Raw genomic sequence first — 142,462 nt, forward strand, 5'->3', positions numbered from 1 at the left:
ACGTGAGCAGGAACACAGTGTACAAAATTGGTCTCACCAGTGATATACCCAGAGATAAAACTCTCTATCTACTTCCTACTCCCCTGATGCAGATTAATCCTTCCTGTTACCAGTGTCAGAGCGACCGTTTATGATGAGTTGGTGACTACAACCCCTTAATCTTTTTCAGTAAGTGCAGTCTGCCTCTCAGTACACAGCACCTACAATCCTTCATGCTTGTTACAGGGATTTAGTTATAGTAAATGTATTTTGTTTGACAAGGCCCAGTTTGCCACTCAACTCAGGCTACTTCACGTGGTTGCTTTGTCCTTACTACCTTCACCATTTCTCTCCTCTTCATAAAAGAAAACAAACCTAACAACGAACAAACAAACAAAAAACAACAAGAAAAAAGACTGGAATTATTTCCATTCCTTTATTTGAAATATTTTTAAATTAAATATTTATTCCCATTATTGTTTGGGGTTCTGATGTTGGTCCATATTTTCCTGTCATTGCAATTGCCCTTTTTTGACTGCTGGTGTAACCTTATCATTCCTTTGGAATTTCACAAGTATTCCAAAGTTTACTAAAACGAGTGGAAACACCCAAGTATCTATTCTGGAACTGGGTGTAAAATTATCTACGTTTGCTTGTAGGAGAATGGCTGTGGTACCTGTCTTTCTTAATTACGAGCAGGCTGGAGTAGTTCTTCATAGTCCCCTTGAGATTCATCTACTTGTTTCTTTTGTAACACAGAAGTCCTTCTTGAACATATTTACATTTTCCACATCAGCACAAACCTGCTTATGAACTACTTTTACTGATGGGCCAGAATCACCACTGGGTTTTCTTTTATTCCTAACACACTTACAATGTGTCATTTGTCTGGCTCTTACAACTACAGCTTTTTTTCCTACCTGTTAACTTCCTTTATCGATTTTGGTATTGAAACTTGTAATTTATATTAACTGTTATTTTTATAACTTCTCTTTGTCTTATACTTTATTTCTAATGGCCATCTTTGAGCTTTTATGGGGAAGTTCTGCCTTCTGTGACTGCAAAATTACAGTGGTTTGGCCATTTAATACGTTTAAGAGAGCCCCTCTTCTTGGTGTTATCGCTTTTTTTTGCATTGACAGTTTCCCTTAGTGTTTTTGTCAGCTTGTGGAAATCAGCTCTTTTGAAGCAGCAGAAATACGTCATTTTGATTTGGGCTGTTCTTTATTTACCCATGATAAATGCAATCAGGCCATGACTGCTTATTCCCAGGCACCTACAAACTTTTAATTTAGTGATACCTACCATTTTTATCTACCACACTGACGTTCAAATGTCTATAATATCTTGCAGCATAGTATATCTCTTGGACTACAAAATTACCTTCAGCAAGTTGTAGAAGTTATTAAAGACATTGTAGAGGCTGCAGCTGACGCTAGAAAAGGGCTACATTTGTTTTCTCACAAACAAGGAAATTTAGGGTACTATGTGTAACTAAATGCTTGTTCCACACCTAAATATTTCCCCAGCTTCCATCAGGCCTGAATTTTAATGGAAAACATGTGCTTTTGAGGACTTTGGTAGGTAATTTTTGGAGCCTTCCAGGCCTTCCTGTGATAACAGCACTAACATCTTCTGTCAAAAGGAAAGCCTGTTTCCAGTTTTGTTTTTTTTCTTTTTCCCCGAAGGTAGCAATTACAAGGAAATAAGGAGATGAGAAATAAGAAGGCTTGTGTGGTGTTGAATGGGGCTGGTGTCCTGGAATAAACTGGAATAAGGAGGTCAGCCACAACTCACTCCGAGGCTTTAAAATATCCCTTCAGGGCGGGTGGTGGCAGCCGGAGCAGTGATGAGCCTGCAGATACAGGGCTGCCTGCCTGAGCCTGCCGCTGCTGCTCGCCCCTCGGGAAGGGTTTTAAGGCACCGGATTAAGCTTTTGAGGCACAGAACAAGCCCTGTCACAGTCAACGAACTTCGGGAATAAGGGCAGCTCCCGGGCATTAAAGTGCCCGATTTATTTCTCGCAGCGTCCTCACCGCCGGTCCCCTCACACCTGCGGGCTGTCGGGCAGGGAAACCCTGCGGACGGCTCCCCCCGCTCCGGTGCGCCCGGCCGTGCCCCGTCACCCGCCCTCCCTCCCCCGCCGCAGGAGGTGTCGGACCAGAGGCGCCGAGGGTATTAATAGGCGCCCCGGAGGTACCGACCGGGTGGCTGCGGGCGTGCGGGGCGAAGGCTGCGGGCTTGGCTTGGGCACAGGACGGCTCGGCGCGGGAGCAGTCAGGGCCACGCCGGGGAGGTGCCTCTCCTCTCCTCCTCTCCGGTCCGCACCCGGCTGCCACTGCGAAGGCGAGATGGAGGGTAAACGCTGCTGGGGCCAGAACCGCCTTCTCTCCCTCCTCTCCCGCCGCTTCAACGGGGCTGCGGCCGTCGGGGCGGCGCCTTCTCGGCTGGGCGGAGGGGCTCGGGTGAGGGAGAAGGGAAGCGCCTTGCTCTCTGCCCAGCTCGGGGCTTTTAACCCCTTCCTCTGCTGGCTGGCGGGGGCTCCCGGAGCTTCCCAGCCCTGGCTACCGGCGGGCCCGGGGAGGAGGGAGATCCCGGGGCAGAGGAGGAAGCCAGGGTCGGTTCGCAGACGAGGTGCGGGAGGGGTAGGACTGCTTTCGCTACGGGTCCCCGCCGGTTCAGAAACTTCCCCAGTAGCATGTGAAGAGGAATAGAAAGGCTGCCTGTTGAATATCTATCTATAACCTGCTTTTGTTAAAGTACAGCAGAGCATAGCCAGAACAGTTTAATAAGGTATAGAGTTTGCAATTATTATAAAAGCATTGCAGCATAGTATTTTGTTGAAATAAATGATCTTTAAAGAGTGGTGCCTTCTTTTTTTCTTTTTCTTTTTCTTTTTTTTCTTTTTTTTTCCTCTTATTTTCCTCCTCAGGCACCAGAATAAAATAGGCATGGCAATATGGTGATTTACCTTGGAGGAAAAGGTCTCAGGAAGGAAGGAATTAATGCTGTTAACTTGTTTACCTGCATTAACAGGAAGGCATTGCATCATTATGTGAAGAAAAATAAAGGTTGACCATATGTTTATGACAGTTGGGAACATGAAAGACCTATGGCTAATGCAATGAGACTTCTGGAGAAGCTTAGAAAATGCAGAGACTAAATTGTGGTATGCTTAGGCTTTAGCTATGCTATTATTTGTAAGGTTAAGAAATGAGGAATTCCTTGATCTTTTGAGTGGAAACTGGTTGCTAAGTCAGAAAATGGTAAAAGCATTTTCAGATGGCTGTCCTCTCTCCCAGAGATCCATATTCTTGATAAGAATTTCTCCACTTACACCAAATTGGGAATTTCTTATGAAAACAGTCAAAAAGTCTTGGGACCTACTATGTTTCTTTTAGTTTTACCCTAAGCATGGATAAGACACTAAAAAAGGTTTTACTGCCAGGTTAAGAAAGTCTCCTAGCTTGTCTCCCAGAGGTTCAGTGCCTTGCGTTCATGTGTGACCCAAGTCATTAGCACTTAATTGGTGGAAATCTCCAAACAAAATAATGTATTTGAAATAAAGCTCCAGAAACTTAATATTTTAAGAATGATGTCTCCATTTTGCTTAATTTGATGTAAATTGAATGGGCGTTATAAAGTTATGTGACAATTCTAGCGTGTGTTAAATGTGTTCTAGTGTGCATAGTGGTTTAAGGCTGTACTGTGCAAGTAACAACAGCTGTACTGTGTGAGTAGCAGGAGCAGTACGGTATGAGTGGCAGCAGCTCCAAAAGTGATTTGCCTCAGATGCAGCTTACCTTAATATCCTCTGCCATGACAACACCAAAGATAAGCTTTTAGTGGTCACTAAGATCGAGATCCTGGTGTTTTTTGACTGGGTAGTAGTGTTCTTGTTCAAATATTGCCTGAAGTATGCTACCAAAAGTCTAATTTCCTTCCAAAACCATTGGCTTGTGCTGGTGAGAAAGAATGTGTTTAGTGATAATGTGATCTCCATCCTTGTTGCTGCAGGTTTTCTAGTCTCTCTGCCTTATTAATGAGTAGCATCTGTAACTTCTGCATACTTTATCTCTACTGAGAAATTCTTTATTCTCCCTGTCGTCTCTTCCCTTTACCTTTGGTGATTTGCTGTGTTTTCTGCCAGGTTCTATCTGGTGAATGAACTTGACACGAGTGGGATGATGAAGGCTGCATTGTAGCCTTTTCCACAAGTGTTCATTGTTGCCTTATTCATGAATTTGGGTGATTTGGGATCTGGGGAAAGATTTTGCTCCTGTTCTCTTGAACTATTGGAGAAATGGAACTCTTCTTGAAGCAGTAAGGTCTTTGCTGCCTGCTGAAAGCTTTTTTTTTTTTTTCTCCTAGCAAGTGTGAATCCACAGTTAAAACCAGACCTTCTGGGTTGATCTATGCAGTTCTCCTTTCAGTACTGATTTTGTGTACTCTTAGCTTTTAAGGTTATATGGGAAAACATCTATGGGAAAACATGAATGCACCTGCTTGTTGCAGCAGTAGCATTGTGTTTGCTTTGCACAGCTGGAACAGGTGCCAGAGTGGACACAGCTGGAGTGGAGACTTGGATGTGCATAGGGTTACCCTTGCAGTGGCTGCTATGGTGAACACAGTGGGATTATTCTTGGGGCACAACACTGGGGTGTGGGCTTTTGTTTTGTTTTTCAAATATATATGTATTTTTAATCACCCTGAATGTATCAGAAAGTGACCACTTGAGAGGTTCATCTTACTTCATGCTAATTGAGCCTAATTTTTCTCAGACATTACCACCACTGTCTGCAAGGGCAGCCTCATTGACTATGTAGGGCTATGAGCAAGCAGATTTTCTTAGGCCATGCTTCCATTAACAAAAAAAAGATAGCAAAATCCCATTAATGAGAAGGAGTCGAGTAGTAGATCCCTACTCCTAGCTGCAAAAATGAACCTTGACTGAGTATATCCTTTGGTCATTTGCCATTACAGTAGCTCTCTGAGGTTGTGGCACTTAGAAGGCCTGGAGAATTCTGTATCTCCAGAAAAACAAAACAAAAGAACAAACAAATAGATGAGACATTCCCCTGTGGGGCATAAAGGCTGAGTTTGTTAAGGAGAATCTCAAGTTAACTAGCTCATCAAGTACAACAAACAGAGCTGGAGCTGGAAACCACAAGAGGAAGAAAGAAGCCAGCATTTATGCCATATGTTGCTTTTTAACTTCTGAATTGCTGGCTGCTCGGTGTGTATATGGTCTGTTTGGGATGTTATGTGGTTTGCGTCTGCCAGCAGACTGAAGAGATGAGTCAGCAAACAGTTATTTCATATAAGATGTTGCTGTGTTGCCATCTCAAACAGGTGTAATGTGAAGCATGGTGAAACATACTGGAAGTTAGGGTGACTTTAAGGCTCCGGTAATGTGACACTCGGGTTAGTATTTTGGTCAGAGTGGAGGGATAGGATCTCTCCCCTGGCTTAAAATCTGATCTGATAAAGATACTAGAATCTTTGCTAGTATCACTTCATCAGAGGAAGGGAGACATCGGTTTGCAAGAAATGAACTTTGCATCAAATAAAGCCATTCTGTGTGAGTGCATTCGTTGTGCTTTAACATAAATAAGATTTTTCTTGGCAGTTACTGAACATTTAGTGAAGAAGCTTAATTTGACATTTGAGAAGTTCAATAAATAATTTTTCTTTCTTGATTAAGCCATTTTTTGAGCTGCCACTTATGCAACCAAGAATTGCCACTTTTTAATGCACTGAGAGATCTTATTGCATACTGATTCAGCTATTATTGCCTATTAAACAGTTTAGATTTCATGTGCCTTAATTTTCATGCCTTTGATTATTTTAAGCAGCCTGCTTCTTAAAAGACCATTTGTATTTCTATAAGCATTTGTTACATGCTCAAGACAGAAAAAATGGACACATTCAAGTAGATGTCTTTGTATTACTCTGACTTCCCCTTCACAGTCAGATTTGGGATAGTCAGTCCTAAGGCTCATCCCAAGTCTCTACAGAAACTACCTCTTCAGGCTTTGCAAAACAACCAAGAGTTAAATCTTTTTTGATCTTTTTCCTCTGTCTTGTGCCACCAACTGTAGAGGTTGCTGGAGGTGGTTTTTGCAAAACATTTTTAGCTCAAGGATACTTGGCAGGACATGGCAAAATTGGGGCCATTTCCCCCCTTTTTTATTCTCCCATCTGTGTAGACAAGTTATCTTCTTTTAACATTAATGGGCTTTATACATGTGTAATGAGGGAATAATAAATCTAAAAGACAAATGGTTGTTGCTTTGTGACATGTCAGCGGAGGTCGTATCATGATTATTGTCGGGGCTAGTCTAGGGATAATAAAAGGTGACTTTGACCTGGTTCAAATGTGTGTATGCTCATCTTTATCACTGTTTCTTGAGTATATGTGATCTTGATTTTTTTTTTGTTTGTTTGTTTTAATGAAAAACTTAACAAGCGACATCAAATAGAGGTGTCTTTAAAGAAAAAGTCACTGGACCAGAAGTTTTTCAGTGCCATAAATATGATGACAAAATTGGTTCTTAGTGACCAAGGTCTTTTGTCAGTGAAGTAGCAATAACTCTACAAAGCAGCTGGTCAAATCTAGACAATTTGGAAGAGCTTTTGGCTCTAAAGCTTGGGTGTCTCTGCCCTTTGTCATGTCTTACCTTATGTAAGCTGAAAAGCCTCATGAATATGATCTTATCCATTGGCAAATGTCAGGGTTTCAACAAGAAAGGTTGTCTCATAAGCAGCTTGGCATCCCTCCACTAGTTACACAGGACAGCTGGCATCTAATTGAGCTTCTTAAACTCATTTTTCTCCAGTAGACCTGCTCCATTGTCCAGGGATTATTGAGTTCCCTTTGGGGCCAATATATCATGTTAAAGAGCTGTTACACCTGCCTGCAGGGGAAAGAGCAAGCAACAAATGCTGTATGTACCTGGTATTTGGTTTCAATGCTGATCTCAAATGATGGGTTAAAGTTTTGGTGTGGTCAAAGAAAAACCCCAAACCCAATTAAATTATCCACCTTCTGCCTTCCTTAGAGGAATAATGGAAGACTGGAATCATGGGTGCAGTCAGACTGTTCATGGTGTGGGGTGTCTCTTTGGGCCTTTTTTGGCTGCCATGCTGGGGCAGGAATCACACGGTGTCATTGGTGAGGCCAAGCATGCATAGCATGGTCAGATTTGTGCTTCTACCAGGCATCATCCAGGCTACTGCCCTCAAAAAAAACGATCAATGTTGTCTGCTGGGACTTGCCAACATGTATTGTCATCCAGGAGCTTGGCCTCTTGCAGTTCAGGAGTGATTTCCCAAAAACACATAGGAAAAACAAGACAGGTATGATCTGAAGTGATGGGTCCAGAGCCCTGCTGGGTCTTCACCTGTGTGACTGGTCTCTGCTGATCTGACCAGTAATGTTTTACTAGACTGTGCAAGGTGGATTGCTCCATTTTGAAAGAACTACTTCGCTATACAAAATATGCTAACAAATTATGAGTGTCTACGTAGGAACTAGTTCAGAGGATCTAGTGGGCTGGAAAGTTACATGCTGATTTACTACGCACTAACTTCCCTGTCTTAGTAAATAAGGGCATATCTCAGAGTAGCATTTAGACAAATTAGTGAGCAGTAACTGGAAATCCTTTGTAGGAGACAGAAAATATGTAGGTGTTTGTGATGTTAAGAAAAAGTGAGAGGAAAAAAAGTTGTTTTGACTGTAACTTGAATGTAGAGGTAAAACTTTCTAAAATGAAATTTAGACTTTTCATCTATTTTTACACTTTAACTTGCATCAAATCCCAGAAAACTCAGTGTTAGTAAATTACTGCTTTCTTAGTTGATATTTTGAAAGATGAGTTAAAAATTGTTTTTATATTATGACTAAAAATATAGCTCTTGCATGAAATTACAGGCTGTCGCGAACCTTTTAAATCAAGTTGTAGGACTTCCATTTGGAAAAATGCAATTGTATTTTCACTTCAATTTTTTCCAGTGGGAAGCCGAGAAATCTCAGGGATTCTTTATATTCTATGTTGGTCACATGTGTATTTGTAGTGACAAATACACTGTCTGAACTCAGCCTCTTGAAGTTGTAAACTTTGCTATACTATACACACTGCCCGTGATTGACTTGGAAGCTGCAAATATATTCACTTTTCCACAGAAAAAGGAAAGTTCATTAAATGTTCATTATCAATGCACAACTTCTAATTAAAATTAAAGTCATTTTGTTTCTCAGATGCTTCCTATGGTATTGGCAGATGTTAAAAATTAGGACATGTGAGCTGAGAGAATCTTATTGGGGTCAGGGAGCTGGGATTTCCATGTCATAGTTGGCATCTGCCGTTTCTCAGTTTCGCATCAAGGTGGATTCCAATTTTCCGGAGTATTTCTTCTTAAATGAGAATGTTACAGCAGGATTCATTCCTGCAGTTATTTGGTTAGGGCATTGAGAAGTCATTATTAAATATTAACATAAATTCCTGAGATTTAGCATGAAAATTCCTGATCCTTGTTTCTTAAGTTTTGTGTGCTTTTTTTCTTTCTTTTTTTTTTTTTTTTCCTAAGTATATCCTGCTTAGTGCTGTCATGTATAGGAAGCACTTGGCATGCAGTGCCAACACAACGTGTCGTGAGTGTTCTGTTGATAAGGCTACCCCCTCAGGACTCTGGAAACACCTCTGAAAGCAGAACCTCTCTCCTAGTGTGAACTTTGCATACCCTGACAGATATTCATTGCTGGAGTTCCCCTCCAGATTTCAATCTCTCCTTCCAGCCTTTCCTTTCAGAATGGGAAATTCAGGTGTAGGAGAAGAATAGGACTCATTTGTTGTACTGTTGCCCTTCAGCATTAGCAGTGAGCTCAAAGGGTCTGTTGAGTGGCCTTTGAGCCCAGACACAAGCACTTTTGTTTTCCTTGGGTCTTGCTCTATGAAGCTCATGTTTACATTGTTGGTGGATTCCTGTCCACCAGGGGCTGTTGCAAACCCTCTGAAGGGAAGCACCCAACTTATTTGCTCTCCACAGGCCTGGTCCACAAACTTGCAAAACAGGAACACGTAGTATAGGGGTAATTACACAAGCCCTACCATACCTCTTTTTTTCATATGGATGGCTTTGCCAGAACACCAAGTCAACATGTATACTGGATTCTAAGAAACCTGCACCTCCTTTACTTGTCAACAGGCCTGAGAATTCAGTTTACTAAACACCAAGGTATTTTGCCTTAAAACTGAAGTGGCTTTACTTCAGTCACAAACATACAGAAAGCAGTGATAAAGGAAAGAAAAATGTCTTTAAAGATGGTATGTATACCAAGGGACTCAAATAGCTGCATAGTACAGGACAGGTTTGTGTTTTAATGCTTTGATACATGATGTGGTGCCACAGTAATCCATTAAACATGGTGGTGTGGAGTCTTGACACTGAAGTTCACTTGTTTTCTTTTGCTAGACACAGTGAAAGAAAATACTGAGGTCTTCTGAAAGAAGAACCATTATTAGATCATACAGAGTGAGAAATTTGAAACTTGTTTCAGATGGCTATTATTATTGTATTTGTTACAGAGCAGAAAACAGCCTTTGGTCAAAGCCAGCCTTTTTCATTCACTTGAATATTCAGTGGTGCTCATACAGTGTAAGATGAACGGGATTTGGCTCTGACATTCCATCACAAGCTACTCGTTCACAACTACCCCCTTCTGCTTCTGCCTTTTGCTTGTGAGAAGTAAATCTTTCTAGGCTTTTTATTCTACCCTCCCAAATGTTGTCAGAACATGCCAAATACAAGACTCCAGTTTCTTCTTGTAGTGCAAGAATTTAGCAGTGAAAGTTTCTACATGTTTATGGAAACACAGTTGCAGCTTTTAAAATACTTGGTAGTGCTTACATAAAGATACAGAAAAATCTGAAAAAAAAGTTTATTTTTTTCTGTGTGTTATTTCAGCTCTGATTCATTTGCGTTTTCTGCTGGGAAAATAATATTGATCATAAAAATGAAATGCTGGTTGGAAATCCTTAGGCTTCTATAATAGAATATTTCATTCAGGATGAAATGTGAGAATTATGGGCTTGCTTCTGCCGCTGCTGAAGCCAGTGGCTAAAATGCCCGATTGCCTTCAATTGCGGCAGAATCGAGTCTTCTCTTTTGCAGAAGGATATCTGGAACAGTCAATAGTCCTTCATTCCTGATTTAAAGCACTTCCATTTGGTAAAGATTTAGTTCTGTTTCAAGCTTGGAGCCATTTGGCTGAAATTGCATTTGATATATTTTCTGGAAGTCTGTTTTCTGAGCCTGCTTAGGAATCTGTTTCTGTATTCTTAAACAGAAAAGAATGTATTTATTGCAGCCATGTCTCTAGATTGTTTGCCTATTATGTTTGGAAACAAAAAAGGTACATGTGACAACAAGCTGTTTCTATGAAGTGGGCTTCATCAGGTGTGTTTGAGGCAGATATGCAGAAGGTGCAAAATTCTTTGAAAATAATGTTTTGAGCATTTGGGGTATGTATGTGGGTTTTTTTTAAATAGACAGCATGAGCTAACAGCTCATAAAGGCTGTGTGTGTTTTTTAATTTGGATGCTGACCTCTGAGAAGGTGTTAAAGGCATACTATTTATCTTGGGTACTGTGACATAAAAATTGGACCTTGAATCTTTCTGGAGGTTCACCCACTTAAAACATAACAAATTGGTCATAGGATCCTTTGAAAAATGTGATAAAAAGAAAAAAATGTTATGGAAATTCAAACTTTTATCACCGACTTACTTGTCCTGTTCAAGGCTTTTAATGCAACCAAGAGGAAACAAGTGGTGGATTTTGGTGGTGGTTTGTTTGTTTGTTGGTGTTTTGTTTTTTTGTGTGTGTGGTTGGTTGGTTGTTTTGTTTGTTTTCTTTCAGTAAAGAGGAGTTTGGAATTCTCACAAGAACTCCAGAAGTCAGACAATTCAACTAGAAGATTATGTATCACAGAATCACATAATGTTAGGGCTTGGAAGGGACCTCAGAAGATCACCTAGTCCAATCCCCCTGCCGGAGCAGGAACACCTAGATGAGGTTACACAGGAAGGCGTCCAGGCAGGTCTTGAATGCCTCCAGAGTAGGAGACTCCACAACCCCCCTGGGCAGCCTGTTCCAGTGTTCTGTTACCCTCACTGAGAAGTAGTTTCTTCTCAAATTTAAGTGGAACCTTTTGTGTTCCAGTTTGTACCCTTTACCCCTTGTCCTGTCATTGGTTGTCACCAAGAAGAGCCTGGCTCCATCCTAGTGACACTCACCCTTTATATACCTGTAAACATTAATGAGGTCACCTGTCAGTCTCCTCTTCTCCAAGCTAAAGAGCCCCAGCTCCCTCAGCCTTTCTTCATAAGGGAGATGCTCCACTCCCTTAATCATCTTTGTTGCCCTGCGCTGGACTCTCTCCAGCAGTTCCCTGTCCTTCTGGAACTGAGGGGCCCAGAACTGGACACAATATTCCAGGTGTGGTCTCACCAGGACACAGGAGTTGCAGTAAAATCTTGAGGGATAAGAATAGTGTATATATCCAACAGTGGTTGGCAAAACCTGAAGACCTTTACCTCAGAACATGTGTATATTTTGGGGCTTGATTTAGCTGCTGATTGTGAAATAGTTGTTCCTATTAATTTCCAATAATATTCTTGTGGTATGTTCCAGGGCAGAACTTAGCTCAGCAAGTTCAGATTGAAATGGTAAGTGGTAACAAAAAAAATATTGAGAAAGTGGTAAATAATTGTAGGTTGTATTACTTCATGAAATATAATGTAGGCTAAATTCTGAACTCTTTGCTGGAGCATTACACAGGTAAAATACTGTTGAAATGAAGGTCTTTCCCCTCCCTTCCTTCTGACCTCTCTGCTTTGCCTTTTATAGACTGTGCCTGAGGCCCAACACAGATGTGTTGGGACTAGGGGTAGAATATTGTCCATTTTACAGACGATGCTCCACAAGGTGTCCTGTGGTGACTGTAAAATTGGGTGTAGAGGTGCTTCAAATAGGGAACTGTTGTTAGACCCCTAAGGACCTGGTAAAAAAAAGTAATGTAAAGTTCTGCTTTTGATTTTCACAGAATTTCTGGAAGAGATCGTTGTAAAGCCATGGAAGTCCTCATATCACATCTTTGTGCAAAAGTGTCAGAAGTAGCACTGTTGGAGTTACCAACAGAAAGCTTTTGCACAGCTCTGGTTCTAGCAGAGACCTGAGAGGTGGAGCAGAGCAAAAAAGAACAAAGAGTTAGAGTTCCCTTGCTTCACTGTTTTTGCTTCTTGTAACCAAAGGAAATATTGATGTCTGTGCTCTGTAATAGATATTTGTCTCCTGTATAGTATTTTAGATCCTGTCCTCTTTCCCATACAAACAAAACACCTTTGACATGCATCAAGATGGTAGCATCTCCAGGTGATGCTGAGGCTGAGATTCTTTTTTTGTGTCCATGTTAAACTCTGGTTAGTACTTAAGATAATTAATATAGCTATTTATGCATCAAATAACTAACTCAATCCAAATATGGTCTCTATTCTGTCTGCCCGAAGATCTGATGCTGTCCAATTCCTTAATACCTGGTGGTTTAAGTCTTGTAAAGTTGGCCTACTAGCATGTGTTTTCAGAGAGAAATCTCTGACTTTTTCAAAGCTGCAGCTTCTGTACAGTGTCTCTGCTGTGGTATGCTGGCAAGAATGATGAGAACTGACATTTTTTATGTCTATGATTTTCCCCCTTTGCCTGTTGAATATATAATACTGTCTACCTGCTTGTTCTGTATCTGTCCCACAAGAGCATTTATGCCTCTCCTATAACAATGTGCTGAAGGCTACTCTGTTCAGAAAAATTCAGTATATTGCCCCTTTTGGATTAGAAATAGGAGTAATTTCAGAAATGCAGAGGGTCGGGGGTCTTGTTTTTGTCATCAGCATTATGGGAAGCCTAAGGTTCCATCTAATGTTAGAATTGGATCTTGCTTGTCATATCTCTCCTGATAAGTTAAAGTAAACTGAAAAGTTTCTCTGAATCATCAGTAAATAAAAGCTCATGGGATTGACAGGGTTTTTTTCAATCAATGGACTTAGAAGTCATACACCTTTCTAGGCAACATTGTTTTTCTTCTATATCCTCCTGTGTATGAGGAACTGTAATTACGATAAGTGTGATGAATGTGTCAGACTGCAGTGTCTGGCAGTCTTCTGGAAATTCAGTTGTTTAGTTAGACTGGTGAAAAAGCTATCTTTCTTCTGTGCTTTGTAACTGAAGCAAAAAGTAAAGCTGTTTCAGAAATAGAATTTTCTCCTTCATACATCTTTACCATTCCACCATCCTCTCGGTGGTTGAAGAAAACCTATCAAGGCAATGGTGCCTGGCTTCATAGGCCTCAGCTATTCCAAAGCAAGATCAGTGGACAGATGCTGTCTGTAACCCAGATAATTTGGATACGGTAGTTACTGCTTCTCCTTTCAGCGCTGTACTGTTTCAAATGTCTCTTCCCTTGATATCTCCAAATGTCTCACTTTCATCTTTATCTTCACGTTGATTAAAACTGGAGTCCTGATCTCACCATATGAAATCAATACATGAAACAGATACGTGGTTGCTGCTGTTGGCCAGTGTCTTTTAAGTGTCTTGGATGTGCTTTCGGAAGCAGCCATGTGCTTATGGAACACTTCAGGAGAGAATATCTGGTAGATAAAGGTGAGGGAAAGGAAAGAGATCATTGTAGGAGAAGTGAACAAACAAGATAATCTGCACAACAAATTATTGTAATTAGTAACTGAGGTTACTTATTAGGCTAAGGGCAGAAAGAAATACAGGTATGTGATATTGACAGCAATCTCAAAAGGTTTTATCTTCATAGAGTGTGGGTCACACTTTGCAAAGGACACAGGACAGAGCAATAGGACTGGCTCATGGGAAACAGCAGCATGAGGATATAGGAAATGAAGCTGGAAATTATTTCATGAAAAAAGGGGAGCAGGAAGGATGGGAAGGGAGGGAAACATGTGGAGGGAAACATTTTTAGCTAAGAAAAGTGCCTGTTATCTTGCACTTTATTTCTTTTTACCAGCTGTATCATGTTCTGGGCCAGAAATATATTTTCCTCTGTGTTTGGAAGGTGCCTTGCATGCTTTTGTATGCTATGGAAAGCAGTATATAGCATACAGTAGGCTATTATTTCATAAATAATAACAATCTAGGTTTGAAGTAACATGTTGTCAGTTTTTGTCTCTAAAGATTTTCCCACCAAAATCTAGGATTTTTGGGCATATGAAAAGTTCATGTGAATTTTTCCTTTGGTTGACTAAGTCTTCAGCAATTGAATAATATTTTTTTAGTTTATTATTTAGTTGTCCAGGCTTTGCTCTAATGGTGAGTTATTTATCTTACAGTTGGTATTTGCAAACAGGAGATGGCCCAGAAGAAGAAGAACGCTGTTTTGGTGGATGGGGTCATCCTAAATGGTCCGATAACGGACTCAAAAGCAGGAGAGAAGTTTGTGGAAGAGGCCTTTAAGGTTATAATGGAAGAAGTCATCCAGAAAGCTGATGATATAACACAAAAGGTAAAACCATAGAGTGTTGTTGAGAATTTGTAGCAGAGGTAACAAACAGTCAGTCAATAGTTTTTTGTTTTTGTTTTTTGAGCTGTAATTTATTGTACTTTAAGTAGTCTCAAAATTGCTTCTAGTCTGTGTCTGGCTCTAAAATAAAAAGACAGCCTTACAAATTAAGAGAGATCATACTATAAAACCTTTCAATAACATAATTGGCATACATATTTGCCAGAAAACAATGATTTCTTTTTTTTTTTTTTTTAATTTCAGAGTACAGTGTTCACTTTCTTTGAGATGACAAAAGAGTGTAGGGATTTTCTTGTTTGGGGTGGGGGGATTTATTTGGTTGCTACTTGGGGGCACTGGTAATGGTGGAAGAACAGTGGATGTGGAACTACTGTGAAAGGACAACATGATGAAATTGCTACAGCTTTCACAGAACCCCTTCTCAAGAGGCTGTATGGGAAGAGGAACTGGAAATAAATCATGCTTGCCTCTGGGCATGAACTGGTTGCTCCCACCCCTTGGCAGAACATAATCTGAAAAAGCTGTCATTACAAGTCTTTAGCTAAGGACAGAAATTGTCCTGCAGGCCTCTTGCTTTTCTGCCTTCCAGCATTCCCCACTCAAATTTTTATGGTCAAGCAATGCCTGAGACACAATAAATCCAAGATCCTATGAAACCAGTTTACCAGAGATATTTTCTGGTGACGTGCTGCCCTGCAATGCGCAGTTCAGCAAAACCAGTGCTGAATGTGTTGCTTAGCTTGTACTTTTATAACCTCTTCCTCTTGGCTAAACAGTTCACTGCTGGTGTCTCCCCGCCTCCCCTTCACTAGGTTTGTGAATGGCGAGCCCCTGAAACGCTGAAGCAGATTCTTGACCTGGAAGTGAGGGACACCGGAGAATCTCATCAGAAACTCTTGCAGCTCTGCCAGGATGTCATACAATACAGCGTCAAAACCAGTAGGAATATGGTTTCTAGTAAAGTTATTTTGCATGTTAACTCAACAAGACAGGATAATGTTTACAAAGTTCTGTCACCTTTCAGGAAACCAGGGGTGTGAATGTTTGCATTCTGCCCGCCTATACAAGTGTGCAAACATTTGGCCACGTTTCCATTGTTCGGCTGAATGCTGGTCACCACAGGTTTGACTAAAATGTGTAATCATGGCAAACTAATTGAAAACTAATTCCTGTAATGGCATTGACATCAATGGTAGGTTCCATCATTTTGAAGTCTTGTGAAAGTCACTTAGACAGGTATGATTAAACAGTCAAGCAAAGCAGGCAGGAGAAGGAGCTTTGTGTGTGACTGTCTGCTGTCTGAGTGGCGAGGAGCAGAATCGCCATCGCTGCCCTTCTGTGAACAAGAATACAGGCTTAGTGATGATTATCCTCCATTTACTATTGCTCTTTTTGAGCGATGGTCTTATAGGGTGTTAATTTGCTGATAGGCAGTAATTCTTGTTCCAGATGTAGTGAGAAGAGAGCCTGCAGTGTTTCAGAGACAGTGCACCACACCTCTGCAGGATTAGTTCTCTACAGCTAACCTTTTCTGCAGCACATATACTACAATTCAGTCTTAGTGAAAAGGGATGAACAACATCTGTTCAGAAAATAGTGCTGTGGATCAGTAGGTCAGGATTTCAGATGTGACATAGCTTAGGCTGTGTTTTGGAAAGTGAGAAGGACATTTGATATAGTTAGTTGTGCATTTCCAGGACATGTTCCCTGCTGCAGTCACTATTGCTACAAAGTATAACTAAAACAATTTTGAGAGTTAACTGTGCCTTTGAAAACTGTAGAAAAGTAGCAATACTTATCTATGAGGGAGTGCACTAATAATATGCAGATATAATTAATGAGTTACTGGAAATGTTCTGTTTATCTTCCTTTGGCACATGGCCTTTAGATTTTAATTTGTTACACTGTCTCACCTTAGAAAGGATGTTATGTATAAAAAGTATGCTGTGCAAATAGACTTTGATGGAAGTATAAACATTTATAGAAGCCCCAGATATAATTTAAATGGAGCCATACAGTTTATCTGGTTTTGCATGTGGAAGTACTATGCTGCAGATTAAAATTTAGGTGGTGATCTCACTGCTGAACTGACTGTTTTTATAGTCAGCAATAGCATAGAATTTTCTCATAATTAGTTGTATCTCAGTGTTTCAGGGCAGGTAAACGTGTTCTTTTAACTTGTTCTTTTAAGTCTGCAGCAAGGTTTTCTGAGCTGTTATACTGCCTCTCTCAATATTGAGACTTTGGTGGCAGCACAGGCATAGCTGCCTGGGATTAGCAGGTTTTCTGTATTCTACTGTTTAGCAAAATTTAGCTGACCGTCCATTGTGGCCTCTCAAGACCACTGTTAAAAGCCACTCGCTATAGCCAATTGTCAATCCCTTTTCCTTTTTTGATCTGTAAAATCTGTGGACAAGCCAAATTCATTCTGTGCACTACTTACATCTTTCAAACCTTCTCTTGGAACATGGAAATGTTGATTAAATTTATTTTCAAAGGGTTGTCTAACCTAAGAAAAGGACAGTAAGTCCAGAAAATACTGAGAGAATTATGGAGTGAATTGTGGTTTTCTGTGATCAGTGTTCAACTGACAGGGTCTGTGATATATTCTTTTTTCATATATATCCTGTCATTGCTTGCTTTTTATCTGTATTTTCAGGTCATCCAAGATTTTTCAATCAACTGTATGCTGGAATAGATTATTACTCATTAGTGGCTCGTTTCATTACGGAAGCGCTGAATCCAAGTGTGTAAGTGTAATTCTTTGTCCTCTTGGTGATGAATTAACATTATTTTTGGAATAACAGCTTTTTTTGCTTCCCCACCCCTTCTGATTTCTGTTTTCAGTGCTACAGAGGTGGTAGGAATTGTGCAGGAATTTGGGAGAGAAAACAGTCTGAATTGTCTGAGTAGCTCACCAGAAGGTTGGCTGATCTGATGAGGCCTTTTGTTCTGCTTCGTCAGATGGAGCTTAAAAGGAGAGATGTCTTTCAACATGTTTAAACCTAGACTTCTATCTTCCTTAGTGCTTAAAAATGAATTCATCAGACTTACTCAGTTGTTTGTTTCCCTTGAAGCATTCTCCACAGAGTTACCTGTCTACTGTTTACTTGCAAATGCAAAGCCTAACCAGAAAGTAATTGTTGCTTGCAATAGATCATTATGGCTGAAATTTAAGCATGTGACCTACATTAAAAGTAAGCTCTGATGTATTGCTTTGAGAGTGGAAGTGTCAATGGGATGCTGTCAGGAACTAAGCAATTACTGCACTGGGTCAGATCCATAGTGATTTTAGTTTAGTAGTTCTGCTGATGGCAGTCAGCTTCTGATAGATTAGAGAAAGGTGCAAGAAACTTTTATCTAGTCTTAGCAATGTTCTGTGGCATGAGTTCGGTAGTCTTAATACCAATCATGGTGCTTTTATTTTTGCTCAGATATACATACGAAGTATCCCCTGTGTTTCTGTTGGTGGAAGAAGCGGTCATCAAGAAAATGATTGAATTCATAGGCTGGGAAGAAGGTGATGGTATATTTAATCCAGGTAGGAACAGTTCAGATTTCAAGCTGAGTCATTATAGAGCAACCAATCCCAGTAATTCCATGAACATTGGGTTCAGGTAGAATATTTGAAAATGCATGCAAATATCCAGTGATTCACACACAGGACTATTTAATCCAGACTTATCTTTTGCATTCTAGCAATAATTCTATAAATCTGATCAGTGAATGAATGAAGACAGTTCTACATTAAATTTAGTTATGTAGAAATTAATTGTTTGTAACTGCCCTTCCTGGTCTTATTAACGATACCAACAATCTTATTGGACTGAGTCTAATTGGTTGACAGACAGGGAGCTGATTTATGTGCCAGACACCAACCAGTGGTGCCTGAGGGTGCTGATCTGTGTAACCTACCTCTCAACAGTGGGAGCCAGAGTTCATCTTAGTGGGAATGTCATGAACTTAATTCCTTTGAGTTTTGATAGTTGTTTTTTTTTTTTTTTTTTTGTTATGATAAGAAATAGTTGTTTGTTTGACCTTAAGCTTCTTGATAAGCTACGGTTTTCAAATATTCTGTAAGGAAGTGTTCCAGCCCACTGTGTTGAAGTAATGAAGCATAATGACATTATTCCACAGATTATTTGGATAATAAATTATTAGGCTAGATGTGAAGCTTTTCTATCTAATTTGTGGGTGAGAAGAGAAATTAAATGAGTATATGGACTCAACTCCACCTCTAAAACCAAAACAAAGTCAGTAATTCTAGCCTATACGTGAGTAGTAGAAAAAGAAACAAAAATATCCTATTTTTTTCTTTCGAAAAAGTGTATTACTGGTGCGGATTTTTTTTTTGCATCAGATTTAATATGTATTTTCAGTAGAATCCTTGCTTTTATGGCAGAATTGCTTAATTAAAACCTACTGAGATACTGTCAGAAGATAAATAAATTGTACTTTTTGGTGCTAGTTTTAGGTAAAGGTTTGTCTTATAATTTTGCTTTTATTTTTGCAAGTGAATAAAACGCATCCAGATCTTACCTTGTAGAGTTGTAGATCTTCCAGTTCCCACTCATAGTTGTTTGTTTGGTTTTTCTTCTTTCTCTCTCTTTTTTTTTTTTCCCCCGAATCCCTTTTTTGTCCCCATCATACTTGGAGGTCTGGTTGCTCAAGGGATCTCCTGGGCTCTCTCTGTACAGTGCAACCACAGCAAAGCTCAGCACGGGCAGCTGAGCTGGCAACGCTTTCAGCATAAATGGAAAGGAGCAGTTGCAGGGTGTCCTCGGTCAGTGAGGACTGTTTGGGCACAGTTCTTATTTGTCAGGAAATATCCCCAAAGAGTATTCAAGCACACTCTGTTTCTGTACTTGCTGCAGAGCCCAAAGTTTATTTTATGTCTGTAGGCTTTTGCAGAGGAAATAAGTTCTGATGGATGCATCTATAGGCTAACTGTATGATTTCTTTTTTTCCTCTAAAAGGTTGAGCACTCAGACAAAGAACAGGGGCTAGGACTGTGGCTAATATATTTGTATGTCTCTTTCTGCAGGTGGCTCCGTTTCTAATATGTATGCTATGAACTTAGCAAGATATAAATTTTGTCCTGAGATAAAGGAAAAAGGGCTTTCAGGTTTGCCAAGACTAGTCCTGTTCACTTCGGAAGAGGTAAAAACAAAACAAAACAAGCTTTTCATTATAGAACTTCTAAAATTGAACTGTATTTTTCAAAGGCTGCAAAATTATATCATTTGCATATATGATGGGGCACTGGTGCAATAAATTTGTCATCAGTGTATGATGTGAAATATTGGAGCAAAGTGAAGAAGTCCGATGGTAAACTACCCTGAAAAAGCTTCCTTGCTTTCAGAACACACACACACACAGAGAGGTGTTCCTCCTCTTGGAAACTGCTGGTACAAGAATAGGGGGCAAACCTGAAGCAGGATGCACGTGGGATGTTGTGGAGGTCTGCAGCATTTGATTCCCCAGAGCATAAAGTCTAGCAGGAAGCATAGGAAAGTTTTCGATACCATAGTTTTTTTTTCTTGCAGGTTTAATTTGTAGTAAACTGAGCACTTGTGGACCTGTGAGATGGCTCTCTGCAGGTCCCACTCTGCCCTATATCTAAATACAGAGTGGCTGTAGTACAGAACCAAAACCACCCAAAAACATTTTGGAAAAACCTGCTGGACCTTTAAATAATTCTTCTTTAAATAGTTGAAAATATGTGGTTAGTGTTAAAGTTTTTGTATAATATCTGTCCAGACTGCCTGAGGGAAACTGAGTTTTATTTGTACATTTATTCTGAAGCAATATTTTTGAGGCATTTTTTTCTCTCATCTGTCCCTCTAATTTTAAGGGTTTATCATTTGGTTAGAACAGAGTTGTTATTAATTCTGATTCCACCATATAAAGGCTGCAGTGGAAGTAAGAATCTTGTTGTACTATGGTTTATATAGTTACTGGAATAATTTTAGCTCTTAAGTTTACACTCCAAACAGTTTGCAGTGTAAATAGACAAGAGGGCTATTTTGAAGAGGCCTGAGGGATACAGGCATTGCATAAGTTGTCCAAGACAGCACCTGTATTTTGGAACTGGATTGAAATGTCCTAAATAAAGGGATTTATTTTTCCCAGGCAAAACATTTTTAGTTTTTTTCTTTCTGAAAAGTGTGTATATGAAATGACATGCCAGCTCATACTTAATCTATCACATCACATCTTAAAAATAGCTAAGAATGAAAAAATTAGGTTGAAATATGTTCCGTGAATGCTTTTGAAGTGACGCACATAGAATTTTTATCATCAAGTAACATTTTATTTTGGTGCAAGATTTAACTAAAATATATCCTCTTGTACTCTAAACAAACAAACATTTAATTTCATGACAAAAGAAATGTATTTGACCCCCAGAGTAAATTTATTTTGATGTGTTTGCTTCACCAGAAAGACCCAACCCATAAAACATAGAACTGATCAGGAAAGTTGGTAAATTATTTGTAAGAGAATACTCTTGATCTCTGACACTTTGCTTGATTCACAAAACCACGTTGTCTTTAGTATTCAGTAATCACTTGCTGTAGAACTGCCACTTTTAGTAGTTATTGTGGCTATTGTCTAAGATCTCTAGTGTTTATTCATGGTTATGGGGGAGGCGATGTGCATATTTATATATCCTTATTTTAGATCCACCTGTGCTAAGTCCAATTTATGTTACCTTTTGCAAATTTGGTTCAGATATGTTGTATTGATGTTGTATTGAGAATTTATTTATTAAATGGCCCACACTGAAGACAAATATGTAAGTGCTTGTGTCACACACTCTTAATTTTTTATTATTTGTTTTATTTTGAGTTGCCTTTTATTTAGCATTTTGTGCCCTTCCCTCCCTTCCCTCCCTTCCTTCCCTTCCCTCCCTGGAAAAGCAAATGATTAAAAAAAAAGATCCTGGAGAAAGTTAACAGCCTGTGTTTATCTTCAAAGTGAATCAGACAAACAGTGTTGGCATGGAGAAGCCATGAGGCTGTAATGAACCGAGAGTATTGATAGAGAGTCAATGCACGTGGCTGCTTGAGGCACTTGTGTCATTCTAGGGTTTGGCTTCAACGCTGCTTTCAAATGAAATTATTTTTGCCTTGAGTTGCCAAGTCCCAAAGTTTTAGTTTGGCACTTGGCAGAATGAAAGTGTTGCCTTGCTGTAGAGAAGGGGCATGCACAGTCTTGTCAGTGGTTTAATTTTATGAGAACTGGGGCTATGTACTTTTTGTATGTTCTTGGGTAACATGAGGATCCATGTTTAATGCAAGGCTCATCCAAGGTGCTCACGTGCCCTGTTTGGCCTTCAGAAATAAAAAAACCCTCCTTGTTCCTGCAAGTAAAATGCTTGCCTGCATAAAATTATGGTAATACACAATAAACACTGTTTATACTACTACTCCATAGTTATCTTGCTGAACCATTGCAGAGAGATTCCTCTCGAGACAGCAGCAATAGCAGACAAATTGTTATATCCCACTTTCTTCATACATGATTTGTGGCTCTGTAGGAGCTGAATACAGTTGTAGTTATAGATGTCAGCCCACCTTTTCATCACTTTTTGCTGTTTGAGTCCCATCTGAACTTTATTCTGACCCAAGAATATATTGCATTGATCTGAAGGGTAGAAATCTGCTAAATCTGAGGTAACTGGGGGTAGAAGAGGATGTCTGAAGTTGAAATGTGCATGCTGATATGAGCAGTTTTTTAGATGCAATGAAACTAAATTCCTCCCCAGTGCAACTTGATCATGAAAGTAATAAAGTGAGAGAACACAACATTAACTCACCGTCTTGTCCCTTGTTGAAATTACAACAGACAAAAATGAGCGATAAAACAATCTCATAATAATGTAATAGCTTTATGCAATCATGTTTCTAGGAACCTTTTCAAAATGAAGAAGATACAAATTTATCTTTTGTTTTAATGAGCACAGGTGGAAAGTACCTTGTCTTTGCAAATGTTATTAGGAAATGAAAACTATGTCTAGCTATAGTTAAAATAATACAGTAGCACATCTTAAATGCACTGTTCCAATTTGATCTTGTGCTCAAAGGCATTAATTTCTTACTACAAATGTCTACAGATTTAATAATGTGTCCAAAAAAACAAAACTGCAAAAGACATGGCAAGAATAATCTGAACTCAAAGTATTTAAAATTATTGTATAAAATTACACATATAACCTAGATACAACTAATACATTTTATCTGGATATTTGTTTCTCTTTTTTGAAAAGGCACTTTGAACAAGTGAATTAGTTGACACTGTGACTGGAGCTGCTAAATGTTCTCTGGTGTATTTTTTTCTTCAAATGATGCAGTGTAATTTAGCATAATGACTTCCAGTAATGATAGCAGGAAAAGAAATTCTTGTACGTTTTCAATCAGTATAACTGAAATACTTTTTTCTCTTTTTTAAAAAAAATCAAATCATATTCCCCTGTACCCCTGAGACCCTGGATGAAGCCAGGTCGATGGAGGAGTTTGCTTTAGTTGATGAGGACTGGGTTATGGAGTAATTAAATAGTCTGGACATCCATAAATCCATGGGTCCAGATGGGATGCGTCTGCGGGTGCTGAGGGAGCTGGCTGAAGTCATTGCTGGACCGCTCTCCATCATCTTTGCCAAGTCTTGGGAAACAGGAGAGGTGCCTGAGGATTGGAGGAAAGCAAATGTCACTCCAGTCTTCAAAAAGGGCAAGAAGGAGGACCCGGGTAATTATAGACCAGTCAGCCTCACCTCTGTCCCTGGGAAAGTAATGGAACAGCTTATCCTTGGTGCCATCTCAAGGCATATCAAGGATAAGAGGGTCATTAGGGGCAGTCAGCATGGCTTTACCAAGGGTAGGTCATGTTTGACCAACCTCATAGCCTTTTATGAGAATGTAACAAGGTGGACAGATGATGGCAGAGCGGTGGATGTGGTCTACCTTGACTTCAGTAAAGCCTTTGACACAGTCTCCCACAGCATCCTCACAGCTAAGTTGAGGAGGTCTGGTCTAGACAATAGAGTAGTGAGGTGGGTTGCAAACTGGCTTAAGGAGAGAAGCCAGAGAGTGGTAGTCAATGGTGCCGAGTCTATTTGGAGGCCAGTATCTAGTGGAGTGCCTCGGGGGCCAGTACTGGGGCCAATATTATTCAATATATTCATTAACGGTTTGGACGAGGGAATAGAGTGTACTGTCAGCAATTTTGCTGATGTCACTAAGCTGGGAGGAGTGGCTGACACGCCAGAAGGCTGTGCTGCCATCCAACGAGACCTGGACAGGCTGGAGAGTTGGGCGGGGAATAACCTGATGAAATTTAACAAGGGCAAGTGTAGAGTCCTGCATCTGGGCAGGAACAACCCCAGGTTCCAGTATAGGTTGGGAAATTGCATATTAGAGAGCAGTGTAGGGGAAAGGGACCTGGGGGTCCTGGTGGACAACAGGATGACCATGAGCCAGCAATGTGCCCTTGTGGCCAGGAAGGCCAATGGCATCCTGAGGTATATTAGAAGGGGGGTGGTTAGTAGATCGAGAGAGGTCCTCCTTCCCCTCTACTCCGCCCTGGTGAACCCCATCTGGAATATTGTGTCCAGTTCTGGGCCCCTCAGTTCAAGAAGGACAGGGAACTGCTGGAGAGAGTCCAGCGTAGGGCAACAAAGATGATTAAGGGAGTGGAGCACCTCCCTTATAAAGAAAGGCTGAGGGAGCTGGGTCTCTTTAGTTTGGAGAAGAGGAGACTGAGGGGTGACCTTATTAATGTTTATAAATATATAAAGGGTGAGTGCCACGAGGATGGAGCCAGGCTCTTCTCGTTGGCAAACAATGATAGGACAAGGGGTAATGGGGTCAAGCTGGAACACAAGAGGTTCCACTTAAATTTGAGAAGAAACTTGAGGGTGACAGAGCACTGGAACAGGCTGCCCAGGGAGGTTGTGGAGTCTCCTACTCTGGAGACATTCAAAACCCGCCTGGACATGTTCCTGTGCAACCTCACCTAGGCGTTCCTGCTCTGGCAGGGGAATTGGACTAGATGATCTTTTGAGGTCCCTTCCAATCCCAAACATACTGTAATACTGTGATACTGTGATAAGTCTTGTCCCTTTTCTATCCTGCTGAAGACATGATAAAATTTTCCAAGAAGCTTAGAAGTATCTGTGGAGGCGAGGAATAATGTATTTTGCAGCTTGTTTTGTTTTGGTATTCCCTTTGTTCTTCTCTTTCTCTCTGCTCTTTGGTATAATCTCCCAGGTACTCAAGCCTCTTTTTGTCTTTGTCCCAATCTCCTATAGCATTTTTTTAGTAATAAAATACATGTTTTAGTGATTGCCTGTCTACTAGTATACTGAATTTACAGGTCTACTGCTTTCTCAATTTGGAGCAATCTGATTATTCCTGGTGATTCATACCTTTCATTTGGACCTAATGGATAGAGGTCAGTGATGGAGGCAACTTGTATTTTAAGTGATTCACTAATCAGTTGAAAACATCTCCAAACTTCTACGGAACAACGCACAGACACTTTACAATCATTATTACCATTATTGATGTAATTTGATGTAATATAAGACTAATTATCCACCTATGTATGTTATTATTCTTGTAACAGTCTAAGTGAATGAGCCCTAAAGGCTTTGTGGATGTGTCATGTTACAAAATTAAGTTTTCTTAAAACTACCTGATAGTATCAGGTACCGTCCTTTTATACCTTTATTTAAAAAATGGGTGATGGTGGGGGAAACCTTTTTGTTAAAAAGAAAAAGAGCCCGTTGAGATGATCCATCTCATCAAAATAAGCGTGACAGACTTTAATACCCTTAATACATTCATACCCACACATTAAAATGTTGTACATTTTTCATAATTATGTTCCGCAGTAACTGCGTTTGTGTGAACTCTCTGGAAGAAAATGGAATTAATTAACCACCTGGCTTCACCTCCTGTATGAAAAGTAGCAATTGTAGACATCTTCACGGTTGCTGGAGTATGCGTTATTTTAACTCTTCAGTAATAATGTGAAAAATAGGCAATTTTGTTTTTTTTTTCTTGAGAAGAGCAGTGATAATCCAAGGCTTGGATGATCTTGATTCTGAGAAGAACTATGTAGTTGTATGAGATGCTGCATACTCTCAAAACTGACTCCATTTCTGTGAGTGGGTAGGCATTTGGCATGCTGCAGGTTATTCAGACTGGTTTTGACATTTTAAAATATCTTCAGATTAAGAAGGCTACTGTATCTTGAATTTGCAGGCTAATCTTGGAGGCACATTAAGCAGAGATTACTATACTTTTATTCTGGAATAAGACAAAATGTTGTTATGCTGGAATAACAGTGTCCACAGTAGAGGTGAATGTTGGAAATATGGTAAAATATACCTTGAATATTTGTTTAACAGGAAAAAGCTTGTAAAAAGTACGGAGTGGACTGTAGGCTTGAGTATCGTTCTCACTGGAGCCATTTTACCACATTCTGATTGAAGAGACATCAATTTCTAACATCCTTAGAGGAGGTGAAGGGGCCTCTTTTACACTCGCTTCATGCATTTCATACGCTAATGCTTCTCATTTGCTGTGAAGTAAGAAGTGGGCTGCATTCAAAGATGCATCTCTGAGACCTAGCTAATTTTTTTTTTTAATTGAAATAGTAACTTCATTTTCTGAAAGATGCAGACTAGTCCAAACTGGAACCTTTTGCAAAATCCATACTAACTTTTGAAGATGAGCTGAGTCCTGTCTAAAGTCTGCTTGTTTTCCTAATGACTTCTAAGAGCCACATTCGTGTGAACAACCTTCGTATCTAAACACCAAGATTTTCAGGTCCTTTTGTAGAAACAGGGCTTTGAAAACCTTGGAAGTCCCAATTGTGCCACATTTAAAGGCTTGGGTAAGTCTTGGGACTTGAGTTCCTTGATCGTATGAACAGAATTGCGGAATCAAGCCAAGGGTCAGTTTGGCACAGGATCTTGTCTCTGGCAGTGGACAACAGCTGATGTGTAGAGAAAGCATATAGAAAAATCACAAAGTGGAAGAGGCTTTAGATATCTCACAAGATACATCTTAATTAGGGGTCCAGTTTCCAAGGAGTGGTGCTTTTGGACTTTCAGACCTTATAGGTTGCTTCTAGACTGAGTTCAATGGCCTTTGGACATTTTTTCGCATGTGTTTCCTAACTCTTACACTCATCAATACTTCTGACTCAGTTCTATTAAAACATTTTGAAACCATAGTTCCTCCTTGATGACATTTCAAAATTTCTGTTTTTCATGTTTTTCATTGTAATGCAGAACCAGTTGTTACTGTTTAATGCAGGGCAACAATAAACTGTGTTACTCCCCTCCCTTTTCTCTTCCTCCTTAGCACCCTCCCCTCCCCACTAAGGAAAGGCAACAGAAATCACAGAATCACAGAATGTCAGGGATTGGAAGGCATCTCAAAAGATCATCTAGTCCAATCCCCCTGCTGGAGCAGGAACACCTAGATGAGGTTACACAGGAATGTGTCCAGGCGGGTTTTGAATGTCTCCAGAGTAGGAGACTCCACAACCTCCCTGGGCAGCCTGTTCCAGTGTTCTGTCACCCTCACTGAGAAGAAGTTCCTTCTCAAATTGAAGTGGAGCCTCTTGTGTTCCAATTTGTACCCATTACCCCTTGTCCTATCATTGGTTGTCACCGAGAAGAGCCTGGCTCCATCCTAGTGACACTCACCCTTCATATATTTGTAAATAGGGTAGGTGCCCGGAAGTCCTGGGTTGGATTCTGCAGCAAACTGGAACTGGATTCGGGGATGCAGGGTCTGTCACTGGGCTTCAGATTGCAGGGATGGCAGGCAGGGTCCTCTCCAGATGCCAGCCATAGTCAAAGAGAGTGAGACTCTCATGATCTCTCACTTTTATATGGTGTTATGATGTGGATGGTATACTTGGTCAGTTTTAGTTACCTGTTCAGTTCACCCTTCCTTGCAAATATGCCTCTCTTCACTTACAAGACGTACATTTTATCAGTATTTTGCATTCCATTGCTATGTTGTCAGCTACTGTCTGCAAAAGCAAGCAGCCAAATTCAGGAAAGTGCAGGTACTTAAAAGAACTTAGCTGAATGGAAAATTCACTAAAAGAGAATCTGGTCTTGTTTTTAACAAAACCAGGAAACCAGCTTTAAAAAAAAATCATAGAGAATAGAGGTTTTTATTTTTTCAGCACATATTTTAAAAACAGTGCACATCTTTTTTTGTCTTATTTTCCCTAGCTTTCAGTGTGTGTCATTAATTATCAAATACAAGATGGCCTTGGTGTTGTGTATCTTTTCATTTTGCTTTTTATGTTAGGATATAGAGTTGTGATGACTGTTAGCTGCTATTAAATTAATTTCAGTGTCACTGTTGGTTATGCTAACGATTATTATTTTTTTTTTTTTAAATTAATCTCACTTTTTTCATGCCCCTTTCATTTACAGTGCCATTACTCCATGAAGAAGGCTGCTGCCTTCCTGGGTATTGGTACAGAGAATGTTTACTTCATCAAAACAGATGAAAGGTAAGCAAGTAAAAGCCATGGTGTTGTCTCTGAGTCTTTTTAAAATGCAGTAGTGCTGTACATAACCAACCTACTTGAATGTAACTGAAAAAGTTTTAAATCTGTGTCCCTTAGAGGTAAGATGATACCTGAGGAACTGGAGAAACAAGTCCAACGGGCCAGGAAAGAGGTGAGAGGGGGAGAGAGAGCATGAAGGAGAAAGGAGGAGTGTGTACAGACTGTGTGCTTGTGTCTGAGTGAAAGGTAGGAAAGCTAAGAGTGAGTGAAATCTTAAAAATAGGGCAGTTAATGTACAAGTGTCTTTCTTACAGGTGCAATCTGCCAGAAAGTTGTGTAACAAGCCAAGACTTCTAAGTGCTACAGTCTTACGAGGGAGAGAAATTCCGCAGGGTGTTTACTGCTAATGAAAGTCCTGAGTACAGCACTGCTCTGAAGTATTTAGCACATTTCTGCTAGGATTTCTTTTGCCATTGATCCTTTTTTCAAATGGATGCAGTATTTGTTTTTCTCAAATGGTAAATGAAAACTGTAGGTTTTTCATTAAATTGCAGCAGCTATTGCTGTGTCCTTTCCAGCGAGCAAGAAGTGTAACACGTGACTGAGCCTCTAAAACTATCACACAAACTACAAATGTTAAAATTTGTTCCTTTCTAGTATTATAGTGCAGAGATTCCATCCCTTTTCCCCCAAGGACTTTACCAAGTAGAAAGTCAAAGGCCAGCACTTGGAAATGTACTGAAGTGTGTATTTGGACAGCTTCAACATACTTTCCCACAATCTGTAAGACAGCATTTATTATAGGCAACATAATTAATTATACAGCGTTTGGAGGACTGAATGTGAATTCTAAGGCACTGAGCATCTTCTTTTGGCTTGGTTAACTCACCTTATATCTCACTTCCAGTTTATTCATCAGAGCAGTAGCATTCAGAGCTTTGCCTTTACTCCACAATCTGTGAATCCCAAGCAGCTAGTGCAATGTCCATAGTGTGGGTGATGCCTACCATGGAATCCTGCCTTGGGAAACCTACTTTTGTGGCTGACAGAAAAACCAAGGCAGTGCTGTCCTGTCATGCACTGTCATGGCCACAAACAGCTTTCACTAAGATCTGATTTAGATACATCTTCTGCCAAATGACTGTCTCTTCTATGAGTTTAATGCTAGGCAGAATAACTAGTGATACATGGCGGCCCTAATGACCTAGCAAACTCTCTTGTTTGCCTCTCTCTCTCTGTACTTTGCATTGTCTGTTGAAGACAAAACCTGTACTTTGCTCATTGGAGCAAGCTGGGGTGAGGGAAGGACTGAAATAAAATGGAGCAAGAGGAAGCAGGTTGACAGGAGAATGAGCTTTTTGCTCTTGCAAAAATAGAGTTCTTGTTTGTTGATGTAATAATAAATTTAATTCTTATTTGAAATAAATCCTCTGGCATTTATGATTTTAAAAGAGGTCAGCCTCAGCATGGTGCTCTGCAATTTAAAATGCTCTGCTTACAGGAAAACACTATTTCATTTTAATTTAAGTTACATGTGCATTGGAAGGTTTTCATTTCATCAGAGCTTCAGTAAGTGTGTCTGTCCTTGAAAAAGTGCTACTTTACAACTTTTACAGAAGGACACTTCAGTGAATTACAGTAAATATTCTGACGACTCTAAACAACAGAGGATGTATTTACTAGTGATAGGAGCACAAAATGATCACCAACTGTGAATAGGAAGAATCTTAAGCCTCTTTATAAATAATTTCATCAGGAGGATTTTTTTAACTACATTGTCAAGGAGAATAAAAATTTAATTCCTTTCTTTGTGGCAAAAATGTAATGGTAACGATATTTGGAATTTGTAGAGATTCTAGACTTGTCCTCATATTCAGTCTTGTTGCCTCCTGGCTGCTGGGGGACCTTTGACTTTGTAGTTGTGGGAGAAAATTGGTGAGAATGTTAATAGAAACTAGGTGCAACAGATATATCTTTGCCTCACTTGCAAGTGTTTTGTACTTGAGCTTCAGGCTGGTTTGTAAGTTTAATCAACTTTTGTGGAAGTTTGTAGTAGGAATGAATGACCGAAGAGTGAATTATAGCCTGGTAGTTCTTTGTCAATATATGGGATTAATTTAAATTCATTCAAAGGTTACTTTTCACTGCGTTAGCAATTTGTAAAGAAATTTAAAAATACAAATAAATCATAATTCTGTACCATTTTAATAGTCCTCTATACTGTTAAAGAAGTATAAAACTGTCAGAGCGTAAATGTGAATCAAGCCTGTCTGCCTCTGTAGCAGATGTTTAAAAGTGACAACACCTTTTATTTAAAAAAAAAGAGAGATCAGATTTCAGCTGAAGATACATAAAAGACTTGTGTAGTTTGATTTTTCAGCTCATGTCTGATTTCAGTGAAGCTACATTGAGTTACATCAGCAGAGAGACTTACATCATGTGAGAGATTTAATTCATTGCAAATAGACTCCAGGGATTCCAGATTATTCAGTAACTGCATTGTCATGCAGTGAGCTAGATACTGAAACATGTGGAGAAGGTTCTTCAGCATGTATTTACCAGCAAGTGAGGCTTCATAGTCATTGCTAGGGCTGATACCCTCAATGTCATGAAGTTGTTTCAAGCTCCACCAATTCTTTTCACTGTTTCATTTTCTGCTCCTAAGTAGGCACAGGCACGTACATCTGCAAGGGTAGGTGCCAGCAGGTATACATGACCTAGTCTGCTGTTTTAATTGCAACCCTGGCATCAGTTGCATGGGAAAGCAATGAGCAAAGCTACTGAAACTGAAGTGGGTGGCTTGGAATGGTTGACTGAGACTGCAACCTGAAAATATTTTTCCTTACCCCACCTTAAAACCACCTGAGATTTCCAGTGGTGTCCCTCCTGACATTCAGTTACCATCTATAGCCCTCCCTTTTTTCTAGACTGGAGTAGGAGCAAGAGAACAGTGCTTTGCTGTAGACCAGGCTTTGGGGTCACCTAGTGATGGCTGTCCCAGTGCTGTACCTGCAGTGCCAGCGCTGCCTGAGGCAAAACATGTTCCCTAACTGAAGGTTCCTCTTCAGCAGGCAGAGAATAGGGGCATTGTAGAGACAGGGCAGGTGGAACCCCTAGAGGCATGAGCCCTTCCTTGCATGGGTAGCCTGATGGCTGAGCCAGCAGCTTTATTTTATTCAGCAGAATGGCAGCGGATATGGTAATAAAATGTGGAAGACTGAGAAATTAAAATCAGTGTATAAAGAGAGATGTCAAATATCTGGTATGTTTTGATCTTGACAAGACTAGCATCTGTCAAAACAGTCTGAAGTCTGCCCTGGGATGGTGTTAACTGTAAATGGAAAGGAATGAAAAAAAGAGAGTCAGCACTTTCAAATGCAGTAACTTCTGCTGGGAAACTGAAATGTAGACTGTCACATCTCTGTCCTGCATTCCTAGACCTTTTTATACTTTAGTTCTGCAGAGATACTGAAGGAAATGAGCAGTGCAAGTGACAATTTCTTGTTTTCAATCCTATTGCAGGGGTCAGCACCATTTCTTGTCTGTGCTACAGCAGGCACTACAGTGCTGGGAGCATTTGATCCTCTGGATAAAATTGCTGATATCTGCGAAAAGCATGGCCTCTGGTTTCATGTTGATGTGAGTTTGGATACTGTATAGTTTTGTTTAGCTTTTTTTTTTATAATTGCTATTTTTCTTTGACTGTTGATGTTCCTTTGTAGAAGTAAGTTGGGGTCTAATAGTTTTTTTTTTTTTTTTCCGCATAGAGAACAGAAATACATTCTGATTTGCTGTTTTTCAGCATATGTAACAGAGAAAAATAATTTGGTTGTGACAAGCAGTCAAAGCTATTGTCAGGTTATATTTCAAAATTATTTAAAAATCAATTTCTTCTACTTGCTACCTTTTAAAAATGCTTCAAGGGTGATTATATGCAAATACAACCCCAGATTCTTTCTACATTCTATTGGAGAATGGGCATGTTAGAATTGTGGTGTGTGGTTCATACAGGTTAAAATAAAGGTATATTTCTGACTCAGCTAGTCATAAATTATTCTGTTTCATATTTACACATTTGAATTCCCTCTAGATCTTACATTTTCCTCAGTTCTTCAGAAATTTTTCTTTTCTAATTTCTTAATAATTTTAGATTTGGCTATTAAAATCCATTCAGGAACCTTTTTGGAGTGATCATTGAACCTTTTTATCACCTGAAAGAGTTAGCTGTAAATGTATTTCTCTAAAAATAAGTCTCTTCATATTTTCTAAAAATGCATTCTCTTTATAATTGTAATGCCACAATCCAGAAAGGCTAGATTAAAAGCCATGGAGCAATGAGAGAACCTGGAGCAATGGAGATTTTTTAGACCTGCTCTAAATTTTTGAAGTTTTTTTTTAATGTTGAGTGGCTAAAGAAAAATCACATAGAGAGCAATGTGTGTTTCAAATAAATGTCTCATAGACATTAATAAAGTTTCTGTATATGTGAGTCAAAAGTGTTTTCTTATTGATTTGGAGGCAAAGATGCAGAATTTAGCCCTAGTATTCAAAGTGTCTGCAAAGCATCCTCATGGCTGTGTGCTGGTGAGAACGATCCAGATGATTTTCAGCAGAATCTGTGTTGGATCTTAGGTGTGTTGAATAGACATGGCTGGAGCCATCTCCAATGGCTGTAAGAGGACAATGTGGAGTTTCCTAACACAATGCCTGTAGCTGAATAACTAAAATAAGTTGGGATGAGCCTGGGCCATATTCTAAGTATATACTTCATAGGCAGTTGATAGCGCTTCGTAATGACTTAACATTCTTCTAATTGTGCCTCATGTTAAGCTAAGGGAAAAATGTCAGTGAATATCTTAAAGTTAATTTTCTGTTTGAACAGTGACTGTAGTTGTCAGATATTAATTGATTCCCAGTGGAAGGACAAATGTCTAGTAATAAATTGGGTTTATGGTCTGGAAGACCAATTGTTCTGTTAAGATGTGACTCATGTGATAAAACTCTCAGTGGTTCTCAGGGGTTCTATTGGTGTTTTTTCCGTCTTCCACCCTCTATGAAGAGTTTTGTGGAAGGTTGTTTCTTTATTTTTTGTTTTTATTTTCTAGTTGTATTTATATCAGAATAGAGTATGGGAAAAAGACTGAAAGCTTTCCACATAGGTGACATCAAGCATACATCATATACAAATGTGCTATGATAAAATGAGCAGACTGTAATTCACAATGTGACCTTTTTTCACTCATAGCACTGTTAGAAATAGGTTTATTAGGATAATACATGAAAATGTACAGTAAGACCAGGCATCTGCCATTCAGAAATAGTCTACAAGAAACATGGTGAAGAGTTGGATTTTTTAATTTGTTTTTAAGCAAGCCTACCTCCTCCTAGCCTTAGAGGCAAGAGTATAATATTTTTGAAAGATTTGAGGATCTACATTCCTCTGAAATGCCTTGTTTCTTGTTGAGTGATTTACATGTTATGCATTCTGAGTTACAGCAAGTGAGTACTGCTGTTTGGGCCTGCTGTAACTTTGGAGGAATAAAAGATAGAGAACAATTAAAACAAAGATTAAAAACCAGGCAAAGTCCTGTCTAATTTAGGACTTTTTGCGTATCATTGATGGGAATCAGGATAATCTACTACAAATGGACTCAAGAGCTGTTTATAGGAATATCAGTGGAAAGTCAGTGGTGTTATTTTCAGATTTACACTGATGTATCTCATTTCAGAATATTTTCTGATCCCCAGAACTGATGTTTGCCTTAGGGAGACTCTTTTCATTAAATATAAAATGATACAGCTCATGATTCTTAGGAAGGGCAAAAGGGAGAACTTCAACATAAAATCAGTGGGCTTCAGGAAGATAAATGTAAATAAAGTCAGAAATAGTAGATGAGCTCTCACATGGAGACAAATCTAAAGAGGAAGAGGGAGTTAAGGAAAAAAAATGTTTAAGAAGATAATACTACTAAACCCGACCTGCCTCAGCAGTCAGGGCATTCAACAGCAGAAGTGTGGAGACTATAACCAGGTTTATTTTGTGCACATTACAGTATTCATACACACATTTAAGTTTCTTATTACATTTTATCATACATCTGTGATGCTTTTCTTAATGACTTGTTTTGCATCATCACTATGCACACAAGCTCCAGCACTTATATATGTCATGTGTTCATGTAGCTTCAAATACTACATATGGGTGTTTCTTTCTTGCTGGTCCTTACTTTGACTTTTTGTTTTCCTATGTATTTTTCCTATCAGTACAGAAAATCAGGTTTGGCCTATTAGCCTGTGCATAGGTAGATAGTTTAATCACACTGTGAACACTATGATTCTCATTTTTCAGCTGTAAGTGGTTTGTTGCATATAAAACCCAGGCATTTTCTCATAGGTAGTTACCAACTACATTGCTTAGGACAGAGTTTTGATAACAATCTTTGTGTTTTGAGCTACCCTGCATTGCTCTAAGCTGGATTTGTCATAAACAAAATGTGTCAATCTAGTATAATGCAACCAATCTGCCTTCCTTCTCTATTCTCATGAACAGAGGACAAGCAGTTAACTTTATTGCATCTTGACAATATCTCATCTGAAAGCCAGAGGAATGTTGCCAAGCTGCAGCTGTGGCACTAAGTAAAAACCTGGCTGGAAAATCATACCCAGAGAGCAGTTACCAGTAGCTCACTGCTGAAAGGGGAGAAAATTTTGAGTAGGTTTCCACAAAGGTCCATTCTAGGTTAGAAATTATCTGGGTATTTCAATTAATAACTTGGATGAAAGAGAATACGCTGACTAAATGTGAAGATGACATAAAACTGCAGGAGGCAGTGGGAGGACAGGATTAGAAATCAAAGAGCTCTTGACAGTGCAGAGAAAAAAGTGGAAAAAGTAGGCCACAGTTTAATAAAGATGGTGCTCTAAGTTTAAGCTCTAATAATCAACAGCATAAACACAGGCTGGGGATTGTTGGCTAGAGAGTAGATCTTCAGAAGAAGATCTGGGGTTTGCAGTACTCCACAAATCAGTGATTGTAAGCATTTTCAAATAGGGTTAAATGTCTTTCAGACTTGAGTAAAGAAGATGCATAAAATAATTGTTGCTTTCTGCTTGGTGCTCCATCTGGTTTATCTGGATTGTGTCCAAATAAAAAGTTTCATTTCAAGAAGGTTAAGGATCTACAGGAGAAAGATTAGAAAAAAGTAGAGCAGTGAGGATGAACAGAGCCATACCCAAAAATTATGACCCATAAGGAAAGACTGAAAGCACTGATGTTGTTTAAACTAGAAAAGGCAAACAGACCATACATCATACTCTATAGCTGCTTTAAAAGCTGCTGCAAAAAAGAAAAGGAATAATCTGTTGCCCTGACCACAGCAGATATGACAACAGGTAACACCATCTAGGACTGACATTTTAAATCCTTATTATTGTTTAACACAACTGAAGTGGTTAAGTTGTGCAGCCTCAACCATTAGAAGTCTTTAAAAACAGAGAAAACCAGAGATAAACCAGTGATTCTGTATCTTCTTAGGTGCCTTCTCTTTTTCCTTTTTTTTTTTTTTTTTTTCTTTTGTGCCAGCCCTGCATCCAGAAGTGGTTGGTCTTTGAACTGGGTGAAGAAACATGTAGCGCAAGTTTGTCTTCTAGTATTGTGACTCAAGGAGAGACTGAAAGGTGGTGGAGATGCCTGGACCTCCAGTACTCTCATTCCTTTCTTTCAGATCTCCAGCACTGGTTTTTAAAACAAAGGCAGAAAGTAGTGCCAATTGTGCTGCACAGGCAGCAATTGCTGATGACTTCTGTACCTTATTTTTCACTTTGATGCTAAGCGCAAGCTGGGTGTGTTCATCGACTAATAATCTCTAGAAAAGACAAGTGTTTGACAGAAATGAGTATGGCTGATCTTGCCTTTCAGGGTGGCACACTGTTGAGATTACCTCTTGAGGGCCTTTCTAGTCTTGTTTATCAGAGAGAGTGCGAAAGTGTCGACTTTTTTTTTCAAATACAGACACCTTCGGATGCAAATTTTTTTAGAGATTTATTATATTAATATTTCAATGGGTTACTTATGAATTATGAAAATCAGAGAATAACTGAGTGACTGTTTTGACTTTATTGAGTCAGAATGAGAAGAGGAAAATATGTCTATGAATAGGAGGATCAGTTTGATTGTCTTCCCATAACATGGCTAATTTGGGCTAGCTGGAGAAATCCAGTTTCAAGTCATGGCTCTACCACAGAATTACTGTGAAGTTTGAGACAAATCACTTCTTACCTTAGATCCCACCTGTAAACTGAGCAGCAGCCCTTTCCTCAGCAAGGCTGTTGTGAACATGACAACATAAAATATGATGTGGTGTATTAATGTACTGCATTAATGAGAATGATGTGTTAAGACAAACTACTAACCTTTCATTTCCCTTGTGAGTCTTTACCATTCCTGTCTCTTGGAGACAGCAGATCTTATTCCTAATGTATGCCCTATGAAGCAAATACTGATGTTAAATTCACAGATCAGCTATTGTATCTGTTTGTTTCAGGGGAAAACAAAAAAAGAGCAAAAGCCAAACAAGCATGTGTTTTCCATGTTTAGATCAGGAATCTTCACATCAGTGTCTTCTTTATTAGCCCCAAATTTATCTCTTCTCTTTTTAAGTTGAGTCCAGGTGTGTTTGGTGGACTGATGCCTTCTGTGTGTCTCTGAGGAGCTTTGCTTATTTCACAGAGTATTTCAGTGGATTCTGCTTGCATGAACATTGAAAAAATTTTTTTTTCATATTTAATAAAAATATCTCAGATGCACCATATGACATGTCTACTGTTTCACTTGTGTATGCCTCAGAAAGGAAACAACTAGCAGGAGGAAGATATGCTAAGTGGGGCTTCCTTCTCTCACTGCTTAGGTTTAGGCTGGATGAAAGGAAACACTTCTAATTCAGTATCAGGAATGGGTCTGGTTATGCAAGCACACGTCAGTTCATGCCCTTGCTGACACAGAAGGGACAATGGAAGTTGTGGTTCACATAGTGGCACGAACCATCAGCTTTTCTATTTTATACATAGTCCAGGCCACCTTCTTTATTTCAGTAGTTGATACTAAAGGCAAAACTTAGACCACTGACTGTGTAGTAAACTAAATTTCAGATGAGATAAAACATTTTCAGAAATCATTAGTTGAAGAATTACCAAAAGAGCTTTAAACAAATAATATTGTCTTGGGTCTATAAATGTTCCAACAGGCTTCTTGGGGTGGCTCGGCTTTGATATCAAGGAAGCATTGCAGACTTCTTCACGGCATCCACAGGTAAGTCAGTTTAGTTCATGGGAACATTTACCAGGGACTGAGATGGAAATTGTGTGGCCTGTTGGCCTCCATGAGAGCTGCATTTTCCAAAACACACATTATTATTAATTATTTCTGAACCTACAGAAATGTGGCGGGGGAGGGGAGGAAGGGGAAACTTGATTTGTCTGCTTGGATTGTGTTTGGCCACTTTTGAATCTCTAGTACCCATGATTGTAGGTGCAATTTTCACCTCACTTTCTTTTATAAATTTCGCAGGGCTGATTCTGTTGCCTGGAATCCTCATAAAATGCTGTTGGCAGGAATCCAGTGCTGTGCTCTTCTGGTGAAAGACAACTCTGTAAGTCCTCCTGCCCTTTTTTTTTTTTTTTTTTTTTTTTTTTTTTTTTTTTTTTTAATGCAGTAGACTGTCATTGCTGTAATGTGGAAGTGGAAATAATTAGAAAAAAACAGTGAGTCAGTCTTACTACACTGCAGTACAAAGGTTGAATGATATTTTGAATTTCACCACAAAATTAATAAAGGGTGAATAAGAGAGCAGGGCCAATCTGATCCAAGTCACCATACTCACCAGTGGTCAAACTTTGCAGCTGTTGCCCTTGCTAGTATACTTCTGTACATGATTTGCATTCAGAATTGAGTATTTTGGCACCTGGGTCTGCAGCACTTAAACACCGAGCTCATCAAAGTCCTCAGAATAGCTGTCATCCATTGGGACTGCAGCAGTACTGCATCTCTGTTTAACGTAGCCAGAGCTACTCCTTGTGTCCCCCTGTATGTGTGCACCAGAATAGGAAAGGAGAGGGATATGGGTCAGAGCACATGCAGGTGCCGAGCTGTCGTTCCTCATTCTGCCTGTTCTTCCTCTTCACCAGGGTGATTTGGGTTTTCCAAAAGCCATGACTAATTAAAAGATCTAGCAAGCAAGCAACAGAGCTATGATCTTAAGTGCCACAAAAATGAGATGAGTCATCAAGGTGGTTAAAGTTCCTCCTTATATCTTTGTGGAATTCTGCTGTCTTAACAAAGAAACCAGTAAGACATTTATTGTTTCAAGCCCCATATCAAACTCAGCCCTGCTAAAACTTATGCCCATTTTCCATCATCAGGGGTGAGCTTTAGCTCATACATCATAGGTTGTAAATGCCCCTGAGGTTTACATCACAATTTTGTGGCCATGGTTTATAAATCTCTGTCAAAACAGCTGATAGTTTCTATTCGGTTGGTAGTGGTTAGCTGTCCAGGTAATTGGTTGCTAACTCCTGGTAGTAAGAACTGATGAGGACCAAAGAGCATAGATGCTAATCAGCGCTCTCTTGGAGCTGATTGGCCCAAGCCAGGGGCAAGACATGGCAGAACAGCAAGGAGAAGTATGGATCCTCGTTTCCTTAGACTAGAGTCTGTGGGATTAAAGAGGATTAGACTTCAGGACTAACTGTCCATCACTTCATATTTATTCCAGGATGAAAAACAAGCAGATGAAGTTATTGACTAAGATTAATGTGGTGTTTTAATTGCAGGCTTGGGAAGAATTCGGTGCTGTATTTTTAACTAATTAGGCCCAGTACATAGATATAGCCCCAGGTAATGATTAGACTACTTGGGCTGCATAGTGGAAATTTCTCAGGAAGAAAGAGGAAAGAAATAGAAAAGAATGAAATATGCTAGCTACCCTGGCATTTAGAATCACTTTACAAACACTGTTCCAACTTCAGGGCTCTGGCAACCTTTCTGTATCCTCCTCCATGCCGTGTAAGGTCTGATAGAGCAATCCTATTCCACTTCTAATCACAGCTAGGCAATGCTGTGCTGGAAATACATGTAGAGCTGAATCCCAGGCCACTGAGGGGTGAAAACACAATTATTACTGATCATACAATCAGCTCCTGTTGTACAATGAAACACGTTCTGCAAAGTAGGTTTTTTTCTGCATGAGGAGGCGAGGGTGTTTAAGTCTGTGTTTAATTCCTGGAAAATTGGCACTTAGATGTTTTGTGTATGTGCCAGTACAGTCTTTATATGCAAACAGACGCACATACAAATTTGAATACTTTATTAGCTTTTTGAAAGTGTTAGAATATAAATTCTTAAGAAAAAAAGATCAAATGCATATTTAAGATGCTTTGACAGAAAGGCCTTTCTTCACTTTGATCCTTTCCATACCAGAATGAGCAGCTCAATCCAGTTTCCCCATTAAAAATGCTATTTTCATACCAGTAACTGAATGGAAGAGTATGTGTATTGATCTCTCACTGTGGAACTTGTTCCACTGCTCCTAAATTACATAAGTACCTATGGCTGTGGATGAAGCACACACACATTTATACATTAATATTATTCCTTCAGTGGGAATATTCCCATTAGTGGGAGTTGGAAGAGTTTGGCACACATGGCTCTGCTAATGAATGTTCAAGGAATCTCAGGTAGTTTCTGAAGTGAGTGAATTCTGCAATAAATCAGAGCAGCAAATTGTTAAACATAGATCTTAGGTCCAATTTATGAATCAAGCCCTACCTCCCTTTGAAGGTCTGATTAAGCAAGTTTTGTTAGCCTGTCTTCCCATTTCCTTTGAGGTCCAGTTGGAAACTGTGGACTACCTCAGGATTAGGGTTAAGCAATTGAAAGTGCATGGATAATCCCCTTCAGTTTTTCTTTCTCTCTCTCTCTTTTTTAATTTTTTTTTTTTTTTTTTGGTATAGATTGTTTTACAAGCCCAAGCTTTGTATTTTACTTTATGTATGTAAAGATAATCTTTAGAAGGAATCAGCACATTTCTGTGTAGTGGCAACACCCTAATTTCCCATTAGCAAAAATAATAGTGGCTGGTTTTGTTTCTTTTTTTTTTTGCCACATAGATCAATAAAGCTATGTAGTTTAACAACATTAATAGGCTTAAGACATTGCAGCTAGATTATTAGAATAAAACATTGTATTTAAATATTTTCCTGTACAGATTTTTTTTTAAAAAGGTATGAACTGCAGTGAAATGCTGATAAGGGTATCTTCCATCCTTAGTGAAATAAAATTGAAATTAATTCCAAAGAAGGTAGAGAAAGAAAAGAGAAATACATGTTTGACTTGATTAGAAGGGAGAAGCATTTTCACCAAAGGGAAAAAGAGATTGGTTAATCCTCTGTAAAAGCTCAGATCAATGACAGCAGATCTTGAGTGCTTGAAGCACTCAATGCACACCTTTCCCTTTTTCACTGCCGTATGCTGAGTAACTTTTATCACGTCTGTAATAAAGTAGACTTACTCAGAAAACACTGATATGGCTGTGATGCGAATTGCAGTGACTGTACAAAGCTAGATGGACCGATATTCCCAAAACATTAGCAAGTCAACTTTGTTCTTATATGTTCTTAAAATTCTATCAATCAGTCTTAGGTTGTACATACTCCCTTAAGACCACAGAGCTACTCCAATTTGTCCCTGCTCTAATGCATATAAATGTGAATATTATCACAATATAAATAGAGAACTAATGTTCATCAACAATGCCAAAGTTCTGTGACTCATTAGAGAGTAGCACTAGATTAGGTAATTAGCAATCAATTTTAGGTAATGAGCAGAATTTTCATTTATTAGTTAAAAATAAATTCTCAAAGAATGTAGCTAATGAAAACCCAGTTTAGCACAGAATAGAATTGACTGAGGTGATCATGATAGCCATCTGCAGTGTCATCTCTTCCTCATCATTAGCAGATATGACAAAGTATTTATCCCAAAGATAGCTACTTCCCTGATTCCTTTCCAGGGCAGCTCCTGTTGCTTTCTGCTTGCATTTAGTGCAACTGAGAGCTCCTTCTCACATTTTGAAGTGAATTACAGGGGTGGCCTTTTGCACTGCACTGCTGTTGGGAATTTTCAAATATGTTATTCAAGAGGTTGTCCGTATTGCTTCAGAGGAGGTAAATGAGGAAGATGTTTGTCTTGGGGAAAAAGATGTTTTGTTAATGAAATTGAAATTAACTTTTAACTAGCAGTGGAAATGGGAAGAGATCAGAAGGCTTGCTGTAGGTATGTTCAATGAGGAAAATATATTGAATTATGAAACTGGAGCTCTTATATGTTGATTTCAGTATCAATAATTATTCATTTATTTGCCATTAATTAGAACACACAGCAACTACCCATATACTTCATTAAAACCAAAGGCTATTTGATACTTCACAGCAGACTGAGGCCTCCATGAAAATAGTATTTCCATTTTCTAAACTTTAACTGCCTCAGTATAAGGTAGAGCACTACCATTGGTCTCTGTATGAAGGGTAGAATGATAAAAGATGTTGAAGTCATGGGGCAGTTCTAATGAAATTTTTGCAATTCTTCTGAACAGATGAAGCCGCTCAGTTACTGTGTGGAAAATCGTTGGGGTCTTCTTGGGACCTAGAATATTTTTCTTATACTTTTCCATCATTTATCTAGGATAACTGAGATGACTTTTTATGTCTTCAGCATGTCTGAGTCTATTACTTTTGAGACAGCAGCAATTGAGGAGCATAAAATTTCTCTTGGACTTTTTTCCTCTTCTGTTGTCCTCCCTGCCCAAACTCTATTCTGTGATGTCCCTTTTCCACTCTCTTTCTTCTCCACCTTGCTTCTTGTATTGCTCTGGCATATTTCTTTCTTTCTTTCTCACAGAAGCATGATTTCTGTTTCCTCTCCTGTCTGCTGTAGTGGTGAGCCAGAGAATGTCACTGTGCTTGCCCCTGGAGATTGACAGTGGGCAATATCTTCAGTAGGATTTCTTGAGCGTGTTGCATTATTAGTAAGATAACCACATGGAAAAGGATCAACAAGCCAGCATGTCTTGTCAGCTTCAGGTGCAGCAGGAGAGGTTTTGTGGTTGGTTTGTTTGTTTGCTTTTTTTGTTGTTGTTGTTGTTTTTGTCATTGTGAGTTTTTTTGTGTGTTTTGTTTTGTTTATTTGTTTGTTTTTTGGGTTTTGGTGTTTTTTATTTTGTTAAGTGAAATATGTTTCGAGGAATTTGAGTTCAGTCAGATATATTGAACTATTTGTCCTTTTTGCATTTTCACTCCAGAGCATTTGTTTTTAAACCACAAAACTCTGCAGCTGTACTGGGATCTTAAGTGAACTCCTCAGTTTTTCTGTAATATTACCAAATGAGTTTAGGTTTATTGTGACAAACAAAGGATATTATGTCTCAGACAGCAGGCATGAAGGGAACTAATATCCTGTGATGTCCTCCATTGTGCAGCTGTATAACATTCTGATAAGGCAGAAGATAGTCGCACATTGATCAACCGTACTATACATTCACTGCAGAAACACTGTGCAAAATTTTAAAGCAAGAGACAAAGCAGTTAATGGATGTTGCTGCTTTTTTCTTTTTTTTTTTCTTTCTTTCTTTTTTTGTTTTAATACCACATCTAGTAAACTTGCATTTCCACTGCAAATCAAGGCATGAATAAGCCACAATGACTTGACAGACTCCTGTTCCTGTTGTGCATCGAGTAGCCAGAGAACAGAGCCGTAGAAAAGCTGTAAAGGATGGATGCTTCAGTGCTTGTCTTTTCTTTGGCTTCTAATGTCTTCTTTCATTTCTAATGTAATCTTCCTGCCTTTCTTTATCTGATAAAGTTGGAAAGTAGTTGTGAGAATCTTATATACTGCAAAAACTGCACCCAGCATTAGCTTTCCAGCTATGGCTACTGTGTGCTGCAGCAGCATATTATCACTCCAATGGCTGCAAAGGGAGAACAGCAGCTGCCCCCCCCTTTTTTTTTCCCCAAGCTATCACTTAAACTGTCTTTTCACAAGGCTGAATGTGCTGGTCCTGTGGCTAAGGAGCTCTGATTGAATTTGCTGTCCTTTTTGCAAACCAGCGATATTAAAATGGGATTGTCAAACCCGTACAGAGGTTGTGGAGAAACCTTTGGTGGTGTTCTCCTTTTGTGCTCTACGAATAGATGAGCAGGGTTTTTTGTTTGTTTGGTTTGTTTTTAGTCTTGATGGAACAAGTTGAAAAGGTTAGGAAAGAAAGAGAGACTTATTCTGTGTAGGACAGTGGATTATTTCTCCTTTGGATTTTTTTTGTCTTGACCTTTTTTTCTCTATTACCAGTTCAAAGTTGTTAGTAGTGTATAGAAACATAGCTCAAGAATTGTATCTCTGTTATGGGAATACGACAGTTTGGTTAAAAATTATGTCAGACACTGTCTGCCATTTTAAAATCAGACTTGCAGCAGATGCAGAGAAAAGGATGAAATGTGAAATTCTTTTTCAGTTGGTTCAAATGGAAGAGTGATGTTGAATTGTAAAATGAGTTGTGCTCTTTGAGATACTGTTCAGCAACTTCTGTTATGCTGTCCAGTTCTATTCCTTGATCTGTTCTGCATAGCAGATTTCTCATTCAACTATCACTTAAATACATGTTTGCAGATTTGAATCAGATGCTGTAGCCATGTTTTACCCTCATTTTTACCCTCATGTTTTTACTAGAATTTCTGTTCTAGTATTGTCTTATAGATTGTGGTTTATTTTTCTTATAGACTTTTAATACCAGTGACAATTTTACAACCTTTCCTGTCTCCTGGGCTACTTGTAGGGCCACCTTCATCTCTGCTCTTGTAACCTGCTTTCTGCCAGGCCTGCTCTCTGCTTCATGGTATTACAGACTATACTTCATTATTTCATTCTTCAACCAATGGCCAGTCCTATGCCTCTTCTCTTCCCCTGCCATCTTTAAACCTATAAGAGCCTCTGTGCTTTCTGTTTCCCAGCTTTGTTCTTTTCTGGAACTTGCCACATTACTCATTTATCTTTGTCTGTTTTCTGCTGCTCTTCTCTGCCCAGGCAGCCCCTCAGAAGCTGGAGATTGCTGAATAAAAACAATGTCATTAAAAAAACATAATTAGGGTATGCTAAACTACCTCTTCTGAGGTTTATTTTCAAATGTTAAAATTGTCTGAACTGTGAAAAGAAACAAAAATTGTGACTGTACTAATGTCCTTCTGGTGTTTCCATTCAAACAGTCAGATAGCCTATGAGAAATCCTCAGTGACTTTATTTTCTGATAAGGGCTAAACATTTATTTATTGGGGCTAAAATCTTCCCTACCTGCATCTAACTGTACTGTATATAAAGTTCTTCATTTGGCAAAGAGGGCATAGATTGAGCTATTTGAACACATAGGAAGCTCCTCAGGGGCTATTCTTCCAATCTATAGACTGGAGCAGTGGACATGGGCCTCTCCTTCTCCTCCCTCTTTCCCACTCATGTATGTCTTTGGGTGACTGTTTCTGTGGTACCCTCTCCCATGGTTTCTTGAAATCCGAGTCAGAATTCCCCTTCAAATTGCAACTCCTTGGTGACATTATGAAGATTATAATTAAAAAGAAGTTTCCTTGTCAGTGCTGACTTCATTTGGCTTAGGTTCATCCAGAGTTCTTAAAACTGCACTGTAAGCTTTTAATAGTTTCCCACATATCTGTGTCAGACATGGAAAAAAAAAAAATAAGGCTTTGGCATTTGAAGATGAAAAGGTTTGAAAATGCTTATCAACAGTCTAAGTCTCTATTGTGTTTCCAACAGGACCTCCTGAAGAAATGTTACTCTGCCAAGGCGGCATACTTGTTCCAGCAGGACAAGTTCTATGATGTCAGCTATGACACTGGTGACAAGTCCATTCAGTGCAGCAGGCGTCCGGATGCCTTCAAATTCTGGCTGATGTGGAAAGCTTTGGGAACCACAGGCCTCGAGGAGAGAGTCAACAGGGCACTGGCTTTGGCTAGGTACTGATTTGCAATTTTGAATGTGTCTAGTCTGTCTAATTGACTGATGTGTTGGTATTACTGATGCTCTGTATCCTGGAACAGATTACATTGTTAGTTTTTTCCCCTCTCCTTTTGTTTATGTATAATAGGAGGAACCAATAGCAATAATCGAGTTATTACAGTTGCTACAATATTTAATAGTAGTTATTACTTTTAGCAATAAGCATAGATGTTGATAAACATACAAGTCCAAATCAGACTATCACAGTATCACAGTATCACAGTATGTTTGGGATTGGAAGGGACCTCAAAAGATCATCTAGTCCAATCCCCCTGCTGGAGCAGGAACACCTAGGTGAGGTCGCACAGGAACATGTCCAGGCGGGTTTTGAATGTCTCCAGAGAAGGAGACTCCACCACTTCCCTGGGCAGCCTGTTCCAGTGCTCTGTCACCCTTACTGAGAAGAAGTTTCTTCTCAAATTTAAGTGGAACCTCTTGTGTTCCAGCTTGATCCCATTACCCCTTGTCCTATCATTGTTTGCCACCGAGAAGAGCCTGGCTCCATCCCCATGGCACTCACCCTTTATATATTTATAAACATTAATAAGGTCCCCCCTTAGTCTCCTCTTCTCCAAACTAAAGAGACCCAGCTCCCTCAGCCTTTCTTCATAAGGGAGGTGCTCCACTCCCTTAATCATCTTTGTTGCCCTACGCTGGACCCTCTCCAGCAGTTCCCTGTCGTTCTTGAACTGAGGGGCCCAGAACGGGACACAATATTCCAGATGTGGTCTCACCAGGGTGGAGTAGAGGGGAAGGAGGACCTCTCTCGATCTACTAACCACCCCCCTTCTAATACATTGTTTTAGACTTATATTATCTGAACCAGACATAGAACAGGTTTACCGATAAACCCTCTTCTAACTCATAACTGTGTGTTCTGGTGTTAATGTAAAAGCAGCCCAGTGTGCCAGGCTCTGAGCTGTGTCTAGCAAGACATGAATCAGTTATTTTTCTGTTAACTTCTGTTCACCATTAGAAAGCTGGTGATGTGGGGGAATTTGTATGAGGACACACTGTTAATGTTAGGATGTAGTAGAGGTATATGCATGCGTATTGTTCTGAGATACTTACTGATTTTTCTCCACGAGTTTGCTGAACTTTTTGATGCTCACAGTATGTTTTGTTAGGGACTGAAGTGCTTTTTTCTTGCAGTCTTCCCTTTCTCGGCCCTGTTCAATTTTAATAAGTTTTTGGTCTTGTGCAAAATTCTTGCTAGAAAGCATTTCAAAGGTAATGGTGATGTCTCTGTTTCTGGGAAGAAACTTCCATACGCACTTTGTTTCATCTTCCGATAGAAGAAATAGTATTGAAATAAGATGTCCCATTAAAAACAATTCACTTGAAGTATCATATTTGTTCAGAACTTATACAAGATAAACCACAATTAAAACTTCACCAATTCCTGGGCTAGCCACACACTGCCATAAGTCAAATCATTAATTTTGAAAAACAGCCATCCATATCATATTGCCATTTTATTTTTTATATGAACTACTTAGTTGAAAAATATTTGAATGTTTACTCCAGTGAAAATTAAAGGACTAGACTCACTTTAATGAAGTCACTTAAAGAAAAGGTTACAATACACATGACCTAAACCCAGAATGGATTAGAAGAGGAAAAAAATAAAAAAGAAAGAAGCAAAACCAGAAAATTCCAAATGAGCTGTAGCCAGTTTATTTAAAGCCATTCAATATTTGGCTGGTTAAATGTTCCTTAATATCTTCTGGTTAAATTGCACCTTGCTTTTTTTTTCCGAAGCATTGTACTGTTCTGTGTCTATACAGAGTAAGTAATTCATTCCACTATCAGTAAGAGAATTCAGCCTTATCAAGGTCACTGGCCAAGGTCATTTGACTGAGAGTATAGTGATTAATGACCTTTCTGGGATCGGTATTTTCTTTGAATGTTAGTATTCAGCTGGTAGCACTTCTAACGAGTGACTGGGTTGTCTCTCTCTGTTTTTTTTTTACTTCCCCTTTAAGAAGAAATTTAATTCTTCATCATTATCTGATGAAGTGTGTTCTTTACAGTTGCTGCATTGCTATATTGAGTTTGCATGGACACGGGCACTTTGCAGCTGAGACATCAGGTTTACTGGGCACAATGCCAGCTTTCCTAACTACTCAACAGATGTGCAGCCTTTCCCCAGATCTGTTGCAGTAGGTTTCACTTTGATGTTGCGAAGATAGTATTTCAGCATTTCCGAAGACAGACCTGGATTAAATCTGGAACTAGTCCACTGACTATAAAACTTGAGAGCAAGATTGCCTTTTTTTTCCCCCTCTTTTTCCCCATTGCCAGGCAGACCTGAAAAAGTTTTTGGGTAGTTGCAGGCATGTATTTCGGTTGCATCGACCTTTGCATATTGGCCATTTCATTCATTTCTTCTTGTTCTGGAGATGAATAATTTTTTCAGTGTGATAGATATCCCAAGAACATTGTGATGCTGTTTGGAAATGCTTATTTTTAAAATATCTGCAGTAGAGCATCCTGCTGATCACTTCAGAATTTTTTCCCCAATTATTTTGGATGTAGAGATGTTGCTTTATGAAGTACACTAGAAAGAAAATAGAAGTAAACTGCTTTTAGAACACAGCGATAACCACCCCTGCATTTTATGCTTCAGCATCTTTGCAGTTTTTCTGTCTGATTCCTCTTCTGACACCCACTCTTAGCAGACATGTCTACTTTCACTGCAGATCTCCACCCCTCATTTTCTGCAAGGCTTAATCATAGCAAATGCCACTTCTCTGTATACTCCAGTCCTCACTGATACTCAAGCCTTTTTGATGTTCTACAGTCGTGATACGATAATAAAACTCCCCTGTCAACTGTGGAAAGATGCACAAAGTAAATTGCTCTACTGCCATCAAATGGTCCTGGCAAGATAGACCATGGGTGATGAATTTTATAATGGCTGACTTGTTAGGCTATTGGCAATGTAGTTAAGAACATGATTAGCAGTGTTGTGACTGACATCAGATATCCTATGTCAGATGGTGGTATAAAAAAAAAAAGAGGCATTTTTGGTAACAGGGCTGGGTATTAATCATTGTAAAATAGGTCTACCAATTCAAGTCCTCAAAAAAGAAAGCAATTATATGTAGGGGTTTGTTTTTTTTTCATTATTTGAGTGCCACTGTCTTATGCATAGCCTGCTAGTTTTGCTGAATGTTGGTTTTATGGCACAGACAAGTATCTTCTAATCAACAGGACAGAAGCGCTGAGCTTATTTTACTTAAGACAATTCCCCTACAGAAAGAGGTTCCCCCAAAGATGCTCACGTGATAACTAGCCTCCTACTTACCTTTCAGCATGCCTCTCCTTCAAGCTAAGCAGTAATGTGGGCATTAACAGCCGGGTAACAAACAAATGCACATGGTAGGATCTAAATGGTCATGGCAGAAAAGACTCAGAACCTCGTCTTTTTGTAATGAGAGGAAACATCTGCACAGTGTGGCACAACTGATGGAGCTGCATGTCGTGGGAACTGCCACTCCAACACAGCAATCGTTTTGCAGGGTTGTGTGCTAAGAGGTAATGAGTCACACGCACAATACTTGTTATTGATCAACAGCGTGGCAACTCTCTGTGCTGTGTTTTGATAAACATATATCATCTAGGGTATTGTTTGCTGCCTCCCTAGCCAACCTGTTTCTGCAGCACATCTGCCGGATAGTAGGCCTTGCAGATATGACTGTGCTAGAGGTGTCCCTGTGGGGACAGGTTTCAGGCATGTGGATAGGACCAGGGGGGGTTATTTTGACAATATATTTCTTCCTCAAATAGACGATAAAATAATTATTTGTGTGATGACCAGTAATGCAGCTGCAGGCAGTAAAGTGCCAATTTATACTGCTGAGGAACAGATTTGTACACAATCAGTAGTTTAACTGTCTTGGTTTTATTACTGTTAGACAGCAAAATCTTTGTGTAGAATGCTAAAATTCTGTTGAAATGGAAAAGCTGTGTGAATTTGAGATGATTTCTTTGGAGTTTTCCTTTGAGGGTGGGGTATAAAGAGAGAAGTCCCAGCTATTTCAGAGGGTTGTCTTTGCTTCAGAATTCATATATGATGTGTGTGATGGCAAGGTTGGGGTCATATTTTAAAAAATGTCTATAAATTGAAGCTGTTTGGGTCCAAAGTTTTGATTCAAACCCATCTTCCCATTGAAGCCTTCTGTGTTTTTCATAGTGGCAGGTGAAAGACAAAATAAATACTTATTTCAATGCATTGTTAGCATAGGATGCCCAGGGGTTAGTGTGCATTAGTAGTAGTGGCTCACTGAATGGAAATGTGCACTGTTTGCATAGTGTGGAACAAGGACAGTACTGGGAAAATTGCTGGGCTTGAAGGATGTGTAAACTTAAATTCTGGGCTAAACTGAGAGGTCCCGGTGACAGCAGTAGTGCCAGAAATGTCAGGGTGACTATGAAATGAGGCAACAACACAGCATCAGCACTTGAGAAAAGTAAATGGAGGAATTAATTTGTAGAGAGCAACGTCAATGGAAATTTGCATTGGGAAAGTTCACAACCTGATGCAAATAGAATCAATTTGCACCATGTGGCTCCATTGAAAATCTGTGCCCGAGGACAGAATTTGGCCTTTCCTCAGTGCTCCTTGGCTGGCTGTATCCTTCATTTGTTTCCAGGAACTGATAGCTACTGCATTTTCACAGCAGGTAGAAATGAGGTTTAACTCTGTTGTTTCTTTAGAAGAAAAAAATAAAGAAGGAAAAAATATGTATACATGTTCAAGACCTCTTTTGGCTTTGTCTGTATGAATTGTTTTGTTCTATGCTTTAAAACCCTGCATTTTTAATTACAGATATCTAGTGGAGGAAATTAAGAAAAGAGAGGGATTCCAGCTTCTTTTGGAGGTAAGTTAAAATGGAATTTAACTGTTGTTGTTATTGAGGGGTGGGGTGGTGTCTATTGTTTTATTTTGTTCTTTTTAGCCAATTGCCAATTTGTATTTGAAGCTCCTGCAGGAACAGAACACCTGGATAAAAAGTGGGATTGGAAGGAATGCTGTAGTATGGGCTATACAGAGGAAGTTGAGCAAGTTAAGAAAAGGTTTTCAGGAGTGCAGGGGGACAAGCAGTGAGAATTCAAAGACAGACTGCTAAGAAGCAGCTCAGTCCGGTTAAGCGAGCCCTTTCTGAAAGGAAAGTTGGACTTTGGACAAGAAGCTAAGGAAGACGATCCTCTGATACATGCAGTGAGGAAAGTCCTGTAACAAGAACCGCTATATGGCCTGGAAATACTACTTGCACTTGAGTCATCTGGAAATCTTCTGTGGTATATTTGCTTACTAGCTTGGATAGGAGTTGTGACAAGATAACCAGAAACAGAGTGAAACATGACTGGGGGTAGTTAAGTTTTTTCTAGGATGGATGGTATTTTCAGAGGGGAGTGATGTGTATTTGATGTGTGAACGGAAGCTGAGATAATCAAGAAAGCAGTATAGGGAATGGCAATATGATAATATACGCCATCTGTCTACTCCTGCCATCTGATTTTAAATAGTTTTAAGATAAACCCTGTCACAGCGAACTAGTGCTTGCACTCATGAGGAAGCTGCTGCCTTTTCAGGGTCTGTGTTTATGTATGTACTCAACGTGTGCTCTTTGGGGAAAGAAATGGGACTCTTAAGAGCTGAGCTTTATTTCATTCAGTGGCAGCAGGTGGCAGGTTTGCAGCTCTGTTCCTGCTGACAACGATATTCTTCTTGATGATTAAATTGTATTTAATGCATTCTTTGAAGCGAGGCGGAAAATGATATGAGCAGTTCCCAGTGCCCTTTCATGAAAGAACATGTCTCAGCTGGTGGGCTCTCCTCGCTCTGGAGGCTGCCTGGGATTGTAATAGCAGCTGCATTCACAGCAGGGTAAAGAGATGGTGTGACCCAGCTACCAAACTCCCTTTTAACTTCTTTTCTTTCAACCAATATTAATGAGGATGGAATGTGGGAGGGGAGAGAGGTGTGTGAGTTTATAATCCATGTTATAATCTAGACCCCAGTTAAATATTGTGTTGCAAATAATGTAGGTCAAGACTGACTGGTTTTATGGGTAGTGTTGGATGGGATTAGATGGCACATTTATTCCTCCTGCTATTGCTACCTGTACAGGTAAAGAAAGAAAAAATCATTACAAATTAGCAGGAAATGTAGAGACGTGCTGCACAGGTCTGCTGGGAACATTTTCTCAATCATATATGGAACAGAAACCTCACAAGCAGAAAATGCCTTATTCTGTAACGTACAGTGAACAGCCATTCTTGTTGGGAGTCTTGCAGCTAGCTCTCTGCTGAGATTTAAGGCAAAATTTATCTGCAGGGAAGCAGGGATATGGAGTTTCAGTCTTTGCTTGAAAGACCTGCTTAGATATTGGACAAGATATATCCAGGATATGGCCTATACCTTGCTAGGGGTCCTGAGATTCTTATAAAATATGGAAATTGAGAAAGTCAGCATTAACTCCAGCACTGTATAGTGTGCTGTAGTGATATAAAAGGAGACTGACATTGTTCAGTAGAGAAATGACTAGGTTTGTCAGTGTTAAATGATGCCAAAAATTGAGTTTGTGTGTTTTGTGTAAAATGCATCATAGGAAATTTCCATTTAAAAATATTAAAAAGAAAATGTATTCTTCTCTTTAAAGTTGTTTCAATTTTGAAATGTGTAAGTTACCTCTCTTTGCCTCTCTTACACTTTTTACCTTACCAAAGTTTTTAGTGAGCAAAGCAGAGCTAAATATATGTAGGAAGAATAAATGAAAAAGGAACCCAAACTTTTTCTGGCAGCAGGAAGAGAAGTGGATGATATGGAAACTATTTCTAGTTGCCAAAAGGGAGACAAAAGGTGAGTTGGAGAGGGAAGTTTTAATGAAAAGGGTATAAACCCCAAAACTACTTTTTTTCCCCAAAAAACTAAGTAGAACGTTTTGATGGGCTATAACATGTATTCCTGTCCCATTTGCTACGTCTCATAAGCAATCACTTGTTCTCTCATTTAGCCGGAGTATGCAAATGTTTGCTTCTGGTACATTCCACCAAGCTTAAGACAAATGGAGGATGGACCTGAATTTTGGCAGAAGCTACACCAGGTGAGTGTCACATAAACAGTGTTATCTGAAGCTTACTGATTTATCTGTGTGCCAGATAAGAATGTGAAATAGCCCGTAGCTTTGCTCACCATTAACCTATCAGTAGAACGTGAATTTAGTCCTTAAATAGATGTTGGTAGGGATTAAGTTTGTTCTCTGTTTAGACAGGGCTAATTAAGAAAAAAAATGAATGTAAGAGATGCAGACATTTACGAGTATTCAGCTTACTATCGAAGCTGTTAGCAGCTGGCAGAACTGAGAGAGGAGGAACATTGCCTGCATTTCTCATCTAGACATAGACTGTTCATTATGTGTTCCAGACACTTAAATGCTGTCCTTGGAACTTGTTTTGCATTGTCTATGATAATCTATGATAATTCAAGTGAGAAAGCGCTTAAGAATATATTTCTGATGTTAAACAACCCGTAAATGACAATGGGAATACAATAGGAAAAACTTCATTGGTGAGCGTTTTGGTAATTCTCTGCCATTCTGGTAGAAAATCATTATCATGAAAAAAACCAGCAGTAACATTTTGAGGTTACTAATGGGGGATTAGTATTTAAGACTTAATTAAGAGGCAACTAGACACTGTGTTACTATGTTTTACTGAATAAGCATTTCTGTGAGGACTTGAATTGAATTCATTGTTTTCCTCTTCTCTGTAGCTGCTTTGGTGTTCTGCATTTATTTTTTCCTAGAATTTTTTACTAGAAATTTAAACTACAACATAGATGTGTATACCATATACATGCTTGCACATGGAATACATTCTATATATACACGCTATACATACTATATATACATGCATACTTCCTGTAACATCTGCTCTCCTTCCAGCAGCTTTCCTTTAACAGGAATTGCTTTCAATTTATGCTGGATGCTGGTGTCTTTAGGGGTGAGGTCTTCCTTAACTCTGTCTTCGTTGTGTTGGAAGGGATATTTAACTTTTGCAGTGCAAAAGTTAGAGTGGAAGAGTGGAAGGCCTAAATATATGTATATGCATAGATAAGCACACACACACAGAGCTGTATAACAGCTGGTCTGGAGGACTGAGGATTTGGAAAGGAAAAGTGGGAAGGCATAGAAGAAATAATGTTGCAGCTGCCACCTTTTGATTTATGTATCTGGAGGGAGGGGACTGAGGAGGGAAGGGATGAAGCACAATGAATGGCTTTGAGCATGTATGTTTTGTGAGTGGCTTTTTGAGTCTAACTTAGTGGTTCTTTGCTCTGCTGCTCTATGGTGCTTCCAGTCGGGGTGGGGAACAGATACCTGGCATTATTTGATGTACTGATGCAGATAGACTGACCCTGGAAATGCAGATTTCCTAGCCAGGGTTTTGTGGGAGAGGACTTGGAGGGAAAGGAGCTTGTGTGCAGTTTCTGCCAAGAACTGAGCACTGTTGCAGATCTCAAACACTCTTTTCGTGGGCAAGGTGACATTTTCTTGATTCTTATGCTTCCTCTGATGAAGCACTAAGAAAATCAAAATCCCAAAATGTATTTTTTTCCCTCCTCCCTGTAAAACCGGTAAAAAACCCACCAGAAAACAGAAGAAAACTCTACTTTATATGGCACAGATTTATCTCCTGAGGGATAGAGAGAGGAAACAAATGGCAGGTGCTAGTTGTGTTGCTTTTGGCATTGCTGGGAAGTTCTTGAGCACTTACAGAAATGAGGCTGTTACACAACTACAGTGTGTTATTTCCTCTCTGATTCTCTACAGGCCCAGGTCTGAGGTTACTTTGCTATTTGGATTCTGGGGTCTAGTTTGGGGCACAATATATGTCAGTGAACAGATGAGATGACAGCACTGGGTCACATGAAATAAGGCTGACTTGACTTTTCCAGCCAATGTAGATTTATTCTAACATTACTGATGCAAACAGCATAGTCATTATATTAGTATTGCATTAATCAGTACAAATATATAGCTGGGCAAGAAGGAATACATCCTGATCAGCAAGTTGTAAGTGACAATAAGATGAAAACTGGAGAGATTGTAGCATTATGCCATCAACAGGCAGATGGGGTTGTGTACAGTCTCTTGACTGCAAGTACTTCATGAATATTCCCATCATTTCACTAAAATGAGCGTTTAAAAGCTTTAGTTCACAATTCACACAGCATTTTAACATCACAATTATTTTGTTTATCCCGAAATCAATCTTCAATTTTGTTGACCTGCATATCGGACAACAATTAAGGAAATGTATGTCTTAATAATTCCTTGAGCAAGTAATTGATTTTATTCAACTGCTTGTTCAGCACTATTGTTCAGAATAACGTGCTGTCTTCTAAGGTTGGTTATGTAATTTTTAGTGCTGGTAAAAGCTGATAAGAACTCTGATCTCAAGCCCTCTGCTTTGTGAACAATTTGCATAGTCCTGTGCAAAATAACCCTGAAGGTTTTCTGTTGTACTGGCTCTTCTCCAGCTTCCATGGCCCACTTCATGTGGAAATGTGTCAGAGCTGACTGGGTTGCAGTGTGATACCTGACTCAGATGTCAGTCTTCTAGCTGTCCTACATAAACTGTGTCACTCAGAAACCTTTTTTCTTTTTTTTTTTTTTTTTTTTTTTTTTTTGTGGTTGGCTGTTTGTTTTAAATTCTGAGGCCTTGGACTTTATTGTAAAATTTGCCCTTTTCAGCATCTCTAATATGCCCAAAATAAATGTGGTAGGAAAGAGTGGCCTTAAGGATTTGGGACAGCCACTAGCTGGTCATTTGAGCCATCACCTGAACACATTAAAGAATGAGAAATAACACGAGGGTAGGAAGTAAAGAACTGCATAAATGGCACATTACTCTGTCACCCAGTGAAACTGAGACTTCTGTGCACATCCACAGTCTTTACAACACTTTAATCTTTTGGGATTACAGCAGGATTTGGCTGTGTAGTGAAAGTGGTTCTATATAAAGGACAGCAAAACTTTGGATGTAGTTGGGTGGTACATGATAGTCCATGCCCTGAATATTTTGTAGTACTCTGAGTGCATAGCAGATGACATAACCCATAAAGGAACCTGTGATGTAAGGTGCTTTTCACTGACATTCTTCACAAGTAAGTGAAGAGGGATTTCTTGTAGAAACCATACAAATGAGCACTCTGTGGTAATTGGGGACTTTCTGTTACATTCAACTAGAAATATTTTTAAGTGGCTTTATTTTGTCATTGCAAACTGGGGGCAGTTGTCTCTGACATGGAACTGACATAACTGATAGGGAGAAGGAACAAGCCTCACAACTGCTGTGCTAGTGCTGTCTGTGCCCCCTTGTGGTATTTTTGCTCCTCTTCCTCTTACGACATCCTTAAGATTTACTTTGTTTACTGCTGAGGATGGTCAGTGTGTCACAGAGACACAGTGAGAAAAGTTTAACTGGAAATGACAAGCCAGAAATAGAAGTGAGGGAAGAAAGTAAAAAATTAAAGCCCAGACCATTTCAATTTTCATGTTTTTGGTTTGGTTTGGTTTTTCCCATAACCAAAAATATCTATGCATATTCTTACTTGTAACAGTCTTCTCTTTAGAAAAGGTGGTTTTCTCAGCTTCTGCTGAAGTGTCCCCAGATGATGCAGAATTAGCTGCTTGTTAGTAGTACTGTTTCTGGGAAAGCCTCCTGGCAGCACAGAGGACGCAAGAAAGGTTTGGAGGGATTCATCTGGAACTATTGCTGTCCTGTTGCTCAGCCAGCTAGCTGTGCCACATGCATTCTGGATCAGCCTGTAGTCTGCTTAAATTCGGTAGTCTGCTCAAATTCAGTGTGGTCTACAGGAGTAAGAAGTAACCATCTTTAATAGAGCCTTCCTCTTGTCTTTGCCGAAGGCTCTGGAGCATAACTGTAGGTAGACTACTGCGTATTGAACGCTGTGCAGTAAAGAAAGTTAGTGGTATATTCTAAGTACCACTTCAGACCTCAACATTTGGGTTAAAAAAGCTTGTAGCTTTTTATACTTTCTAGAGTTTTTCCTGGTCTGTAGCTCTAACCAACATATGACCTGCCAAAGCAATCTCTGGAGTATCAGATTTCTAATAGTTCAGTAAAGATTTTGTACGTGGCTGTTAGCTTCAATTACTTAAAATTCTAGCATCTTAGTCTCAGACTCTACTTGTGTGGTAGGGTTGGGTCATTCTTTTTGTTGGTGTTGTTTTGTTTGCTTCTTGCCCTTGTCTAGATTTTTGGCCAAATACAAGATTTATTTGCTGTATTAGAAGGCTCAGAATATAATTTAATACTAAAGTCTATAGAGCTTAGAATTCTATTTTTGCACTTCCTGCCCTTAGTAAAATGTAACCTTATTCCTGCCTTTCCCCTCCACTTAAGAGAAGAATATAGCTGTCTGCTATCTGAAGGCATATTTGTAAAATAGCCTGTCATGCTGACTGGTGTTGTGAGACATTTATATAATGAGAGGTTTCATATCAAAGTAGAAATGTAAGGAGGTTGAAGTGGTGTTGCCTTGGCAACCTCTGAATTTTGTGGTCTTTGTGGTATAAATCAAACTCTAATCAAGGACACGATTCAGTATTCTTTATGTATTCAAAATACCTATTGACTATGGTACGAGATTTGAATGGGAAGAGAAGACAAGACCTCCAATTTGCCCTCCGTTTTTTGGAATAACGAGAGAAAAATTACATGGATTATAACCAAAACAGGTCTATGAACAAGAAAGGTCCCCAACATGTCACTGCAAGTGTATTTCCATTTGGGATTTTTGAGCAAAATGTTGTTACTTGAATGCCTGGCATCCTTGTGTAACATACTTTGAGATTTTCTTACACTTGAACAAGAAAACAGTTGAACAATATTTTTATGTGTGTTTGAAGAGTAATGGTAGAGACATCCTTCCATGAACTTTGCTTACATGACAAATTTTTATGGTAACAAGTAGCCTACTGACTCTGGCATCGAGTTTCTGTGGACGGCCACATCAAATGACAGGAAAATCAATGGTAAGATTTACACAGAAGTATATGGGAATTAGATTGGCTAAATCATTGTGACTGGCATCTAGAGCTGTTCATCAGTAATTTGTGAATACTGTATGTTAATCTAGTTGTTTCTGGTCCTCTGTGCTTTCTTGTTGCATTGAAATAATGTAATCTTGTAGAAATTCATTTGGAAAAGAACAAAAAGAGTTTGTCGAGTTCTGTGTGTGTTTTTGTTGTTTGGTGTTTTTTTTTTCCTCAACATGTGAGAATTGTTGAGATGGTGCCATCCCTTAACCTTTTTGCTTTCTCTTAAAGCAGCCTACAAATCTGTTGGGGACTTCAAGAAACAAAAGTCTGCAAGTAGAAGAGATTGCTTTGGCAGGTCATAAAGACAGACCCTGCGGGGGGATGAACTGTCGTTTCAGGGAATCAGATGGGGATCTCCAAAGGGGTTGTCTGTAGAAATGTTGTTTGTCACAGAAATCTTCAGGGTCAACAAAAGCTTCAGATTCATCCTATATAACTTGAGGCAGTTAATCAAGGAAGCTACTTGAGTAGTTGGCACAGTTTCCCTCCATCTTTAACACAGAGAAGAAGGGGAACTCCCAGATCATGACTTAGCCAACATGAAGTCAGAACCACCCTTTTGAAAGACTTGTTCATCTTCATTATATGGGCCCCAGGTCGGCTGCTTTAGTTCATAAACAGAAATAAGAAGAACCCAACAGTAGATTCTGAGCATGCTATGTACTGTTTTAGGCCCCTATTTTATGGGCTCCTAGATGAAAAAGCTGCAAAATCTCCTCCCAGTTCAATGGGCCCAGCTGAATTCTCAGAATTGTGCTCAAGAGTGGCGAAACTGTAGCATTCTTGGGGAAGTGAGAGTAGGAGACCCAGTGAGGCAGGGCTGCGGGCAAGGACCTTAGGGGAGAGAGGCACAACAGGCCCTGAAACCACAAAATGAGTAATAAAATAATAATGAGGGTTTATGTTGTAGTGTGACCATTCCTCAGCAGAGGATCGTGCTCAGAAATTTAATAGTAAAATAAGCACTCACTTGTTAAAGTAACAACATATCTTATTTTTCAGCTAATAGTACATGATATAAACCAGCAGATGAATAAAGTCTTTGTAGTTTAGCTGCATGAAAATGATTGTTATTGTTAAGCAGAGAGATCTGAGCTCTGATAAATGAGAAGGAACAGTACAGTGTGAATATAATAGCAGAGGAAAATTATAGCAGTGCTACAGTACCTTGTTAATGAAGGATTTGCACACTTTCCCTTTTAATATATGTTGTTCTTCAGTTTTATGTAACTCATCAGTACAATAGTGTAGCTGTTAATTAAAGAAGGTATTTAGCATGATGTTAAGTGTCTTCTCAGTAGAATTTGAGTTGTAAGAACACAAAAATAACATGCCTTTTCAGAGAAAGTTAATTCATAATAGGATACTTTGGTTTCTGACTGCATATTGGCACATAAATTCCAGTTATGTGCCAATATGCAGAATTTATGTCTTTGTTCTCTGTTATATTTATTCTCGCATGAGTACTGAAGTAGTAGTGCTAGACTAAGGGACCAAACTCAGAGGAGAAGTAGGGATCAATGCATTTTACATTGACAGTGTCCATCTCGCCTTAGCATTAGACCCAAGTGCTAGCAAGACTTCAGTATATATTCTACATTGGTGGGGGTGTACACCTGCTTAATTTTCAGCCATATATAATGGTTTGTGAGACTGACCTGATATCACGCTTACCCTTTCATGGGATGACTGGCATATCACGTGTACATGGGAATAGAAAGGGGGTATATTTGTATGACTGTATTGTAACCTACAGTAGATACAATAAGACAAGGCAAAGATGTGAACTGTTTGCAGCTCATGCTTTCTATAATAGTCACAAGCGATATTCTAGTAATTATTGATATATCAGTTGTAGAGAGTTATGTTCTAGCTCTTTGCTTGGCCCTTCTTCCAGACTGGTGTTTCAGGAGGGTAGTACCAGTTGGGCTCCAGTTAAAAGTAGTCCTCTTCATGCAGAAATCTTTACTTTTTTTAGGACAGTGATACTCTTTCAGATGAGGTAAATAGGCAAGAATCAACGCTTTCCACTTAATTTTCACCATCTAAGTTCTGCCCTTAGGATAGCTGACTATTTCGATTCTACCTCTCAGTCCCTTCCTAGATTTTTAATATCAGGTGATATCTAGAACTAGCAAGATTTACATCCCATCCAGCAATAATAGAACATCTGGCAGCAAAACATCTCTCTTGTAAGAGCACTGTTAAATAGCTGATAAATCTACCTCTCGGTTCTTGGAATAAAGAGAAGAAACCCAAATGGTTTTGCTGCTGTGTGCTTTATGAAATGAGAGTGCAGGGCAGCTTTTCTCAGAGTCTTAACTTTGAGCTGTGCACATTCAAGAGCCACTGGGGACTGAGGTCTATTGATCCCCAGTGCTCAGCCTACAGAAACAATCAAAGCTGTGGGGAGGGAGTCTGCTACAGCTCCATATGCTGCATTCAGGCTGAACAAGGATTTTGTATTTCCTGAGCCACCTGCAGAGCAAGATTGCTCAGGTCTCCAGAGGCAAAGTAGGTTTCACACTAGTTGTTTCTTGCTTGAAGTCCTTTTAAGGATAATGGAGGGTCTGATCATTCTCCATGTGGTAATACACATAATGGCATGAAATGAATCTGGGGGAATAGACAAAGTGGAGAAAAATATTGTGAGGAAATAAAATCATGAGACAGGTTCAAAGTAAGGGACTCAAACCTTCTAGGGAGATCAGTGCAAGAGATATTTTCATCATAGAATGTGATGCTCTGGGAAGGTAGATTAGCTAGTTCAGGTACTAGGACCTGTATGGCCACATGTAAGTACAGTACTTAATTCAGGTTAAAAACTGTCTCACTAGGACTAGTTAGTGAACATGACTGTTCACTCAGGACCCAAGTGAATCACCTACAATAGTGAGGTATTTTTTTTCTGTAGAGGTATTCCCTTCTCATAGGGGAAGCACAGGTTCCACTTGTCCAATGCCTTAAAAATTTTGCATACTGCCTGAGGGTCATTCTAGCTTCCACAGAATCACAGAATGTTAGGGATTGGAAGGGACCTCAGAAGATCGTCTAGTCCAATCCCCCGACGGAGCAGGAACACCTGGATGAGGTTACACAGGAATGTGTCCAGGCGGGTTTTGAATGTCTCCAGAGTAGGAGACTCCACAGCCTCCCTGGGCAGCCTGTTCCAGTGCTCTGGCACCCTCACTGAGGAGAAGTTTCTTCTCAAATTTAAGTGGAACCTCCTGTGTTCCAGTTTGAACCCATTACCCCTTGTCCTATCGTTGGTTGTCACCGAGAAGAGCTTGGCTCCATCCTCGTGACACTCACCCTTTATATATTTGTAAACATTAATAAAGTCACCCCTCAGTCTCCTCTTCTCCAAACTAGAGAGACCCAATTTCAGTTCAGAAATAGAACACAAACACAAAGATTTTGAACCTTTTTGTTGTTAAAAGCTTCACACATATAATATCTTTCTGTGTTCACATGGGAAGCATCTAAAAAGCCTTATTTTCTAAGTGAAAGATCACAGAAACAAAGGCTGTGGGGATACAGCAGGACTGCATTCTGTGCTTTATTGCCACAGATTCAACTGACTGAAGGGTGCTTAAGTGCTATATAAGCACTTCTTGCTATTTCTGTGTGAACAAAGACAGTACTATTTAATTTGTATGGCTTTCAAATAGATACAGGGTGTTACCCAGAGCAGTGAACATTTTGCATTCATTGCTAGGGAGTCTCATAGGTTCTAGAAGGACCAAAAGGGTAAAACTAAACACTGTTTCATTTCCAGAAAAGTGAATTTTTGGGGAGATTAAGTGGAAGTGGCACAGTCTATATAAATTAAATAGGCAGTTGGTGACATACCTCAGAAATTCATTCTCTCTGTGTTTGTGTAGACTTGAAAAGGTAAGACATCTAAGTGCTCCTTATTTGGAGACGATGGTCATCTTGATTAAAGGGTTATACTATGGTAAAACTGAAGCATTGGAATGGTATATCCTACTATGAATGACCAAGGTGGAAAAGAAAAATAATTATCATTGCTGTGAACACAGAAGCAAAGAGTAACAACATTTTCTCTTATTATTAGCCTGTCCTTATGCTAATAGGCAAAACCAGATAATCTGAAAACTAAATAAACCCTATTACATTTTTTAAAGGCAAGCATTAAACTATTTTCATAGTATATAAAGTCAAAGGGAATTTACACTGAATCTGTCCCACTAGTTAACCCTTGTTATATATTTGAAAGGCAGGTCAATTAATTATGAATTATCGATATTTTACAGATAAAGAAAATAAGGAGAAAAAAGACATGGATGTAAGGGTTTCTGTCATCTCTTCTTTGCATTAGGAGTACTTAAACATGTCATCCTTATTTGTACCTCTTGTAATTTCTAAATAGTGTAATAAAAACAAGCACTTTACACTTGGAGTCAAGTTGCCACACAAAACGGTATTGCATTTTTGTTCATTATTGCTGTAGATATGAAAAATTATGTATTTTGTAATGCAGAACTGTGAAACTTTCCAGAATTGTTCACATGCACTTTTTGGATGTAAATGTTTATGCATACACCGTATACACCATAAATGTATATGATTATGTATTTACATATTGGGATCATGTAAAAGAAAATTATTCTTGAAAAGACAGAGAATGGAATAAGGCATAGTATTACTAAAGTAAATAGATTCTTAGAAAAACTTGTTAACAGAATTACAGAACAGTTGAGGCTGGAAGGGACTTCTGGAGGTTATCTTGTCCAAGCCCTCTCCTCAAGCAGAGACACCTAGAACTAGTTGCCCATTTCCATGTCCAGGTGGCATTTGAATAACTCCAAGGACAGAGGCTCCACAACCTCCCTCACAGTGAAAATGTATTTCCTGATCTTCAGAGGGAAGCTCCTGTGTTTCAGCTGGTGCCCATTGGCTTTGGTCCTGCCACCTTCCTCAGCCTGCTGGCAGTGCTTTGCCTAAGCAGCCCAAGCTACACTAGCCTTCTCTGTGGCAAGGACACATTGCTGGCTCCTGTTCAACTTGGTGTCCACCAGGACCCTTATGTCCTTTTCTGCCAAGCTGCTTTCCAGCTGGGTGGCTTCCAGCATTTATTGGTGCAGGAGGTTGTTCCTCCCCAGGTGCAGGATTTGACATTTACCTTTGAACTTCGTGAGGTTTTTGTCAGCTCATTTCTCCAGCCTCTAAGGTCTACACATTCCAGTTTCTCTTAAAAAATGATCAACATTTTTGCTATCTTAATAGTATTTGGCTACTTCTTGGAGGAAGACAAACAAACAAACAAAAGCAACAACAAAACCAAAGCAAAACAAAAAAAACCCCACAAACCAACAACAACAAACTGACGGCCCTACAAAAGCAAACACAACCTTATTCCTCACAAAGATAAACTTTCTAATAAATTGTGACCTCTAAGTCTGTGGTTTATTCTTTGACAAAAATAGAGTCTGCATTCTTAGCCTGTTTACAGTCATGTTTTTTCCTTTCTGAGATATGGCAAATTGCTATACTCTTGCTGTATTTTGTTGGTTTCAGTTAGTGCACCCTGATTACTGAATACATAGTACTTGTTTGCCCGAACAACAGATATGTTCCTCTGCTTAAATAGGACTAATTACTCTTCCTTTCCTTTGCTTCATTTTGGAGTTAGAACATATTGACTAATATTTCAAATGGCATTTTGTGCCTGCCTGTGAAGAGAGCTGCTTTTAATAAAAAAAGCAGAGTTTGAAGACACTCAACAATTAATTTAGTTTTAGTTGACCCTATTGACTATGTTCTTACAAAGCTGCACTGTGCTCCTGCATAACTGTGCACCCCTTCATTATGGTCTCTCAGTGCCATGTGCACATTAATAACCAACGATGGAAGAAAGAAAAGTTTGAGTTACAGGCTGAACTCCAAACTACAGCTTTTCTGGAAGTGTCATAGATCATGTTTAATAGCCTGTGGATCAAAATGAAACCCAATATACATCACAGGGGAACTCAATAATTGAAGCATCCCAGGAATGTCTAAGTACTGGAGTCTTGAGGGCACTGGAAGCTTCATTTTGTGCTCAGTTTTTACCTGGGTAAAAGCTGTCTCATCCCCCCATCATCTTTTCTTTCTGTAACAAATGGTAATCATATTTTAACGCACTGACTTAAATTATTTTATCTGGCATTCAGGAGAGCAACGAACTACTTTTTCTTCCCCATCCAGCTCCTAATTTTCTGTGAAATGAGAAAAACAGTCATTCAGAAGTATTAACATTTCAGAGTGTCTCCAGCACACTCGACTCACGGCTATCTCCTCTCTGTGCTGAGTGTCTGCAGAATGGTCCCGCAGGGGCACTGAACGTGTTCTCTGGGTCTGTGAAACTGGTCTGCACACGAACACTGAATTTACTCCTTTCATATGAAAAGCCCTGGAGGCTCTCTGAAGGATTGTAGCGGGGCCCTTGTTGATGAGAACTCAATAACTTGCAACCTGGGGCTGCACAGCTGGTATTGTATGTGAATGGGGAGGATGTATAGTCTTGTCTCAGGAAAAAGGCTGTCACAGAAGGGTTTTGTGGACCTGGCACTCTGTGGCTTACTCAGGGGATAAATTCTATTTGTCTGTGAAAGAGGTGGAAGGAAGGTTGGATTTTGCAACATCCTACTGACAGAAAAAAAACAAGAAACATGGGATGAAACTGTAGGAAGCCTGGCTGAATTGAGGCCCTTGGGCTCACTGTAGCAAGCTGGGTTGGTGCGGAGCGTGCTGGCTGATGCGGAGCCCTCAGTGTTCCCTGTAATGACACAGCTGTGCACCCTGGTTCAGCCTCATCCAACGGTGGGCAAGGCTGCTCCCCAAGGAGCTGTTGTTTCACCTTGTGCCCATCCTGCAGCTGCCCAAGCTGTGGCTCCCCGACCCTGTGAGGATTTTGGTATGCAGTTCAGAGGATCAGGAAGTTTTGTTTTTTATTATATACAACGGGAGTTTGAACTGGATACAGCGGATGACTGAGGAATGCAAATGAGAGAATAACATGATTTTTAGGTGAGCGCTTGCAGTGAACATTTTAGGGTACCCTAGGGTTTGATGAGGCGACTGCCCAGCTGAGCCGCTGTCTTGATATGTGATAGTTATATATGTTCCTTAACCTTGCTAGTACTTGATATTTCAATGCTGAAGGACATGTGTAGGATAAAAGTAATGCCTGGCCCTCCCATTGGTCCTTTGCATAAGTTGAATCTCATTGAGAGTGAAAACAAAGAATGTGGCCAAACAAAACTATTTTCAGCAGTTGTTTGATTGTTAGTGCATTATTTTTCTTGCTTTTGCACACAGTAAAACTGCAATGTGAAATGGAAGCCACCACTTCTTGGCTGGCACCTTGTAAGTGCAACCTCTCCATCTGCAAGGGTGTGGTAACAGGAGCTTCTCTGAATTCTTTAAATATTGTATGAAGGTACTTCAGCATCAGAAATTGCAGATGGGCTAAATGGCAATCTCATGAATGAATAATGAGTGCTAGTGGCATCTGTTGGTAGTGGCCTTTTAAACGAACCCTTTCTACACTACACAATAAAGTTTCCTCTAGCTACAAATCTTTCTGGTGGCATTACAACCATTCTGCCCTGCAAGCTGATACCTGCTGTGGTTTCTGAATGAATGAAGTGGTTTCTATCATCCTCTTGGTTTTGGCATGTTTAATAAATAACTGCAATGAATTGACTGTAGTGCAATAATAGTGATTACAAGATAAATAGCACAGTGATTTTTTTTTTTGGTCATTTTATAGGGAAGTGGAGAGAAGGAAACTAAAATCTGAGTTTCACCCTTAAATAATGGACCACTACAGCATGAGTTACAATGTATTTGATGGAAAAGAAAATATCTTTCTGCTTTAGCCAGAAAGCAGAAGCTGCTTAACAGTATAAGCTTTTGTTTTACCTCAGAGGAAAGGTAAACTTCTACTGTAGTTTGAAACATGGGTGATAATTTCAACACTGGTTAAGCCTATCTGGGGAACTGTTTCAGGGTATTTGTTATATGAGGTATGGATGGGGAACTCCCATGTCATGCCAAGTTGCAAAGAGTATGGACATTAGGGCATATGCAACATTTATAGAAAAGAATGACAAACATACTTGGGTTACAGATATTTGATGAACAAATTGTTTAGTGGCTGGTTTAAGGTACGAATGAAACATTTATGGCTTTATATTTCTGCTTATGTTGGACAGCTTATGTAGATTTTGTGGAAGAGCAGTAATGCATAGAAGTGTCCTTACTTTTTTCCTGGTGGTCCAAAAGATGCATTTTTTTTGGCACCAGAATAGGAGTGCATGTACAACAGAGGAAAGCAAGCTTTCTGCCAAAGAGATGATGTACTTTCCTTGCCATTCCCCTCTTTCTCTGCCCTTCTCTGCTGCTTACTGCAGAAGCAGCCCTTGACCAGTGCAGTGTTTGTGCTTGACCATGTGTGCTGGGGGAGATGCATCTGGACAGGGGATGCAATTCCTCTCCCCTTTCCCCTTTCCTTTCCCTTTCCCCTTTTCATCTGCACAGCAGATGAACCAGCTGCAGTCCCTCCAGAGGTATGTGGGAAGGCATCAGCTGGCTTTGCCTTTTTTACTTGAAAGTACACGTAAACTGAATTGTGGCTGCCGGACAGGAACGTATTAGCCACTGTTCAACAAGCTTTATTTTAAAAATAAATGAATAAACTACTTCACATGTTGGCAGCTGATTTGCATCTCATCATAAAACTGAATCATATGGTCAAAAAGAACTAAATAACAGAAGGAATTACCTGGCCACTTCTGCATTTTGGGGACTTTTCTCTGGGTAGCCTGATGACTTTGTATAAGCACATCTTCTAGAAATGCATCTATTCTTGACTGGAAAATATCAAGAAACAGTAAAACTACCATTTTCCTTGGCACCTTCTTTCAATGGCTTCCATCCTGTATGAAAGGACGTTGATTGAGAGGGGAGGAAAAAAAGTGGTGAAAAAATACCTTTCCACACTAAAATAGCCTACTCTATTTTCCCCTTTTCACTTACTTGTAAGCTATCATCAAGTCAACTCTCATTCCTTTATTTATAAACTAAATAGATTCACATCTTTAAGTCTTCATTAGCCGTTGAATCATTTCTGTCATCAGCATCCCTCCAGTTTTTCGTTGTTGTATGTTTGGATCTGAACAATGTATTTTTTCCAGCACCTGAGTTTCCACTACTGCATGTGGAGATAATATTGCCTCCTTAATGCCTGTTTGTTTGTTTCTAAAATCATGGATCTTATTAACTTCTTTTCTCTAAGTGTATTTCTTTGGTAGCTTGAGCTGATGAGGCTGCGTAAAATACATATATTGTGATGATGAATGGTAAAATGAAAACTTCTTTTGGGGGTATATACAATTATTTCAAGAACAAAGGAAATTGTCAAGATATCTTGTGGGTTTGTGAAGTTTTTTGCCTCTTTTTTTTTTTTTTCCTTCCCATTGGCCCATGGAAAACAGACTGACATCCTAGATTAACTGTTGGTCCCAGGATCTGGAGAGCTACGTTTAAGAGCAGCCCTGACAGCTTTTATCCACATAAATGACCTAATTACAAAACTTTGCAGTCTGTCTCTTGACAGAACTTTTTAAAGGCGATTTTGGCTCTGATGTAGAGTGAAAAGAATTACAGAGAACTTAGTTTCTTGCCAGAAAGGATTCTCGGTTTCTGGTATATGACCTGGAAGCTCGTATTAATTTTGTTTTGTTGTTGACTGCTATAGTATTTTTAGAGTCGCTGTTTTTAGGATAGTCATCCATTCTGAGCTGTGTGTGGTTTTTTTTTCCTACGTGTATAATTTACCTTTTGGCTGTATTACAAAGCCATTGCTCGAGTGGGTGGGTTTGAGCACTTCAGGTCTGCCTTCCTCTGTTTTCTCCCTTTGTGAGTCTCTCACTTGCAAATGGTCTCAGCTATCATTTATTGAATTCCTGAAAACCAGCAATGGGGATTAGTATCAAGGCTAATCCTGATCTTTGTGAAGCCTCACTAGCAGTAACATTTGATTGATGCCCTACTTACTACCTGTGGAGATATGCTAGTTATTCAAATCTTGCTTAGTTTTACTTTATTCCTATTGTGTGGTCCTAATTTTTTGTGCTGTTTCTGTGTGAATTGTTCCTGCTATTTGTCATCTAAATGGCTTGTGTAAGGCTTTCTTATTAATGCTGTAAGTGCAAATAAATCATCAAGAAAATTTGTAATATCAGCAAAATAATGAAGGCAGACTGACCAAAAAAATGGTGTTTGGCAAAGATATAAATGTAACTGAACACAAAAGACTAAATCTTAAATCTGTTATTATCAATTTTAAAATAGCTATATATTCTTATGCTTTAGTTAATTATAAATTAAATCAGAACAAACGTTTCTTTTTTTTTACCTTTATGTTCATATTGGCTTAAGCATCCTTATTTACTAGGTTCATCTCCTTACCACTTGCAATACTGATGCTTGTTTTCTGAAATTTCAAAGATTCAAAAAATTATCCAAAGATTCAGAGAGCCTTTTTTAATCTTTGGTACAAGCCATCCAGGCTTGTGGATCTAAAAATTTGCCCTCAGTAGATCTTTAACATCCCAATAGCTGCTGATGGCTTGGAAAGTTCATCAGATTTGTGGTAGAAATCTCTCCATGCAGAAATTGAAAACTTATCGAACACTTCTGCCTTGCCTGCATTTTTAATGATTAACCATAGGTTGGGCTTCAGTTGTCTCTAATGTTCAGACTAAAGTGTTTCTTCCTTCCTTAGTTCTGTCTATCAAGGGTTTCTTTTCCTTCTGATAAATTTCTCAGTGTCACATTTGTATTGATTCCTACCTGATCCGTTGCCCCCTTTCAACTTGTTAAATACTGCTTTGCTATCTTTGCTTTGCCAATAAACCAGGATGGGCTTTTAGATAAAGCTGTCTTTCTTGATTGAAGGATTGCAGCTTCTGGCCATCTCATCTCTTCTTAAAGAGCTTTAAGCTTTCATCTATATTTTCCACCTGAAGTTTTTTTTTTTTTTTTTAATTAGGTCTTTTTAAACGCCGTTTGTGATTGTGGCCATCCCTTTCCTTTGGCTGCAGCGAGTATAGTCAGGTTGTGATCAGTTCACAGAGGGCAGTGCTGATTTATAGACCAATGATTATTTTCTCTGTGCCTCGATATGGTTGGAAATGAAGATGTACCGTAGTGGGTCCACATCACGCCTGCTAGTGAGTTGTAACAGGGTGCGTTGCTGTGCAAAACTGATTGTTGTATGAGGTGGAGACAGCCCAGACATACTGGGTCAGTGGATGTGAGAATAGGATGCGGTGACTGGGAAAGGGAAAGAAGGTACAGTCAGTGTTGGTATCTGTGTGCCTTGGCTACTTCAATGATGCCTCAGTTCTATTGATATCATGCAGTTTTCTACAGAGACCTGGGGTGTAGCATCTGTGCTTGCTGGAAACAGAGATGGTGGTTCACACCTGGCTGTAGGACCTGTACTGCATGCCCAGCTCTGGGTACCATGGATGGGAAACCTGCAGTGCCAGTAGCTGTGTCAGGGCTCAGAGCTCGGGTCCAGCTGGATGAAGAGCTACAGGTGCATTTGAGGATTACAGCTGGAGCACAGCTTTTCCAAGAGAGGCTCTGAAGCCATAGCTGGTAGTAAGGCCAGGGGACCAGGGGGTGGCACCAGAAGAACAGCAATACATTTGAGCTGCTAATTGCTGCACACACTGATCCTCTCTATTCGATGCAGTCAGGAAAAGAGAAAAACATGTTTAAGGAGGGGAGGAAATTTTTTCCAGTTCTTAAATCAAGATAATTTCCTCAGTAATACTGCCAGCTCTGTCTTGAAGGCATGAGCTGGTAAAGACTAAATTACAGCAAACACAAGTTATCTCCTACTTTTCAGGCAGCATTCAATTATTTTTTAATTCCTTTGTATAAAATTATGTATTGCTTACAAGGCTTAGATTATGAAGTTATTTTGAATAATTATCACCAAGAGGTCAGTGTCTAATAAAATATGAGACTATTTGTAAAGATTTTACAGTTTTTGTCTTCCTAGGAATTTGAGTGTCTAATAAAGGGTGTGAATCCAGTAATCCAGTAATTTTTGAGGAGTTAGTATACAGTTTTCACAGCAGCTGAGTGATGGTTTGTGTGGTGTTTTTTCTGTTGTTGTTGTGTTTGGGGTTTTTTTGCTATTTTTGTGGTGTTTTGGTGGTGGTGGTGGTGGTGGTGGTTGGTTGGTTTGATTTGGTGGTTTTTGTTGTAGTTGTTGTTTTTTTCTCTCCTGAGCAGAAATTCAGCTGATGGTCTGAATTTCAGATGTGAAGGGGTATCTAAAGACATCTCTTCTGGCTAGTTGCTTTATGTGGATTCAAACATGGCTAGATATTGTACATCAGTGACTATAGGCTACTGCTGAGTCATGGTTGGAAAGTATCTGCCTGCTCCTTGACCTGACCTCACAAGAAAATGGGGGGAAGTAGAATTTTTCCATGTGAGAAGAAGGCTGTTCCACTGTCTACAGACAAAAGCTTCTTCCAAGTGTCTCCTGAAAGTTCTCCTGCTAAAGATGTGCATTCTGTTTTGCTTCAGTCTTTTTAAGATACGGAGTTTCTGTGTGTTGAGGGACAGCATGCTTTCTGAAATGTGAGGCTACTTGCCAAGATCTGGCCTTGCTTGGGCACTACTGTTGGAAAGCATTGTCCAAGTTATCCTGAGTCATCTGCACTGGTCAAAATCTAAAGCTGCTGGGGACTTTCATCCCCAGTGGTACTGATGGTCCAGTTGTATTACTGATTTACTGGCCTTGAAGTTCCCATTGCATGATAGAACATTGAAGTACAATCACAATATGGGGTTTACTTATAGAAAAACACACCATTCATTTTTGTAGGTGAACAATTTTGCAAATAGTATTTCTGACAATCTTGACAAAAAATCAAACAACAATGTAATGAAATGAAAGTGACATTTAGACATGTGGAAAAGCCACAGAGACTTGAGGAAAGGATTCCCTGCCTGAAATCATGTTGCTTTTTTCTCACTAAGTAATTTGGCCTGAAAAAGATACTACTTCATTATGCAGGTTTTGCTTTCCAGATCATCGTAGCCACAGGCTACTAGAAAACAGTGTAACAGTGAAACAACTGGCTTTCATCAGGCAGCTAGGGGCATCTGGAAATTCCCGCTTTTCCAAGTTCACTAAGCCTATGTGAGGTTTTGATGTGATGAAAAGAACCACTAATCCTGCTGCTGCTTAACTTTGAATTGGGAAGACACTCCTTAAATTGGTGCAGTTCCTTAATTCATGCACTAGATGGTGATCAAAAGCAACCCAAGTTGTATGCTCGCTTCTGCTTCCCAAGGTCACAGTTGGCAGCGGAAAATGAACACCATAGTCTGACTGGTTTTCCTGACAAGCTCTTAAACTTTTTTCTCTGTCCATTAATGATTAATGTATTTAGCAGAATCCTTTAAAGATTAAGGTAGAAATTAAAGGGTTTAGTAGCACTGCTAAACTCACATAACCTGTTGGAACTATGATTTTTAAATCAGTTATTTGATGAACACATAGGATGTACTTCTGTCTGTGTGATCACGAAACATTCATTAAATATCCCATAATTTCAAGCTGGGGTTAATGTTGTTTCCACAAGGCAGGAATTGAAATATTCTAGTTCTTAGAATAGCTGCTATAGGCTGAAACTCAGTTTCTGAATGTACAAATTGATTACCAGTGGGTAACACAAGGCAGTAATGGAAAAGAGTGAGCACTGCTTTGAAAACATGGTTCATCTGTAAGTAAGGCAGCAGAAGTCTGTCTTGGGACTAGTGCTCAGAGCCACTCTCGTGTGCATGTCCTTCCTCTAGAAGGTTTAAAACCTGGTGGAACCAACCCTCTTGCTGCTCCAGTGTGGGAGGAGGTCCCATAGGGCGATGGCTATGGCAAAAGATACAGCACTGTGGAGTCACCTTCACATATGGAAAGGTGGAGGACATTTGACGGCGTGTGGAGCAATGGCATAGCTTAAATTAGGCTTAAATTGAGAGTCTTCTTTCTTTCTTCCTGAGAAGAACACAGACAATCAATGCTGAGGACTTATCCCAGAAACTGGATAAAGAGATTGCCCTTGGGTAATAACCTCAAATTAAATATTTGTAACTCTTTGTGCCTTCTTCGAGGCAGGCAGTGAAGGCACCTGGTTATCTTATTATGTTGTGTGGGGTTTTTTTGTAGTTAAACTTTTACAAACCAATTCTAATTACAAATGTACAGTCTGTTCAACAGGAGGCAGCTTACAGTGAATGAATTTGAAAGTGTAATACTGTGCCATGACTAATGGCACTTGTTTAACAGAGCTGCTCTGGAGATTTCACTTTACACAAGAAACCCATGTGCTAGGAAATTCTTTTTAGCTTAAGAATGAGGCTTACACAGTTTGACCACTGTGAGAACTGTTCCGGAAGACGTGGACAGGCTGGAGGACTGGGCAGAGAAGAACCTAGTGGAGTTCAACAAGGGCAAGTGTAGGGTCGTGCACTTGTGGAGGAATAACCCCTGGCACCATTACAGGTTAGGGGCGGGCCTGCTGGAAAGCAGCATTGCAGAGAAGGACTTGGGAGTTCTGATCGACAACAGGTTGACCATGAGTCAACAATGTGTCCTTGTGGCCAAGAAAGCAAATGGTATCCTGGGGTGCATTAAGAAAAGCGTGACCAGCAGCTTGAGGGAGGTTCTCCTCCCGCCCTACTATGCCCTGATGAGGCCACATCTGGAGTACTGTGTCCAGTTCTAGGCTTCTCAGTTTAAGAAGGACAAGGAACTACTAGAGGGAGTCCAGTGGCAGGATATGAAGATGATTAGGGGCTTAAAGCACATTTCTTATGAGGAGAGACTGAGAGAGCTGGATCTGTTCAGCCCGGAGAAGAAAAGGCTGAAAGGGGATCTCATCAATGTTTATAAATATCTCAATGGTGGGTGTCAAGAGGATGGGACCAGACTTTTCAGTGGTGCCCAACTGTCAAGGTTTAAAGGAAGGTGACAGTAAACTGTGGCAGATGCTCTCTGTTACGCCCTCACCCTCCTTCCACCCTCTCCTTTAGAACGGAAGGATGATAAGGAAGATAAGAAGGAAGGAAAAGAGACTTAGACTTCAAGTTGGAAAAGTTTTAAAAGTCTTTACTAATGCTACTAATAAATAGAGAAAATCTACAAAACCAATCTTGAATGCCCAATATGGAGTTGACGTCACTCCAGCAGAGGCGGAACTGGGTGTGCGGAGCTGGCAGCTCCAGCAGGTGCAGGGCAGGCACCCAGAAATCATGGGCGGGACTTCTCAGCAAACCGGAAACTGGATTTCAAGGATGCAGGGCCTGAGGCCTATAGATCGCAGGCAGACAGACAGGGTTCTCTCTAAATGCCAGCCATGATCAAAGAGAGACAGACCCTCATGATCACCCCCTTATATAGGGGGTATGACGATTATGGGATGGAATACTCAGTTGGTCAGTTTTAGTCACCTGTTCCGTCTGCCCCTCCTTCCAAATATGTCCCGTTATCAGTTAACCTTGGTTACCATAGTAATAAATCTAAACATGAGCTTCTTTAGCATTCCCTCGGTCCTCTTATCAGTACCAAGCACAGTGTCCGAGAAAAATATCCAGTTACTTAGAAGGCACTTAGCTGAACTTAGCTGAAAGGAAAAATCACTAAAAGAGAACTGGTCTTGTTTTTAACAAAACCAGGGCACCAACGAAAGGATGGTGGGCAACAGGCACAGACTGAAGCATAGGAGGTTCCATCTAACCATGAGGAGAAATTTCTTTACTTTGAGGGTGACAGAGCACTGGAACAGGCTGCCCAAAGAGATTGTGGAGTCTCCTTCATTGGAGACATTCAAAACCCACCTGGACACATTCCTGTGTGATCTGCTCTAGGTGTACCTGGTTTAGCAGGTGGGTTGGACTAGATGATCTCCAGAGGTCCCTTCCAACCCCAACCATTCTGTGATTCTGTGAGAATGGCTTTGGAGGCCTTGCTAGCTGGAAGAAGAAGAAATTATCTCGAATTGGTGTTTCATCAAGTCTTCTGAAAGGATTTTAAGTGTCCAAACTTGGGAACTAGCTTTTGGAGAAGCTAGGTACATGCTTCTCCTACTGAGAATGTGCTCAACTCTATTGATGAGTCATTCTGTAATGGTGGTTGCTGAAGCGTGTTGTGCGGTCATGGCCTGAGCTTGGTGGAAATTCATGAAGTGTTGGAGAAGCTTGCATTGAATTCCATTGGCAAGCCAACTAGGGAGAGCACAGCGGTTTAAGGTATTGCCCTGTGGTACAATTGTGCAGAATCACTCTCTTTGAGGTTACTTGAGATATGGAGGAGACTGCTTTCCTCATCTTCCTTGTGCACTAGATACTTCATCTGTAGTGTCCACGCTGGTCCTGCTTAATTTTCACACTGCTCTGTGTCTGGCATCTTCCATGTGAATATCTGATGGTCGGCTGTTGTCTGGACTCTTGACAGAAAAAGTTTAAACTTTGGGGCTAAAACTTTCTCTTGTTTATAGTGTGGTTGAAGGTGGGAGAAGAGATTACTCTGTCACCCAGGTAAATGGAGAAGGAGCTAAACCACTACATCATTGTTGCTGTAATTTAAAAACCTCTGCTATTAGAAGTAAAGGAAGCACAAGATGTTAGAGCGTCTGTGTAGGTCTGCAGGAGGACACTGTGATGCCCCCATCAGTCCTCATGCAAAGCAGTTCCCTGGACCTCTGGTTGCACAGTGCAATGGATGGCCTTCCACAGACTGCACCTCCTCTCCACCATCCTAGGTGGAAGAAGGGCATGTCTGATAGCTAATATGCTGCTGAAGTGAGTGTTTGAAATGTTAATCTCCAGGATGGATTGTCAGGGGAGGCCAGCAGTGGGAAGAAAATGGTGAAGAGAGTAAATGAGAGAACTTGAGTTTTAGGACATATTACACTTAAAATTCTGAGGCTGTTCCACTGACAGGTAACATAATTAGATTTACAATTTAAAGTAAGTTCCATAGTAAAATAATTGGACTGGTGAAGCAATCTAACTCTCACTAAATTGCTTTCCGGGGAGCCTATCCTGAACGGGGCTGCACAGCTCCTTCTGATATTTGAGCATCCTCGGGTCTCCTTGACTTGAGCGGGAATTAAACTCATTGAACTCTTCACTAGGCAATTAGTTCCTTATAGGTCTAATTTTTCTGCTGCAAAGTGGTAGCTGCCTTTCCCTTCAGTAAGCAGCCATACCCTGTGATCCTCAAGTTCAAACCTTAGCATGCATGTATCATTTAATGGTTCTTTTGTGAAACATGTACTCAAGCACTGGTGCATATATTCTGTTCCTTACTACATTCTGTGGATAGGATCCTTGAGAGTTTCGTTATACTGACTGCACTTGTAGTGTCTTTATCCCATGAGAAGTTGCCTGGTGGTTCTTGTCAAGTGCAGGAGGCACACCTGGAGCTCCACATTAGATTTTATGGCAAAAGGTGCCATTGAAGGTGATTGAAGCTATCACAGTTTGCCTCTTAACGTTTCTGCTGTAATTCTGAGTGTTCCTGTCCTCATTGTTATTTTCTTGTTTCCCTGTTTTCACAATTTATTTCTAATTTTTTGCTTGCAGCAATATGCAAAAAAATAATTCTGATTACACCTTGCATTCTGAAAGGCCATTCATTGCTTTCCTGTGCGTAATTCATACTGATGTCACACTCTGGACTTCGATTGGAATTCTGACTCCATCACTCTCATAGCTTAAGAAACAAACACTAAATAAAACATGTGGCTTTGTCACAAAGATAAAGCAAAATCAGAGAGGCAAATTAAGTTAGACCCATAAACACTCCTCCTCTGAATTCAATCTGCATTCTGAAACAATCATAACTTAGACATGTACCACTAAACAAATATGGGAAAGCTAAGCTGTTAGTGTTGAAAACCTTAGCTGTTTCTGTCTAAGCAAGCTGTATGGGACTTGCCTACTAAAACATGCCATGTAAAAATAAAGCTATTAAGGCAAGGTTGACATCATCATTTTTCTTTGTAGATCAGGTGGTAGTTTCTGGCACTAAATTTTAGAGTTGAAATAAATTAATGCAAAAACCAAGGTTAGACCATTCACCTGTTTTCTGAGTTCAAAGTCAAACCATCACAAAAGGAAGGAAAGCACTGTTCTGAAATACATTAGTGTTATTAGTAATGCATTAAAATGCAACACATTTAAAAAAATACTTCTGTCAAAATAATTATTTATGTTGAATTTTGTCTTCCAAGGAAAAGAGTACTTAATCCAGCAATGCATTTAAGCTTATGACCGATTTCAAGCATGAGGACACAGGACTACTCACACACTTAAAGTTAGGCACATGATTAATTGGACAAGGTTAATAGCCATGCTGAGATGAGACCAAGCATTCAGCTATAAGGGCCTGACTCTGCCAGTCATACTTGTGTTCTTTTTCTGCAGTAAGACACCTATGAGATTTCATCCCATTCAGCACAAGAGTGGTGTTGCCAAATGCTGCTTATGCCTCAAATCTAAGAGATGAAATCTTAAGCTCCAGGATCAGGCCTTCTCCCTTAATATTGCATCCCACAGGCTTCTTTGGCAGCTTCACAGGGGTTTGATGGAGAGTGTCCTCTAGGGAGAGTAGCTTGCAGGTGTGGTGGGAGAAGGGCCATTGAGGATGAGTAGTCAGGCTTAGCCTAGTTAGCACAAGGAGAGAAACCCTGCTTTAATGTTTCTTGGGGCAGGCAGAGGGAAGGTAGGCAAGGGGTACAAAACTGAGACACTTCAAAAAAAAGTCATAAGTCACAAAATACAGTTCCTGCCCAAATCTGCTATATTTCTGAGTGTGACATCAACCCTTTTTTTTTTTTTTTTTTTTCCTCTGTTTTCAGGTTGCTCCTATAATTAAGGAGAGGATGATGAAGAAGGGCAGCATGATGCTTGGATACCAGCCTCACCAAGGCAAAGTCAACTTCTTCCGCCAGGTGGTGATCAGCCCTCATGTTAGTCGAGAGGACATGGACTTCTTGCTGGATGAAATCGAACTGCTTGCTAAGGATTTGTAGGTGTAGCTCCACAGCACCAGGTGCTGCTGACGTGATATTTATGGAGAAAGAATGGCAGCAGCATTCTGGTGCTATTTTGTGAAAGGTAGTAAAAAGCTTGGCATATAGTTTGGAAACTGTCATTTTACAGAGTGATATTGAGAGCTTTGCAGGCAGAAGACCCCTTTGCAGGAAAGTATTTGCTGATGGGGGCTGAAGGCGGCCAGGGGCAGGCCAGTGCTTGCAGCACCACTGCTGCCATTTTGGGAAGTGTTTCCTCAAGAAGGCAGCACTTCTCAAAATGGTATCTAGGTCCCTTGGAGGGCAGCTATTTATGGGGTGCCTGTGCACAGTGTAGCTCAAACTGACCACCTACATATGCAAGCAATATTCCTCTGAAGTTACCATTAGGAGTGAATTTAGCTCCAGTGAGCTTTAAAATGCTACTAAATAGTCTGTCTACTCTGTCCATATTTTAGTCTGGTATGTGTTTAAGGGTAGAGGCCTGGTTGGTAATTACACTGACTGAACATCATGGACTAGTTCCTCAAGGCCCCTAATTAGGTGTGTTACTCAGGTTTTCTGCCATGAGCACAGTCAACGTGGGGTTGTGGAGTCACCATTCTGGGAGGTTTGCAGGACATGCCTGCACAAAGCCCCAAGCAACTAAAATTGACCCTGCTTTGAGCAGGTGGAACCAGATGACCTACTAAGTTCCCTTCCAATCTTATTATGATTCTGTGAAATACAAGGGTTGGGCCCAGTCAGTGTTTGCCAGTGTTAACCCACCCAAAATATCACCGCAGAGCTGAGGATATTGGAATAGCGCTTAGGACTTCTTACCTCTTTGTTAACAGGAGTTGCCTGTTATTTCTGAACTGCTGTTCACCTTCCTCAGTTTTTAAAGCAATAAGATTTATTTAGCAACTTTTAGATGCACTTCCAAATGTTATCAGAGAAAAAAATATATTTACGTGAAAAATATGTGTTTTTTATGTATGGTGACCATATATTAAGAGTATAGCAAAATTATGTATTTGTTATTGTTTGTCTGAATTTTCGTACAGATTTGAGATGACTCAATCTTATGTTATCAGTATATAATTTATATTTTGGTACTGAGATTAAGATGGTGGTGATCGGTGAAAGCTTGCCTGTGAGTTTTGGATATCAACAGTCTGAATATTTTTAGACAACCTGAAACGGCAAAATTAAATTGTAAACTTGATGTTTTGTTACTTTTGATCTGCTTTTATTCTACAAAATGATACATTTTATAAAGATAGGCATTTATTTCTTGGGCTGAAATTCTTGGAGCAAACTAATGGAAATAACCATGTATTTTACTTTGTAATCAATGCCTACTTTAATGTTTTGATGTTTGTTCCTTATTCTGCATTTGAGGTGTCACTGACCAATATGAACCTTTCCCTGTCATGTTTTCTGTCCTGCAGAAAGCTGTCTTTAAACACAACGCTTTCTTGTTTTCATTTCCTACATTGTACTAGGACCCAGCATTTGCATGACATTCCTACTTCTCATCTCTAAGAGGATGGTATGGAAAGTTGAAGGAAGTCATGATACCCAAAGAGGTCACATTATCAGAACAGTATATAGAAGCAAAAGTCACCCTGCACCACTTGACAGGTGCCTGTAACAGTGTCCTGGAAGTGAATATTCTTGTGCTGTTGTCGTAAGCCACTAGAATTTAAGCCAAAAGCCATGTTGATATCAATATAAAAATAAATATCACAGTGTGGGCCCTGAATTCTGCCCTGTAATACTCACAGATAACTTCATCATGTATTGCCTTGTGCTTCTGGGTTTGCCAGCTCTCATGATCCTAAATTCAGGGCCCTTAAGACTTCTTCAGCCTCCCAGCCACCCCAGGTGGATTGCAGGTTACACAAGGGGTGCCAGATGGACGGGATGACTTTGCTGTTGCTTCTGCAGTTAGACAGGACTGCCACCCTTTCTGCTTCTCTTTTTTGACCTTGAAGGGAACAACAGAATACAGTGTCAGGATGTTTTGATTATGGTCCAGATTCTTGGTGGGTACTTGATTTTTGATTTGTCACCTTCCATCAGCTAAGAATTTGGTCTGTGGTGTTTTGTGACACCACTACTATTGAAGAAGTGTTACTGTCTTGTTTCTGTTCATGTTGTTAGATACTGTGATACTTATGGCACATGTCAAACTGAAGCAACAGTTCCTTTCTGTAGCACTAGTGGCTGTAATATTTTTAAATGAGAGGAAAGTGGAATTTCTTTAACATTTGCAGAAAATAGGTCTCCAATCCACATGTGCACTGATTTCCTCAAAGGTATAGGTTAACCTTCCAGTGTGATGTGAATACCTTATCTAATCTCCATACATTTTCTATTATTTCTGACCCCTTACCACATCCCAGGTGTGCAATATGATGGTCTCATTTCAGGAGTAATGTCATTTTCTCATGGTTGCCTACCTAGGAACAGTATGTACAAAATGTTTATTTTGTAGCTCGTGATTTTAATAAAAAGTGGAGGAAATGACACCCTTATCAATACAGTCTGTTTGTCATTTGTCAGTTTAAAATTGCAGAGATATATATGAAGAAGGTACCTATTAGCACTCCAGACAGAGAAAAAACACACTGCCAGCACAGTGTTAAACTGTGAAACCCAGTTTAACCCTGCTTCGGGGTGTGGTTTATCTGTGTGCTGTGCCCTTATAATCTTTAATAAACATCTGAGATGAAATTGTGTTAAATTTATCTTACTCTTGCTTACAAATGCCAAAGCTAAATTGTCTTTGCAGAATGGGCCATTTAATTAACTATTCTAGTGAGATGGAATCTGATCATGAGCTACCTCTCCTAGTCACTGACAAGAACCATCTCTCAGAATGGGAAACCAAGTTCTGGAAGTAGTGAGGTACTGGTAGAAATCAGTGCAGAAGCAGATCCATTGGCTGCTTATAATTTCTTATGTTTACTTCTAATAATCTTTTTTCAATAGGAAAGGAAGGAAATATTTAGACAGAAGGGAGGCTGAGGAAATTTTTGCTCTTAGTGCAACTTGTGAGAACAAGAAATGTCCTTTATGAAAAATCTGGTGAAAATAGTAGAGGTGCATTCCCAGAATGCCAGGTAAAACACTGTAAAAAACCTTTTATGTGCCTGAGGGTTTCCTCATACAACACATCTCACAGCATGAGTTCATGCTCAAATAATTTTCATCTTTAAATCCTTGGGTAGCATGATTCGATTTACCAAACTGATATGTAATGCTGAGGGAAGTATAGAATAATTAAGAAATATTGAATGCCAAGTTCTGCTTTCTCCTGTTATGTCACATATGAACTTTATGACAAGGCAAAGGCAAGCTAAAAGTGTCACTTGAGTCGCCCATTTTCAACCATGCCAAATCTGCCCAGCCTCCCTTCCCTGTTGGCTGATTCTATGGCCTTTCAAGGGGAGAGTGAAGTGTGTGCACCCTGGAAATCAGCTGTAGGTAAGGCCCAGTCACATACCTGCCCTCCTTCCTGTGGCATAATTGGTAAATGCTGATAAATCAGTTGAGCTTATAAGCACTGTGTCTAGTGCAGTATCTGCTAAATATTGCTACTGTTACATCCTGAAATAATGCAATTACACACATTCATTATGTCTTAATTGCACATGCTAATTGCAGGTTAGATGCCATCAAAGCAGCACTGCCTGGCAAATGCATTGTGGAAACCATGAGATACCCTGGTGGAGGGGATTTCTTTCTTTAAATTGAATCTACTCTCCCACAATTACATGTTTTTGCTTCAGATGTACAATTAGATGTTATTACTCTAATTCTGTAACTACACAATAATCAACCAAAAATGACTTTGAGAGGCAAAACAAAACAAGGAAATTTGCACAGCAAGAGGTACAATAAAGAGAACGTCAAAGGTTTCAAGGCAAACCCACAGAAGGCAACAATGGTCATGCAAACGATTAACCTCTGCTACATCTGATGTACGTGAACAGGTCACATGGTTGTGCTGCAGGAGTGGAGCGGTGAAGCAGCACCGATCATGGACACATGCAAGAACTTGCTTATACCCTGACACGGCAGCGATCTGCCCCAACTTAGCATGGCCCATCTACTTATCCTAGACAGAATCCCTGTATCACAGTATGTTAGGGATTGGAAGGGACCTCAAAAGATCATCTAGTCCAATCCCCCTGCCGGAGCAGGAACACTTAAATGAGGTTACACAGAAATGTGTCCAGGTGGGTTTTGAATGTCTCTACAGTAGGAGACTCCACAACCGCCCTGGGCAGCCTGTTCCAGTGCTCTGATACCCTCACTGAGAAGGAATTTCTTCTCAAATTTAAGTGGAACCTCTGTGTTCCAGTTTGAACCCATTACCCCTTGTCCTACTGTTGGTTGTCACCAAGAAGAGCCTGGCTCCATCCTCGTGACATTCACCCCTTATATATTTGTAAACATTAATAAGGTCACCCCTCAGTCTACTCCAGGCTCAAGAGACCCAGCTCCCTCAGCCTTTCCTCATAAGGGAGATGCTCCACTCCCTTCATCATCTTTATTGCCCTGCGCTGGACTCTCTCCACCAGTTCCTTGTCCTTCTTGAACTGATGGGCCCAGAACTGGACACAATATTCCAGGTGTGGTCTCACCAGGGCAGAGTAGAGGGGAAGGAGAACCTCTCTCGACATACTAACCACCCCCCTTCTAATACACCCCAGGATGCCATTGGCTTTCCTGGCCACAAGGGCACAGTGTTGGCTCATGGTCATTCTGCTGTCCACCAGGAACCCCCAGGTCCCTTTCCCCTGTGCTGCTCTCTAATAGGTCATTCCCCAACTTATACTGGAACCTGGGGTTGTTCCTGCCCAGATGCAAGACTCTACACTTGCCCTTGTTGTATTTCATTAAATTTTTCCCTGCCCAACTCTCCAGCCTGTCCAGGTCTCGCTGAATGGCGGCACAGCCTTCTGGCGTGTCAGCCACTCCTCCCAGCTTAGTGTCATCAGCAAACTTGTTGATAGCACACTCTATTCCCTCATTCAAATCATTGATGAATATATTGAATAATACTGGCCCAGGAGACGAGGCCTTTCAGAATGCAGGACACTTTGTCATAGGGTAGGGATACTTATATATGTCAGGGTCTAGTTTGTTTTAAAGCAATCTCAATAATAGAAGTGATACTGAAAGGGTGGTCTTGATAAAGTCCAACAGAGATAACCATTTTAAGCATTAGTAGTTCATGTAGAATTGAAGTACAATTGATCACATTTTAAACATTTCTTTTTTGAAGGAGTCACTACCAGGAGACAGGAGTGAGTAAAAAATGGGACATAATGTGATATGGGCTTGCAGAAGGAGGAGGGTTTCTTTTCAGTTGTGCAGTTCTTCCTGAAGGGATTTGTTTTCTGCTTATTTATGCTTTTCTCCATTAAAAAATACCCTCAGTATTTAGTTTGTTGGGTTTCTTTGGAACTGGTTCTGGTCCTGGTACCAGAGTATTCAGCATGAGACAATCATGTAGGAGATATTTGCATAAGACATTAAAAAAGAGCTTCTACCCACTGCCTGATTAAGAGCCCTTTCCCATAATTATTTTTTTAATGAAAACACTACATGCAGCTCACAGTACCTATAATTTAATTTTAATTACTCCTGGAAGACAATTGAAGCAGGTATTTAAAAACATAATTCTTAGCATAAAGTATAGCAAAATAGAGTCAAAAGCATGCACAAGTTATTCATCAGAGCATTTAATATCCTCAAGTTAATAATTTCATGATTGCCAAGATGTGTGGTTCAAGCAAGAAATGTGTTGCTATGATGGTGAGAGGAGTCATTTGCTTTACAGCATTCATACATGCCAATTGCTAATGCATTGGCCACACATACAGAAAAGGAGATGAAAAAAGATGAACATCGTCATTGGACCTGTCTGACCCTGTATCCAAAACTTATTATTTCATGCATTTGTCCATGAAATAAATTTCCATCTCTTCTAGAAGATAATATGATTGATTTTGCACATCAGAGCAAGTGGTGCAAAAATACCGAGCTCCAGTCGAGCCAAACCACGTGGCAACCAAGATTCACCAAGGACTGTCAAAATTCTCACTGGAAAACTGAAAGACAAAAATTTATTTGTAAAGTCCATTGTATTTCTGACTAGGATTTTAAAAACTGATACTCTGTATCATTAGCAGCCATGTGAAGACATGTAAATAAAAGAACCACTACTCTTTAAGCTAGTCTATAAGCACTTTCCACATTTTAGTGTGAAAAGCACATTGTCCATACTGAATGTCTTGCCTATGATGTAACAGGTCAAAGCACTGAAGTCAAACCTACTGACCTCAGCAGCGTTACAGTGGGGTGAAGGGATGGTCTTAACGTGACCCCATGGAGGCCCATGGAGTACACTACATCTCTCCAAGTTTCAGGTCTCTGACCCTTCGCTGCCCAGGCTCAGGCTCCCCCCGGGCTCCCTACGCAGCCCTGGGGAAGGACGTGCCCTGACTTATGATCCAGTTTTAGGCCAAGATGCTGATGAGGTGAAGGTCGCGAGGCTCTGCTGCATCGCTTGCCCTTGGGAGAGTCTTTCTGAGAGTGTTTTACATTGAAAAGCGAACCTCCTTCTGCCAAAATGTTTTCTTCCTAGAGCTAATAAAACCAAATTAAACTGTTCCCCAGACCAGGAATTAATTTTGTCTGGTTGTGTGTCATGGATATAGTAAACAGTTTATACTTGGGCAAAGGCTGTGTTTAAGTATGACTGAATCCTGTTTGGTTTACTGTGATTAACCTAAACAATTTATAAATGGATGAAGCAAGTTAATTTAAATTCTTTCTCCAGTTTCCTATGGCTTTGTTAAGATTGGGTTCTTAAAGCAACCATTCCAGAAATTATCTCATGACAAGCAAATTAATGTTAACATTCCTATACATCCCCCCCCCAAGCCCCCCCCCCCATTTAATAAGGCTTACACATCCTTTAGAAACGTACTCAGGCTATACATCCTGCTGCCATTAATGCCTTGAAACACAGGAGCATTTCGCTATGCCATTCAAAGCATTACAAGAAAGTGCAGAGCATTGCAGTGCAATGTAATGCAATGCAAAGCAATGCTTGGAGATCCAGAGCAGCTCAGAGACCGAATCCTGGGAGCCCAGGACCAGAGCCTGGGGGCGGTGGGGCGTGGTCACACGGGGGGGGGGCTGAGCCTCGGCATGGCAGGGGCGTGGTCACAGGGCAGGGGCGGAGCCTCGGCACGCTGGGGCATGGTCACAGGCTGGGGGCAGAGCCTCGGGCCGTTGAGGGCGTGGTCACAGGGCCGGGGGTGGGTGTGGCAGGCACGAAGCCACAGGGTAGTCGCAGCAGCACTGGCCCTGGCGACAGGGCACAGCTTGACGGCATGGGCAGGGCCCAAAGGGCCCAGAGGTTTGTTCTGGATGGCATGTAGGAAGAGTTAGTTTCTCATAAAGTATTGGTTTCTTCAGGTGCAGCAGTAGGGCTTGGATGCTTGAGGTGAGTACTTGCATTTTTTTTTTTTTTTTAATTTCTTTTTTTTTTTCACTCCCCTCGAGCATTACGTATTTGAGGTATTACAACTATTACACAATACAGAAAATCCAACTCATCTTTCTCACAGCATTTCTCACATCACATTACAGAGGATAACACGCTTCTCTAGTGACCTTTAGTGACCCTTTGACCTCTAATAACCTTTTGACCTCTAGTGACCTTTTTAAGCTCTGTTGACCCTTTGGTCTCCAGTGACCCTTTGACCTCTAATAACGTATTGACCTCTAGTGACCTTTTGACCTCTAATAACCTTTTGACTGCGGTTGACCTTTTGTCCTCTAATAACCTTTTGACCTCGGGTGACCTTTTGGCCTCAGGTGACCTTTTGAACTCTGGTGACCTTTTGACCTCGGGTGACCTTTTGACCCCTAATAACCTTTTGACCTCGGGTGACCTTTTGACCTCTAATAACCTTTTGACCTCGGTTGACCTTTTGAACTCTAGTAACCTTTTGACCCCTAATAACCTTTTGAACTCTAGTAACCTTTTGACCTCCGGTGACCTTTTGACCTCGGGTGACCTTTTGACCTCTAGTGACCTTTTGACCTCGGGTGACCTTTTGACCTCGGGTGACCTTTTGAACCCTAGTAACCTTTTGACCTCCAGTGACCTTTTGACCTCGGGTGACCTTTTGAACTCTGGTGACCTTTTGACCTCTGGTGACCTTTTGACCTCGGGTGACCTTTTGAACTCTGGTGACCTTTTGACCCCTAATAACCTTTTGACCTCGGGTGGCCTTTTGAACTCTAGTAACCTTTTGACCTCGGGTGACCTTTTGACCTCGGGTAACCTTTTGACCTCCGGTGACCTTTTGAACTCTGGTGACCTTTTGACCCCTAATAACCTTTTGACCTCGGGTGACCTTTTGAACTCTAGTAACCTTTTGACCTCCAGTGACCTTTTGACCTCTAGTGACCTTTTGACCTCGGGTGGCCTTTTGACCTCGGGTGGCCTTTTGACCTCGGGTGACCTTTTGACCTCCGGTGACCTTTTGACTTCCTGTGATCTTTTGACCTCAGGTGACCTTTTGAACTCTAGTAACCTTTTGACCTCTAGTGACCCTGTGACCTCTGGTGACTTTTTGACTTCTTGTGACCCTTTGACCTCTGGTGACCTTTGACCGTTGGTGACTGTGGGACAGGATTTAGCTGGCCTCCACAAAGCTCCCAGCACTTATCAATTGGTAAAAGGAGATATGCTGGAGCTTGTTGGTCGCAGGCCATGGGAAGGATAGAGGCGAGAATCTTAATTAGAAGGAACGGAGAGTGTTGATTTTATGTCTAGACAAGGTTCACAAGTTAATAAGGTTGTCCTATAAAAAGGGAACTCTTGTTTTTGCACAGGGAAGATTGCTTGGGTTGGGGTAGTAGCTAGCTCTGGTTTCATCATCACTGTTTTGATCTGAAAAACACTTATTAAATACTGTTAGTATGGCAATTCACATCCTGCAGTTCAGTATTGAATATTTTCACCAAAACTCAAATCCCCTTGGGGTACACACCGAACTTCTCCATCCTTAAGCATCACCCACCAGGTGCTGCCAGGTCCCTGGGCAAAAACAATCCCACGAATGGGCTTGCCTTTGCCTGAGGCAGGAGTAACCCAGACTGCCTTTCCTAACATGTTTTTCATGTGTACTACAGGGACTTTATCTCCTTCTACAGTCTGTAGAATTTTTGATTGGGCAGGCCCGGCTCGACTGGTTGATCCCCTGGTGTTGACCAACCAAGTGGCATTTGCTAAATGTGAATCCCAGTTTTTAAAGGTTCCACCACCAAGTGCCTTTAGTGTAGTTTTTAGCAAACCATTGTACCTTTAAATTTTCCCAGAGGCTGGTGCATGATATGGAATATGATATACCCACTCAATACCATGTTCCTTGGCCCATTTGTCTATAATACTGTTTTTGAAATGAGTACCATTGTCTGATTCAATTCTTTCTGGCGTACCATGTCACCAAAGGACTTGCTTTTCAACGCCCAAGATAGTATTTTGGGCTGTAGCATGAGCTACGGCATATGTTTCCAACCATCCAGTGGTTGCTTCCACCATTGTAAGTACATAACGCTTAGCTTGACGTGTTTGTGGAAGTGTAATATAATCAATCTGCCAAGCTTCTCCATACTTATACTTTAACCATCGCCCCCCATACCATACAGGCTTTAACCGTTTCGCTTGTTTGATTTCGGCGCAAGTTTCACATTCATGAATAACCTGTGAAATAGTGTCCATAGTTAAATCCACCCCTCGATTGCGAGCCCATTTGTATGTTGCATCTCTGCCTTGATGCCCTGAAGCATCATGGGCCCACCGAGCTAGGAAAAGTTCACCTTTATGTTGCCAGTCCAAGTCCACCTCAGCTATTTTAATCTTAGCAGCTTGATCTGCTTGTTGGTTTGTTTAAATGTTCCTCAGTGGCTCGACTTTTAGGCACATGAGCATCTACATGACGAACTTTCACAGGCAGGCTCTCTAGCCAAGCAGCAATGTCTTGCCACAGTGTGGCAGCCCAAATGGGTTTACCTCTACGCTGCCAGTTGCTTTTCTTCCATTGCTGTAGCCACCCCCACAAGGCATTTGCTACCATCCATGAGTCGGTATAGAGATAAAGTATTGGCCACTTCTCTCGTTCAGCAATGTCCAAAGCCAGCTGGATGGCTTTCACTTCTGCAAACCAACTAGATTCACCTTGTCCTTCAGTGGCTTCTGTAACTTGTCATGTGGGACTCCACACAGCAGCTTTCCACCTTCGATGTTTTCCTATAAGACGACAGGATCCATCTGTGAACAGTGCATACTGCTTATCAGTCTCTGAAAGGGTGTTATACGGTGGTGCTTCTTCAGCACGTTTTACTTCCTCCTCATCTGGAGACATCCCAAAGTCTTTGCTTTCTGTCCAGTCTGTAATCACTTCTAAGATCCCTGGGCGATTGGGATTTCCAATTCGAGCTCGTTGCGTGATCAATGCAATCCATTTACTCCACGTAACTTCAGTTGCGTGATGTGGAGAGGGAACCGTCCCTTTAAACATCCAGCTCAGCACCGGCAGTCGAGGTGCTAGGAGGAGCTGTGCTTCAGTATCAATCACTTCTGAAGCAGCTCGAACTCCTTCATATGCTGCTAGTATCTCTTTTTCAATTGGAGTATAGTTGGCCTCAGATCCTTTGTATCCTTGACTCCAAAAACCTAACAGTCGACCTCGGGTTTCTCCTGGTGCTTTCTGCCAGAGGCTCCAGGTAAGTCCATTATCCCCGGCTGCGGTGTAGAGCACATTTTTAACATCTAGTCCAGTCCGAACTAGTCCAAGGGCCACCGCATGAGTTATCTCACGCTTAATTTGTTCAAAGGCTTGTTGTTGTTCAGGGCCCCACTCAAATTGGTTCTTTTTACGAGTCACTCGATAGAGGGCTCACAATGTGGCTGTAGTCAGGAATATGCATTCTCCAAAAACCTACAGCGCCCAAGAAAGTCTGTGTCTCCTTTTTATTAGTAGGTGGAGACATTGCTGCAATTTTGTTGATCACATCCATTGGGATCTGACGACGGCCATCTTGCCATTTTATTCCTAAAAACTGGATCTCTCATGCAGGTCCCTTGACCTTGCTTCATTTTATGGCAAAACCAGCATCCAAAAGAATCTGAATTATTCTCTCACCTTTCTCGAAGACTTCTTTCGCTGTGTTGCCCCATACGATGATGTCATCAATATATTGCAAGTGTTCTGGAGCTTTACCTTGCTCCAGCGTGGTCTGGATCAGTCCATGGCAGATGGTAGGACTGTGTTTCCACCCCTGGGGCAAGCGATTCCACGTGTACTGGATGCCTCTCCAGGTGAAAGCAAACTGCGGCCTGCACTCTGCTGCTACAGGAATAGAGAAAAATGCATTAGCAATGTCAATTGTAGCATACCACTTAGCTGCCTTTGACTCCAGTTCAAATTGCAGTTCTAGCATGCCAGGCACAGCAGCACTCAGTGGTGGCGTAACTTCATGCAGGCCACGATAGTCCACAGTTAGTCTCCACTCATCACTAGACTTACGCACTGGCCAGATTGGGCTGTTAAAAGGTGAGCGAGTCTTACTGATCACACCCTGGCTTTCCACTTGACGGATCAGCTTCTGAATAGGAATCAAAGAGTCTCGATTGGTGCGATATTGCCGGCGATGCAACGTCGTGGTAGCAATTGGCACCTGCTGATCGTCAACCATCAGCAGTCCTACAACAGAAGGATCATCTGAAAGACCAGGCAAATCAGACAGCTGTTCAATTTTCTCAGTGTCCACAGCTGCTATACCAAATGCCCACCTATACCCTTTTGGGTCCTTAAAATACCCTCTCTTGAGGTAGTCTATGCCAAGGATGCACGGAGCATCTGGACCAGTCACAATGGGATGCTTTTGCCAGTTTTTTCCAGTTAGGCTCATTTCAGCCTCTACAACAGTCAGTTCCTGGGATCCCCCAGTCACTCCAACAATATTAATGGATTGCGTTCCTTTATAATTAGAAGGAATTATTGTGCACTGAGCACCAGTGTCCACTAAAGCTTTGTACTCCTGGGGGTGTGTTGTACCAGGCCATCGTATTTGTACAGTCCAATAAACTCTGTTATCCCTTTCCTCCACCTGGTTGGAGGCAGGGCACCTCTAATTTCTGTTTTGCACAGTCTCTGGGTGTGAATTAGAGGTTCCTTCAAGAGCATCAGAATCTCTTCTGCTCCTTTTGTAAACTGGAGCAGCCACCTTCCTAGGAGTTTTTCCTTTTATCTCACGTACTTGTTCCTGAAGTTCTGAGGTAGGTCTTCCATGCCACTTATTCATGTTTTCTCCCTGCTCATGTAGGAAGAACCACAGTGAACCTCTTTTTGTGGGCTGCCTCTGTCCTCTCTCTCGAGACTGGAAACGCCTTTTCCTAACAGCTGAAACATAGGTTTGTGCAGGTCGTGAATGGTATGTGTCTTCTCTGAGTTCTTTGATTTCTTGCAATAGCTTTTCAAACCGATCATCAGATTTTTCACACAGTTTCTCCACAGCAGAGACACAAGCCCGTAGAGAACCAGCAAGGCTGTTCTCAAAGTTCCGGAGCTGCTCAATCACTTCAGTAATATCTTGTACACCTCCAGATGACCAGACCATTCCTGCCAATGACTTAGCATATGCAGGTGGTGCACTTTGTACAAATCTGCGCCACAGAGGTCGTGTACAATTGATTCTATCTGGGTCTGTCCCCTCTTGGCTGTTTGGTCCAAAATAAATGATCTCTTGCACAGCTAATTCTCTCAGGAACTGAATACCTTTCTCCGTAGTATTCCATTTCCCTAACTTGGATATACAATCTTCCTTGTAGGGAAATCTTACTTTCACAGCTGCCAGGAGCCGGGTCCAGAGAGTAGTGGCATTAGACTCTCTTGAAATTGCCCTATCAATGGTGGAATCTCTTGACAGAGATCCCAGCTGCCTGGCTTCACCACCTTCCAATTCAATTGTTTCTGCCCCATTGTCCCAGCATCGGAGCAACCAGGTTAAAATATTCTCGCCTTCACGATGACTAAAGTCTTTTCGCAGATCTCTCAGCTCACCTGGAGAAAAGGACCGAGTGGTGGTCACTTCATCTCCTCCCTGTCCTGATGATGCCCCTTGGGTTGATGTTGGCCCTATGCCATCATCTGCTGCACGGGTAGTCTTTCTAGTGACTTTCTTACAACCGGCAACTGATGCTGATATGCGTTTACCATCATTTGATTCATTTCCAGAGTCTGAATGACTGTCACAGTGGTTACTGTGGTTACAGCAGCAACAGTGCCCAGTGTGTGAAGAAAGGGGGGCTGCCTTAGCCTTTGAGGCTGGAGAAGTAATGTTATCAGCAGCGGCCTTGGCAGAGGAACTCTGCGTAGGAGCTGTAGCTTTAGCCTGTGAAACCGCCGTTGGCGGGGGGGCAGTGGCAGTTTTTGCTGTTTTGCTCTTTCTCGAGCGGCCAGGAGTGCTTTTTGCTAAAGCTTCCGAAGACGCACCGCAAATCTCAGGACAACAAAGAGACGCAAACCTCCTGTTGAACGCCATTTCTCTTAACAGTAACAGAAACTGACACACATTCAGCAAACCAGGTAACACCATCACAGTTCTATCAAAACTCCAAGGATATTCAAAGCTCTCTAAAACATTTGCGAACTGTCCTAGCGAAAAAACGAAAGTATTGTTAGTCAGCCTTTCTAAAGATTCGCTTGACCAATTAGCAAACACAGAGCCGTACTGCTCTTTAATCTCTCCTGGAGGCTTTTCAAGGTAAAGCAGAAGCGAGTAGAAATTCATTAGCGGCTGCAGTATAATGAAATAAACCACTGACACACCACACAGTATCATCATGATCATTGTCCAGTTCCTTGTTGTTAAATAATGAATACTTCGATTTAAAAAGAAGGCCCAACACAGATATGGAATCAGTGAGCACAATGTAGAAAATAACTGATACAACTTATGCCATAACATCTTTAAATCAGTGTAATTCACTTTGTCTTAATACCACTAAATAATGTCCGAAGCAAACAGACACGCAAGTATCACAACTCTATGAATTGGCACCATGCCAAGAAAACTGAAAGGTACGTCAGAGCAGTAGAAAAGCCAAAAATCTTCAAATTTACCCCTTTCTCTTGCCCCACGTTGGGCTTTATCTTTTCCGGTAGTTAAGAAGTTGCGCCGTACTGTTACTGAGCATGGACTTTCTTCCCTGTATTTTGCAAACTTATTATCTTCTGATTTTGACACTTATGTTATGACTCCGCATGATTTAAAATCTTTAGCACAATTGTTGTTGACTCCAACACAGTACACTTTATGGGAAATGCATTGGAGGGGGGGGCTTCAAGCACTTCTCATGACTTACGTAGGTCACAGCAATGCAGCTATAGCTGCGCTGACTATAGAACACTTTACAGGCACGGGCCAGCACTCTGATCCAGTAGCTCAGGCTTGGGATATCCCACGGGAAGCTCTTGAAGCAACCCGTGAAGAAGCGAAAAAAGCCTTTTTTAAGGTCCCTGACTTACAGAAGCCGCAAAAAGCCTTCACTACAATAACCCAGGAAGCCCGAGAACCTTATAGGCAGTTTATTGATAGATTGAAACAGGCCTTAGAGCGTCAGATAGATAATGCGAAGGCACAGGAAATTTTGTTGTTGAAGCTAGCTGTTGAAAATGCTAATGTGGATTGCAAAAAGCTATTGAAATCTCTCCCAAATCCAAACCCCACGTTGGTTGAAATGGTAGAAGCTTGTAATAGAATTGGTACTGTAGATCATAAATTTGAAGCTATGGCCGCTGCTTTCACAGCCATGCGTGGCTCGGTGGGGTCAGGGAATTGTTATAGTTGCGGTAAACCTGGTCATCTAAAAAGAAACTGTTTAGCTGCCAACACTGGTGCCAGGCCCCAGGCTCCTGGGGTTTGCCCTAGATGCCGAAAAGGGCGCCATTATGCTAATCAATGTTGGTCTAAGTATGATTTTCAAGGTCAACCGATACAGGGAAACCGATCATGGAGCGCGGGGCAGCGACGTGCGCAGACACAAGTACCACAGTCGACACTCCAACCCCCATGGAGGGAAGCAACAGTGCCTCAAGCCTTTGCCCAGCAACAGCAGGTAGCGCCGGATTGGACCTGGCAACCTCCCACACAGTAACGTTACTCGATCCTTCGGTTCATTTATTGTCAACAAATATCACAGGGCCCTTACCCCCTAAAACACAAGCGTTATTGTTAGGAAGATCATCCACAACATTGTCAGGTCTTTTTGTACTACCAGGGGTCATTGACTCTGACAGTATTGATGAAATTAAGATTATGGCACGGACCCCGTTTCCCCCCTGCACAGTACCAAAAGGTAGCCGTATAGCACAATTGATATTGATTCCCACAGGGATGGGCTCCCCAGTTGCTAGCCAGCCTCAACAAAGACGGGGAGGGTTTGGATCTACAGGGAACCCACAAATTTTATGGGTGCAGTCCATTTCTCAGAAGCGACCTCTATGTCAATGTACCCTTATCCGCGGGAAACAGTGTTAAATGGAATTATTGATACTGGAGCTGATGTTACGGTAATATCTCAGGCTAAACGGCCTCCACAATGGCCTCTGGCTAACGTTTCCCAAGCACTGGCAGGAATTGGAGGAACTGGTAGCAGCCACCAGAGTTTGGAACTAATCCAAATTTAAGGTCCGGAAGGGCATATAGCCTCTGTCAAACCTTTTGTGTTACTGGTTCCTATGATTCTATGGGGGCGCGATGTGTTGTCTCAGTGGGGAATGTCCATTCAGACCCATTTTTAGGTGGGGCCATTGAAGTGTGCGACACCCTAAAATTGACGTGGAAAACCGATGCTCCTATTTGGGTAGATCAATGGCCCCTACCACTGGAAAAGCTTCGCGCTCTCCAAGAACTAGTTACGGAACAGTTAATGAAAGGGCATATTGTGCCTTCTACCAGTCCTTGGAACTCGCCTATTTTTATTATAAAGAAACAAACTGGCAAGTGGCACTTGCTCCATGACCTTAGAAAAATTAATGACGCTATGGAAGACATGGGAGCCCTCCAACCAGGACTCCCATCCCCCACCATGATTCCTCGAAATTGGCATTTGACTGTTATTGACCTTAAAGACTGTTTTTTTAATATCCCGCTGCATCCAGACGATGCCCCTAAATTCGCCTTTTCGGTTCCAAGCGTCAACATGCAAGCTCCGTTGCAAAGATACCAGTGGGTTGTGCTGCCACAGGGAATGAAGAATAGCCCCACAATATGTCAGTGGTATGTAGCTAAAGTACTTAGTCCGGTTAGGATCGCAATGCCTGGTGTGTTATTGTATCATTATATGGATGATATCCTAGTGGCCGCACAACATCACGAGGTCATGGAGGAAGCTGTGGCCCTTGTCATGGCTGCTGTTACCTCGGCAGGCCTCTGTATTGCACCAGAGAAAATTCAAAAAATACCGCCATGGAAGTACTTAGGTTGGCGCATAAGGGCTCAAACTATAGTTCCCCAGCCCTTACAAATACAGACAGACATAAGAAACTTACATGATGTACAGAGATTGTTGGGAACAATTAATTGGGTCCGACCGCTGTTAGGAATTACTAATACAGACTTAAAGCCTTTATTTGAACTGCTAAAAGGAAGCACTGACTTAGGTGCACCTCGTAGCCTCGGACCAGAAGCTATTGACTCCTTACAGAAAGTTGCTACAGCAATTACTCATAGGCAAGCGCATCGTTGGGCACCTGAGTTGTCTTTTTATCTTATCATTCTGAATCCCGCTAGACAGACGTGTACCCGGCAACCCCACGCGCTGATATTCCAATGGGACTCACAGAAATCAGATCCCCTATTAATCATTGAATGGGTTTTTCTACCAAATCAATCTACAAAAACTATTTTTACGCAACATGAGATGTTTGCTTCTTTAATAATTAGAGCCAGACAACGTTCGTTAACCTTATCGGGAACAGATTTTGCTTGTATCTGCTTACCTGTGAGCACTTTATATTTGCAGTGGCTTTATCAGCAGTCAGATGCCTTTTGCACTGCGTTAGCTGATTACACGGGTCAACTCACGTCTCACCCACCTTCGCATAAGCTGTTTAATGTTGACTTCCACATCATCTCTATACCAAAAAGAAGCTACCAGCCATTAAAAGCCCTTACTGTCTTTACAGATGGATCTGGGAAATCACATAAATCAGTTATCCTGTGGTGGGACGATCAGCAAGGGCGATGGGACTCAGACGTACAAACCGTTCCTGGCTCTCCTCCGATAGTAGAGCTGACTGCAGTTGTTCGAGCCTTTCAGAGGTGGTCTGCACCACTTAACATTATCGCTGATTCAGCTTATGTTGCAGGAATTGTTGAACGAGCTGAAGCATCTGTATTACGCGATGTTATGCATTCTGACTTATTTGTTTTATTGTAGGAGCTTATTTTTCTCTTAGACTCACGTCCTCATCCTTACTTTGTTATGCATGTCAGATCACACACTTCTCTACCTGGCTTTATTGCAGAAGGGAACCGACGAGCTGATTTGCTGACATTACCAGTGCAAGTATTACCAGATCGCGTAGCACAGGCTAAACTTAGCCATTCCTTTTTTCACCAGAATGCTGGAGGTCTCAAACGACAGTTTGGCCTTACTTCCCAACAAGTGGCTAATATTACTGCTGCATGCCCTGACTGTCAGAAACACTCTTTTCTGTCAATAGCAGGAGAAGTTAATCCCAGAGGACTGCAGAGCTTACAGTTATGGCAAATGGACATTACGCATTAGCCGGAGTTTGGTAACTTGAAATACGTCCATTCTTCTATTGACACCTTTTCAGGTGCTTTGTTTGCTTCTTGTCACACAGGGGAGAAGATGCATGATGTTCAAAAACATTTGATGCGTGCTTTTGCCACCTTGGGTATACCCTCTCAAATAAAAACAGATAATGACCCTGCGTATGTCTTGGCCGCTATAAAAACCTTTCTTGACTCTTGGGGTGTGATCCACACTACTGGCATCCCTCATTCCCCTACAGGTCAATCCCTGATTGAATGCTCTCATCAATCTTTGAAGCGTTTATTACAACAACAGAAAGGGGGAGTAGGGACTGCCACCCCTGAGGAACGTCTACAGAAAGCTTTGTATGTTTTTAACTTTTTAAATTGTTCTTTGTTAGATAGCAACCCTCCGATAGTCCGACATTTTAACACGAATGCTTCACTTGAGGTGCGAGTTAAGACCCCAGTATAGGTTCGTGATCCAGAAACAGGTAAAGTAATGGGACCATATCCCCTTATCACATGGGGCAGAGGTTATGCTTGAAAGGCCCTCGATGGATTCCAGCAAAGAGTGTATGACCCTTCCGTGAATCCCTACCACAATCATCTGGAGAGAACTCCGATCACCCTCCAGACCAGCTTTTCGAGCAACAAACTGGTGAATCTCCTGAGGACACTGGTGTGACAGTCACTTAGAAAAGGAAGTTGATGTAGCTAAAGTTTTGCTTGGCACAGGGCTCGAACCGTTGGGGAGTAGTCGTTATTTATATGACTGTATAGATTGGGCCTATTTAGTGTCGAAAAAGGCAGAGGAGGTGTTAGTTTGTGATCTAGAGTGTAGTAAAACAAACCTGGTGCCCACTATATGGGCTGTTATTAAGCAAGATTGGGATTGGACGAAAGAAAGATGCAGAAAACTATTTGCATGGAAACTAAAGAGGGGCAGAAAGTTGCTTTTAGAATATTTCTTTTTATGATTACGTTATAGGTTGCGCAAAGCCACCCACTCTTATCTGTGCTACCCCAGGTTAATGTATGGGTAACACTAGCAAATCTCACTGGACAAGACACCTTGTGTCTCGCTACTGCCTCTCCTAATAATCCCTTTTCTACATGCCTTGTAGGACTGCCACTAGATAAATGGCCCATACCTGATAAGGTGAGAAAAGCCTTTCCAGCCTTGGCTCCCAATTTAACCAATAACTGGGATGCCTGGACCCCTTTTCTCCCGCATGCTGCTTTAGAGCCACAAGAAATTGAGTTGCTTGCATCAATAAAGATGGATTTCTGTGTTAGGTTTAACTATACAGGAACAGTCTAAGGTATGGGATGTCTCTCCTGTCCATCCCGTTTTTAAAAATGCTACTACTTGGTGTAATTACACAGCAACAAACTTCTCTAGATCTAACAATGCTCCACTTTTATTACCGTCAGGGATATTTCTTATTTGCGGGGATAGAGCATGGCCTGTTATCCCTTCTCATATAAAAGGAGGTCCGTGTAGCCTTGGACGCCTTTCTGTCCTGACTCCTAATACATCCATGATTCTACAACACTGTCTTTCTCGCAGAACAAAGCGGAGCATCCATGCATATACCCCTGATTGTGATGATAATGTGAAGTTTTGGTCTTTTAGCCAACGCGTTGTGCCCTCTCTTTTAACACCTGGAGCTGCCGCTGCAAAAGCACTAGCAACATTAGATAAGCTTGGCTGCTGGCTTGCTAAACAAACAAACGCTACTAGCATTGCATTGTCTGGTCTTATATTAGATGTAGATAGTGTTCGTCATGCTACATTGCAAAATAGAGCTGCTATAGATTTTTTGCTTTTAGCGCAAGGCCACGGTTGTGAGGATTTTGAAGGCATGTGTTGTATGAATCTCTCTGACCACTCGGAATCAATTCATGCTAGTATTCAACAGCTTAAAGCTGGGGTCTCTAAGCTTCAACGAAATGATAGTTGGGATTGGTTAGATAAACTTTTTGAAGGATGGGGATTGTCAGGATGGTTAAGGAGTCTTGTGAAGATGGTTGTATATGTTTTGGTCGTTTTTATTCTCCTGTTACTCTTTTTGCTTTGTTTTTTGCAATGCCTACAAAAGTTGATTGCGCGTTCTATAAAAAGAGTTCTTATTGTGCAAAAGGAAGGGGGAGATGTGGGACAGGATTTAGCTGGCCTCAGCAAAGCTCCCAGCACTTATCAATCAGTAAAAGAAGATGTGCTGGAGCTTGTTGGTCGCAGGCCATGGGAAGGATAGAGGCGAGAATCTTAATTAGAAGGAATGGAGAGAGTTGATTTTATGTCTAGACAAGGTTCACAAGTTAATAAGGTTGTCCTGTAAAAAGGGGACTCTTGTTTTTGCACAGGGAAGATTGCTTGGGTTGGGGTAGTAACTGTTTGGGAAAATGTCTTAGCACCAGCCAGTCTGTACAGTGTAGACCAATCAGTTTGTAACACAGCAACAGAAACACCAATCAGCTCTCAGCACGTTGCCGAGGAAAACTATAAATGTATGTGAAGCACACTAATAAAGCGGACATTTTGTTTGCATCAAACTGCGTCCCGTCTCTCAATTGCGGCAGGTGATCTTTCCCTTTTGGTGACCTTTGACCCCGTGACCTTCCACCATTGACCTTGGACCTCTGACACTAGACCTTTGACCCCTGCATTTTGCATCTGACCCACTGACCATCTACGTCTGACCTTTCAGCTATGACCCTTGACTTTTGATCCTTGACATATGACTCTTGACTTTAGACCCTTCACTGCTGACCTCTGACATTTGACACTGAGCTCTGACCACTTTTATAGGAAATTTCAATACACAATTTTATTAGTAATATAATTATTGTATCTCATTTTCTCTCTACTCCCTAGAAAATCTAAGTTGACATCCATACTGAGTCTCATTGTGTTAGTAACAGAACCAGTTTTATAAAATGTTCCTGAAAGGATAAATCAGTTTTGTAAACTGTCCCTGAAAGGATGTTCAAGCATATTGCGTTCGAGTATACTCTTAACAACCTAGCTTTTATCTTAGCCTAAATATGCATAGAGTGAGGAAAAGTACATGCATTATCTCCGGGGGTTGAGCGAGTCAGCAGTTATCTAGTTATAGAAGTAGTACGCCTATGCAGTACCCAAAGGTGAAAGAGATAGAAGTGATGAAGACTACTTACTTCATCCTGAAGACCCCCTGAAAGACCACCAGAGGACACTGCACATGATCAAAATAGTTCCAAGATGTTGCAATCGATGTTGCAATCAATGTTGAGTAACCATTACATATCTTAATGAATAAGTAACTTAAACTGACCAGCGAAGCCAGCTTTGGGTGCGAACCCCTGGTTTCCCAGCGCTGAAATAAAGCACCGCATATAACTACACCTGTGGTTATGTGTCCTGATTGCTAACAATTGCAGGTGCAATAGCAGTAATGAAGTGCAGGTGCTGTCATTTCCAGTGAGATTCCAGGTAATTTGATAAGGGTGGTGGGTGGGGCCTGGGGTGATTGATCCCTCCCCTTTCCCAGGGGATTGTGGGAAGGGGGTGGGCGGGGCTCAGGGTATTTGAGCCCCAGTCCCTGGGTGGGGAGCTCATTCTGCTCCAGGACTGCTTTGGGTGCTGGTTCTCTGTTGCTCCTTCAGCAGTCAGCAGCTTTTGAGCCATTTAAGCTACATGGGCAGATGTCTTAGGAGAAGAGGAGGTGTCCATTTGAGGTAAGAGCTTCAGGTGCAGCAAAGGTTCAGTAGCAGCTGTAGTAGAAAGGTTGTTTGTCATGATGTTTCATTTGTTGATTCAGTTCCAGATGCTTTGCATTTTCCAATAATTCCTGACTACAATGAAGATGGGGTGTTGTTTTTTGGTTTGTACTGCTGTATTAATAGTTGTTAATATAATCTCTTCTCCTGGAAGAGTGTCTTGTCTCCAGAACCTTTGCAGCATGCGGTGGCCCCCGGTAGATCATTCAAATGTACCTCCCAGAACTCAGTCAAGGTGAGCAATGACACGTAGGCTACTGTGGATAAATATTATTCAGGTGCTTAATTGTATGCATGTCCTTGCTTTCCTTATTGTAGGTGATGATGCAGAAAGTGACAACTGCATGAAGATCCCTGTTAGCCCATGTTGTCTTTTTGTCTGTTGAAGATGGATTCAGTCCCTTGGCCCTCTAAAAGTTAAGTGGAGGCACTAGGGCTGGGAAGGGGCTGGGAATTGCGGGGGGGGCGGTCAAGTTCTCAGACAGAAAAGGGCAGTCCAGGAGCCGTCTGCTTTGAGCAGATAAGGCGTCCGGTAACTTTAGAGTGTGATGCCAGTGTGTGCTGGGCAGGGCAGCTCCAGCCTGTGTCTGTTGTCGTGTAGTTTGGGAAGCCTGCCTTGCGCCTGTCAGATGATCCCGGGTTATCATTGTGCTCCAGGGACATGACAAGCATCTCAGGTGCCATCCCGGGGTCTGGAATGCCGGTGCTGATTGGCGTAGCGCCAATCGGCTGCTGGTTTTCTTGTCTCAGCAGCCGAAAGGGTGCATGGTTCTTGCATCTTGAACCTTTCTGGTCAGTTGTGTTTTCTGGTGTAGTTCTGGGCTGCAACAGCAGCTCTGCTCTCTACCCATCCAGTCTCAGGGACTGGCACTTCTTCCCAGCATCCTGAAGGTTTTAAGTCTTGCAGCAGCTTCTTGTGTTTGCGCCGTCTCTGTGTGTTTGTGTCAGAACTGCCATCTCATAAGGGGCTGTGACGTTCGGCTGCTTTTTCTTCTGGGCTTGCAGTAGAGCCTCCTCACCTCACTAGTGCCTCCCCACAGGTTCTTTTGATTGTTGCCATCTCTGGTTTGGTGTCGTTTTGTTGTGGAGCAGTTTTGGTGCTGTTGCCGTCGTGTTGTCTATAATGTTGTGTGGAGCATCTGTCTAAGCATGTACACGTTTGGTTGGGAGCTGCTCTGCCCGAAGGTGTAGAATCAGGAGCGGGTGGACTGAGTTCTAGGAGTCCACGATTAATCTGTGGACGTGTTAAACTGCGTAGGCAAAGGTTGTGCGGTCATCTGGGATGGAGTAGCAGTGGGCAGGGGAGCGGACAGTCTGTTCTCCAGTGTTTTAGGGACTCAATTAGACCTTCTCGGGGGAATCCTCAATAGAAAGCAGACCTGTGGAAGGGTCAAGCTGTTGATGAGCTCCTGGGTGACTTGTTGAATACCTTGATTTCAGATGCAGAGGGACAACATGGCATGAAAGAGCGATGGAAGAGGTGAGCTGAGCGCCGTAAGCAGGTGGGTCGGTGCATGGTGCGAGCAGGAAGATGTGCTGTGTGTGGCTCTAGCTAAGTTTGGTCGTTTCTCTATTTCATATGTGTGAAGCAAAGAGGAAAGCTGGGTATCAGCACCGCAACTCCTCGGGCAAGGTGTGCATTGAGTGCTGGGCTGAAGCATCAGCTTGTTTCAGGTCCTGTGTTGCTGGTGCAGGTATGAGCGTCCTTTGGTTGTGTTTTACAGGTGGTAGCTGAACCTCTTGGTGGTTAACAGCGTGGCAGTCAAAAGCAAGGGTGGCCGGGTGGGCGAGTGGCCTGGGTAAAGGAGGGGGAGATGGGACTGTCTACAGGCAGGCTGTGTTTTTGGGCAGCGTTCCAACAGGTGCCTTTGTTTTTGCAGGTGCCTCAGACAAGCTTGGAGGGGTGCGGCTACACGCCAGGCAGCAGCTGAGAAGGTGAGGTGGCAGTGCGTGTTGAGGAGCCCAGTATTGCCCGGTGACTCGGTTTAGCGTTTCCTTCTTGTTTTGCAAGCTCTTTCTTGGTCATTTGAACTTGGAGGAGCATTGGCGGTGAGCCAGGGTAGGAGTGAGGAGGAGCGTGGGGCTGGGGACTCATTCCAAGTGCTACAGTTCTTTTGTTTCTCGCTGTCTTAGGTGTCGCGAGTAGGAGGGTTTGTGACTGCACCTGCAACATGACACACCGAACGGAATGCTGTGCAACTTAGGAGGAGGTGGGTGTTGCGGAAGGGGTCAGCGTTTACCCCACGACACCGTGTGCTGGCACGCTTAGTGAGCGAGTGTTTTCTTGTGTTCCTGTAGAGGTTGAAGAGGAACCCAGCAATGCAGGAAGATCCCCGTTAGCACGCGTGGCATTTTCTCTGTAGAAGATGGATTTGGTCTCTTGGCCCTCTGAAAGCTAAGTGGAGGCACGGGGGCTGGGAAGGGGCTGGGAGTCGCAGGGACGGGGGTAAAGTTCTGATAAGGGAAAGGGCCGTCCAGGAACAGTCCCCTTTGGGTGGGTAAAGGGCCCAGGGAATGTTACAGTGCGATGCCAGCGTGTGCCGGGCAGGGCGGCTCCAGCCTGTGTCTGCATTGTGTAGTTCGGGAAGCCTGCCTTGCGCCTGTCAGACGTTCCTGGGGTCTTGTGCTCGAGGGGTACAACAGGCATCTCAGGTGCTGTCCTGGGATCTGGAATGCCTGTGCCAATTGGTTTGGTGCTAATTGGATGCTGGATTCTTGTGTCATCAGCTGAAAGTGTGGATGGTGTTTGCATTTCAGATGTTTCTGGTCAGTTGTGATTTATGGTGTTGTTCTGGTCTGCATCAGTAGCTCTGCTCTGTACCCATCCAGTCTAAGGGACTGGCACTTCAGGATGCTGGGAAGAAGTTCTTAGGTCTTGCAGCAGCCTTGTGTGTTTGCACCAGTGCTGCCATCTCATAAGGGGCCGTGATGTTTGGCTGTTATTTTTTTCCTGGGTTGCAGTAGAGACTCCTCAGCTCCCCACTGCCTCCCTGCAGGTTCTTTTGATTGATGTTGTCTCTGGTCTTGGAGTCGTTTTTGTTGTGGAGCCTTTTTGGTGCTGTTGCCATGTTGTCTATAATGTTCTGAGGTGCATCTGTCTGTGCATGTGTGTGTTTGGCTCGGAGCTGCTCTGCCCAGACGCGTGGAGTCAGGGGTGGGTGGACTGAGCTCTAGGGGTGCATGGTTAATCTGTTGACATGTTAAGCTGTGTAGGCAAAGGTTGTGCAGTCATCTGGGACGTAGCACCGTGGGCAGGGGAGTGGACAGTCCCTTCCCCAGTCTTTTAGGGACTCAATTAGAGCTTCTAGTGGGATTCCTAAACAGAAAGCAGACCTGAGTAAGGGTCAAGGTGCTTATGAGCTCCTGGGTGATTTGTTGAATACCTTGATTTCAGATGCAGAGGGACAACTTGGCACGAAAGAGCGACGGAGGAGGTGAGCTGTGCGCCGTAAGCAGGTGGGTTGTTGCATGGTGTGAGTGGGAAGATGTGCTGTGTGCCTTTCTAATGTGTGCTGGCTCTGCTGAGTGTGTGTGTTTTCTTGTGTTACTGCAGATGTTGAAGAGAAATCGGGCGATGCAGGAAGACGCTTGTTGGTGCATGTGGTGTTTTTCTCTGAAGACTGATGCCTCTGCAAGCTAAGTGGATGCACGAGGGCTGGGGAGGGGAAGGGAATTGCATGGAGGGGGTTTAAAGGTCTCACGGGGGAAAGGGCCGTCCAGGAACAGTGCCCTTTGGGCAGCTAAAGGTCCCAGGGAACTTTCCAGACTGATGCCAGCTTGTGCCAGGCAGGGCAGCTGCAGCCTGTGTCTGTTATTGTGTGGTTTGGGAAGCCTGCCTTGCTCCGGCCAGATGATCCTGGGGTCTATTTGTGCTCGAGGGACACGACAGGCATCTCAGGTGCCATCCTGGGGTCTGGAATGCCAGTGCCGATTGGTGTAGCGCCAATTGGGTGCTTGTTTTCTTGTATCAGCAGCTGCAAGTGTGGATAGTTCTTGTTCCTTAGATGTTTCTGGTTAGTTGTGTTTTCTGGTGTCCTTGAGGGCTGCGTCAGCAGCTCTGCTCTCTACACATGCAGTCTAAGGGACTGGAACTTCAAGATGCTTGGAAGAAGTTCTTAGGTCTTACAGAGGCTTCTTGTGGTTGTGCCATCTCTTTGTGCTTGTGTGAGTGCTGCCATCTCGTAAGGGGCCGTGGTGTTGGGCTCCTTTTTCTTCTGGGGTTGCAGAAGAGGCTCCTTGCCTCATCACTGCCTTTGTGGAGGTTATTTTCATTGATGCCGTCTCTGGTTTTGGCGTTACTGCCGTTGTGGAGCATTTTTGGTGCTGTTGCCGTTGTGTTGTCTATAACGTTCTGTGGTGCCTCTGTCTGTGCGTGTGCGCATTTGGCTCAGAGCTGCTCTGTGTGGAGCAGCAGCTCCAGTCAGCCTTCCTGCTGTACTGTTCTGTTTGGTTAGTTATTTACATGGATTTTGCATGAGAGTTTGCCTCAATAGACCTAGGATTTAGACTGCAACCCACCTGTCGCCATGCCCCTGGAAGGGAGGTAGGGATGTTGAGATGTAGAGTGATACAATTCTGAAATTCAGGCTGAGTGATATAAGGAATCAGGTGTACACATACAATCCTTTGGACATCTATAAATATAATACCTTAGGTGTTTCCCCTATCCTCTGTGAGTCTGGGAGACAAACCGTAGATGCAGTGTGGGGCTAAGTTTGGATCCAGCTGCACCTAGACTCCCATCTGCAGAGGAGTTTAGAAAGCAAGGGGGTCCATTCTGAACCTCATGACTCAACAGAAAGGCCTCCCTCTAGCCTTTGGCATCTCCTGTCCATGTAGAAATCACTCTGAATCAAGGTCCAGCTGATTTTGCTTGGCATGTTTTGTCCACTTAGTAAGTAACAGTGTCCCTTGCCATCACTTTCCGTGATGTCACAGCGTGAGCGATCTAATGCTGCTTGCCGTCTCTGGTTTGGAGTCGTTTTTGTTGTGGAGCATTTTTGGTGCTGTTGCCGTTGTGTTGTCTATAACGTTGTGTGGAGTGTCTAAGTGTGTGCACACTTGGCTCAGAGCTGCTCTACCCGGAGCACTTAAATTTGAGAAGAAACTTCTTCTCAGTAAGGGTGCCAGAGCACTGGAACAGGCTGTCCAGGGAAGTTGTGGAGTCTCTTTCTCTGGAGACTTTCAAAACCCACCTGGGCATGTTCCTGTGTGACCTCACCTAGGTGTTCCTGCTCCAGCAGGGGAATTGGACTAGATGATCTTTTGAGGTCCCTTCCAATCCCAATACTGTGATACTGTGTAGAGTCAGGAGCGGGTGGATTGAGTTCTAGGAGTCCATGCTTTATCTGTGGACGTGTTAAACTGTGTAGGCAAAGGTTGTGCGGTCATCTGGGATGGAGTAGCCGTGGGCAGAGGAGTGGACAGTCCGTTCTCCATTGTTTTAGGGACTCAATTAGACCTTCTTGGGGGATTCCTCAATAGAAAGCAGACCTGTGGAAGGGTCAAGCTGTTGATGAGCTCCTGGGTGACTTGAATACCTTGATTTCAGATGCAGAGGGACAACATGGCATGAAAGAGTGATGGAAGAGGCGAGCTGAGCGCCGTAAGCAGGTGGGTCGTGCGTGGTGCGAGCGGGAAGATGTGCTGTGTGGCTCTAGCTAAGTTTGGTTGTTTCTCTATTTCATATGTGTGAAGCAAAGAGGAAAGCTGGATATCAGCACCGCAGCTCCTCGGGCAAGGTGTGCATTGAGTGCTGGGCTGAAGCAGCAGCTCGTTTCAGGTCCTGTGTTGCTGGTGCAGGTATGAGTGTCCTTTGGTTGTGTTTTACAGGTGGTAGCTGAACCTCTTGGTGGTTAACAGTGTGGCAGTCAAAAGCAAGGGCGGCCAGGTAGGTGAGCGGCCTGGTTAAAGGAGGGGGAGATGGGAATGTTTACAGGCAGGCTGTGTTTTGGGGTGACGTCCCAGCAGGTACCTTTGTTTTTGTAGGTGCCTCAGATGAGCTCGGAGGGGCGAAGCCGCATGCCAGGCAGCAGCCGAGAAGGTGAGGCGGCAGTGCGTGTTGAGGAGCCCAGTATTGCCCGGTGACTCAGTTCAGCGTTTCCTTCTTGTTTTGCAAGCTCTTTCTTGGCCATTTGAACTTGGAGGAGCATTGGCGGTGAGCCAGGGTAGGAGTGAGGAGGAGCGTGGGGCTGGGGACTAATTCCAAGTGCTACAGTTCTTTTGTTTCTCGCTGTCTTTGGTGTCACTAGTGGGAGTGTTTGTGACTGCACCCGTGGCACGGCATGCCCAACGGAACGCCGTTTAAAAAGGTAGTACGAGGTGCTGGACGGAGACTCGAACTCTTGTGGGTTACTCTGAGCAGTATTTATTTTACAAGGTTCCCAGGAACAGCAGTGTTGGGTCACCTCCTCAGTGCCAATCATACAGCAATATAGCTAGTCATTATGTAGGGTTTTAACAGATATTATGCAACTTAGCAAAATTTATCACCGTCCAGTGAAATTCTCTACGTATCCCGATGTCACTGTCCAGTGGTCTGCGGGTTTCACTTCTACTGCAAGTACCGTGTGAAGGTCATTGGGTTGCAGGGCTTGTCTGATTTGTTATCTATAGTTCATCAGTCTAGCACGGAGATCAGTGGTCCTAAGTATAGCATTTATCAGTGTCTTAACTAAAGGTAGAAAGCAAGCATAAGGTAACCACACTTGTGGTTCTGGGTAAGGGCTACACAGGAGACAAGCTGAGACTTTCAGCCTTAGCAGCACAGCTTATAACACTGATATAGGCCTAAAATCCTAATTTCCTATTTCCCTACAACAGCCGTGCAACTTAGGAGGAGGTGGGTGTTGCAGAAGGGGTCGGCGTTTACCCCACAACACCGTGTGCTGGCACGGATTAGCGAGGGAGTGTTTTCTCATGTTCCTGTAGACGTTGAAGAAGAACCCGGCGATGCAGGAAGATCCCCGTTAGCACACGTGGCGTTTTCTTTGTAGAAGATGGATTTGGTCTCTTGGGCCTCTGAAAGCTAAGTGGAGGCACAGGGGCTGGGAAGGGGCTGGAAGTCGCATGGAAGGGGGTAAAGTTCTGATAAGGAAAGGGCCGTCCAGGAACAGTCCCCTTTGGGTGGGTAAAGGGCCCAGGGAACTTTACAGTGCGATGCCAGCGTGTGCCGGGCAGGGCAGCTCCAGCCTGTGTCTGTTGTCGTGTAGTTTGGGAAGCCGGCCTTGTGCCTGTCAGATGATCCTGGGGTAACATTGTTCTCCAGGGACATGGCAAGCATCTCAGGTGCCATCCCGGGGTCTGGAATGCTGGTGCCGATTGGTGTAGCTCATATTGGGTGCTGGTTTTCTTGTATCAGCGGTCGAAAGTGTGCAGGGTCCTTGTGTTTCAGATGTTTCTGTTCAGTTGTGTTTTATGGTGTTGTTGAGTGCTGCGTTGGCAGCTCTGCTCTCTACCCATCCAGTCTCAGGGCCTGGCACTTCTTCCCAGCATCTTGAAGTTTTTAAGCCGTGCTGCCGGCTGTGTGTTTGCGCCAGTGCCACCGTCTCATAAGGGGCCCTGACTTTGGGCTCCTTTGTTTTCTGGGATTGCAGTGGAGGCTCCTTGCTACACCACTGCCTCCCCGCAGGTTCTTTTGATTGATGTCTGTCTGGTTTGGAGTTGTTCTCATTGTTGGGTGTTGTTGGTGCTGTTGCCATTGTGTTGTCTGTAACATTCTGTGGAGAGTCTGTCCGCGCAAGTGAGCATTTGGGTCGGAGCTGCTCTGCCTGGAGGCGTGAAGTCAGGGGTGGGTGGACTGAGCTCTAGGAGTCCACGGTCGATCTCCTGTTAAATTGTTAAATCTGCTGTTAAATGTTAAATTGCATAGGTAGAGTTTGTGTAGTCATGTGGGATGGAGAAGCTGTGGGCAGGGGAGTCGATAGTCCTTTTAGTGGTGTTTTGCAGTTGTTACTAGGAACATTGACTAGTGTTTTCTGTGCTGTGCTGTTCTTTCAGAGACACCTGTGAGACAAGGCCTGCTTTACACTTTTGTGAAGAAATAGGCTTCTTTCAGTGATAATGCCACATTCAAGGCTGGCAGGAAGCTCCTATGGACCGTAAACAAAATCTATAGCTGTGCGGAGCCAAGTCCAGTCTGAGGTCAGTGCGAAGGATCCACTGAGAAGCAAGAAGACCACAGACTCAGGTATTGCTATTGGACTGAATCACAGTGTAGAGGGGTGGGTGAATAGTTTGTAAGGGTATAAATACCCAGGGATTTCTGTGCTTGGCTGGGACTTCAGCAGAAGCAGCAGCTCCAGTCAGCCTTCCTGCTGTACTGTTCTGTTTGGTTAGTTATTTACATGGATTTTGCCTGAGAGTTTGTCCCAATAGACGGATGATTTAGACCGCAACCCACCTGTCTCCATGCCCCTACCCACCTGTTCCCATGCCCCTGGAAGGGAGGTAGGGATGTTGAGGTGTAGAGTGATGCACTTCTGAAATTCAGGCTGAGTGATATAGGGAATCAGGTGTACACATACAATCCTTTGGACATCTATAAATATAATATCTTAGGTGTTTCCCCTGTCCTCTGTGAGTCTGGGAGACAAACCGTAGATGCAGTGTGGGGCTTAGTTTGGATCCAGCCGCACCTAGACTCCCATCTGCAGAGGAGTTTAGAAAGCAAGGGGGTCCATTCTGAACCTCATGACTCAACAGAAAGGCCTTCCTCTAGCCTTTGGCATCTCCTGTCCATGTAGAAATCACTCTGAATCAAGGTCCAGCTGATTTTGCTTGGCATGTTTTGTCCACTTAGTAAGTAAGTGTCCCTTGCCATCACATTCCGTGACGTCACAGCGTGAGCCATCTAATGCTGCTCTCGGTCAGCCGTAGCCAGAGTCAGTTACTTGAGACAAAGCGATGTTGGCAGGATCACGGCTGTCGTCAGCGATTAGCGATGGAGACGCAGGGTGAGTTTGAGTTCCATGTTCTCAGAGGAACAAGCTTGCGGTAACTGCCACGATTGGGAAGCTGTGGAAGAATAGGTCACCATGGTCAAGAACTATATGAAGGATGGCAAGGGAATTACGTGCAAACTGTTAAGTATCTGTCTCAAGCAAGTGTCAGGAGAGGAAAAGATGGTTGGTGAGGTAGATGACGTGCAGCGCGTTTGGATAGTGTGAAACCTTGAGCGAATGTGGCTTGGGGTTTTAGTTATTTGTCCTTGGAGGTTCAAATATTTTTTTCCTTTTCAGGTAAATTCCAAAGTTGAAAAATAAAAAAGCCCCAGCTGGGGGATTCCCCCCTGCTCCCCCACCAGGTTTTTTTTCCCCTTGTCCTGGCGGCTCCACGAAGCGACCTTCATCACCAGTGTACAGATGAAGGTCAGGCCGGGACTGGGGTTTTGGCACACGGGGCGAGTTTAGAGAGTGCCGGGAACAGCATTTCCGAGGGGTGATCCAGAGATAGGGTCAAGGCACAGGGGGAGAATGGCAGATAATGGATGCGGCGTGAGGGATGCGGTGGTGTTGGTAGGTGAATGAGTGCTGTGCTAGAGTTGTGTTATGTGGTAATATTGTGTTTTGCGGTTGTAGTTATTTGTTCTTGCAGGTTAATGGTTTTTCCTTTTCAGGTAAATGTCTAAATTAAAATAAAATAAACTCCAGCTGGGGGATTTTTTTTCCCCTGGCTGTTTTTTTTTTTCCCCCGGTCCCAGCCTGCTCCATGCGGTGATGTTCATCACCAAGGTACAGATGCGGGTGCCCGTCAGGCCGGGGTTTTGGCAGGCGGGGCCATTTTTGAGGCTTCTGGGAACAGCGTTCCCGAGGGGTGACGCAGAGACAGGGTCACAGCACAGGGGGAGAACAGCAGAGAATGGTTGCGCTGTGAGTGTGCGGTGGTGTCGGTAGATGAGTGGTGTGGTTAGCTGTGTGATCCGGAATGATTTTTTTTGGTGCTGTATTGGTTTCTTTGCAGGTTAATGGCTTTTCCTTTTCAGGTAAATGTCTAATTTAAAATAGAATAAAAAAACCCCACCTGTGGGATTTTTTCCCCCCCGGCTGGGTTTTTTTTCCCCGGTTCTGGCCGCTCTGTGAGGTGACATTCATTGCTAAAGTTTGGACAGGGGTCAGGCTGAGACTGGGGTTTTGGCAGGCAGGGAGTGTTTAGAGGCTCTCGGGAACAGTGTTCCCGAGGGGCCATGCAGACGCAGGGTGATGGCACGAGCCAGGAGAATGGCCCCCGAGTGAGAGTGCGGTGGGTTTGGTATCTGAGTGGTGTGGTTTAACTGTATGATCTGGTATTGGATTTATGTGCTAGTTGGAGATATGGAAAAAGAACAAACTAAATGTTATGATGGATGTGAGCTTGGGAGATTGTATTTAAAAGTGGTTTGTAAGTGGCTAGAATATGAACTGAATTGAACTGATCTAGGAAAATAGAAATAATAGACTTAGGTTTAATATGTTGTTGTTCTGACATCTGCAAAGGTAAATGGGACTGAGGAACGTAACTATCGCTGAGCTAATTGGAATTGCATATGAAGTGTATTATGAGTGGAATTAAATGGAAAAACAAGAAAGCGAAATATCCCAGGCCTGTGTTGTGGCATAAATCACAAGCCTGTGCTAAGCTGTAAGATAAACTTAACCTCACTCATCCGTGTGGCCTTGCCTGTGTCTAAACTGCAGCAAGGAGAGAAAGAACAATATAGAGAAAAAACGCTGCTAGAAGTGGCGGAGGGGGAAGGAGTGGGGGGAGGACAAGCTGTATGCCTCTCAGGGTAGCCTGACACCTGAAATGGTGCAAGCTCCCCTAGAGAAGTTATAGAAACTGAGGGCAACAGAAAGTAGAGAGGGCAACAGAGTAGAAATTTGGAAATGTTGTTAGATGAAGCTTGGAGAGTATTCAGGAACAGGGAAAAATAAGATTGTTGAAAGGGTAAGAAAGTATGGAACTGAAGAGGCTGGAAGGCTTTGGAAGCCTTTAGAGAGAGAGGTCAGTATATATATTGGAAAAATGCATGTTGGGGAAGGTACAGAGGAAGTAGGCAGAGAGAGAGACGGACAGTAGCAAGTTTTGAAAAAGACTGATGGGAACCTGGAATGAACAGAAACAAGTGGAATTTTTGATGGATGGGCAATAAGTAACAATTACATAGTAGGTAAAGGGAGTCACTGGCCAAAGTGAAAGGGCATATTTTTGTGAACCTTTGAAATACAAATTGGGTAAACAAGTAGGTATTGATAAATTTCTATGTATGTCCAATTCCTTGAAACCTTTGTGGGAGAAATTTGTTGGAAGAAATGGATGCAGTAGAGATTCAAAAAAAGGAGAAATTACTCTGGAGGTAAATGATGAGCAATATATGAAAATAATGGGCTTGCTTTTAGCAACTGTTCCCACAGAAGGCAAGATTAATGAAGAAGTCATGAACCAAGTGTATCCCGGGATATAGACTACTGATGTACCTGGAAGGGCAAAAATGCTGTACCCGTTGAGGTAAAAATCAAAGAAGGAGAAAAGCTGGTGAGGATAAAACAATGCCCTTAGAAAAGGGAGGACAGGCAAGGAATTGGGCCAGTAATAGAGAAATTAATGCAAATCAGGTTATAAAGAGAATAACAAAGGACCTCTACCAGTGGTAGCGAGCACTTTTCTGACTGTATTAACGCTAATTTGACTTGGTTTACTGTTTTAGATTTAAAAGATGTCTTTTTGCCTCTCTCTCCATGAAGCCAGCCAGACAATATTTATGTAAAACCCAGCTCACATTGGACGGTGTTGCCACAAGGATTTAAAAACAGCCCGACAATATTTGGAAATCAGCTTGCTAAAGATCTTGAATCTTGAGAAGCCCCATCTGATGAAGGACAGATGCAACAATATGTGGATGATGACTCCCAGGACACAGAAGACGTGCATAACCCGAACTGTAAGTTTCTTGAACTTTTGGGGGCTCCAAGGATACCGGGTATCACAGAAGAAAGCCCAGATGATATAGCAACAAGTAACTTATTTGGGCTATGAAATTAGTGCGGGGCAGAGGACCCTGGGTCAGGCTCGAAAGGAGGCTGTATGCCAAACTCCAAAGCCTCAAACTGTAAAAGAATTCCGGACCATTTTTGGGCATGACAGAGTGGTGCCAGTTGTGGATTTATAATTATGGATTTTTTTGTCAAGCCATTGTATGTACTAGCAGCCACAGATCAGGAACACCTGCAATGGAATAAAGGAGCTACACCAGCCTTTGAAGAACTTGGTGAGGCTTTCATGACAGCGCCTGCTTTAGGACTCCCAGATGTGAGTAAACCATTTTTTTTTCTATTCTCTCATGAGAAGCAGGGAATAGTCTTGGGTATGCTGGTACAGGATATTGGCCCATACTGATGAGTAGCGGCCTATTTCTCCAAACAGATGCAACTGCACAAGGGTGGCCTGGATGCCTGTGGGCAGTTGCAACAGTGGTACTGAACATACAGGAGGCCCGGAAATTTACCATGGGTCAGAAAATGACTGTGCTAGTATCCCACAAGGTGTCTACAGTTCTCAAAGAAAAAAGGGGGACACTGGCTTTCCCCACAAAGATTTCTCAAATATCAAGCTAAATCATCGTCACTAACATTGTCAATCCAGCTTCTTTCCTCAGTGATAACATTGGAAAACAAGTTCATCGTAATTCCCTGGAAACCATCGACGCAACATACTCCAGCCGACCAGATCTAAAGGACAATCCTATGGAGAACACTGAGAACTGTTTTACAGACCACATTGACCACAACTCTCTGGCTTCTTTTCTTCAGCCAGTTCACAGTCCACCTCACTACCTGATCGTCCAGACCACACTTCCTCAGTTTAGTTGTGAGGATGCTGTAAGGAGTCTGTGTCAAATGCTTTACTGAAGTCAAGGCAGACCACATCCACCACTCGGCCATGATCTAACTACCTTGTTATTCCTTAATAAAAGGCTATGAGGTTGGTCAAGCATGACTTCCCCTTGGTGAAGCCATGTTGTCTGCTCCGATCACCCTCTTACCCTTGATAATCCTTGAGATGGCACCAAAGCTTAGTTGTTCCATCACTTTCGCAGGGATGGAGGTGAGGCTGACCAGTCTATAGTTACCCATGTCCTCCTTCTTGCCCTTTTTGAAGACTGGAGTGACATTTGCTTTCCTCCAGTCCTCAGGCACCTCTCCCATTTCCCACAACTTGGCAAAGATGATGGAGAGTGGTCCAGCAATGACCTCAGCCAGATCCCTCAGCAGCTGTGGGTACATCCCATCCAGACCCATGGATTTATGGATGTCCAGATTGCCTAATTGCTCCCTAACTCAGTCCTCATTTTTTTGTTTTGTTTTATTTTGTTTCTTTGTTGTTCCCCCCTCCCACTTTTTTGTTTCTCCCCTGAGCAGAAATTTACCTGATGGTCTGAATTTCAGATGTGAACGGGTATCTAAAAGCATCTCTTCTGGCTAGTTGCTTTATGTGTATTCAAACATGGGTAGATATTGTACATCAGTGACTATAGGCTACTGGTAAGTCATGGTTCAAAAGTATCTGCCTGCTCCTTGACCTGACCTCACAAGAAAATGGGGGGAAGTAGAATTTTTCCATGTGAGAAGAAGGCTGTTCCACTGTCTACAGACAAAAGCTTCTTCCAAGTGTCTCCTGAAAGTTCTCCTGCTAAAGATGTGCATTCTGTTTTGCTTCAGTCTTTTTAAGATACGGAGTTTCTGTGTGTTGAGGGACAGCATGCTTTCTGAAATGTGAGGCTACTTGCCAAGATCTGGCCTTGCTTGGGCACTACTGTTGGAAAGCATTGTCCAAGTTATCCTGAGTCATCTGCACTGGTCACAACCTAAGGCTGCTGGGGACTTTCATCCCCAATGGTACTGGTGGTCCAGTTGTATTACTGATTTACCGGCCTTGAAGTTCCCATTGCATGATTGAACATTGAAGCACTATCAGAATATGGGGTTTAGTTATAGAAAAACACACCATTCATTTTTGTAGGTGAATAATTTTGCAAATAGTATTTCTGACAATCTTGACAAAAAATAAAACAACAATGTAATGAAATGAAAGTGACATTTAGACATGTGGAAAAGCCACAGAGACTTGAGGAAAGGATTCCTGCCTGAAATCATGTTGCTTTTTCTCACTAAGTAATTTAGTCTGCAAACTGGCTTAAGGAGAGAAGCCAGAGAGTGGTAGTCAATAGTGTGGAGTCTAGTTGGAGGCCAGTATCTAGTGGAGTGCCTCAGGGGTCAGTACTGGAGCCAATATTATTCAGTATATTCATTAATGATTTAGACGAGGGAATTGAGTGTACTATCAGCAAGTTTGCTGATGACAATAAGCTGGGAGGAGTGGCTGACACGCCAGAAGGCTGTGCTGCCATCCAGCGGGACCTGGACAGGCTGGAGAGTTGGGCAGGGAATAACCTGATGAAATTTAACAAGGGAAAGTGTAGAGTCCTGCATTTGGGCAGGAACAACCCCAGGTTCCAGTACAGGTTGGGAAATTGCATATTAGAGAGCAGTGTAGGGGAAAGGGACCTGGGGGTCCTGGTGGACAGCAGGATGACCATGAGCCAGCACTGTGCCCTTGTGGCCAGGAAGGCCAATGGCATCCTGGGGTGTATTACAAGGTTGGTGGTTAGTAGATCAAGAGAGGTCCTCCTTCCCCTCTACTCTGCCCTGGTGAGACCCCATCTGGAATAGTGTGTCCAGTTCTGGGCCCCTCAGTTCCAGAAGGACAGGGAACTACTGGAGAGGGTCCAGCGTAGGGCAGCAAAGGTGATTAAGGGAGTGGAGCACCTCCCTTATAAAGAAAGGCTGAGGGAGCTGGGTCTCTGTATTTTGGAGAAGAGGAGACTGAGGGGTGACCTTATTAATGTTTATAAATATATAAAGGGTGAGTGCCATGAGGATGGAGCCAGGCTCTTCTCGGTGGCAAACAATGATAGGACAAGGGGTAATGGGGTCAAGCTGGAAAACAAGAGGTTCCACTTAAATTTGAGAAGAAACTTCTTCTCAGTGAGGGTGACAGAGCACTGGAACAGGCTGCCCAGGGGGGTTGTGCAGTCTCCTTCTCTAGAGACATTCAAAACCTGCCTGGACATGTTCCTGTGCGACCTCACCTAGGTGTTCCTGCTCCAGCAGGGGGATTGGACTAGATGATTTTTTGAGGTCCCTTCCAATCCCAAACATACTGTGATACTGTGAAAAAGATACTACTTCATTATGCAGGTTTTGCTTTCCAAACCATCATAGCCAAAGACTACTAGAAAACAGTGTAATAGTGAAACAACTGGCTTTCTTCAGGCAGCTAGAGGCATCTGGAAATTCCCACTTTTCTAGTTCACTAAGGCTATGTGAGGTCTTCCCAAAGTGATGGAAACAACTTCTAATCCTGCTGCTGCTTAACTTTGAATTGGGAAGACACTCCTTAAATTGGTGCAGTTCTTTAATTCATGCACTAGATGGTGGTCAAAAGCAACCCAAGTTGTATGCTCGCTTCTGCTTCCCAAGGTCACAGTGGAAAATTAACACAGGAGTCTGACCAGTTTTCCTGACAAGCTCTTAAACGTTTTTCTCTGTCCATTAATGATTAATGTATTTAGCAGAATCCTTTAAAGATTAAGGTAGAAATTAAAGTGTTTAGTAGCACTGCCAAACTCATATAACCTGTTGGAACTATGATTTTTAAATCAGTTATTTGATGAACACATAGGATGTACTTTTGTTTGTGTGATCACTAAACATTCATTAAATATCCCATAATTTCAAGCTGGGGTTAGTGTTGTTTCCATAATGCAGGAATTGAAATATTCTAGTTCTTAGAATAGTTGCTATAGACTGAAACTCAGTTTCTGAATGTACAAATTGATTACCAGTGGGTAACACAAGGCAGTAATGGAAAAGAGTGAGCACCACTTTGAAAACTTGATTACAGGTTTTTATAAGATGATTAAAACCAAACCAGGCAGAAACCATATCCATACTGCCCACTTGGAAATTATAAAAGCTGCTGTAATCTCCCTGAGCTGATTCTCCCTGAGCAGAACACAGACAATCAATGCTGAGGCCCTATCAGAAGCTGGATAAAGAGATTGCCCTTGGGTAATAACCTCAAGTTAAATATTTGTAACTCTTTGTGCCTTCTTTGAGGCAGGCAGTGAAGGCTAAGATCATCAGTGGTTAGGAAGCTAGATAACAGTAAATAGACATCTGCTCATAGGCATTTGTAGGGTTAAAAACAGGAAAAGGAAATTTGACACAGCTACAACATGTTTTACACTGGTGATCTGTGTAGCTATGAGGAAATGCATGGAAAAGCAAGACTCCAGACAACTGAGCTGATGTTATGATTCATACACTGACTTTTTAACTCAGCACTCTGCCTGGTTATAATGAGAATCATCTGAGAGATGTAAAATAATAATGGTCTGAAGCTTGTAGGAGGGCAGTTGCCTGTAGCCATGCTAGATGCAGAGACTCAACTGCTCTGTAGCATGTTGGAGAAATGGAGATTTTGCCATGTACTAGACAGAGTTTTTTCTTCAGCTTTTTTGATGTGTTTTTTTGGAGGAGTCCACTGCAAGTCTGAATTTTGTTCTAAATTGGTCCTACACAGCTGCATGTATATGCTCACATGCATGTAATATATGCATGCAAATACCATTTTCCCGAAAATAAACCCTAGCATGATTTTTAGGATTTTTGAGGATGCTCGAAATATAAGGCCTACTCTAAAAATAAGCCCTAGTTACAGTTCCTTAGAAAAAAGTAAATTTAAGTAGTGTTCAGATAGCTATACATGTAAAAAAGTGAGCCTCTTTTGGAGCAACAATCATATAAGACTGTGTCTTATTTTCAGGGAAACAGAGCAATTTGTGCACCAGCATGTTTTGTATGCACTGTATTTATAAAAACTGGCTCTGAACATCGAAGGGAAATAGCGTCAAGAGAGCTGAGACACACCCTTAGTATGGTGTTAGCAAGTATTCTCAGAACTGTTCTTGGTTAAAGATGGCTTTTCCGCAAACAAAATCAGAAATGCAAACCTCACAGTGTCTCATTCTGTGCATTAAAAGTTTTTTATCTTAAACAACATAGGATAATGAGGTAAAAGCATGTATGGATTTAATCCTAGCCCAAAGTTCCATTTCAAGTTCATGCCAGATGAACCTCCACCCTGAAGATGGAGTTTTCTAATGATCAGTATGCATGTGTGGGACCAATGGGATGCTTCTAGGATTAAATCCAAATGAGTTATTTTATATAGAAAATGACTCAATGCACATGTCCCCACCATTTCAGTGAAAATTGTCGACTGTCAGTTGTCAACCGCAGAAAAGACTGCAGAGCAGTGGCAGTTCAGTAGAGTGTCAGAAGGTGGCTGAATCCAGGTACCTTCAGGACCCAGGGGACTTTCTCCTCTTCCATTTCAGTAAGTATGAGGCCACTGCCATTCCATGTTGGCAGGTCCAGTAAGTACATATTCCAATAGGTGCATACACAAAATACACAATATACACACAGCTGGCTGCACAGATCAACACAGAGAGCAGTGTCTTTACTGGCACCCCCATTAACACATGTAACAACCATACAGACATGAATAGTATGAACAACCGAATTCTCTTCAGCTGATGAAGAATGAAATCTTGTGGGGTACATATACGCACATTATGCTCTCTCTGGTAGCTGGTCACAGTATCACAGTATGTTTGGGATTGGAAGGGACCTCAAAAGATCATCTAGTCCAATCCCCCTGCTGGAGCAGGAACACCTAGGTGAGGTCGCACAGGAACATGTCCAGGTGGGTTTTGAGTGTCTCCAGAGAAGACTTAGATATTGAGTCCATCCAGTTTCTGGCACCTTGTTCTGCGAACTCCTCAAGCTCCAGGTGCTCTTATCCTTCTAGCCAGCTTGTCCATCTTGAAGTTCACTAGTGTTCACACATCTACATAGAAGAAAGAAATAAAGTTTCCTAAGAACACAGGATAATCCGTGGTGATCAAGTGAAGGGTTCAGCTAGGTAAGTGTATGGACCAGCAGTCTGTTTGCAACTGACTGCTCTGTTTTATCTTCTTTCCCCTCTGTTTTCCTACATGTATTCCTCTCCAATCCACTCTGATGTCTCCCTCTCCATACCTTCAGTTCTTCACCTAAGCATCCCATAATACATTTTGTACAGTCCCAGAACTTTCTGCCCTCTGCAACCCATAGCAAGTACTGTACCCCACACCTGGCATTTGAGAGACTTTTTCATTTATTTCTCTTTGTGGGTTTCACATGAGGGGCAAGTGTTCTCCTTTGATCAGAGAAGTAGTCAATGTAAGGTGCTTCCCTTTCACTGATCAGGTTACTAGGGTTCCTCTTCCTGTTGTTTCTCTGACCCTTGCTGGGTCTTTGTGTTCTCTGCAGTTAGCTTTTGATCACAAGACCTAACATCCACATATCCACCCTGTTAGTCACCAGAGGAGCACTTGGCTTTGCTTGATTCTTCTTGTACTCTGGGTATCTTCCATCTACACTGTGACTGGTGCAGTTTTGGGCTTATCCAGCAATTCCCTAGCCTAGAAACAGCAGAGGAATGTGGATTTTAGAAATCTTTTATTTAAGATAAACTTAGATAGACTTAATCTTACCTTGCTTTAGACATCTAAAAATTAGGCAGAGGTGTTCCACTGAAGTCCATGGAAGAGAGAGGCTTTTCCAAACTGAGCCCATTGATCTTAGATGCCTACTCTAGGATGAGGTGAATCACTCTTGGGAGGTGCCTCTTTTTCTCCATTAATAAGTCAAAGACTAGATGACTAGCTTAGGCTAGATGTCTAATTTTTAGACTGCCAAAATGATGGCAGTTCAATCTGACTTCACACATTTGAACTTTAGTGCTTGAGATCATGTCTCACATGATATACAGTTCAATGCACTTAACACTTCCTCTCCAGCTATTGCTCCTCTTATGTGTGAGACTTAGAAAAATAAGCAACTGCCCTCTGTAAATGATACCGGTCCTGGTGGATAAATGCTGTCAAGGACCAATAGAAGTCAATATATGGAGCTGAAACAGGAATGGTAGTCTATATTACTGATGTATGTGGCATAAAGAAGATGCAACAACCAGGACTTGATTTTCTGTGATCCCTCATGTCCTCACTAAGCCTTCGCCAACAGTGAATTTTACACCAGTCACCAGCCCTAGGTGTGGACTGGGTGTGCATGGAGGGCTAACCACTGGAGGAGCTGCCATCTGCACTGCAAGTGGGACACTGCCATCTAAGGAGGAGCTGCCATCTGCATTGCAACCTGATACCTGAGTTCAGCTGTGGTTCCTTCAGGAAGGACTTTGACAAAAATGGTGGTGAGTTTGTGTGTATTCTGCAAGAGTTTTTCCAAGACAAGCTTGCACTAAAAATACTCCATCCTGCTTACTAAATCACTTGCACCTGAGCAATGTCTAGCTTAGAGTTGTGGTTAAGATCTGGGTTGTTAGTTCATTTCTGTTTGCCTCAGTTCCTTTCAGAGATTAAAATGGAGATGGTAGTATTTCTTCTTACCTATGAAGTATGGGATGGAAGGCATTGTAGAACCCCAAAATAGATTTTTATGTATACTTAGGAGTGTGACTCCTTTTTCTTTTCCCTTTTCTTTTTCCTGAGAGCAGCTGCTTATTGATTTGTATCCCTGCTCCTTACCTGCCTAGTGCATGAATAGTAGATGGATGTGGCCCTTTAGGAGTATCAAGTTTTAAAGACAAATAAGAAAATTTATAAAATGGTGTAATTCAAACAGAACTTTTGATTCTTTAGCTGTGCTGGTCCTGGCAGAAGAATGGAAGGAAGGTCTACAGTCGCATGAAGGAAGAATCCAATTAAATGTACAAAAAAGATAGTCATGGTATAGAGAAGTGAGTATTTCTATCCCCAGATATCTAATTTTATTGGAAATTATATGATTTAATTATCAAAACACAGTAATTATGACCCATGCAATACTAATGACTATTGGCAACAAGGCTCATGAGAACACACAATCTAATTATCTTTAATGGGTTGGATTTAATAATACGTTGGATTAACATCTGTTAGAACCAAGTAGCAAGATTTATTATTCTCTGAATAAATATTGACCTCTTACTCTCAGGTCAATAAATCTTAAGCTTGCCTTCGCTTAAATGAGTATCTACTTATTATGTTAGCACTCTTCTGTTTCCTACCACCAACTTCAGCAGAAGAGAGAAGCTTCACTTCCCTCCTGCTGCATCAAATGCTGCTTTAAGAAATTGCAAGAAAATATTGAATTTGCAAACAGAGAAAGAAAAAAGAAAAGGTTGGGTCCTTAACTCTGTCCTTTTTTATGTAAAACTGCCCTTCCTTACTGTTGCTTGATAAGATATTTCAGAAATGTCTAGAAAGAAAACAATTGCCAATAATGCCACAGAAGTGTGTAGCTTGCATCGTATGCTCAATTAAGCAGTCTTTATGGTTTACGTAACGTTGTGAGTGATGTAAAAAATAGTTGTGGGGGGAAATCCTACTCCTTCATGTGTATTGAGATACAAAGTTTTTTCTAGGACTACCAATTTCATTTTATGCTTCAGATGTTTAAGCACAGATTCCTTTCTAACTGTAGGTGTCTCAAGAGGATTGAGAATATATTTCTTTTTCATGCCTACAAGGGAAGAATTTCTTGTTACTGTCCAAACAGGTCAGTGTGGTCAGAAATATCTACAAGTCTTACAAAATTTCTCATAACTGAGAAGAGTTCCTCTAGAAGCAGTAGCAAATATTTGAGATTTATATCCATTCAGCAGATATTTAGACCTTTCTTTCAGGTTTAAGAGAGATGCAAGGAAACTTGTGTTAGTCTAACTCTCCTGTGGGTGAATTCAGCTATAAAACTCCCCATGACTTCAATGGCAGACTTCTGTAGGTCAATGTTGATTAATGTAGAGAATCTTTTCTGGAGCCACTGATCAATTGCAGACCTTATGAATTTTGTAGGAAGATTATTTGTATTTATTGAATTCTGCAGAACCTTTTCAGTAATGGAAGTGAAATCTAGCAGAATTTAATGGATGAGTTTTATATAGTAGATCATAACTGCTTTGAAAGATAAAAAGATTGTTCTTGCTCGCTCACTCACTCATAAAAATATCTATGCTGGTGAGGAAACCTGGCAAAAACATTCAAGTTTTTCACTTTTTTCTCACCTTGCTATTATTTTCCTTTTAATTGTACCATTTTTACCTTTTTGGTGTGATTTATAAGTAGCTGTGGCATTAAGGGAAATTGTGGCATTTGCCATGGTCCAGAGTGAATAGATTCATAGAACCATAGAATGGTTTGGTTTGGAAGGTTCTTCAAAGATAATCTAGTTCCAACTCCCTGCCATGCTGCTGTTAGACCATGTTGCTCAAGGCCACATCTAACCTGGCCTTGAACACTTCATGGCCCCACTTCATGGCCTTCTTCTGCTGAAGCAAGTTCATCTCTGTCTTGTGCTGAGGAACCCAGAGCTGAACATAGTACTCCAGGTGGAGTCTCATGAACATGGAATAGAGGGGGAGAATCACCTCCCTCAACCTACTGGTCATGCTTCTTTTGATGCAGCCCAGGACACAATTGACTTTCTGGGCTGCAAGTGGACATTGCCAGTTCATGTTGAACTTTTCATCAACCTAACCCCCAAGTTTTCCTCTTCAGGCCTCTTCTCAATCCATTCTCTGCCCAACATGCATTTCTGCTTGGGATTGCCCCAATCCATGTGCAGGACCTCGCACTTGGCCGTGTTGAACTTCATGAGGTTTGCACAGGCCCACCTCTCAAGCCTGTCAAGGTCCCTGTGGATAGAATCCCTTCCCTCTGGCGTGTCAACAGCATCACACAGCTTAGTGTCATCAACAAACTTGCTGAGGGTGCAGTCAATCCCACTGTTCTTGTTGCCAACAAGGATGTTAAACAGTGCCAGTCCCAGTACTGACCCCTGAGGAGCACCATTTATCACTCATCCCTACTTGGACACTGAGCTGTTGACCGTGACTCTTTGAGTACAACAATCCAGCCAATTCTTTATCCACTAAGTGGTCTATCTGTTGAATCCATGTCTTTCCAAAGACAAAGATGCTGTGTGACACAGTGTCAAATGCTTTGCACAAGTCCAGGGAGATGATGTCAGATACATGGTCAGACTGGCTGGCTCAGGATTAGAGGATTTAATCTGTGCCTCTGAATGCTGAGCCATGTCTATAGGTGTGTAGAGTAGGCTGGAGGTTAACAAATTTTGGATTCCATGTATTCCTTCTGTGCTAGGTATATTGTTACAAATCTCTGTAAGAGGGATGCTAAATTTTGAGTCCAGTGTGCCTTTCCCCCTCTAACTGCCAAATCAAAACAAAAAGAAATGCTTACTGGGGATGAGTAGAGGAGGCAGGTGAAGCTGGAATGAACATTTTCCTGGGACAAGATGTACGTGAGAAAAGTATTGTTGACTTTGTTAGGGCTCCATGTGCATGGGTTTGGTGGCCTTTATTTGATATTCAGATTTGGCTTTAAATAAGTGAGTATCAGGTAGGCAAAATAATTCTAGTAACTGACGGTTATCTGTCTTACAACTTCCTGGGTGGAGGGGGAAAAGCAATAATTTTCTTTGTTAAATTGGGTGATCTGATCAGATAGCAGCCTTCCTTTTGTGGTAGTGATCTGCGTTGTGGTAGACACCATCCCCTCATGCCCTCCAGGTTATTGTAAGCAGCCTCTGAGAAGGTCATTCTGATGTTTATAAAGGAGAAAAAAAGACACACAAGATACCTAACTTTGTTGGAATACTCATTTTTCTTTAGATCTGGTTAAAGAATATGAACAGGGATACCTTACTGCTCTTTAATCCTTACTGCAATGCAAATACAGAAGGTGGTCCTACCTTATGCCGGAAGCTGACCTGTGCAAGCAGTAAATAAGATCTTAACAGTTGGGCCTCATTCCAAGTTGCTGAAGTGATATTTCTTTTTCGACACCAGAAGTGTGTCAAGTTTTTGAACTTGTGTCACCAAATAATGTAATATTCCTATTGTAAAGTGCTCCTCCCAGCCGCAGACATTCACATTGCAACGTGACTTCTTTTTTTCTCGCAGTGGATTAGAACGAAAGCTCATCCCTATGCATTCAAACTAAAAAGGATATTTTTTATTTTAGTTACTCTTACTTTCAAGATGACATCCTGGATGGAGAAAGTGTTTGGCAGGGTTGAAAGACTGGAAAACCCAGTCACTAAAATGAGAACTTCACAAAATGTTGCATGGAAGAACCTTGTATATGCTATGAAAGCTTTTAAAATAATTGGTTTTATAAAACCACTAGTACTCAACTCTTCTTCAAACAGACCGGAGGGCTGGATTCATAATGCTGTGTGCTAGCCTTTGGAGTTTTCATAATACCTACACTTTCCACTTAGCTCTAGGTAAAAACATACACAAACATCTGTAAGTGCTGATTCTGTTCTGGGTACTGCCTGTATATTCTGGCAAAAAACGACGGGTGAGAAGATCATGTGCAAAATACGATAGCATAGACACACTGCACAGACCTGGGTTGAGGGTGCACAGAGAACATCAGTACTGGGACAAAAATACAGCAGTATCTGTTCTCCTTTGATATGGTGGTTGCTCCAAAAAATGCGGAAGTGGTTACTGCTATTTTGACAAATGCACTTATTTCTCTTTTTGTTGCCTGGTGTGGCATAAGGGGAACACTGGCGCAATAGCGTAAGGCAATAATTTATTAGTGGTTTAGGGATGCAGGCCCAGAACAAATTCTAGACAAAAGAAAAACATGTTTGGGTTTTACAGAGTGCCTTGGCTACAGGAACAAAGCTGTGATTGGGTGTGCAAATATTTGGTATTTCGATTGTGCCGGTTGGGGTGACAGCTGACAAATGGTCTGAGTTTGTTTTTAATTATCACCAAAAGGAAAAAAGTCTATTGTTTTAAGGCCAACAACTGATGTTGCAGCACAAGGCAGGAAAATATATTTAACAGTGGAGGATATACTTTCTGCATGTTATAATATGTTGAAAGCTCTATTGCTTCCAAATATTTACAGTATTTAGCTAGTTTTGTGATTACAGCCAACCAAGGAAAGTGTTTTGTTCACTTGTATTGCATCCAATGATTGATATTAAAATGCCAGCTACTGTTCGTAATACTGACTAGTATCATTGATATCAAAGTTAAGTTCTGCACTCACACTGGGAAATATGGCAGATACGCTGTGACAAATGATTGTGAGATCTATTTAGCATGGAACTGATTTAATATATATCATACTAGGGTACAAAGCACCCATGAGGTATCAGGGCTGATTACAATAGTTGTCTGAACACATGGAGACTTCACTGCCCTGAAGGAATAACCCTTCTGAAGCCCTGAAGGGATGCCTCCTGCGAAGGAAAAAAGAAGCCTGTTACTCACAAGAGATGGAGTAATTTGTCCAAACAGCCTCTGGCAGGGTTAGGGACCAGTGCTATTTGTTGAGTCTGTATCCAGTACTTGAACCAGTGTGCCATCATTTAAGCAAAATAACAAACAATATTGTGAAGATCCACTGAAATTAATAGTCCATATGTAAAAGTTTAAAATTATGTCCAAATAATTCATTGAATTAGGGTTTTGTTTAATTTTTTTTTGTGGCAATTGCTGTACAGTAGTTGTTTCCTTAAGAATACAGGTGAATCCAAATTTCTAGCAGGAAGCATAACTTGTCAGACTTTGAATAGCCAACAAGTTGCCTTTTAAGTAACATTCATGAACTTCTAAATGAAAATTTGCCCCTTCTGGGAGAGCCAAAATAGATTTTTGTGGTCAGATGAGAGACACTGTTGCGTATAAACTCATCTTCCATTGCGAGGAATAATTGAGGCAATAACACAAAATGTGTTTTCCATTTTTTTGAAACCATGAGAATGTGATCTTTCCATTTAGTCAAAGGGCAACTTTTTGTCTTCTAGCTACAAATCTTCAGCCAATTTCTAGTGCAGTATTCAGTACCTTGGAAAATTTCATCAAGGCTGTATTTGAGGAAGAAAAATAGTTTAAGCTGCTAATATGCTCCTGTCCCTCCAATACAGCCTAGCCTGCTTTTGTGGATCCCTAGAAAGGTTATTGATTTACTGCGAGTGTGGCTTTCCCTAGTGAAAGCTGAAGGCTGTTTGCAATCTGCCACCTGAAGCAGGTACATAAGGAGGAAATCTAGATAATTGCATTCTGCTTCCATTAAAGTCTGTGGCAATTTTGAAATGAATTTCAGGAGGAGCAGAATGGGATCCAGTGACTGGGAGTAGCTGTGGCCGGCAGCTGGAATAGTTCTTCAGCTTTATGTTGCATAGATGCTCAGTGACCTGGGGACTGTCCAAAAGATTTGGAAAAAATGTTTCTGATAGCAGTTGCTAGTATTAACACCATTTTTATAGACATTCTGGCTTTGTAGCATTTGCTGGGATACCACGTCTAGAGTCATCCACACTACTTGAGATTCCCAGCCAAATTTTGCTGACAGAACAGGCAGTCCCATGAATTTTCTCATACTTTCTGTATTTTCTGGGGGGGGGGCAAAAATTCTACAGATGTTTCAGTTAAGCAGTGTCAGCACTTTTGATCCTACATATTTATGGTTGTGCAAATAATTGATTTTTTTTGGTTTGGCCATTGAATTAAGAAACTGGAAGCAATTCTTGGTTTTAGTTGACCAGAAAGAATTTTTGTTTTCAGACAAGCTAAAATGAAACAATTTGCTTAGTTTCAGTTTCTTCAGTCCTTTTCTACTTGCTGCAATAAAAATGTGTCAATTGCCAATTGAATTTAAGTTTTAATTGAAAACAGTATTTTGAAAAAAATATTCTAAATACTCCTCTTTTTTAGAAAATTTCAGGCTTTTCTGATTCCTTTATTTTTCTGGTTAATGTTATCTTCTCACTTGTACTATTTGTCAAATTCACAATTTTTTTTTCGCCTGAAGAAATGTATTTTTGTAAATAAACTGCTCAGCAGAATATTTTTACCCAGCATTGTTATAAATTTACAACTTGTTCCTGTAGCCTTAGTGTTTAAATACAAAATTTACAGCATGTTGCTTTTAAAGAGTCTACAGTTTGGAAAAGATGTTGCAATATGTCAGCATCTGATATGACTAGAGTCTGTGAGAATGGCAGCAGTACAAGTAGCATTCAGGTAACAGAGGTACAGTGTCAGAGGCATAGAAAATAATTTGTATGGGACAGTTTCAAAATACTGGATTAGGTCTAAAATGAGATCCCTTACAGATTAAGCAAGGGCATGGAGAAAACAATTCATAACCAAGGTCGGGTGCAGTCTTCCAAACTATTTTGCGGTTGTTCAGACTGTTAAAGTTGTTAAATTTGAGAAGAAACTTCTTCTCAGTGAGGGTGCCAGAGCACTGGAACAGGCTGCCCAGGGAGGTTGTGGAGTCTCCTTCTCTGGAGACATTCAAAACCTGCCTGGACACATTCCTGTGTAACCTCATCCAGGTGTTCCTGCTCCAGCAGGGGGATTGGACTATATGATCTTTTGAGGTCCCTTCCAATCCTTTTCTGTGAAACTGAGCTTGCTTGCTCTTACAGAATATCTGTTCATTGTAATTGTCAGAGACAACATTAGAGCAGAAAAATGGGGGATTAATTAAAACCAGCAGGTGCTTATGTCTTTGTTTAAGCAAGAAGAAGGACATAGAACATTTGTTGAGAAATCCTCCTTCTTCTTAGGACAACTTATTTGGTTATCTGCACCCAGCAGCATTAGTACAGCAGAGGTTAAGGGCTCAGTGGACTAACCTCATATGAACAAAAGAACTTCATTACTCCTTTCTGTCAATTGTCATCAGAAAGCATTGCCTGTTTTAGACTAAGTATAGGACTTGAACCATAAGGTGGTAGTAGTGGAGTATGTATTTTAGAAGTTAATAGAATTGTATGATTTGAAAAAAGCTAGGCATCTGGTTGTCTTATTATGATTTTTTTTTTTGGTAGCTAGAACAAATTGCACAAACCAATTCTAATTAAAAATGTCTATTCTGGTCAACAGGAGGCAACTTACAGTAAATGATTTCCAAATCATAATACTGTGCCATGACTAACGCAGTGGGAACATCACCCATTTAACAGAGCTGCTCTGGAGATTTCACTTTACACAAGAAACCCGTGTGCTAGGAAATTTTTCTTGGCTTAAGAATGAGGCTTGTGTAGCTTGACCACTGTGAAAACAGTTTTGGAGGCCTTGCTAGCTGGAAGTAGTTGTTATGTCAAATTGGTGTTTCAAGTCTTCTGAAAGGATTTTAGGTGTCCAAACTTGGGAACTAGCTTTTGAAAACCCTAGGTATGTGCTTCTCCTACTGAGAATGTGCTCAACTCTATTGGTGAGTCATTCTTTAATGGTGATTGCTGAAGCATGTTGTGTGGTCATGGCCTGAGCTTGGGGGAAATTCTTGAAGTAGTGGAGAAACTTGCACTCATTGCTATTGGTGAGTCAATTAGGGCAAGCACAGTGGATTTTAAGGTATTGCCCTGTGGTACAATTGTGCAGAATCATTCTCTTTGAGGTTACTTGAGATATGGAGGAGACTGCTTTCTTGATCCTCCTTGTGCACTAGATACTTCAGCTGTGGTGTCCACGCTGGTCCTGGCTACATATCATAGTGCTCTGTGTGTGTGTATGTGCTGGCATCTTCCATGTGAATATCTGTGATGGTCAGCTCTTGTCTGGACTCTTGATAGAAAACGTTTACACTTTAGGGATAAAATTTTCTCTTGTTTGTTGTATGGCTGAAGGTGGGAAAAGAGATTATCCTAACACCCAGGTAAATGGAGAAGGAGCTAAACTGCCATATCATTGCTGCTCTAATTTAAAAACTTCTCCTATTAAAAGTAAAGGAAGCACAAGATGTTAGAGTGTCTGTGTAGGTCTGCAGGAGGACACTGTGATGCCCCCATCAGTCCTCAGGCAAAGCAGTTCCCTGGACCTCTGGTTGCACAGTTCAATGGATGGCCTTCCACAGACTGCACCTCCTCTCCACCATCCTAGGTGGAAGAAGGGCATGTCTGATAGCTAATATGCTGCTGAAGTGAGTGTTTGAAATATTAATCTCCAGAGTGGATTGACAGGGGAGGCCAGCAGTGGGAAGGAAATGGTGAAGCGAGCAAATGAGAGAACTTGAGTTTTAGGACACATTACACTTAAAATTCTGAGGCTGTTCCACTGATGGGTAACATAAAGAATTAGATTTACAATTTAAAGTAAGTTCCATAGTAAAATAATTGGACTGGTGAAGCAATCTAACTCTTACTAAATTGCTTTCCGGGGAGCCTATCCTGAACAGGGCTGCACAGCTCCTTCTGATATTTGAGCATCCTCGGGTCTCCTTGACTTGAGCGGGAATTAAACTCATTGAACTCTTCACTAGGCAATTAGTTCCTTACAGGTCTAATTTTTCTGCTGCAAAGTGGTAGCTGCCTTTTCCTTTAGTAAGCAGCCATACCCTGTGATCCTCAAGTTCAAACCTTAGCATGCATGTATCATTTTATAATTCTTTTGTGAGACGTGTACTCAAGCATTAGTGCATTATTCTGTTCCTTACTACATTCTGTGGATAGGATCCTTGAGAGTTTTGTTATACTGACTGCATCATGTTAGCAAATAGAACATGTAGAATACTTGATGAAAGTCTTTCCAAAAATAATCCTGTCAAAAGCCCATAAGATCATATTATGTTTTATTTTCTTTTTTTTTAAGTAGGAAGTGTTTCTTTTGCCATCAAAAAGGGATGGATGCACTTCAAATGAAGAGGACAACTTCATTAGCATGAAGGATGAATGAGATAATAAATGAGATAATGAAAATGATATTTTTCTGCCTTTTCTTTCCATGAGACAAGACCTACTGAAATGCAGTATATAGACAGTCCTCAAATAACTGAAGCTCTAACTGTTCTTGCTTTCATGGTTTCCATTTATGCTACTACACATTTTGAGATGATGGATTGTGGAACACTAGGTGTTGAGATAAAGAGAATCAATAATGTGATACAAAAAGATTAAATAACTCTGATGGGACATTAATGAATGCTACGATTTGCCACAGGGATTTGGATATTAAAGAAGAGCTTGAGAAGAATTAAGAAGAATTCAGTTCTCCCCTTGCAATTGTAGTGTCTTTATCCCATGAGAAGTAGTTGCCTGGTGGTTCTTGTCAAGTACAGGGGTGGAGAATTTTTATTCTTTCTGTATCTACGTGGTGCCCAGCACAAAGTCTCCTAGGTATGATGACTGCCAAGCATTGTCACAGTGTCATTGCTCTCTCGGGCCAGAGCTGGAGTGAATAGTAATGGAAGAGTAGAGATCTTAGTATCCTTATCTGCTGTTCAAGGGTGAAGCACATGCAAACTGTAGGAAAATTTTTATTGTGTCAAAGTTATTCACTGTCTAAGAGAAGATGTGTTGCACTAGTGTGCATAACCAAGGAGTGTTCCCAATGAGGAGTCTTCCCATTTGACTCAACCACTGGAAAATGGGCAAGAACAATTATAAGACCCAGATTTTGCCCTAGTGTTAGCACTGCACAGTACTGCGTTCTGTAGTTTATTAGGATGCACTTTGGAATATTTGATCTGAAGCAGAGAGGATTTTGTGCTGAGTAACATTCTTTTCAGAATATAAAAAATAGCTTCCATGTTTATCCAAGACAACTCCAGTGTGGTGTGGCTGGTTTTGGTTTTGGTGTTGTTTGGTTTGGGTGGGTTGGTTGGTTTGTTTGTTTGTTTTTCCTCCTTGAGTATGGGCTAAATGGAGGTTAGTCTGAAGTGATTCTGAGCTATGAAACAAGGAAATTGAAGAATCCTTGAATCATTTGCTAGGCAGACAGAAACACAGGTGGTTGATGGTATAGGGATATATTTGGTGACTTCTGTTTCTAAATGATGTACACATTGCAGACACGCAGCAGCATTGTGATTTCATTGGTAGCTCTCATTAGGATCTTTATGCAGGAGGCACACCTGGAGCTCCATATTAGATTTTATGGCAAAAGGTGCTATTGAATCTGATTGAAGCTATCACAGTTTGCCTCTTAACATTTCTGCTGTAATTCTGAGTGTTCCTGTCCTCACTGTTATTTTCTTGTTTCCCTATTTTCACAATTTATTTCTAATATTTTCCTTGCAGCAATATGCAAAAAAATAATTGATTACACCTTGCATTCTGAAAGGCCATTCATTGCTTTCCTGTGTGTAATTCATACTGATGTCACACTCTGGACTTCGATTGGAATTCTGACTCCATCACTTTCATAGCTTAAGAAACAAACACTAAATAAAACATGTGGCTTTGTCACAAAGATAAAGCAAAATCAGAGAGGCAAATTAGGTTAGACCCGTAAACACTCCTCCTCTTAATTCAATCTGCATTCTGAAACAATCATAACTTAGACATGTACCACTAAACAAATATGGGAAAGCTAAGCTGTTAGTGTTGAAAACCTTAGCTGTTTCTGTCTAAGCAAGTTGTATGGGACTTGCCTACTAAAATGTGCCATGTAAAAATAAAGCTATTAAGGCAAGGTTGACATCATCATTTTTCTTTACAGATCAGGTGGTAGTTCCTGGCACTAAATTTTAGAGTTGAAATAAATTAATGCAAAAACCAAGGTTAGACCATTCACCTGTTGTCTGAGTTCAAAGTCAAACCGTCACAAAAGGAAGGAAAGCACTGTTCTGAAATACTTTAGTGTTATTAGTAATGTATTAAAATGCAACACATTTAAAAAATACTTCTGTCAAAATAATTATGTTGAATTCTGTCTTCCAAGGAAGAGAGTACTTAATCCAGCAATGCATTTAAGCTCATGACCGGTTTCAAGCATGAGGACACAGGACTACTTGCACACTTAAAGTTAGGCACATGATTAACTGGACAAGGTTAATAGCCATGCTGAGATGAGATCAAGCGTTTGGCTATAAGGACCTGACTCTGCCAGTCATACTTGTGTTCTTTTTCTGCAATAAGACACCTATGAGATTTCATTCCATTTGCACAAGAGTGGTGTTGCATCCCACAGGCTTCTTTGGCAGCTTCACAGGGGTTTGATGGAGAGTGTCCTCTAGGGAGAGTAGCTTTGCAGGCGTGGTGGAAGAAGGGCCACTGAGGTTGAGGAGTCAGGTTTAGCCTAGTTAGCACAAGGAGAGAAACCCAGCTTTAATGTTTCTTGGGGCAGGCAGTGGGAAGGCAGGCAAGGGGTGCAAAACTGAGACACTTCAAAAAAATGTCATAAGTCACAAAATACAGTTTCTGCCCAAATCTGCTGTATTTCTGGGTGTGACCTCAACCATTTTTTGTCTCTGTTTTCAGGTTGCTCCTATAATTAAGGAGAGGATGATGAAGAAGGGCAGCATGATGCTTGGATACCAGCCTCACCAAGGCAAAGTCAACTTCTTCTGCCAGGTGGTCATCAGCCCTCACATTAGTTGAGAGGACATAGACTTCTTGCTGTATGAAATTGAGCTTTTTAAAGATAGGCATTTATTTATTGGGCTGAAGTTCTTGGAGCAAACTAATGGAAATAATCATGTCTTTTTACCTTACCATCAATGCCTACTTTAATGTTTTGATGTTTGTTCCTTATTCTGCATTTGAGGTGTCACTGACCTTTCCCTGTCATGTTTTCTGTCCTGCGGAAAGCTGTCTTTAAACATGACACGTTTTTGTTTTCATTTCCTGCATTGTACTAGGACCCAGCATTTGCGTGACATTCCTACTTCTCATCTCTAAGAGGATGGTATGGAAAGTTGAAGGAAGTCATGATACCCAAAGAGGTCACATTATCAGAACAGTAGATAGAAGCAAAAGTCACCCTGCACCACTTGACAGGTGCCTGTAACAGTGTCCTAGAAGTGAGTATTCTTGTGCTGCTGTCTTAAGCCACTAGAATTTAAGCCAAAACCCATGCTGATATTAACATAAAAATAAATATCACAGTGTGGGCCCTGAATTCTGCCCTGTAATACTCACAGATAACTTCATCATGTTTTGCCTTGTGCTTCTGGGTTTGCCAGCTCTCATGATCCTAAATTCAGGGCCCTTAGGACTTCTTCAGCCTCCCAGCCACCCCAGGTGGATTGCAGGTTACACAAGGGGTGCCAGATGGACAGGATGACTTTGCTGTTGCTTCTGCAGTTAGACAGGACTGCCACCCTTTCTGCTTCTCTTTTTTGACCTTGAAGGGAACAACAGAATACAGTGTCAGGATGTTTTGATTATGGTCCAGATTCTTGGTGGGTACTTGATTTTTGATTTGTCACCTTCCATCAGCTAAGATTTTGTTCTGTGGTGTTTTGTGACACTACTACTACTGAAGTGTTACTGTCTTGTTTCTGTTCATGTTGTTAGTGCATTTCTCTGTTGCCAGATACTGTGACACTTATGGCACATGTCAAACTGAAGCAACACAGTTCCTTTCTGTAGCACTAGTGGCTGTAGTATTTTTAAATGAGAGCAAAGTGGAATTTCTTTAACATTTGCAGAAAATAGGTCTCCAATCCACATGTGCACTGATTTCCTCAAAGGTATAGGTTAACCTTTCAGTGTGATGTGAATACCTTAGCTAATCTCCATACATTTTCTACTATTTCTGACCCCTTACCACATCCCAGGTGTGCAATATGATGGTCTCATTTAAGGAGTAATGTCATTTTCTCATGGTTGCCTATCTAGGAAAAGTATGTACAAAATGTCTATTTTGTAGCTCTTGATTTTTAATAGAAAGTGGAGGAAATGACACCCTTATCAATACAGTCTGTGTTTGTCATTTGTCAATCTAAAATTGCAGAGATATATATGAAGAAGGTACCTATTAGCACTCCAGACAGAGAAAAAACACACTGCCAGCACAGTGTTAAACTGTGAAACCCAGTTTAACCCTGCTTCGGGGTGTGGCTTATCTGTGTGCTGTGCCCTTATAATCATTAATAAACATCTGAGATGAAATTGTGTTAAATTTATCTTACTCTTGCTTACAAATGCCAAAGCTAAATTGTCTTTGCAGAATGGGTCATTTAATCTATTTTTTACTCTTCTAGTGATATGGGATCTGACCATGAGCTTCCTCTCCTAGTCACTGACAAGAACCATGTCTCAAGATGGAAAACCAAGTTCTGGAAGTAGTGAGGTACTGGTAGAAATCAGCTGATCCATTGACTGCTTGTAATTTCTTGTGTCTACTTCTAATAATCTTTTTTCAATAGGAAAGGAAGGAAATATTTAGACAGAAGGGATGTTGAGGCAAGTTTTGCTCTTAGTGCATCTTGTGAGAACTTTCAGCATTTTGTGCTGGATCCACGTGCTAAATCACTCACACAATTCATTGTGCCTGGAACAATCAGTCCTTGTCTCAGGATTTATAATATGATTTTCTGTGATAGAGGAACAATAATGAATAGAGGCTGGTTATGTATTATTTTAGTGTTTCTGACTCCCACTTTTTTAACTGGAAACCTTTGGTGAACTGGGCCATGGGTTTAATTGCTGGGATCTTTCATTTCAACACCAGCAGTTTGGCATGCAGAACATCTCAGTTTATCTACTCAATGTTTGTACCTAGAGATTCAGATTGATCTTTATTTCTGTGAGATTGAATTGAAATGTATTTTCATTTGTATAATTCAATGATGCATCAAGATGCTTTTTAAATATCATTTGACCCTTAAAGGACAAGAAATATCCTTTAGGAAAAGTCTGGTCAAAATGGTAGAGTTGCATTCCCAGAATGCCAGGTAAGAGCCTGAAAAATCTGTTATGTGTCCAAGGCTTCCTCATACAATACAGCTCACAGCATGAGTTCATGCTTGAATATTTTCTATCTTTAAATCCTTGTGTAGCAGGATTTGACTTACCAAACTGATATGAAATGCTGAGGCAAGTGTACAATAATTAAGAAATATTGAATGCCAAGTTCTGCTTTCTCCTGCTATGTCACATATGAACTTTATGACAAGGCAAAGGCAAGCTAAGTGTGTCACTTGAGTCGCCCATTTTCAACCATGCCAAATCTGCCCAGCCTCTCTTCCATGTTGGCTGCTTCTATGGCCTTTCAAGGGGAGAGTGAAGTGTGTGCACCCTGGAAATCAGCTGTAGGTAAGGCCCAGTCACATACCTGCCCTCCTTCCTGTGGCATAATTGGTAAATGCTGATAAATCAGTTGAGCTTATAAGCACTGTGTCTAGTGCAGTATCTGCTAAATATTGCTACTGTTACATCCTGAAATAATGCAATTGCACACATTCATTATGTCTTAATTGCACATGCTAATTGCAGGTTAGATGCCATCAAAGCAGCACTGCCTGGCAAATGCACCGTGCAAACATGAGAAACCCTGGTGGAGGAGATTTCTTTCTTTAAATTGAATCTACTCTCCCACAATTACATGTTTTTGCTTCAGATGTACAATTAGATGTTATTACTCTAATTCTGTAACTACACAATAATCAACCAAAAATGACTTTGAGAGGCAAAACAAAACAAGGAAATTCGCACAATAAAGAAAACGTCAAAGGTTTCAAGGCAAACCCACAGAAGGAAACAATGATCGTGCAAACGATTAACCTCTGCTACATCTGATGTACGTGAACAGGTCACATGGTTGTGCTGCAGGAGTGGAGTGGTGAAGCAGCACCGATCATGGACACATGCAAGAACTTGCTTATACCCTGACACAGCAGCAATCTGCCCCAACTTAGCATGGCCCATCCACGGATCCTAGACGAGGCCTTTCAGAATGCAGGACACTTTGTCGTAGAGTAAGGATGTCTGTATATGTCAGGGTCTAGTTTGTTTTAAAGCAGTCTCAAGAATAAAAGTGATACTGAAAGGGTAGTCTTGATAAAGTCCAACAGAGATAACCATTTTAAGCCTTGGTAGCTTAGGTAGAATTGAAGTAAAATTGATCACATTTTAAAAATTTCTTTAAAACAAATCCAAACCAAAACAAAAACTAACAGTTACATCTTTATTTTATGGAGGATGAAGGCAAAGAATAAAAAGTGAAGGACATGGACACTTAATAGTTCTGTCAAACACAGATGTTCTGTTTTGATGAAGTAATTTCTTTCTTGTGAGTGACTTGGAGAGCACTCATTTCTACAGAGCCATCTAAAAATGGAAAGTATGATGAAAATGCTTGCCATGAAATAGCAGAGGCCCATGGAAAATAACATCTGCCTTTGGTACTCTGCAGTGTATATTGTCCTCTGTACAACATGGTTCTTTCAAGAAACTTTCACCCCACTTGTCACTCTGGGAAGTGACTCCTCAAATCTGGCAGGCATTGGCACTGGTAGCTTTACACATCCTGCCCCTTTCATGTCAGGTGATAGGGATATTTACTTTTGCTGTGTTTCTGTGCCCTCTTTCATGCTTGGACATTTTTTCAGAGGGAGATTTTCAGTATTTGGTAGCATAGGAAAAATGTCAGAGTAGCAGAAGGGAGAAGATTGAAAGCTGAAGTGAAAGCAGAGCTCAGGTTGCTATCTTGAAGTGACATTTTGCCTTCTCTTTCTCAGCAATGGTTTTGTCTAGGTGCTCAGAGGATGATCACTCACTGCTCCTGTCAGAACTATGGTAACACCAACACAGGACAACAATTTGGCCTTGGGAAACTAAATAAGACAAAGAGTGGGAGAAATAAATGTTAGTTATCCTGTTTTACAGGAATTTAACTTAAAACTATTTTTGTTTATTTGTTTGTTTGTGAAAACTTGCACTGTGGCTTTAGAAAAATTGTTGAAGGGAGTCACTACCAGGAGACAGCAGTGAGTGAAAAATGGGACATAGTGTGATACTAGCACTAGGCTAACAAGAGTGCTTTCAGGGATTAAAAAAGTTAAAGTTATAGACTGGACTTTTATGGTATTTAATGTGGTATCATCATTTGGGAAATCCTAGATAAAATGGGAAGCAGGATGGAAAATGTAAGGTTGGTAGGACTACCTAGTGAAAAATGAAAAGGAGTGATGGAGAAAGGAAGATACCACTCGAGTACTGGTATTGATTCTGGGCTAATCTATCTTTATACTGCCATCACTAACCCTTTCAGAAAGATCAGACATATGCTGATGAAGCTATGTTGGAGTTTTAGAGATTGATATACATGAACTACTAGGTGATTTTAAGACCTTGTGGCAGATCGGTCAATGTGCAAAATCTTTGAGGACTTGCAAAAAGCTGCAAGAACTTTTTCATTAGAGGTAGGATGTACTAAACATTTGGGAAACAGAAAACTCTGCAGATAAGCATAATAACAACATAAACAGTGTATGAGCTAAGCCCAAATGCCATATAAATAAAGTCAGCCATTCAAGAAATTGGCAGTAAAGATCAAAGCAGATGTAGTCTCTCATCTGGAGGTGGCAGCAAGGAAACCCTAAGTGGGTGGCAGACGTGGTGGCTGGTCCAGGCCTCTATCCCCCAGCTCTGTTGTCTCAAGCTGTGAGCAGTGAACAGTGAAAATATTAATTGGTTTTACAGAGCCACAGAGCAGGGAGCACTGCCTAGCAGTGTGCTCCATCTACTGGCTTGTCCTCTGCTAACCAACTCTGCCACTTGCAGGATGTCTCTTCCATCTCATATGTGGCAGAAGAGGGAATTGGAATTAAAACTTCTTGAGATTCTTCAGACAAAAATGGTTTGTCAGAAAATGTTGCTTTGTTTTAGGCATTCTCCTATGAAAACGTTGGATTTCAATGGACTTTAGGGAAACACATGAAGACCTGTGATCACTTCTTGTCACCCTGCCTAAACAGTGATGGGAATGTGTTTCCATGCTGTGTAACCCATGATGACACTGCTGTGTTTAGAGCATCCAAACTGAGAAATGGGGACCTCAGGGTGCCGTGAAAAACGGACTTCTCTCATTCTGAGCCCCTCAGTTATTTAGTGATTCCTTACTCTTGCTCTTAGAGTTAGAAAAGAGTTAGAAAAGGAGTCAGGAGCATGCAAGCCACTTTTAAGCTGGATGGCCTCAGAGTGCTGAGTTTCCAGACTTGATTGTATTCTGAAGCAATCCAAATGTCTGAGGCTTTTCTTATATAGTTTCCCTTCCATGAGAAATATCAATATTCTATGGTGAGTTATGAAAGGGGATGTTGCCCCCGTGCCACAGCACATTTTGGAATTTCCCATAGAACAAAATTTCCAGCTTCTTGGCCACCCTGAACTCAGACCTTTGGAAACACAGACTGAACATAGAACTGCAACCCCTATAGAAGGAAGGGATCTCAAGATCCCATTGAGACAATATGACCTCCATCTTGAGGTAGGATCAGTGCTACCAGAGAACTAGTGTCTAATCTTTGCCTTATCTATAATTCAGGACCAAAATCGCTGGACACCCTGCAGCCTTCCCATGAAGATTTCTTAATGGATAAACTAGTTTTTCCCTGTTGTGCTTGATCCATCCACCATGATTACAGCCAATGCATTTTTTTTTTCCTATTTGCAACTTCTACATGTTCAAAGATTATTTTCTTATTGCCCCTTAATCATCTTCTTTTCTAGTTCTGCATTACTGTAATTCCTCCCACATTTCCTCAAAGGCCATGTTTCTAAGTCTTCTGACCTAAAACAAGACAGAGAAGTCCTCTGAATCCTTGCCAGAGTTTAAAAGAGAGGCAGGATTACTTTATGTGTCTCTCAGCCACCTCTGCTGCCCATACATCACAGTGTGATGTTTACTTTCTTTTGTAATAGTGAGACACTATTGACATGTTAGGTTTGTGATCCAGTCTGAACACTAAAGCTTCTTTGGTCAATTGCTCTACATGATGTTTCTTCATTAGATATCTGTACGCTTAATTGCTCTCTTGGAAGTGTTGCTCCTGAAGAGGACCATGTTTTTTCATCAAGTACAGCATAGCTGGCCAGTCGAGGGAGGTGGTTTTCCCAGTCTACGCTTCACTGCTGTGGTCCCATCTTGAGTACTGTGAGCAGTTTCAGGTGCCAAAATATAGGGACATAAAACTATTAGATTGCAAGGATTAATTTCAGGCTGAAACAATACAATATACTAAGCATTTTCTACCCTTTTCTTGTTGCATGCTAGTTTAAGAATTAACATTTTGTTGTCTGACTATAGCTAGAGAGAAGAATGATACAATCAATTAAGTACTTAACATTTTGGCCTTTACAGCCACCCTTCTTTTCAGTTGTGCAGTTCTTCCTGAAGGGATTTGTTTTCTGCTTATTTATGCTTTTCTTCATTAAAAGATAGATACCCTCAGTACTTTGTCTTCCAGTTCCAAAGAAACCCAACAAACTAAGACATTGTTCTGGTACCAGAGTATTCAGCCTAATGAGGCAATCATGTAGGAGATATTTGCATAAGACATTAAAAACAAGCTCCTCCCCACTGCCCGATTAAGAGCCTTTGCCATAATTATTTTCTTAATGAAAGCACTACATGCAGCTCACAGTACCTATAATTTCATTTTAATTACTCCTGGTAGACAGTTGAAGCAGGTATTTAAAAATACAATTCTTACTGTAAAGTATAGCAAAATAGAGTCACAAACATACACAAGTTATTTGTCAGAGCATTTAGTATTCTCAAGTTAATAATTTCATGATTGCCAAGATGTGTGGTTCAAGTGAGAAATGTGTTGCTATGATGGTGAGAGGAGTAATTTGCTCTATAGCATTTATACATGCCAATTGCTAATGCATTGGCCACACATACAGAAAAGGAGATAAAAAAAGATGAACATCATCATTGGACCTGTCTGACCCTGTATCCAAAACTTATTTAATTCATTTGTCCATGAAATAAATTTCCATCTCTTCTAGAAGATAATATGATTGATTTTGCTCATCAGGGCAAGTGGTGCAAAAATACCGAGCTCCAGCTGAGCCAAACCACGTGGCAACCAAGATTCACCAAGGACTGTCAAAATTCTCACTGGAAAACTGAAAGACAAAAATTTATTTGTAAAGTCCACTGTATTTCTGACTAGGATTTTAAAAACTGATGCTTTGTATCTTTAGCAGCCATGTGAAGACATGTAAATAAAAGAACAACCACTCTTTAAGCTAGTCTATAAGCACTTTCCACATTTTAGTGTGAAAAGCACATTGTCCATACTGAATGTCTTGCCTATGATGTAACAGGTCAAAGCACTGAAGTCAAACCTACTGCCCTCAACAGCGTTACAGTGGGGTGAAGGGATGGTCTTAACGTGACCCCATGAAGGCCCATGGAGTACACTACCTCTCTCCAAGTTTCAGATCTCTGGCCCTTCGCGGCTCAGGCTCCCCTCTGGCTCCCTGTGCAGCCCTGGGGAAGGACGTGCCCTGACTTATGATCCAGTTTTAGGCCAAGATGCTGATGAGGTGAAGGTCGCGAGGCTCTGCTGCATCGCTTGCCCTTGGGAGAGTCTTTCTGAGAGTGTTTTACATTGAAGAGCAAACCTTCTTCTGCCAAAATGTTTTCTTCTTAGAGCTAATAAAACCAAATTAGACTGTTCCCCGGATCAGGAATTAATTTTGTCTGGTTGTGTGTCATGGATACAGTAAACAGTTTATACTTGGGCAAGGGCTGTGTTTAAGTATGACTGAATCCTGTTTGGTTTACTGTGATTAACCTAAACAATTTATAAATGGATGAAGCAAGTTAATTTAAATTTTCTCCAGTTTCCTATGGCTTTGTTAAGATTGGGTTCTTAAAGCAACCATTCCAGAAATTATTTCATGACAAGCAAATTAATGTTAACATTCCTACACAAAAAAGAAATTGACTTTTTTTTTCCTTATTTGATAAGACTTACACATCCTTTAGAGAAGTACTCAGGCTATACAACCTGCTGCTTAATGGGAGATGCCATTAATGCCTCGAAACACAGGAGCATTTTGCTATGCCATTCAAAGCATTACAAGAAAAAATTCAGCATAATCCCCTGCAAGCTGCTTCTGCAAATGCCTCCTCAGTGGTGAGGCTGAAGTGTCGGCAATGTTTTTGTGTTACAGAAATATTGCTTCCACTTCTCACATAGGGATTAGATGAGCAAAAGAAGTTGTAGCCAAAGCACATGAGCACGTCTGTGTAAAAAGTGCATGAGGCTTAACAACTGGAAAATTAGAAGTCTTGGTATGAGATTTATGTCCTGTTCAAAACCTTTTAGCTAATGAAAGGTATGGCCTCCTTCATTCTGCCTCCAGGAGTGCTGGGTGGCTAATGGAAAGCGAGTATCTCGGTTGAAGAGACTAGACACTCTGGCTTTAATTTCATAAAAGGAGGAAACCTCACCTTTCCAGAAATAAGGTTGGATTCAAGTATCAGGAGTTATCATCTTTCAGTTGCTAAGTGCCTCTCTTATGGATGGGCTGTTCATAAAGACACTGTCCGTTAACCCATGTGCTGTAAGTTATAATTCTTCGTGGCATCACCGTATAGCTGCTTTTTTTGGTGGTGGTGACTTTGTGTTTTCTTTTACTGGAGCCTTTCTCTGACAATCTTTAGTTCAGTTTTGTTGGATCAAAGATGAAGCACTGTTTTTGTCATTCCAGGAATTCTTACACCCTGTGCTATTTCGAACAATAGTGTTTTACTTCAAATGATTCTCAAATGTTCATTGCAATGATACATTACAACAACCTATAGTAAGCCTTGCATTTTTGTCTCAATTCCTGAAGCAACAACCCTTGGAACATCTGAGTCTGGGGTGGCATTTCTTGTATGTTGCCAAATGATGTATTCCAAATTTAATACAAATATATTTATAATCTTATCTTACTGGGTAGTCATAGCATAGGCAGCCTTGCTAGATAACTGCAGAGATCCTCTCAGCATTCACATACAAATATAAGGAAGTCACTAGATAAAGACCAGTCTTTGTGCTAAACATTTGTAGCCACAGACAGACAGATGTTTATCTCGGGAGTTTATACTGTCTTCTGTTAGAGAACTAGAAAGACAGTTTTCACCTTCGAGCAAAAGTGGGAATTAGATGCAATCAATATCTTCTGTAAAACATTTTCTAACCTTAAATGGTCTCTTGCAAGGTTGCAGCCTGAAGAACCTGGTGTATTTCTAACAGAAGGAAAGTTTTTTTCTGAAGCTCTTTGTGTGAGATGGAAAGTGCTGGGTTTGGGTTGTGTGGGGAGTGGGGAGGTAAGTAGCTCTGCTTCTGTTGTTCACCATACACCTCTGATAACATGTCCTGCATCCCACATCATTTTAACTCCTCCTAAATAAAAGATGCCCGTAAATCCTTCAGGCAGCCAGATGGTGGATGAAACACTCTGTGAAAACTGGAACATTTCCGAGATCCTTATGTTACTCTGGCAGGTAACCGAGCTGTATGCTACAGAGAATTCTGACGCAGCAGGGTTGGTATTGTAGGGGAGTTTTCATTCCTGCTGGGATTCATGGGGGAATGAATGTGAGAGTTGAGGGTGAAGCAGGATGGTCATCCTGTCCTTCAGGAAACTGAGGTGGCCCTGATTGAGGGACCCTCATGCAACCACTTAAGCTGGAGCAGAAAGCTGGCACACCTGGCTTGACACCTGCCTAACATCTCCATGCAAGCTGGTTAGGCGAATGTATGTTGTGTATTCCTTTTGGGCTTTGCTTCCTCTCCATTGCTCCTGCCCTAAATAAGCAAAGTGGGGTGTACTAAACAGTTGTATGCATTGGGTTTACTCAGGTGCTGTTTCCAGAGAAGGACACACCCTGCTGGTCAGGAGAGTCCTTAGTGGGGAGAGGAGGAGACTGAGGGAGAGAAGGATGCAGGAGGAGGGGCATGGCTCCAGCCTCTGCAGAAGCAATGGTGAGTTGCCCTTTGGTAGATTGTACAGGGCTGAGCTCAACACTTAAAACCCAATATCTGATGCAAGTCAGCAGGTCATGGTCTGAAACACAAATACAATGAGTCGCTTTCATGAGAGAAGGGCCAGCACCCCGACCCAAACACAGAGGCAGGAGGGAGTGCTCTGTGCAGCTCCTGCTCAGGCACCTGAATGTGCCTGGAAAGAGGAGAGCAGCGTCAGGGAAGTTGAAGCCACAGCTTGGTGGAAAAAGAAAGTAGGGTGAATTGCTTTTTGTTTCTTCTTCCACAGGAAAGCCTTGCTGCAGCAGAGGAGGAAGAGGGGGAGTGTTTTCAGCTATGAGTGGTCTCTGCTGTGACACAAATGAAATGGCTGACCTGGGAAGAAATGCCAGGGAGCTTTGCTCTACCTGCTTTCACATGGCAGCACATTTGCAAAACAGATGTTTCAGCAATGAGAGTTTAATCATACTGACTTAATCAGGTGGCTATTTTATTTTTTTAAGAATTTAGCTACATAAATGCAACTATCCAAAGAGACTGGCTTATCACCATTATAACTGAGCAAATCATTCACAGCAGATAATTGATGAGCTGCCTTTTGCCTTTGTCTCTTCATGAAGTGATTAGATGGTGCTCAAAGCATTCATTAGTCAAGTGCCTTAAATTTATTTCCTGGGCTCAGTCCTTCCAGGAGCCTCACAAATTGTTGGAATTTCAACAAACCACGGCCTTTGTCCTCAGCTTTCAGCTGCCAGAGGTCAAAAATAGGTGAGAGCTGCCAAAGGTCAAGGCACTATGCGGAAATGGGGTCCAGAGAGCTGGGCAAGGACACCATGGGCTCAGGCCAACTAGGTCTTCAGGGTCATACTGGGAAATGTAACCCAGTGGGACACAGGTGCCTGAAAATAAACCAAGCAAAATCCTGCAGTGAAGTGCATCACTTACACCGACCCAGGATGAGACTGGAATTTTTGGCACTGCCCCAGCAAGAGCTTTCTGAACACGCACATGGTGTGCACCCACTTGAATAAATGTTTGCCAAGTAATAAGCAGCATGAAAGCAGCCAAACTGCTTTCAGGAATAACAAGCAGACAGTCTGGAACAGAATTTGCTCCATCTTCTCTGTGGCCAGAGGGAAAAATTGCCACAGTCAGTGTTTTATTAAAACCATAATGCCAAAAAAAAAAGAAAAAGGCAAAAAGCAAGCAGGAGAGACAGAGCTAAGGATCAGGAAATAAACTAATCAGTGTTCTTTTGGAAGCAGCGGAAGCCCTCGGGTCTCAACACAGCTGGCTTGACAGAGGGACAATATTGCAGGTGCTCCACATGTAGAGAGGTTTGTTTCCAGGAGCACTCAGAATAATGATGTCTTAATGCCTTTCTTTTTCTTTCCACACCCCTCAGGAGCTGGGTCATGATTTTTTTCTTCTTTTAGCATTCATGTCTATTCCATTAGCAGTTGGGAACATCCTAGAAGGGGGTTAAAACCCAGTAGTGCTGGGCATTGTGTGAACTGGTAACACAGAAGCACTCTGCACTGGGAAATGTTGCCATCCAGTCTAGACCAGTGCTTGGTTCAGCAGTAAACCTGAGCATTGCTTTCCACATTGCACAGCTGGAGCCTCTTTGCTGTGTATATGGTGAATGTTGCCATCCAGTCTAGACCAGTGCTTGGTTCAGCAGTAAACCTGAGCATTGCTTTCCACATTGCACAGCTGGAGCCTCTTTGCTGTGTATATGGTGATAAAATGGTGATTTATATGCTAATTAAGAGCTGCTCACATAAGGTTGTTGAAAACCATATTTAGAATAAGGAAGGTGGGCAAAAACCTTAATTGAAAAAATATTGCAAGGATATAGTGTACTTTAGTTCAAGAATATTGTGTACTTCAAGACTGAAGGTCTCTAGGGTTTGCCTGCTGCAGTTTCTCAATACACTTTATATTCCTTTTTGCAACACTTGTCTGCCTTGTTATGTCAAAAGGAATTCACCTTTGAGCCAGTGTAAACAGGGTATCAGGGTTAGAAGATCTTTGCCAATACATGGGCAGTTGTGGGGACTAGTGAGGGGTGGCCAGCGCCACCAGTGCACCAGCAAATGCTGGGGCTGACCACAGTGATGCTAAGCTTGCCTAGAGCTGGGCAGGGTGCTGCTAGAAACCACAGAGGTGTGCAAAGTGAGGCTTTGCATGCCCCTAGGGAAGCCGAGAGCTGTTTTGTTTCTTGCCTTTGCTGAAGGAACAGCTGAGAAGCAAAGGCTGCACTGTTAATGCTTGCTGGAGTGCAAACATCCCACTGTCCCTTAATGTTAGAGCAACCATGGCAAGGCTGGAGCTGGCAGGGCTGCAGTGCAGCTGGCAAGATCCTGCCCTGCCCTGTCCCCAGTGCAACCTCGGCAGCAGCCCTGAAACAAGGCTCCCTCCCTCCAGGCCCCTCCGTGTTGTCCTCAGGCAGC

At 41.4% G+C, this 142,462-nt stretch overlaps 1 protein-coding gene and 2 long non-coding RNA genes across 3 annotated transcripts; all 3 read left to right on the top strand.

The window, feature by feature from the left end:
* Window positions 1-2,208: 2,208 nt before the first annotated feature.
* GADL1 (glutamate decarboxylase like 1) lies at window positions 2,209-79,021 on the top strand. The gene is made up of 15 exons (XM_082044489.1): window positions 2,209-2,337; window positions 14,393-14,565; window positions 15,396-15,522; window positions 17,243-17,333; window positions 18,018-18,124; window positions 19,628-19,743; window positions 28,051-28,130; window positions 28,245-28,299; window positions 31,650-31,766; window positions 37,370-37,434; window positions 37,693-37,774; window positions 44,992-45,191; window positions 50,069-50,120; window positions 52,260-52,349; window positions 76,337-79,021. The coding sequence occupies exons 1-15, from the start codon at window positions 2,331-2,333 to the stop codon at window positions 76,508-76,510; spliced, it is 1,536 nt and encodes a 511-aa protein (XP_081900615.1). The 5' UTR covers window positions 2,209-2,330; the 3' UTR covers window positions 76,511-79,021.
* A 25,372-nt stretch (window positions 79,022-104,393) lies between these two features.
* On the top strand, window positions 104,394-105,518 carry LOC309436954. Its single transcript, XR_014183440.1, has 3 exons — window positions 104,394-104,454; window positions 104,966-104,984; window positions 105,074-105,518. It is a non-coding gene; the product is annotated as an uncharacterized lncRNA (long non-coding RNA).
* A 12,472-nt stretch (window positions 105,519-117,990) lies between these two features.
* Window positions 117,991-131,356, top strand: LOC309436439. Its single transcript, XR_014183339.1, has 4 exons — window positions 117,991-118,048; window positions 129,547-129,639; window positions 129,927-130,088; window positions 131,274-131,356. It is a non-coding gene; the product is annotated as an uncharacterized lncRNA (long non-coding RNA).
* The last annotated feature ends 11,106 nt before the right edge of the window (window positions 131,357-142,462 follow it).

The sequence above is a fragment of the Streptopelia decaocto genome, assembly GCF_964273445.1.
Source record: "Streptopelia decaocto genome assembly, chromosome: 2".
NCBI classification, from domain to species: Eukaryota; Metazoa; Chordata; class Aves; order Columbiformes; family Columbidae; genus Streptopelia; species Streptopelia decaocto.

Coding starts and splice junctions, on each gene's coding strand:
- GADL1 (XM_082044489.1), top strand. Junction 14,566..15,395: donor CTGATGATATAACACAAAAG/GTAAAACCATAG, acceptor CCCCTTCACTAG/GTTTGTGAATGGCGAGCCCC. Junction 28,300..31,649: donor TCCAACGGGCCAGGAAAGAG/GTGAGAGGGGGA, acceptor ATCCTATTGCAG/GGGTCAGCACCATTTCTTGT.